Source organism: Mauremys reevesii, linkage group 2, assembly GCF_016161935.1.
Source record: "Mauremys reevesii isolate NIE-2019 linkage group 2, ASM1616193v1, whole genome shotgun sequence".
NCBI classification, from domain to species: domain Eukaryota; kingdom Metazoa; phylum Chordata; order Testudines; family Geoemydidae; genus Mauremys; species Mauremys reevesii.
The window spans coordinates 250,169,225-250,313,403 of record NC_052624.1 but is presented as its reverse complement, the minus strand read 5'-3'; the positions used below and the strand labels follow the sequence as shown (position 1 = coordinate 250,313,403).

The 144,179-nt window shown below is 42.4% G+C and overlaps 1 protein-coding gene and 1 pseudogene across 12 annotated transcripts; both read left to right on the top strand.

Moving 5' to 3' along the window:
- The first annotated feature begins 31,314 nt into the window (after positions 1-31,314).
- RNF19A (ring finger protein 19A, RBR E3 ubiquitin protein ligase) lies at positions 31,315-133,500 on the top strand. 12 transcript variants are annotated; one of them, XM_039524390.1, is made up of 13 exons: positions 31,617-31,758; positions 35,751-35,910; positions 90,428-91,193; positions 98,863-99,071; positions 101,081-101,225; positions 102,010-102,172; positions 112,137-112,251; positions 115,185-115,346; positions 116,839-117,052; positions 119,962-120,105; positions 120,566-120,765; positions 131,659-131,742; positions 133,214-133,500. In XM_039524390.1, exons 3-13 carry the CDS (start codon positions 90,598-90,600, stop codon positions 133,342-133,344), a joined length of 2,163 nt encoding a protein of 720 aa, XP_039380324.1. In that variant the 5' UTR covers positions 31,617-31,758; positions 35,751-35,910; positions 90,428-90,597; the 3' UTR covers positions 133,345-133,500. The 12 variants fall into 12 exon arrangements, 11 of the variants coding, with proteins under 11 accessions (XP_039380318.1, XP_039380317.1, XP_039380324.1 ...); XR_005594033.1 differs by lacking the exon at positions 131,659-131,742 and adding an exon at positions 130,468-130,580 and having other exon boundaries at positions 31,618-31,758; positions 133,214-133,316; XM_039524392.1 differs by having other exon boundaries at positions 31,618-31,758; positions 131,659-131,746; positions 133,214-133,235.
- On the top strand, positions 57,465-62,800 carry LOC120397328 (annotated as a pseudogene).
- Positions 133,501-144,179: the final 10,679 nt, after the last annotated feature.

The following is a 144,179-nucleotide window of genomic DNA, read 5'->3' as shown; positions in this document are numbered from 1 at the left end:
GCCACTGAGTTCAATGGGGCTGGGATTTCACCCACACAGGCTTATTATCAAATACAATTCTTCTTTCCCCCACACCCCTTATTTAAAGAAGGGAAAATTTGTGACATGACCTAACAAAAGCCAGGAAATGGATTGTGCCTAGATACTACAGATATGGACATATTAGAAATATTTAAAACTGGTAAACAGATTATGTAGTAATTCCTGGCAAATTAAGGCTGATACTGCTTTCTATGTACTGATCAATAAGAATATTGGGAACATATTATTTTATATATAGTAACTCTGTGCACATTTATTTACCAGCTCCATCAGAGACTATTCATATAAATTTGTATCCATTAAAATAGAGGCTCGGATTTTTAAGCAAGTGCTCAATTTAGCTGCCGGTATTGACAGCGCAGTTCTGTGATCACAGTTATGTGCTGTCACGGAATTGCAGGCATGGTTAGTTGAATTACATCCATTTAGACATCTTGCAGGGGTAAATAGGCATCTAAATGAGTGAAAATTGTTGGGCAATTTTGCACCAGGATGTAAATACATATTCAAAATTGCACTTGTAATTTTCAAGTCCATTTCTGAGCAATTAGGTTACAGGTGTGGAAAGAAGATTGCCCCAAATCTTATCCCAGAATTAAAAATTAATGATAGGTTAGGTACAAGCGATCATGACTTATTTGATCGTTTATAATGTGCAAGTAAAATAAAGTCCAGACCAGTAATATATATACTGGGTGCTTTAATAGGGCCAGATTCACAAAACTGAAAACAATTATGAGCCAAATCAGCTGGGAGGAAGAATTTAATCAGAAAAATGTGAATGCTAATTGGGAATCATTTTAGAAACTCCTTACTAGCTGCTCAAAAATCACAATTGTACAACGGAGGAAGAAGGCCGAGCCAGTTTTAAAAAAATATTCTGGGAAATGGTAGAATTATTAACTATAATGAAGAAAAGGCAGAAGTATTCAATAAACATGTTTGTTCTCTATTTTGGGGAAAATAGATGATCTACACTCATCATATGGTGATAATAACACTCTTTCTATTCCACTAGTATCTCTAGTATCTCTAGTATCCCACTAGATCTCTAGTATTCCACTAGTATCACTAGTATCTCTGGAGAATGTTAAACAGAAGCTACTAAAGTTTGACATTTTTAATTCACAAAGTCCAGGTAACTTACATTCAAGAGTTTTTAAAGAGCTGGCTGAGGAGCTCACTGGACTATTAATATTATTTTTCAACAAGTTTTGGAGCACTGGGGAAAGTCCAGAAAACTGGAAGAAAGCAAATGGGATTAACAGGATGACACAAGACAGGGTGATCCAGCCCTGGAGTACTCACAGAGTTGGCGCCTATGGCATAGGTTTATGGAAAATAGACCCTGTCAAACTAACTATTTTTTAATGAGATTACAAGTTTGGTTCATAAAGGTAATTGTGCTGATGTAATATATTTAGACTTCTGTAAGTCATTTGACTTGGTACCACGTGACATTTTGATTAAAGTAGAATGATATAAAAGAATGATATAAAATTAACATTAACACATTAAGTAAGTGGATTAAAAACTGGCTAACTGATAGGTCTCCAAAATGTAATTATAAAGAAGGAATCATTATCAAGTGAGTGTGTTTCCAGAGGGGTCCTGCAGAGATTGTTTTTTGGGCCTATGCTGTTTAACATTTTTGTCGATTACCTGGAAGAAAACATAAAATCATCACTCATAAAGTCTGCAGATGACACAAAAATTGTGGAAGTGGTCACTAATTCAGAACAATATGGATCGCTTTGTAAACTGGGTAATATGGCTATATGTAAATGTATCTAGGAACATATCTAAGAATGTTGGCCATACTTTCAAGATGGTGGACTCTATCATGGGAAGCAGTGAGAGATGGGGAGGGGAGTGTGTGTGTCATGGTGCATAATTAGGGCCCTAACAAATTCACGGTCCATTTTGGTCAATTTCATGATCATAGGAATTTAAAAATCATAAATTTCTTGATTTCAGCTACTTAAATCTGAAATGTCATGGTGTTGTAATTGTAGGGGTCCTCACCCAAAAATGAGTTGTGGGGGTGGTTGCAAGGTTATTGTAGGGGGTGTTGCGGTACTGCTACCCTTACTTCTGCATTGCTGCTGGTGGTGGCGCTGCCTTCAGAGCTGGGCAGCTGAAGAGCTGCTGGCCAGGAGCCCAGCTCTGAAGGCAGAGCTGCTGCCAGCAGCAGTGCAAAATTAAAGATGGCATGGTATGGTACTGCCGTCCTTACTGCTGCGCTGCTGCCTGCAGATCTGGGCCCTCAGTCAGCAGCCGCCACTCTCCAGCCACCCAGCTCTGAAGGCAGCAGTGCAGAAGTAAGAGTGGCATGGGTATGGTAATGCCACCCTTACTTCTGCATTGCTGCTGGCGAGGCACTGCCTTCAGAGCTGGTTGCCCGGCCAACAGCCGCTGCTCTCCAGCTGCCCAGTTCTGAAGGCACTGCAGAAGTAAGGGTGGCAATACCGTGATCCCCCTAAAATAATCTTGCGATGCCCCTGAAACTCCCTTTTGGGTCAGGATTCAGAACCCCAATTTGAGAAATGCTGGACTCCCCAGTGAAATATGTGTAGTATGGGTAAAAAGTACACAAAAGACCAGATTTCATGGGGGGAGACCATGTTTCATGGTCCGTGATGCGGACCAGATTTCATGGCCATGAATCTGGTAGGGCCCTTTGAATAATCAGCTGAACATGCGCTCTGGCGCTGGAATACTATGTTCAGTTCTGGTGCCCACAATTCAAGAAAGATGTTGATAAATTGGACAGGGTTCAGGGAGGAACCATTAGAATGATTAAAGGATTAGAAAATGTGCCTTTAAGTGGTAGACTAAAAAAGGTCAATCTATTTAGTTTAATAAAGAGAAGTTTAAGGGGTAACTTGATTACAGTCTATAATTATCTATGTGGGAATCAAATATTTAATAATGGGCTCTTCAGTCTAGCAGAGAAAGGTATAACATGATCCAATGCTGGAAGTTGAAGCTAGACAAATTTAGACTGGAAATAAGGTTTAAATTTTTGACAGGGTAATTAAGCATTGGAATAACTTGCCAAAGGTTGTGGCAGATTCTCCGTTATTGGTGCTACTTTGCCACTCGTGATTAAAATAGCCAATGCATTAGACAGGGAAAGAACCTTCTCTTCCTCTTTCAAACACACAAGAATGGACTGGAGAATTGAGCTGAGCAAATAATTGAATTTTCTGTTCAGTGGCTGAACTGAAAAATCCAAAGAAATGTTTATTTTGGGTTGATCCAAAATTGGATTGTGGAGGAGGTATGCTGAAGCAAAAAAAATGAAAAGAATTCATTTTGGTTCTTACAAAACATTTTGTTCAACCTGAAATAATTTCCCCCCAGTTTTTCTGTTTGTTTAGAAATTGGGTGTTTTCTACCCTTTCTTTAGAATAAATCTAGCTAATTTTTAAAATCAAACATCATTTCTAAGCAAAAAGACAAAATATTTTGTTTTGGAATTGTCAAAACAACATGTTTTGACTTTATATAAAAAAATCATTTTATTTTAGCTGAAAATATTCACCTAATTCAACACTAGTCTTCAGTACAGAGGATGTGGGGGAGATCCCACACCTGACCCATTCTTTTTAGGTGACAGTTCTGAGGAGCTGTGCCAGACTGAGGCGTCCATAAAAGAGGTGTTGGACAAGATTGATAAACTAATCAGTAATAGGTCACTAGGACCAGACGATATTCACCCAAAAGTTCTGAAGGAAGTCAAATATGAATGTGCAGAGCTACTAAGTGTGATCTGTGAACTGTCGCTTAAATCAGCTGCTTTACCAGATGACTGGAGAATAGCTAATATAATGCTGATTTTTCAGAAAGGCTTAAGAGGCAATCCTGGCAATTACAGGCCAGTAAGCCTAACTTCAGAATCAGGCAAATTGAAAGTGAATAGGGAAGTGTTATTTACCTCTTCACATAAAACAAGAACTAGGGGTCACTGAATGAAATTAATAGGCACCAACTTTAAAACAAACATAAAGTAGTACTTCTTCACACAACACATGGTCAACCTGTGGAACTCATTGCCAGGGGCTATTGTGAAGGCCAAAAATATAAGTGAGTTTAAAAAAGAATGAGATAAAATCATGACTATTAGCCAAGATGGTCAGTTAGGCAATCTCATGCTCTGGGTGTTCTTAAGCCTCTGTTTGCCAGAAACTGGGACTTTATGACAAGGCATGGATCACTTGAAATTGCCCAGTTCTGTTCATTCCCTCTGAATGAAGCCTCTGGGATTGGCCACTGCCAGAAGACTGAATACTGGGCTAGATGGACTATTGGTCTAACCCACTCTTATGTTCTTAACCTAAATTTCCAAATAGTTTTAGTCGACCCAAAACTGATTTTCCCCAGCATTGCTGAACAAACCCATGCTGGATATTTCAGTTCTAGTAAACTACCATCCAGTGTCAAAACTCCCATTCCTGAAGAAGTCCATAGAGCAATTAGCCAAAGGCCAACTCCAAGTTCATCTAACTGAAGCTAACATACTAGACCCAGCACAATCTGGATTCAGGCCAGAACATGGAGCTGAAACCACCTCAGTGGTACTGATGTCAGAGGGCAGACATCCATTCTCATCCTCCTGGACCTCTCTGCAGCATTTAACACTGTTGACCATAAGATACTGTTGTCTTGCCTGAGAGAAGTAGCAAGAGTCCTGGGAAATGTGGCAAAATGGTTTCAGCCCTTCCCAATGAGTAGTGATGGGAAACTCACCTCCAGCTCTAAACTCCTGCTTATGGTGTCCCACAAGGACCAAATATTTCTCTATCCCTTTCCAGTATGTACATGCAACCACTAGATGAACTGGTCAGATGACATGGACTCAAGTGCTAGCAATATGCAGATGACACGCCGCTCTACCTATCCTTCACCACATACACCCACACTACTACTACCAAGATGGCCCACTGCTTGGACAAGTTCTGCTCATGGATGAAGAGCAGCTGGTTGAAGCTGAACCTAAGCAAGAGAGAGGTAATGCTGCTGGGCAGAGAAAAGCATTTTGAAATGCTTGCAGCCATGGTGCAGTCTCCTTTGATTGAAAGTACATATTCACAGTTGGTCAATTCAACCTGTAATTTAAGGATACTCTTGGATTTCTCACTGATGCTAAACTCTCACATAGCTGCATCTGTGAGTAATATTTTCTACCATCTCCAGTTGTCTAGCAGACTCAGTCCCATCCTGGTGTACAGTGACTTGGCCTTGGTTATTCATGACTTTGTCACCTCTTGGCAGAACTACAGCAGCAAGATATACCTGGGCATGAAGCCTTTAGGACTTGGGAAAGTCCAATTGATATAGAATCTGGCAGTGCATCTCCTCTGCAACACAGGCTACTATGACCACAGCCTCTGCTCTGTGAGTTTCAGAGCCCCTTTATGCCTATGGTTGAACTATGGTCTTAAAATATGTTGTAGAGGCAGATGATAAAGAAGTCTGACCTAGATGAAGGAATATGGATTTATCTGTCTGCATGACTTGATGACAAGCAAGGACAATGAAAATACAATTACATTTAAGGTAAACAAAGTGATTAAGCCAATCGAAAAAGCAAATTGACCAGCGGATGAGGCAGATAGAATGGCATCTGCACACCAGCAGGGGAGAAGTACCCCGTTGGGGGTATACATTTCAAAGGAATACATTTCAAAGGTTTCTTGGACTATAAAAAAGAAGGGGAGAGAAGGGACAAAGGGAACAGCACGGTCTGGTTTGGTGAATGGTGGAGCCTCCTGCCTCAGGGACTGGAGATGGTGATAGTTTGATGTGAGAAAGCTACTTAGGCATAGATTGTAACCGGCTAAAGTTAAGTTTTAGAAACTAGAAAGTGTGTTTTGTTTTGTTTGTAACTATACTTGTCTCTTTTTCTCTTGCTTAGTATCACCTAAATCTCTGTTCTTTATTAAAAAACATATGCTTAGTTTTACTATAAACCATCTCAGTGCTGTGTATTAAGGTAAAAAGTGTGTCCTCAGCTGGACTAACAGGGAAGTGTGTGTGCACATTGTCTCTTTGGAGAAAGCGGATTTCATTTCCAAGGGATTGGATGCTACAGGGAAACGTCTCTGGGAAACTCGGGAACATTGCTTCTCTGGCACAATGGAATACTCTGCAATAAGGGTAAAGCTCATCTGAGTGGGAGATAGAACTTTCTTGGGGGCTGGCCCAAGACTGCTGAATAAACTCTCCCAGGAACTAAGGACCATCACAAACCTCACCACTTTCTGCTCCAAGTGCAAGATGAATTTCTTTGACCTGCCTTCTCTAACATAAACATATAGCAATATGTATATATACATATATATTTATATATTTTAAAAAATCCAGTGCAAAGCACTCCACTGCACACACTCTTCCCCCCAATGAGAGGATGAGAGAATAAACAACAGGTAACAGATGTTAGTCACATTGTTCAATGCACTACTGGTAGGCACTCAGCTACTACATTGATGAGCATGGTATAAGATCCTGTATAGCTCAGAATAGAATAGTGCCTTCAACGCCTATTGAACTCAATGGTAAATGAGAGCACTTAAGACTTTGCAGAACTGGACCCTCTGTTTCCACTTTTAAGAGTAGCTACAATGGAGCAATAAAGTTCAATGGAAAAAATAATGGAGAGATTAAAAAAATAAAGTATAACAAAGACTGAAACAAGGGCGGAAAGTAAAGAATATTGTGTCCAACTGAAACAACACTGAAAAGTGATTTTAATTAATGAGTGCCCTCCCTCTGAGGGCTGACCAGCACCGTTAAAGAAGACTTTTCCTGGTTTTCCTTCTTTTCATTTAGCACATTAATGTTTATGTGGTCCATCATATTTATTTTAAGAACAGCTGGAACATGGGAGATTTTTATAGAGGAAGTTCACTGTGGCAATTAACAGGGGGTAGATTTTTCCAAAACCATAACTCTCCTGTATGTTTGTTGAGACTTATAAGAGTAGTGAGATCACATGCAGCTGTTATTCTGAGCATTCCACTGGGAACCTATCATGGGGAGCACTTATTTAAACAAAGAATATTTATACAGCTCATGAACACATTATTTTATGGGGAGGGTAGAATCTCAGTAGTGCCACTATCTCACCTCAACATTTGCCAAGAGTCCCCCATCATCTTTTTCCCTCACTCTGTAGAGCACTAAAAACAACCACCAAAATAAAAATCATATGAGCATTTGTTTAAAAAGTGTCTGTTCTTTCCAATGTTTCTGTCTGCTCTGAAAACTGTGTTCGGTGAACATCTGCCATAATCATATCTGTGATCAGTGGAATTTATCTATTCAGCGTATCGGCATTTGCTTTTGTGTCTTTTGGACTGCTTGCTTCAGCTGCTCTCTGGCCTTGCATCACAGAGTTTTAACAAGAACACCCAACTTCTTGAGGTAATGTTTTTTTATTGGTGAGAATGTTTGTCTCCTTGTACAGATCAATTAACATTTTCTCCATTTCTCTGGAACCTAATCTCAATATGAATAAAATATAAAACCCTATCTAAACTCTGTGGTGGTCTTTTCTCTTTGTTCTTCTCACCACACTGAAATGAACTTTGTGACATGATACCAAACAGAAGAACTGTAATATAAAATGTACAGATTCCTTCTCCCTCCCACCCTCACATATTGAAATTTGGTTTTATATGTCCTCTGGACCCTCTGTTACTAATATTGACACAGAGACTCCATAATAAGATCCTTACTGTCAAGTTTAATAACCCAGAATCTTCTCAAAAGGGAGGTTTCTTAATTTTGATAGTTACACTGCAAATTCTTTATACACTTTTTACAGACTCTCTTTATTTAATATAACCCCATGTTTTTACTGACATATAGTGAGGAGTTTGTACTAAGCATACATATCATAGTACGATGTTGGAAATCTTGAGTATGTGAACATTTGCAAGGTTCTTGCACATTTCTGGCAAATCATGGTCATTTCCATATGTAATTATCCAAATTGCTCTTGCAATCAATGTTATTGTGCTAAGTTGTTTACAAGTCAGACATGCTTGCTTTTGCCTTGTAAAACATACTCTTTTTAAAACCTAATTTTTGGGCTTATATTATTGGGCAGCAGTCATTAACAGTAAATGGGGGGGGATTGTCTTCCTCATCTCTCTCTCTTCTTTTTTTTCCCTTTAGTAATAATTAAGGTTTAGTTCTAGTCAAGAACTTCTTAAGCTCCGGGTCTCCTGCATAATGCTATTATTTGACCCATAAATTGCTTCATAATTCTCTTTCATTTTTAACACAATTAAATCTTGAGCCCTTATGGTTGTGAAAAAAATGTAAATGTGAACTGCAAGTAACCTGATGCAATGATGTCTCCCTGTGCTGGCAGAAAGCCTGAAACAATTACTCTGAGAGATATGAATGGTCATGTAAAAAAGGGTGACATCTATTGACTTCAGTGGCTACTGTTATAATTTTGTTTCTGTAGTTGAAAAAAAAAAAGCCTCCCAAAATGTTATTCCTTTTGCTGCCTCCTCCAGCCCACAGTTTTTTATTGTGTTCTGCATCGTTTTTATCACAACTATCACTATGATATCTAAGTGTCTGTGTCTATCAGTCTGCTTTGTTGGCTTCATTTCTCCTTCCAAAAGGGTGCCACTATTTCTGCTCAGGCATTTGCAATGGGAACATACCTCCAAACTCCTTTCATTAGCTGTGATGCTGCTTCAAAGAGATTCCCAGAACAATGGATACAAAGTATTCTGGGTTGCATCTAAGATCCAAAGGCTCCTGTTTCCCATGATTAAAGAGAAATGGGGCACCTTTTTTGAAAATGAGGAACGTGTGCAGAAACACCACAGCTGGTGGAAACAGCTTGGGATTGGCTTGTGGGTGACCACAACGACCACAGTATTATTCAAGTGCCCCTTTAGAAATACAGTGCTGTAAGTAGCTGCCTGTTTAACCTTAAAGCCAGCCCTGACCTTGAAAGACCCATCTATCCTGCTTGAAAGCTGGATCGTAATGAATCAGCATAAAAGTGCTGGGCTACAACAGGTGTTAGTTGATTAAATGACAGTATTAAGTGCACTGTTGAGTGTGAACACATAGAGATGTCATCTGTTTGAATTATACTTTTCACAGATAGATTTGCTTTTGTATTAAAAAGCTATTTTCTGGTCCAACAACAGGTACTGCATTATCTACCTTGTCTGCTTCACCGGTTACATTCATTTATAACAAATCCTTTGTAGTCTTGAAGAAATGCCACCACAAAGCCAAGTGGGAAAAAAGGGGATCAACCAGAGAGAATTGCACAAAAGGAGAGCAAAACAATGTCATTGGATGTAACAGCAAATTTGGTGACAGGGCCCTAATTCAGTGGCAGTGATACAGTAAGTTCTGTGGAAAATTTTGGCAGAATACTGGGGCCTTGAGTATCTACAGTGCTGACTAGCCTCTCAAACAGCTATAGCTGTGAACAGTGTGAATTAGCAATCTAACTGGCTTCAGCACTAAGATGAGCTATAAAACTGGCACAAGACTGAACAAAAGACCTGACCATACTTTCCACTAAAAAGTTGGACAGCACATCTGTGGAAACTGGAATTAATCACTTTGCACTCAAGTTGTACTCTCATACCCATGCAACACTTTTGACTTGAGTGCAGTTTCATGGATGCGAGATCATAATTTGGCCCAAGTGCTGTATTAAAAATTAGTGTTCCTGGAATACACGGAACAGTTCTGCACTGGCAGACAAATGGACTAGAGAATCTAATAAATCTTTTCCATCTCTAACTTCCATTATTTTACAATTAGAGTAAAGGTAGTGTTTGTATGGTATGCAGTATTGTGTTTGGCAGTATATTATAACTCCCATAGGGAAGAAAAGGAGGAAGTGTTCCCAGGCTGCTAATCTAGCAAGGAGTGAAAGGGCCTAGTTCAGTTGTCCAACTTTTTCATATGGAGGAGCACTTTTTAATGGATTGATTCGCCAACACACTCCCTACCCTTTCAGGATTGTGCAGACCATCTCCCCTCCTAGTCACAGTCACATCATAATGCCCCTTCCCAAGCACATTAATTGTTTATAGGAAAAGTATTTCCCCTCTGCATTTAGTGTAGTTTAGCAACTGGAAATGAGGAGAAGCCAGGAACCAATGATCAGCTGGTTCTCCATGGACCACCAGCAAGTGCTCCACAGGCTAGATTGACAATTTCTGGCGTAGCTGAGTAGTGTTAGTGCACAATGGGCACCACTGACTTCAAGAACTGGGACTCACTATATGTGCACGTTCACTCCAAAAATGGGCAGTGATAAACAAACTGCATTTAGTTGTGGCAAAGAAAGTGTTTAGTCAGGTATCACAGGTGTTAAGTCGGGTCTTTTAACATCTTTATTAATTAGCTAGAAGAGGGAGCAAACAGGACACGAGTGAATGTGCACAGCACGCAATTATTTCCAAATACATACACAGGTCTTGGCATTTTAAGTGAGATTATGGTGCATGTGGAGATTCATCTGAAAAACTAACGAGGACATGAAAAACTACAAAGGACATAGGCAGATTCACTCATTAAATTTGTGTGCTGTCTTTTTCACACTGTAAAATTCCAGCTAGGGACATAAGAGACATGGAAGGCAGCTGCTAGAGTGGATCTGTGGTGCATGGCAATGCTGGGGTCTGTACTAGCTCCATGGAGGGTGTCAAAGCTGAATCCCCACTCCATCACTCCGAGTGCAGAAGGTGGGGGCCCACAAGAATGCTAAAAAATAATACTGGCCACTCCAGGCTTGTATTAAACTCCCAAGGTTACAGCTTTTCTCTGACCTTGGCTTGGTGAACACTGCTACCACCCAAATGCAAAAAAAAACCCAAACCCTTGGAACCAGGAAGGAGCACTTAGGAATTTCTCCCTGTGGGGTACCCTCAAGCCCGTTCACCCCCCGCCTCCGGGGAAGAGGTGAGAAAGAAAACAAAGGAAATTAGCTGTTGCCACCAGCTAATCAAACAGCATATGCACAAACCTCTTAGGACACCAAAAATCCAATTCTGTTCTCAAAAGAGGTAAATTTTATTAAAAACAAAAAGGAAGAAAATACATCTGGAACTTAGGCTTTTGCTAGATTTTAAAAGAGAAATTCCAAAAATTAAGCACCCAAAATAGCTTTCTTGGGAGTTCAGCTTAAAGGTTACAAGCAAAAAAAGCATCCGGGGTTAGCACAGAGGAGATCCACTAACCTTAAAAAATAAACAGAAATAAACCTGGTCGCATCTAACTAAACATTCTCACCTACTTACACATTTGGAGTTTCAGATAAGTAGTTCTAGGTATGATCTGATGATTTATGATCATACCTGGTTCAAACCTTACACCGCATTTCTGCTTATAGCATTGCTGCTCCGTGTCCCTGCAGCCCAGAGAACAACAAACAAAGGGAAAGTTTCTTTCCCATATTTAAAAGTTCTAGCCTTCCCATTGGCTCTTTTGGGCAGGTGCCCACTCCTGTTCTTTTACCTGTGGGCTTGTTAACCCTTTACAGGTAAAGCAAGCCGAGAACAGAAACCAAGAGGGTTTTTACAGCTGGCTGGGTGTTCATAAACAGGGACTGCTCCCTACCCCCTTCATTTATCACAGAGGGAGCTTGGCATAACCTTACACCTTCCCCAAAGGTGGAGGGTGGATTCCGTTCCTTCAACTCTCGACTCAAAGCCCATGTTGTGTGTGATGCAGGAAACAGAGGAGGAGAAAAGTCTTTCTTACAGAGAATTAATTTCAATTTACCCTTTGGGTCTACAGATTGGCCATCAGTGCTGTGACACAGAAAGAGGCCACTGATTCAACCTAATATGATGAGCTCCTCAGGCAATGAAGGAAATTTTAGAATAGAAAATATCCAAATTGTCCATCTAGGTCCTCTTATTTGAGCAGCAGTAGTAGTAACCAAACACTTGTGTATACCTAAATATTTGACTAGCTCCTATTCAAAACATTGTATACTAGTTATACTTCTTGTTGCCCTTGCTACTTCTTTCCATGTATTAATAACTCTCTTAACCTAGAAATTTAGTATTTAATGACTTGGCTATATGGCATTGGTTCACACTAGAAAGATGTAAGTTGTAGTGTATATTAGTATGTTTTGCACTAACTGGCCCCTGGGGACCCTGCTGGTGCACACTAAATGTTCCCTAGTGGCATTAATGTAGTCCCATTTTAAACAGTATTATATTAACATGCCCTATGGAACTTTTCATGTGCACCAAAGGCCCTAGAGGCACCAGTTAATGCGTAAGATATTAGTGCACACTAGAACTTACACCCTCCAGTGCGGACTAATGCACCCTGTGGACAAGCCCTAAGTGTTTCCCATATTCTTTTAGTGCCCATCCCACTTTATAGAATAATAATATTTAGCTCATCTGGATCACTTTTCATGTTTGTGAACCCTTGCTTTTGTAGCTCAAATAGACTTCTGGCAGGTTACTTTTCTGTTCTCTTCAGAAGTCGGTATACGTCCATGAAGTTCCATTTCCCTTTAGGTTCCCCTTTTCCATAGATAAAAAACTATTTCCTCTAAGCTTTTTGAATAACTCAGTTTCTCAAATGAATGCAATATTTTAGTCATCTTCTGCAGTGTTCTCTCTGCTTCTTGCAGAGGTTATATTTTTATGACAAAAATTGAAAACTTTGGGTGTTTTTAAACACTAGACCTTACAACAACAATTTGTATTTAAATTACAGGGCTACAGGTATTAGTTCCTTTATACAGTGCTAAAATAATCTCCCACAATCTGTATTCAGTTCTTCTATTTATGCTTCCTATACTTTGCTTAACAGCAGTCAGAAAGAAAGCAGACTAACAGGTCTCAAGATATTGGAGTTTTATTCATCCCCATGCACTCTCTTGTTTGCTGTTCATAGTGCATCAATTATAACGGTATATTCTGGTTTTAGAATCATGTTTAGAATGATTTTGTTTTGTTTCATGTGAGGTGAGCCTGGGTCTGGATTTGAAAGTGTAACTCAGCCTTGGAACCTGGAAGGGGAAGGAGAGTTTGTTAGTATATGAAACTATATATGCTATTATAACTAATTAATTGCTGCAATTTGCCTTGAAGTACGAGTTTTTATAATACCAAATCTATCAGAATCATCATCTTGATTTTTAGCTACATTCTTGAGGGAGAAGGGAAGGAAGCTAGCATTTGAAAACTAATACAAGATTTGAATATTGTGTATGTATGTATGAAAGGTTTAATGCAACCTCTTTTTACATTACTGGGTGTTGGCAAAAGATCATGCTATGTCACTTCAGTGTCACAATTTAAGTCCTACACACTATGCCCATTCTTCAGAAGAATAGTTCTCAAATCGTGTTCCATGTGCCACATCCAGGTATTCCACAGAGCTGCTTCGGTCACAGTGATGAAAAATCTTAGTTTTCATGCATTGATATTATCTGATAGTAGTAGCTCAGTCCAGACATCATAGGGCTCCTGAAGGCTTCCTTTTTTTTGGTCAACTAAACTAAAAATAAACAAGCATCGCTCATCACCGTACACAGGTGCCTTATATCTTTCTGTGCTGGATATTTCTTTGGTGGAAGCTCAAACTTGATAAAAAACTACAGGTGACATCAAATTTGGAGGCATAACAATCAACACAGAGGAGGAAGGTAACAAACTGCAAAACGACCGGATAAGATTAGAGCAGTGTGGGGTATAGGCACTCAGGGGATTCAGTTCTAATAAATGTAAAGCCCTATAGACCAGGAGAAGACAAATAGCCCAAAGACTGAAGGGGAGGTCATAGCCAAGTGCCCATGGCATCAAAATAAGTTTATTTTCATCTTGTCTCCTTCTTATGTCTTAATATTACTTTTTCATATACACAAGGAATATAGTTGTCTCAGGGAAAGTGTGGAATCAGAACTGGGGAGTAAGTGGTCTGTGACAGGAACTCTGTCTTTAAGAAGTAATTCACAATATGAAAAGGTTTGAAATCAATGGCATCAATGTTTTCGCCATTGTGAGTCAGGTCACAGTCCACTGAGCCCTGTCCCTGGCAGACAACCATCCCCACGCCCCATCCAAATAAGAACAAATGGAGCCAATTGTGTAATGCTGCATTTGGGAGGGAAAAAGTCCTGTCTGACCCGTGATGACCAGCTTATGTTGTGAAGCATGCAATTTGATTATCCTTATCTTAACATGTGTAGTTATACAATTGTAAACTCATCCAGGCTTTTGTAAATTCCAGCAAAGTATTTGACTGTATGTCCCATGGCAGTGAATTCCTTGTTCATAAAATAACGTTTAAAATATACGCTTGTGGTTCCCCTGTCACAACGAACAGCTTTGATGGAGCAATATGTATGTACAATTAGGACAAATTGGACCTCAAGACACAAGGTTTTGGCAGTACACCCTTACAAGACAGACTTCTTCTTCCGCACATACAGAAAGGAACACATTGGCACGTGTTACTAGTTATTATAGTAACTAATAATTCTGGGCCAAATTCTGAGGTCCTTGCTTAGTTTTTACTTAGTCAACACGCCTATTGAAGGGAAGGAGTAAGTCAAAATTGAGCAAGGATCTCAGAACTTGGTCCTAACTGTAAGAAAGAAAAATCTAGACATAACAAGTAAGGTGAAAGAGTTATGACATGATTCTATCTGTAATATTTTATGAGAATTAGCACTGAGTTAATTGAAAACTCAGTTTTTGAGAGCTTTATCTGTATTTTACCATTAGTCTGAAAATTAAGTATGATCAAACCCTGAGGTCCTTACTCAGGCACAGATTCTGCCCTGATTTACACCCTTTGAATCCATTGAAGCTAAAGGTATGGCAAAGAGAGGAAAGCAGGGCAGAATTTGGCCCTCCATTTTTACTGATCCTTACTCATGCTTACTCACAGTGAAATCAGTGGGAGTTTGCCTGTTGAACAGGGTACTAGCCCTTGTGTTTATTAAAACATAAACTAGGGCTGCCCTATTGTTAAACTTTTATTCAAACAAACAAACAAAAAAAGTACCATGGAGGATCCATCTTTAAGCCTAAATTCAGACTCTTGGGCAAAACACGTGTTACAGAGACGGTATGGGTTGGTCTTCACTACCTGGGAGATTGATGCTGCTGCAATTGATGCAGCAGGGATTGATTTATCGGGTCTAGTGAAGACCCGCTACATTGACAGCAGAGCGCTCTCCGGTTGACCCTGGTACTCCAGTTCTCCGAGAAGAGTAAGGGAAGTTGACTGGAGAGCATCTCCCATCAACGCAGTGCAGTGAAGACACTGGGGTAAGTCGACCTAATCTATGTTGACTCCAGCTACGTTGTTCACACAGCGAGAGTAGCATAATTTAGGTCGACTTATCCCCGTAGTGAAGACAAGCAAGTAGGGTTGACAGGCATCCAGTTTTTGACTGGAACGCCTGGTCAAAAAGGGACCCTGGCGGCTCTGGTCAGCACCGCTGACCAGGCCGCTTAAAGTCCGGTCGGTGGCACAGCGGGGCTAAGGCAGGCTCCTTGGCTGCCCTACTTCCATGCAGCTCCCAGAAGTGACCAGCATGGCCCCTAGATGCAGGGGTGATCAGGGAAGCTCCACACGCTGCTCCCGCCCCGAGTGCTGCCTCTGCAGCTCCCATTGGCTGGGAACCATGACCAATGGGAGCTGCAGAGGTGGCGCCTGCAGGCTGCACAAAGCTACCTGGCCGTGCCTCCGTCTGGGAGCCGGACATGGTGGCCGCTTTCAGGAGCAGCACGGAGCCAGGGCAGGCAGGGAACCTGCTTTAGACCCGCTGTGGCACCGACCAGGAGCTGCCTGAGGTAAGCGCTGTCATGGTCGGAGCCTGCATCCTGAACCCTCTGCCCCAGGTTGGAACCCCATCCTGCACCCCAACTCCCTCCCGGAGCCTGCACCCCCTCCCATACCCCAGCCCCCTGCCCAAGCCCTGAGCCCCATCCTGCACCCCAAACCCCTCATGCCTGGCCCCACCTCAGAGTCCACACCTCCAGCTGGATCCCTCACCCTCTCCCACACTCCAACCTCCTGCCCCAATCCAGAGCCCCCTCCTGCACCCTGAGCCCCTCATTTCTGGCCCCACCCTGGAGTCCACACCCCCAGCCGGAGCTCTCACTCCCTCTTGCACCCCAACCTCTTACCCTAGCCCAGTGAAAGTGAGTGAGGATGGGGGAGAGCGAGCGACGGAATGGGGGATAGATGAGTGGGGGGCGAGGCTTCAGGGAATGGGTAGGGCAGGGGGCAGGCCAAGGCTGTTTGGTTTTGTGCAATTAGAAAGTTGGCAACCCTACAAGCAAGTGATGAGTAAAAGCAGTATGAATGGGATTTGAGGAAGAACATGATAGCCTAAGAGATAGCTGAAACCCGATTGCCTTCCTCATGTCATGCCAGATTTGGTGAGTCATTATCTTACAGTGAAAAGAATTTTCTGTCCCTGTGTCTTGGCCAGAATTAAGGAAAGAGACATGAATTTCTATGTATACAGCATGAGGCTGATGCAGTGCAAAAATAGAAAGTAATTAGGGGGAAAAAACGCTACACACACACACACACACGCCAAGAAAAGAAAAGGAAGAACCTCTGGCAAATAGCACCTCCTTCAGAACTGTTCAAAGAGAGGCATAAACAATTCTTAATGATGCCAAATCCACTGGCTCCTATACTGATTAATTTGGGATAGAATGAAAATTCCAATATAAAAGAAAATAAGAGGCTAACCCCTAAAGATCATGTGCCAGTTCTAGAATTTAACAACTGTGGCTTAGAGAAAATGCCAAATATATATTAAAAATTACTTTGATTTTTTTTATGATAGTGACAGGCAAAGTATGGCTCAGTGTTGAAAACTAATGGGCCACATCATCAACCTTCCTCCTGCATGTAGAAGACAAGCATGGAAGTTTCACTCCTGTGACCCTGAAACTGTTGAATAGAGTAGTGGGGGGAAAAACAACCAACCAACCAACCTTCCCCTGCAACTTAGCAGCATTTTTCTCCCCCATCATCTGTCAGAATCCACAAAAACCTCTCCACACATATACTATGATAGGCACTCAGTGTGACATTCCCCTCTGGTGTTATCTGGACCAGTGAGCTGCTAGGTCACTCCAATCCTTGACTCTGGGAGCCAGCCTTACCCTACTCTGCTGTGAGAACCCCCACTCCTGGGCTGTTCATGCACAGCATCTGGCATGTAAGCTGCTTCTTGGATTGTGCAACCAAATGACACTGGCCAGTGTCTCCGGTCCCAGACACAACCCTAGGAACCTCCATTTTGCAGTGTCCAGTTATGCCCACTGGACGCTGCAAGCTTATATGAGTTTGTCAATTTAACAAAGAAATTGATATGTACCAGGCTTATTATCCCAAGGGGAGTCTCTGACATGCTTCAAAGCAAATGCACTGTTCAGGTAGAATAAACAAACAGATTTATTAACTATAAAGATGGATTTTAAGTGATTATACATCAAAACATCATATTTGGTCAAATGAAATAAAAGCAAAATGCATTTTAAGCTGATCTTAACACTTTCAATGCCTTTACAAACTTAGATGCTTCTCACCACAGGCTGGCTGGTTGCTCTTCAGCCAGGCTCTCCCCTTTGATCAGCACTTCAGTCGCTTGGTGTGGTGTCAGTTAGATAAGACCTAACAGGCAATGATCAAATGATCTCTCTCCTGCCATCCATCTCCATCCTCATATATTCTCAGTCTTATTCTCTATCCTTTTTAACATCCTGTTTGCCAATGTGCATTACTTTACATTTATCCATTTTAATTCATTTTGCCATTTTTGTTGCATCATTACTTAGTTTTGTGAGATCTTGTTTGTTCTCTTTCAATCTCTGTTTTAACTTACTTATCTTGAGTGTAGTAGTATCATCTGCAAACTTCTCCAGATCATTTATGAATGAATAGGTTCTCAATCCATGAAAGGACCAAAGAACTCTAATAGATTAGTCCTCTACTGACACTTCAATCTGTGACAGTTCAGTGTTGGGCAGTTGGGATGTTCTTCCCACCACAGGGATGTTGAATGCTATTGTATTATGGTCACTATTTCCCAAGTCCCTCCTATAGTTACCTCTTCTCCCAGCTCCTGCACTCCTCCAGGATTAAATCTAGAGTCGCCTCCCCTCCCTTGTGGGTTTCCTAGCAGCTGCTCCATGAAGTTAAATTTTAATAAATCGAGAATTTTATCTCTGCATTTTGAAGTGAAGAGAAATGTGTTCATTCAATATATATATAATTGATTAAATCCCCCCTATTTTTTTTTTCTTTTTTTTTAGCCTCTCTAATTTCCATTTCATCATTCATCATATCACATTACTGTCCTGGTCAGTCAGTAATATAATATTATATTTTATATATTTTTTTTTTAGAGCATTTTCTCTATCTATAGAGACTCTGAACCGTTTCTGTGATGCCTATTATATCAATATCCTCCCTGCTCTACATGTAGGTGGAAGAGAGAGGAAGAGCATGGCAAACATCTCTCCCTTTTATCATGTTCTTTCTTCCCTCTTGGCTTTGCCCCCCCACCCCTTCAGAGTCAGGTGAGCATTAGTTCATCGCAGTCCCAAACTGACCAAAGGAAGGGGGTGACTCACCCCTCCCTTGTGCCCTTGCCCCAGCACCCCACAGAATAACTCATAGGCCAGAGGCTCCTCTGACCCTGATGCAATCCCCAGCATGCATGTGCAAGAGACTGTGTGAGCGGAGAGGAACTACCTCCCAAGGAAGCACACCACATCAGCTTCTTGATATGTGAGGGAGCTGGAATTCCTCTCCTGTGCAGGGAGAGGCCGGACCCCCTCGCTCCTGGTCCCTTCCTCCTCCTTGCTGTTCCAGCCCGGTAGCAGCAGCAGAAGCCATAATGAGTGAAAGGAGTCAGCTCCTTGTGCCCCATATAACCTCATTGTACTCTACCTGTGGGGGGGCACACTCTACAGTTTGAAAACCAACTGTCCTGTGGCGAATCTCCGGGGATTTTGCCATGACTTTTGTGTCAACTGGATGGTTAAAAGGCCAATGTAGACCAACAAACCTTGCCCTCCAGATATGATGTTGTGTGGAATTTACTTATCTTTTTCCTTCTTATAGGTTCTGCATGAAAGGGTATGATCAGACTTCAGGTATGTTAGCAACAAGAAGAAAGTCAAGGAAAGTGTGAGCCCCTTACTGAATGAGGGAGGCAACCTAGTGACAGAGGATGTGGAAAAAGCTCATGTACTCAATGCTTTTTTTGCCTCTGTCTTCATGAACAAGGTCAGCTCCCAGACTTCTGCACTGGGCAGCACAGCCTGGGAAGGAGGTGACCAGCCCTCTGTGGAGAAAGAAGTGGTTCAGGACTATTTAGAAAAGCTGGACGAGCATAAGTCCATGGGGCCGGATGCGCTGCATCTGAGGGTGCTAAAGGAGTTGGCGGATGTGATTGCAGAGCCATTGGCCATTATCTTTGAAAACTAATGGTGATCGGGGGAGGTCCCGGATGATTGGAAAAAGGTTAATGTAGTGCCCATCTTTAAAAAACGGAAGAAGGAGGATCTTGGGAACTACAGGCCAGTCAGCCTCACCACAGTCCCTGGAAAAATCATGAAGCAGGTTCTCAAGGAATCAATTCTGAAGCACTTAGAGGAGAGGAAAGTGATCAGGAACAGTCAGCATGGATTCACCAAGGGCAAGTCATGCCTGACTAACCTAATTGCCTTCTATGATGAGATAACTGGCTCTGTGGATGAGGGAAAAGCAGTAGATGTGTTATTTCTTGACTTTAGCAAAGCTTTTGATACGGTCTCCCAGAGTATTCTTGCCAGCAAGTTAAAGAAGTATGGGCTGGATGAATGGACTATAAGGTAGATAGAAAGCTGGCTAGATTGTCAGGCTCAACAAGTACTGATCAATGGCTCCATGTCTAGTTGGCAGCCGATATCAATCAGAGTGCCCCAAGGGTCGGTCCTGGGGCCAGTTTTGTTCAATATCTTAATTAATGATCTGGAAGATGGCGTGGACTGCACCCTCAGCAAGTTTGCAGATGACACTAAACTTGGAGGAGTGGTAGATACACTGGAGGATAGGGATAGGATACAGAGGGACCTAGACAAATTAGAGGATTGGGCCAAAAGAAATCTGATGAGGTTCAACAAGGACAAGTGCAGAGTCCTGCACTTAGGACAGAAGTATCAGAGGGGTAGCCGTGTTAGTCTGGTTCTGTAGAAGCAGCAAAGAATCCTGTGGCACCTTATAGACTAACAGACGTTTTGCAGCATGAGCTTTCTTCAGAAGAATCCCATGCACTGCTACAGACTAGGGACCGAATGGCTAGGCAGCAGTTCTGCAGAAAAGGACCTAGGGGTTACAGTGGACGAGAAGCTGGATATGAGTCAACAGTGTGCCCTTGTTGCCAAGAAGGCTAACGGCATTTTGGGCTGTATAAGTAGGGGCATTGCCAGCAGATCGAGGGACATGATCATTCACCTCTATTCAACATTGGTGAGGCCTCATCTGGAGTACCGTATCCAGTTTTGGGCCCCATACTACAAGAAGGATATGGAAATATTGGAAAGAGTCCAGTGGAGGGCAATAAAAATTATTAAGGGGCTGGAGCACATGACTTATGGGGGGAGGCTGAGGGAACTGGGATTGTTTAGTCTGCAGAAGAGAAGAATGAGGGGGGGATTTGGTAGCTACTTTCAACTACCTGAAAGGGGGTTCTAAAGAGGATGGATCTAGACTGTTCTCAGTGGTACCAGATGACAGAACAAGGAGTAATGGTCTCAAGTTGCAGTGGGGGAGGTTTAGGTTGGATATTAGGAAAAACTTTTTCACTAGGAGGATGATGAAGCACTGGAATGTGTTACCTAGGGAGGTGGTGGAATCTTCTTCCTTAGAGCTTTTAAGATCAGGCTTGACAAAGCCCTGGCTGGGATGATTTAGTTGGGGATTGGTCCTGCTTTGAGCAGGGGGTTGGACTAGATGACCTCCTGAGGTCCCTTCCAACCCTGATATTCTATAATTCTATGATTCAGACTCTAAATAATCTATCACATACGGTATTGGGGGTTGATTCATCCCAGTGAAAGCATGGTTGTCCAAGGTACTTTGGAGGTAACTGCCTGAGCAGAAATTCATCCCCTGAGGAGGGCAAATCTGATTCTGCCTAGGCCTGCATAAGATATGATTTTCAAGGGCTCATAACTTGGTTAAAAGCAGTTTTCTTGTGAACAAGCCAAGGTGCTTTCCTTGGCCAGGGCTATTTCCCTCACAATATTTCCCTCACAAAATTGCCACCAGCTATTTTGATAGAAAAGCTGTTTTTTAAAACATTTTTTATTATGCAATTTTTTTCTTTCTCATTCTTCTCATACTTGAACCACTTTTGCTCAAGCTTTCCAAAAACATTTTCACCTTTGGGTAGAGACTAAGCATAGACTCTTTCAACCCAAAAAAATTGAAATTTCAGAAAGTTGTAAGCAAGTGGAGAAAAATAAAGAGGGGGCTAGGATGGAAACAGTATTAAGCAACACAAACAACAAGATTTATCGCTACTCTTGCTATAACAGCTACTTGGTTCTCTTTTCTTCCAGAACGTTCTTTCTACCTCAGAAAGCATCCATAATTAAGTATGATGTTGTGAGTATCTGGCTTTATATGAGAGCAGGGAGTAGTAGCAAGTGGCCTTTACACTAAAATACTAGGATGCCTAATTTGTTTTAAAATGACATCATTAAAAGTGAAAGGAATCGGTCCCCTTTCAAATGGAAAAAACTTTGAACTACATTAAAAAGGGCTAATGATGGAATAGCTCTTCTGCAGGAAACTCACTTTAGCAAAAAAAGAGACTAGTGAAAGAATAGTGATTTTTAACCCCTCCTCCAGCAGGGCTACGAGAAGAGTCATTTTCTTCCTACAAAGAACCAAGAGTGCAAATAACTGATTAGGCTGAGGATCTGAAAGGGCACCTGTTATAATTATTGGTCCAAGTAAATATAAATGGCTGAACAGAGGTAATAAGGACTGTTCTCTTCATTCCTGGGCTGGAAAGACAAATGAAGGATGGACTCATATAAGGGTTGTAGACACTTGGGAGAAGATCCTCAGCAGCTGTAAATTGTCATAGCTCCACTGACTTCAATAGAGGAAGAGTAGGAAATAAAAACATAATATTAACTCTGGCATATAGAGAGAGAGAGAGAGAGAGAGAGAGAGAGAGAGACTCCGCACTTGTCCTTGTTGAACCTCATCAGATTTCTTTTGGCCCAATCCTCTAATTTGTCTAGGTCCCTCTGTATCCTATCCCTATCCTCCCTATATAGTTGTGCTGTTTTATCCATAAGCCATACGAATCTGGCTGGAAAATGCTGTGATCTTACAATCTGGCATAACTTTTTTGTTCATTTCAAATATTTCATTTCAAGCAAACACTGAGTGTTCATAATTTTCCAAACAAAATAGGATTTGAATGTTAGAAACAGTGAATACACCAAATGTAACATTTCTGAACAAATCACTAGAAAATGTACTGTAGGTGTAACTCTTCTGTCAGGTGAAGTCAGTAGCAACAAGGGCTGGGTTCAATATCTAGGGGTTTCTCTCAACAACAGAAAATAGAACTGGCTGGAGCTCCCACCCCATAATCAGCTAAACTTAACACTATCCTGGGGCGCATATAAGAGGCAATACTTCCCTACTCACAAGTACTGAGTCTGTGTATAACACAAGACAACTTTTATTAAAAGGGAAAGGAAACCAAGCATTAATTTTGGAAAACACCGCAACCACATTCTAAAGCATGTGACCATAAGCAAACCCAACCCCATAGCATGTTGGAGAGTGTCCTGTGCCTCAGTTTCCCACCTTGCAGTGGGCAAGTTGGACAAATGAATGTCCCTTTAACACATCACTCCCCTCCGCTGAACCCCACTCACTGTTGGCTGTCCTTGGTTAGTGGATACACAGGGTTCAGAGGTGCATACACCTCCTACCCCCAGGGGGTGGGAGGGACAAGCAAGCAGTGCGACTGTTTCTCTTTTGCTGCTGCTTCTCTGCCACCACTGCTTGCTGAATGTCATGTTCTGAGGTTCCGCCACTTAACCCAGCTCTTAGTGATTTCAGCAGGTAGTGGAGAACCTGTCGGCCAGCACGCTCTCTGGGCTGTCTTTCATAGTCCCCATACAGGATCTCAGTTCTGCTGCCTTTTACTCATACAATAAGGAAAACAACATTTCATTACCCCTGCATGCAAATACTAGAGTGATTTGTAACCAAAACCAGTCAAAAATGGATCATTTTGGCAAATCAGTTCCATCATACTGTGCACCTAGGCAGAGTAGGTGTGTCTATGCAAACACAGTCTGCTCCTGAAGTTTTTTCCCCCCAGTGCATCATTAGATATCAGGGGAGAGCTCATTCAGACAATGCTTACATAGGCATTTGCAGAGAGATTAGCTGGATGATTTACTCTAGTCTTTTCCATCTCTAACTTTATGATTAACTGTTGGAAAGAATTGGCACAAAACACAACTTTCAACCTAAATTCAAAAGCCACATAGCCTGGCATAAATATTAAATGAAAATATTTAGCTCAGCAATTTAGGTCAGTTAAGAGGGATATATTGTGTCTTGAAAAATGTTCATAAAAAGAGTCATCACTCTCGTTGGGAGTCAGATATACACCAGTAGTCAAACAGTTTTGCCAATAAATAAATTTGCTGCAGGTAAGCCCTAAAAATTTAGGTTTTCCGGAGGAATTTAATTCTCAAGATAGCAGGCCCAAACATAAACTCATTACTCAGACAATGAAGTCAATAGAAGTTTTGCCACAGTAAACAATGTGGGATGAGGCCCTTAGATAAAAGTTCCTTCCTTTTAACTTCAGTAAGAAAACTCACATCTGGAAATAAATATTTGATTATTTTCAAGTGACTTTTCCTCTTCAGGGAAAGGGATATTCTGAAGAATGCAGTTCCAGAACCCTTAAATTGCCATTTCTTGCTTTTTCCTTATCTCACTACTAGAGGAACCTGGTGCAACTTGTGTATATTGAGTAGGTCAGGTATACAGTATAGCACTAAGATATCAAAGATTTAAAAAATATTTTTTGAAAATGTGATGCAAATATTCATCCTTAGTGTTTTCTGGTACACTGAGAATCCTGAAAGTTTTTCTCCTTCAGCTGTTATTTCGAGATGGTTTAGTATCCTTTCATCCTTGAGGACTGATAAGGAGGGGCTCTATCTAGCTAATCTACTTCCGTTTTCCCTAATCTATCTCTCTAGGTATTTGTAGTGTGCTCACCACTGTGATATCTGAACATTCAGACATGTTTTGATTTTAGCTTCAAGCTGATGACGTCTTTTGAGAAAACCCATCTGGATTTTTTTTCTCATACTGTATGCATATTTTTGAGTCCATTATGTTCTGTACAGTTGACACCAACTAGGTACTGCAGACTGTAGGTGCTCAGGATTGATGAAGTGGTTTTACCGCACTGGATATCTCAGTGGGACAGATTTGGCAGCTTCAAAAAGAGGCTGATAGGAAGGTTCTCTTGGCCTGTAATATAGCCTTGGCATAGACTTTGAGGAATTTGTTGTGTTTGATCCTCTCTGTATCACCCTTTTTTTGCAAACACAATGGGGCTTCCACTTAGCTGCTGTGGAATCCCAAAAAATCTGCTATGATTATTAATGATATGATGTATACTGCATTGAAAATGTGCAGAATGTTTTATAGACAAGTAGCATGCATAGTCCCTGTCCTAGAGAGTTTACAACCAAAGGGTCCTGATCCTGAAAAGACACACATGCTTAACTTTATGCATGTGCATAGTCTCATTACAGTTGTTACAGCGTTTGTATCATGTAAGTCTTTGAAAGATCAGAGACTTGTTAGAAATTACAGAACAAATTATTAGAACAAAGAATGAGAGGGAGGGGAGATGCAAAATAGGAGTAACAGCAATAAGATTATGTTGGTATACTCGTATGTTGTGTACAAATCATAGCAGTTCCTTGTTTCTTTCTAGATGCTGGTAGCTAAGTGAGTTATTTAGGCCCTAATATTGCAAATGCTTAGGCACATAAGTAATTTTATGCACACAACTAGTCCCATTGAGTTCTATTGTATAACACATGCAGAAAAGAAATCATGAACATAAGTGTTTGCAGGATGGACGCTTACACTTTTTTTTTTTTCTAACCTATGGAGTTTGGTAAAGAGGAAAACAGAGTAAGGGAAGTAGAAGATCCATAACAAGGTGAGGGGAGAGGTATGGCTTGAAGGGAAAAAGGTGGAAATGGGTGGGAGAGAGAAGTGAGCAGGGAGTATGAGACTGTAGGTTGCATGGTAAAATAGGGCAACACCATTTGATTGGATCGCTAGTAGCAAATAATTTAAGAAACTCAGATATTGGAAATGGCAATTACTGGCTACAGGAACAAAAAAACAACCAAAACCAAAACCCAACCATTAATTTATAGGCTAAAAAAAAATCCATATCATGTCTAGGTGGCAAGGGTGGATGATATCAGGAAATCGGAGATATCAGGAACAATAAAAAGTTGGAAGGCTCAGAACCCTCTTTGGAGCCCTGGGGTGCCACTGCTGCGAGGCTAGTGGGATGTCAGTGAAGCCAGTGCACTTTAAGAAAAATACTCAAATGATAAATTAGTTTAATGCAGAAAGGGTGTTATTTTTGTACAAAGTATACACAGAAGCTAGTAACATTTGTTTAGATTTATACATAGGATTTAATTAATTAATTATTATTATTATGTTTGTTACAGAATGAGATGGAAGAGAAGTATTAAGATAAAGTGTCAGCTTTCAAAACCCTTTAATGAAGTGGAAAGGAAATACCTCACACTTGTAATATTCAATGACAAGACATGATTTCTGAAAACAGATTAGCATCTGTTTTCACAACACTTTCTAGACAGCATCTAGAACTGAAATACTCAGCCTGCGTAACTGGATAGTTGAATTCAGCTGCTAGCAGAAAATACAGAGTGATTGTTCAGAATCCAAAAATATTACCCTCAAAATGAAACACTTGGTGTAGTCCGAAAATTCATTAACATGCAGCACCACTATCATAGAGTAGAAAGGAAAACATAATAGAAACATGAGAAAGGGAGAGAAAAAGAGAGGCCTGGGAAGGAAAAATGCTTCTTATCCAAGCTGGGAGAAAAGAGGAGGGAGATGACATTGATAACCTTCTGCTCTTAATTTAGAATATCTTTCAAATAATCTACATTTGCATAGGGTGCTGACTTAGTGTGGCTTTAATAGTCTACTTATGAAACAGTACAATAAAATTCACAGATTACAGTATAAAGCTAGAAGGGACCATTGTGATCATCTAGTCTGGCTTCCTGTATAACACTGGTCATAAGACTTCCCTGAATTAATTCCTGTTTAAACTAGAGCAAACATCTAATCTTGATTGAAAAATTGCCAATGATGGAGAATCCACGGCAACCATTAGTAAATTGTTCCAATAATTAATTATCCTCACTGTTAAAAATGTACACATTATTTCCAGTCTGAATTTGTCTAGCTTCAACTCCCAGCCATTGGACTGTGTTATACCCCTGATGGCTAGATTTAAGGGCTTATCATCAATTTTTTGTTCCCCATATGGGTACTTATAAATTGTGCTCAAGTCATCCCTTAACCTTCATTCTATTAACTAAACAGATTGAGCTCCTTCAGCATGAGTGGCACGTGAATCGCCCGTTCGGGGAGGCTAGGCCCCAGCCCCACCCCTTCTGCCTGAGCCCCCAGCCTTTCCCCACCCCTTCATCCCTCCTCCCCCACTGGAGCCCTGAGCCCCCCACCCTGGGCCGCCCTGGCCAGCCCACCTGAGTGCGCCCAGCCCTGGTCTGCTGGTCAGGCAGCCCCAGCATCCCCAGTCCTGGAGCACCAGGCAGCACAGCCCTAGCCCCCAGAGCCCCAGCCCCTCAAGTCCCAGAGCATTGGGCAGGCGGCCCCAGTGCCCTCAGCCCTGGAGTACCAGGCAGGTGGCCCCAGCACCCCCAGCCATGGAGTGCCAGGTGGCAGAGCTCCAGCACCCCCAGCCCTGGGCAGCACAGCCCCAGTGCCCCCAGCTCAGAGCACCAGGCGGGCGGCCCCCATGCCCCTGGCTCCAGAACGCCAGGTGGGTGGCCCCAGCGACCCCAGTCATAGAGCACTGGGCGAGTGGCCCCAGCCCCTCCAGTCCCAGAGCACTGGGTGTCCCCTTCGCCAGACAGCCCGAGCACCAGCCCGAGCTGCTCCGAGTCCCTAACCCCAGCTCGCTTAAGGGAAGAGGAGCAGCCTGGTCTGGGGCCACAGGGGAAGAGCGGGAAGCAGGAGGGGGCCTCAGGGCAGAGGATGGGCAGGGCCATGTCTGGCTGTTTGTGGAGGCTTAGCCTCCCCAGGCCTGCGATACTCGCTGCCCATGTCCTGGAGTCTATCACTATGAGGCATATTTTGCAATCTTTTAATAATTCTTGCTGCTCTTTTCTGGACCCTCTGCAGTTTATAAACATCCTTCTTTAATTGTGGGCAGCAGAAGTGAGCACAATATTCCAGTAGTGGTTGCACCAGTCCCAAATGCAGAGGTAATATAACCACCCTACTTCTATTCAATATGACTTCCTAGTCTTCTCCAGAGATAGTGCTTCCCAGGATAGAGTAGCTCATCCTGCAAGTATAGCCTTCATTCTTTGTTTCTAGATGTATATCTTTACACTTGGCTATATTAAAATGCATATTGTCTGCTTCTGCCCATTTTACCAGGTGATACAGAACACTCTATATCAATGACCTGTTCTCTTCATTGTTTACCACCACCTCCAACCCCCCACCATTTTTGTGTCATCTGCAAACTTTGTCAGTGATGATTTTGTTTTCTTCCAAGTCATTTAAAAAACAACATTAAATAGCATAGGGCCAAGAACTAGTCCTATGGGATCCCATTAAAAACAAACTCACGCGGTGATGATTCCCTCTTTACAATGACATTTTGAGACTTATCAGTTAGCCACTTTTAAATCTATTAAATGTGTTCTATGTGGATTTTGTACTGTTACAGCTTTTCGAACAAAATGTTTTGTGGTATCAAGTCAAATGCCTTATAGAAGTCTAACTATATTACATCAACACCTTTAACAACCATGCTTGTAATCTCATAAAAAATGTCGTTAGTTTGACAGAATCTATTTTCCATAAACTCATGTTTGCTGGACATGATTTGTCCTTGCTGCTAAGACAGCCAGAACTCTTGTCAAAAAGCTCATCATCTCTTGTCTTGACCATCATAACCTCCTTCTCTCTGGTCTCCCTAACACTCACACAGAGACCTAAGAGGAAGGAGGACCCTCCAAACTATTTACATAGTCATGATTAGGAGTGGTCTTGTCCCCATAGCAAAAAACCCCCGCAAACAGAATCAACAACAACAGCAAAAAACCCAAACCCAAAACACCACAAACAAACAAACCATGCTGAACCATTTATATGTACACAATTTATATTCACCACAGTTGACCTTACCATTACTACTGAGATGGCCCAGTGACTGGCAGGGCCGGCTCCAGGCACCAGCACAGCAAGCAGGTGCTTGGGGAGGCCAGCGGAAAGAGGCAGCACGTATGGCTCTTTGTTGGCAATTTGGCGTATGGCTCTTAGTTGGCAATTTGGCGGTCCCTCAGTCCCTCTCGGAGGGAAGGACCTGCCACCGAATTGCTGCTGAAGAATGAAGCGGTGGCGGTAGAGCTGCCAATCGCGGCTTTTTGGGGGGGGGCACTTAGGACGGCAAAAACGCTGGAGCCAGCCTTGGTGACTGGATGAGATCAGCTCATGGATGAAGAACAGCTGATTGCCCTCCTCCATTCTCTACAGTAGAGTCTACACTGACTTCCCAGATAATTTCTAATCAAGTTCAAGGTCTTGGTCCTTATCTTCAAGGCCCCCAATGGCATGGGCCAATATATCTAAAAGACCTCCTAAAACTCAGCAGTGAAGTCTTTAGTTGACAGCTAAGCTCCTCAGATACAATGGAACTCTCAACAGTAAGTGTAAAGCTCATTTGTGCAGGAGATAGAGTTTTCTCAGGAGCCAGTCCAAGACTAAAGAACTCCCCCAGGAACTAAGGGCCATCATAAACCTCACCACTTTCTGTTCCAAGTGCAAGGTGCATTACTTTGACCTTGCCTTCTGTAACATAAACACATAGCAACATGTATTTTTAAAACAAACAAACCCCAAAACTATCCCATTCCCCCAACCCAAAACAAACAAACACTAAACCCAATACCCTACAAAAACAAGACAGTCCACTGCACACGCTTCTCTCTCTGGGGAGAAGAGGAGAGAACAAACAACATGTGACAGACGTGTAGTCACGTTGCTTAATGCACTACTGGAAGGCAGTCAGTGAGTATGGTATAAAAACCTATGCAGAACAGAATATTTCTAACTGCAATATTTAAGGACAGTCATGGAGGAAAGGTCCAAGTAAAGAACAATTCTGGAAAAGATGAATATACAGAATAAAGAAGGGCTAGAGAAAGGCAGAATGAGGGTTAAAGCAAAGATAATGTGAATTGTCTTGAAAGTGAATTATATCTCTGAATAAGGTAAGAGAAGAGTAGAGGGATATGATAGTATAGGAGTGGAGATCAGTGGTGGCAAACAAAGGAAAATAAGTGGGTTGTGAGGCCAGGTTTGCAGGAAAGTGAGCACATTTGATGGAGGTTATAATTCCAGACATAGGGAATAGCATGAAAGAAGGCATGAAGATCAGGATGAGAAGAGATGAATGAGACAAGGGGAATGGGCAACATGCAGAATGTAATGGGTGGGCAGGAGATGAGATGTAGGCAGATGAAGTGCTAACCAGAGCCTTGAGAGTGAGGTAAAAGCATTTGAACTTTGTCTGAAAAAAGTCTGGGTATTGGTTAAGGAACTTGTGTGGTGTGATGTGGTAGAAGAGGCAGATGATTACTTGTGTTGCCAAATGTTGGAATCTGGGAGGCCGGAGATTACGGTAAACCAAATGAGCGAGAGCAGTGGTTTGAATCAGGGGTTTGGCAATAAGTACAGAGAAGTGACAGATTTTAAATTCTGCAACGATTGAAAGGAACATGAAACAAGTGCTGACAGAACGTTCCACTGATTGTGGAATTGTGCAAGAAGAAACAAGACTTTTTTAGAATTATTTTGAAAGTTTATTTTTGAAGCAACAATATGAGGGATGGAAATGAAGGAAAAGTCTATATTTTGCAGCATGTAGTTGGTGTCAATAAAATATATGGAGCTATACCTATCTCATAGAACTGGAAGGGACCCTGAAAGGTCAGCGAGTCCAGCCCCCTGCCTTCACTAGCAGGACCAAGTACTGATTTTGCCGCAGATCCCTAAGTGGCCCCCTCAAGGATCAACACTCAACAATGTTTCCCTACAGAAACGCTCCAATAGTTCATTCTTCTCACTGCACTTTTACATTTTAATGGATATGAAGTCCACAGAATAGTAAATAATTACTTTGTGTTGGTGCTGCTGCCGGCAGAACTGTGAAGTCCCTGCACACTAGTTCAGTCAGTTTCATGCTTGGATAAATTAACAATAACATTGCCCTAAATCCTCTTGCAAATAAATTAAACTGCTCCCTTTCCTCCTTTGTTTTCAGTTACTGCCGGGGTGGCCAAAATGCAGCCTATGGAGTTCTACAAAGCAGCTCTAGGCTACTTGGCTGGAGACGGAGCATCAAATGCTGGGATGGGAGCTGTAATCTCCTAAATGGGTTAGCATGTTCTTGTTTGGAGTTTATTTAGTGGGACCAGTCACCACGGTATGTGTTATGGTATTGAGAAGTAATGCTGTGTCACCAGGCCGCCTCAAAACAGCAACAAGCTACTACCTGGTGACAAGTCAGGACAAGACAGTGTTCTGGTTCCAAAAGCTGGGAGGAGTGCTAAGTGGGGGCGGCCTGGGAGTGGTGCTAGATGGATGCATGCACAGGCTTTTTGCTTCTTTAAGACAGGGAGCGCTGCCAACTCTTGTGATTTTTATCATGAATCTCAGGATATTTGGTATTTTCCTTTAAAGCTCCAGCTCTTGGAGTCGTGAGCGTGTTTTTAACAAATCAGGGTGCTTTTAGCCCTATTCCTTGCGGGGGGGGGGACGGACTTGAGAAGACAAAGTAGGGTCCCAAGACCCAGCCGGCAAATACAAGGACCTCCCCCCCAAACTGCTTATTTTCTAGCAGCAGTGGTAAGTGTGATGGAGGGAAGAGGGGCTCCTGGCTTTTGAATGCCTGGGGGTAGCAAGCGGCCTGTGCTGTGCGGGGTGGCAGGCAACAAGTCCCCCAGCTGGGAAGTCAGTGAAGCTGTTAATGTGTGTGTGGCGGGGGTGGGGGGCTGGCTCGCCATGAAAACAGCCAGCCCCAGCAGCTCACGTTACCCCGCCCGCAGCCGGGCGGCAGGACGAGCGGCCTCAGGGCACAGGGCCCCGCCGCGTGTGAGGTGAGCTCCGCGCGTGGGGGTGGGGGCTCGGAAACCAACCAGCCCGGCCCGGTGCAGCCCAGCTCGGCCCGCCCCAGTCCCGCAGCGCCGCCTCCCGCCCCTCCCGCTTCACACACAGACGCTTCCTGCGCGGGGCCGGGCGCAGCGGGGTCGCGCTGCCGCTGCCGAGTTAAAGGTACGGGGACCGGCCTGGCGTGGCCGCAGGGGCCCCTGCTGCGCGGGGAGCTGCCCTGACGCGGCCTCCGCGGCTTGCCCGGCAGGGAGCCGCCCAAAGCGCCGGGGAGGCGCGGGCGGAACCGCCTCTGGGCAGGGCCCCTCGGGCCGGGGTCGGTGAGTGAGAGGCTGGGCAGGTAGCGCGTCCCCAGGCCCCGGCCGGGATCCCCGCTGCCCCCGGGCGCTGGCAGCGGAGCAGCGTCCTGGCAGCCGGAGGCGGCGGCGGCGGCTCCTCGCATTACTGGCGGGTGAAGTCATCGTGTCCATTGTCTCCCGCCAGCTCCCGGCCGGGCCGCCAGCGGGGGGAGCCCGGGCTGCGGCGCCAAGGGGGGCGCGTCCCCTTCCCTCGCCGCACACAGCCGGGAGCTCCGCCAGGGCCGCGCTGGGGCGGGTCAGGGTCTGCAAGCGGGGGACGAGGCTCCCCGTAGGGCGAGGGGCCTGGGAATGGCCGGCGGGTGGGGAGACGTTACCAGCCCCTTGCCCCGATTTGCCGTTAATCCCCAGGTGGAGAGAGGGACCTCCCCCCCCCCCAAGAGTCCTTGTGGGGAGCCTGTAGCACCCCCACCTAGAAATGGGTCTGGAGCAGCGACTAACACGCCTCTCGAATTGAACCTTAGAAGTAACCCGCGGTGGAGAGCGGGAGAGAGACTAATGCCCCCACCACAAGAGACTGGATTACATCTACTTAAGACCCATCATCCACCCTGGCACAGTGGTGTAATGAGGGCAGTGCTAGTGTAGACAAGCGTCCAGGGGCTGCTGCTGCTGGCATGTTTAACATGTAGACCTGTTTGGAGTGTGGTTAAGTGGCTAATGCCCCTTGGTGCCTTGTCTACACTAGCATTTTTACCCATGGGTTTGCAATGGTGGTAATGTAGGAGTGGTAGATTTTTTCCCAAAAAAGTCTGATGTGGACATAGCCATAGAGCCTTAAAATTAGTGGGTGAGGGTGTGGTTGGGGTAGGAAAATAGAGCTGGAAACACAAACAACCTTAAAATTAAATATCCAGGTAGGAATTCTGAGACCCAAACAAATGACTGTGGGACTTGAACCAGTGCAGGTCTGGAGGCGGGATCCCTAGGGGCTCCACCCATAAATAAGGACATAAGGGGCAGTTCTGCTTGAGGGAGCCTCCTATGCCTTTCACATATGTTTTAAGAAGCAAGATGTAGAACACTAGTATCTGCATGGAGCAAACAAGCAGGGGAGGAGATTGGCATTGGTATTCTTGAGGATTCTTAATACAATATGACAATTACCACATGGTGGGCACAACAGCTTTCATTTCTATTAATGTTTTAACGGGCATCGGTTTTGATTAGTGTTTTATATCAGCTATTACTCAAAATGTGATGCTAATCATCACCAAGGTTAAAATTGTGAAAAGGGCAAAGTGTATTTGAGGAGTGGGGAATTGCAGGGCTGAATGCTGCAGATGTGTCTAATCAGAACCTTAGATTTTCTTATTTTATTTCCCTGGATATTTTTCTTTTGTCCCACCCACCTCCAAATAAAGCTTCTAAAACTTTATTGCCAGTGGAAAGGCTGGATTTCAGCATATGTTGAGCTACTTTTCACTTCGTCCACTGCAAAGGAAGATTTTCAGTTTAGAAGTATGATTGAGAATTAAGTGTGTTAATTCACTTTTTTTCAAGAGATCTGTCTTGTCAACTGACCTGTAGATCAAATTGGAGGGATCCAAATGGGAGTAAAATATAAAATGGAAATTGCACAAACTGACAAAATCGATTTGCATCTACAGAAATGGTGACGGCCTTATGTGACTGAACTGTTTTGATAAATTTTACTCCTGTTGAGTTGTGAAACTGTATTTGAAAGTGTAAATACAGTTAAAAATCAGGAAAACATGTAGGCATTTTGTTTTCTGTATTCCCTGAAAATTAGTGCTGTTTTGCATTTTATTCAGATTGGAAAATGAAAATAAACTGGTCAGTTTCACTTTCTCTTGCACAGGCAGTAATGCTGCTGCTCTTTGGGACTACAGTTCTACAGAAAAAGGCTTATGTTTAAAAAAAAAATACATTAGTCTTGAAATTAGAAAAATCTGTCAAACATTTCTAATGTTTTATCAAACCCTTTTATTTTTGAACAAAATATAAATATTAAGGTAAAAAGTAGTTGTTGCTTTTAAATGATTTGAAGTCTAGTGCCTGGCTCAAGCTCTCTGCATTTCCAGCCATTTTTAGCTTTGCAGAAATGAGGATAGATTTGATCATTAATTCTAAAAGTGGGAACTGAAAAATAACTGTCTCTTGCATACAAGTTCTGCCATTCTGCATACAAGAGTCATTAGAATTCTTAAATTTCTATTTAGTGATGACAGCAGTGGATCAGGAAGAGGGAAGGCATTTGACAGATGTAAATGTGTACCTTTATGAAGTATGTCTGTCTTACCCCCTGAGTGAACATAAGAATGGCCGTACCGGGTCAGACCAAAGGTCCATCTAGCCCAGTATCCTGTCTACCGACAGTGGCCAATGCCAGGTGCCCTAGAAGGAGTGAACCTAACAGGCAATGATCAAGTGATCTCTCTCCTGACATCCATCTCCATCCTCTGACAAACAGAGGCTAGGGACACCATTCCTTACCCATCCTGGCTAATAGCCATTTATGGACTTAACCACCATGAATTCATCCAGTTCTCTTTTAAACACTGTTATAGTCCTTGCCTTCACAACCTCCTCAGGTAAGGAGTTCCACAAGTTGACTGTGCGCTGCGTGAAGAAGAACTTCCTTTATTTGTTTTAAACCTGCTGCCTATTTAATTTCATTCAGTGACCCGTAGTTATTTACTTATTCCCATAATACAAGAACTTTTCCTTATCCACTTTCTCCACATCACTCATGATTTTATATACCTCTATCATATCCCCCCTTAGTCTCCTCTTTTCCAAGCTGAAGAGTCCTAGCCTCTTTAATCTTTCCTCATAGGGGACCCTCTCCAAACCCCTAATCATTTTAGTTGCCCTTTTCTGAACCTTTTCTAGTGCCAATATATCTTTTTTTGAGATGAGGAGACCACATCTATACGCAGTATTCGAGATGTGGCCGTACCATTGATTTATATAAGGGCAATAATATATTCTCAGTCTCTATCCCCTTTTTAATGATTCCTAACATCCTGTTTGCTTTTTTGACTGTCTCTGCACACTGCGTGGACATCTTCAGAGAACTATCCACGATGACTCCAAGATCTTTTTCCTGACTCATTGTAGCTAAATTAGCCCCCATCATATTGTATGTATAGTTGGGGTTATTTTTTCCAATGTACTTTACATTTCTCCACATTAAATTTCATTTGCCATTTTGTTGCCCAATCACTTAGAGTTAACAAAATGTTATGAGTGCTTCCTATCTTATTTGTCCAGTAAGTAGGTTGCTCTACCATACATCTTATGATCCACTCCCCAACCCCCCTTTTACCCTGTTGTGGTGCCCACCACAATGCTTTTGTGGGCAGGACATCTGAATCCTTTCTTAATACTAAAAATCCTGCTTTGAGGCTAGTGACAAAGGGCTGTGAGCTACTATGTGCAGCAAAGTGCAGCAACTACTTTTTTTTGCACCCATATCCTCTTATGCCCAAGTGTATTGTCTCTGAGATGTTGTTAATTTACTCTGGCCCTTGGTCAAAGGTCCAGAAATCATTCTCTAACTTGCACCCTGAATTATAATGCAGTATGCTGTTGATAAGTCACCAGATTTTGGAGAAGAATTTTTAATAATTAAAACAGGAGCCTAGACACACAAGCACTTAAATTCCAAAGTGTTTGGTCTGACTCCTAATCTGTAATAGGAGCCAAGATTCAAACGGATTCTTGCTTACGGTTAATAAAAGTTCTTCAGAGGACCAGTTCTAATGTTCATGTTTATGGTTGTTTACTCATAAGGGAGCTAATTTCGATTTTCCTTTCCCTCTGCATTTATTCCAGCTGTAAGTTTCCAGTGTCACTTCTGCATTAGCTGATGGAAGATGTGTAACTGTGGATGAACCAATGCACGTGCACAACTTCAAGATAAGAATGGTGTTGTATGTTGTATTGCTAAGTACAACTGACTTGCACATGGAGATAAACTTTCACCAAGAATGTGGTAATACGCTTTAAATTTTGTTTTTCAGTGACTTGTGATACATGTTTTTATTTTCTGTACTAAGAGGCTACATACATACCTAGTATAATACAGATTTTTTCAGTACATCTAATTAGTGGCAGAAGGTGACTTTTTTTTTCTTTGATTATATTAGATTTATATGCAATTTGCCTTCTTGATGCTCAGTCTTCCATGGTGTATGTGTGTGTTTTTTAATTATTAATCTTGAGTGAGGACATTTTCAAGAAAAACACAAGAGATATGGCTATCTCGTTTCATTTGTAGATTTCCATTAGTCTGTGCCATACAATAAACTAAAAATAAAAAAATCAATAGCCATGTAAGTACTAATCACTTATCAAATACAGATAAATGACCCAACCTAGGATCTTCCAAACTAAAGACCATTGCTAAAAAGAATACAGTTATGATCCCATATAGCCACTACCCTCAGTACTTTCCTTATCAGAAGGGGAAGATTGGCAACATTATTAAAATGTAACTAAATTCTGGTGATCTGTAAAGTTTTCAGTGAAAACTTTAACTTCTGAACATTATTTTGAGCAGACAGATATTTTCCTTAACTTTCTGTAATGATGTAGTACATATATAGATTCTCTGATAATGTTAGTCTGTTGATTTTTATGTTTTCATCTGATCACTTCTAAATTCTAATTTCTGTGACCACACACACACACACACACACACACACACACACACACACACACACACACACACACACACACACACACACACACACACACTTTTTTCCTTGTCAGAGAGGTAGCAGCCAATCTAAATGAAGAGTTTTTGTGTGTCTAGAGGGGTCAGTCTTTCAGTAACTTTCCCCTCTCTAACTGTTTCACTTGTATTTTTGGCAGTTCTTGTGCACTGTGTCATAGTCTTTACTTTCAAAATGGTGCTTCAATAGCACTCTGCATATCTTTTTTTTCTTTTAGTGAAGCACCACTTTTTTTCATTTTTTGGCTCAAGAAACGAAAAGAAAGAAGTAGAAGACTTCCAAAGAGAACCATAAATGCATTTGTATATAAGTAGTATGTTAGAGGCCTTGATTACAGGCTCTTTTGTGGCATTTACACTCAAGCTGCTGTTCAGAGGAACCTCATTAGTTTCCCATTGAGCCCAATGTCTGTACTATCACAGACTGCTCCTTAAGAGAAGCCACTGAGCCCACACATTCCTTAGCTGAGGTATTGGAAGGGCAAAAATCCCACCTCGATCCTTTGTAGCATCAGGTGGATGTGAGATAGGAAAGGCCTGGCGTGATTTCATAGCTGAATGAAGCTTTCCCAGCAACCAAGGTGGAACTTTGACTCTAATCCCTTTACTTGACGTTCCCAGAAGATGCAGTATACTTCTAAGGAAGTCACAAACCCCACCTTCAACTAAAAGGTTTGTTCTTGGACTCAGAAAAGGCTAAAATGCTTCCATTCCTTCAGCTCTTTTCAAAGAATGGGAAAGTTTACAGCAGGGGTCGGCAACCTTTCAGTAGTGCTGTGCTGAGTCTTCATTTATTCACTCTAATGTAAGTTTTCATGTGCCAGTAGTACATTTTAACGTTTTTAGAAGGTCTCGTTCTATAAGTCTATGATATATAACTAAACTATTGTTGTATGTAAAGTAAATAAGGTTTTTAAAATGTTTAAGAAGCTTCCTTTAAAATTAAATTAAAATGCAGAGACACCTGGACTGGTGGCCAGGAGCCGGGCAGTATGAGTGCCACTGAAAATCAGCTTGCGTGCCGCCTTTGGCACGCATGCCATAGGTTGCCGATCCCTGATTTACAGTGACCCTCCCTCTAATATATAAGCTAAGGATTCCTCTCAAAGGATTGCCTGCTGCAGGACTATTACTCTCTTGTTAGACAAGTAGCTAAAACACTGCCCTTTACAAATTAAAAATAGCTATAAAAGGATTTTTTTTGGAAGAATGAATATCCGTACAAATCCTTTTACAGGTTCACTCAACTCTTGGCTATTACCTTATGCTGGAAATCTCTTGATGTAAAAATTGTGTGGTTTTTTTTTTAAGCATGCTTTTTGGCTAAAACATGTTTAACGTGGCTAACAAGAATTCTAATAAGTGTACACAGGTGCTTCTTCATGTTCTACAACATCCCTTCTCCGGAGGCCGGTGTATCCCTAAAGTGTTACCTGTAAACTCTAGGGCACCCCACCTTTACCCTTCCATGGGCTCAAGGTGTAACCTAGTTAATTTAGGCACCCTTCCCCTCCCCCCCCCCTTTCTTAGGGCTCTGGGAAAAAGGCACCTACCATTACCCTGTTCCAAAGGCTCAGGGCCATCCTTACTCAGTTCCTAGGGCTCAAGGCATAGTATTCTGTGGACTTGTGGGGCCTTTTACCAGTGAAAGAACCTTACACAGTAATATCCTTAGCCTCTATTTATTAACATTTACCAAAACAGAATGCACACATTAAGCATATAATGCTCACCACTCCCAATAAGGCAGATGAACTTTTCCTAGTGGCCAGTCAGGATCAGGTCATCTGGGGACTCCAGCTTCTGCATGATATAGTTGGCAGGGTGTTGAGGTCTGGCAGCTGTGATCTTGGGTTGTGTCCTGGAGTTGGTTCCAAAGAACTTCCTTTTGGACCCCAGTTTATGTAGTTAAACTTCAGTCCTGCTTAGCTATACGTTAGCCGATAATTTTAAACTAAAGTACTACAAAACAGTATTTTTAACCAATCCTAGCCCATTACGAAACAATTCTTTATCCAATTATACCCTACCACCTTAGTTGATATAAATCTTGCTAAATTAGTTATGCAACAGACAGAAACAATCAAAGAACCAGACAGAAACCATACAGATAAACAGAGAAGTAGGGACCATAAAAATAAAACAATAAAGAATTATAGATTTCACATTCACAACTTTGATAAGTGGTTCCTTGCCTGACAGAATGCTATCAAACAAAGTCGTCTTTAAATACCTTAAGATTTGTTTCTTTATCTGGTGATGGTGGGAACTATTGGGACAGGAGTGCCTTCTTAACAGCCTGATATTTCATTGTTTTAATGTAATTTAGATGGAATGTGAGATGAGACTTTCTGCTTCTTGTCTCATGGCTGCTGCTGTCCTAATGCAGCTGCAGAAAAAGACTTCAAACCTCACAAAACATGTCTTCAAAAAGAAAATTGAAGGGTGAAGAAAAGTTTCAAAAGGAAAATTGAAAATCCGTCAGGGATGGAGGGATAGCTCAGTGGTTTGAGCATTGTCCTGCTAAACCCAGGGTTGTGAGTTCAACCTTTGAGGGGGCCTTAGAGATATGGGGCAAAAATTGGTTGGATGATTTAATTGGGGATTGGTCCTGGTTTGAGCAGGGGGTTGGACTAGGTTCCTTCCAACCCTGATATTCTATGATCAGGAATCATGAGTTTGCTGCAGCTCTGCTTATCGTAGCTGATGGTTCCTGTATATTTTCTAAGTGGTTCTTCCTGGACATACACTTCATTTTATCTAAATAATCTAGAAAATGCTCTATAAAACACCTACTGGCTTTTAATATGTTGTCATAGCTCTGGACTTTCTATAGCTGCCAAACAATGTTATGGCCATCTCATTTGTAGTCCACTGGATTTTCTGGCACATGGGGGATGGAGCTTTTCTTTTAAATTAAAGCTCATTGCCCTTCCCTTCAACAGTCCCACATATTTTGTGGAGGAACTAAACTATGCCCTCAAGGCTGTTTCTGTGGAATTCTCTTATTTTGTCCTTTTCACAAGTCATCAGTGACACCTCAAGTTTTGGGATTTTTTTTTAATAAGTATCAATTTTAGCAGTCGACCACTTAATCAGATGATTTCATGGAGAATAGATTGGCTGTTTTTGATGGAATCTGGCAAAAATTATTTCAAGTCAGTGATGCCTTCTAGTTTTGATGAAAAGGTACTTTACAGAATTTGACACTTTTTTTTCCAAAACAGGGAAAACTTTCTTAACTGCCAAAGTTCTCAAGACATCAGCGCAGCCATGTTCCTGTTTCCACACGAATAGTTCCTAGGAGCCACCTTTACCCTATTTAATTTTTGGAGAAACCGTTTTCAAGGTGAATTATAATGGTTGTGAACCTCAAATAGATCATTTTATTAAAGACTAGAGGTTTGGGCTGGAAACTGTACCACGTGAACATTGGTTACTGAACATGGGGATTTTATAGTGCCTATCAACTTAAGGGAAGTTTACTGTCCATGTTTCTGTTATTACAGCACCAGTGTTACCTAAAGTATGGTATACCAGTAGTTTTTTTTTATTATTATTATTCCTTCCCTCCCCTTTAAACACTCATCAGTCTGCAGCATCTTAACCGCAATCATGATGATGACAGTAGTAGCCCTTCAAAAAGGGGAGATGTCGATGTGGCCCTACCTAGACACTTGGCTCATCCAGTTCCCTTTCTGTGAAGGAACAGAAGAAGGATGCAGAACTTTCCGTATATTCTAGTTAATTAGCTTAGTGGTGAACAGGAATGGGAGTGAGGAAGAATGCTCACTGATCCTTTTTGCAATAAATCTTTTTCTGGATACTCTGATAAGACATCAAAGTAGAAAAATGTTTTTCCCTTGATGAAGAGGGTGGAATAAACTCATCCATTCAAACCAGATAGTTTTGGTTCTCAACTGCACCAGTCCCCCAGAGCTTCAAGTCGCCTTTTCAGACTTGAGGATTTGGTGCTGTACACTGTCCAGACTTCAAATGCTGAAACTCTTCCTATCAGTAAGATCTCTTCTTACAGTTCCTCTCATTCAGTGATAAATGTCTGGCTGCTCAGTGATATATGGTAGAAGTGTCTTCCTGGTTATAATTGGACCGATGGCATGTTATAACAGAAACCAGCAGGCTGTTTGGAAATCCACTTAAGCACCAGGATGACCTAGGCCCTTTGCTTCATCAGCATCCTCTAGGTAAGAATACTAATGCTGGTTGTCCTGTCTTCCAAACAGATACCATCCGTTCAAAGTCATATGTCCCTGTGGTGCTGTGTCTGTAGTGGCCTAGCCCTATTGGCAAGGGGATTGAAGAGTAAAGCCCAACAGGAAACTGGTTCTTTTGGTCAGTTGTGCAGCAGTATCCTCCCTTTCCCCATCTGCTCTTCATGTTTCCAGAGCCAACAATTTCACGGTAGATTTGCTGATTTGCAAACAAGTTCAGCTGCGAGATCTGAGTCTGGAAGCTAAATGCTTTAATCGTGACCAATTCATAACGTATCCTCAAAGAAGATTTCTTTTCCACAAAGGAATCCTCATGTCCTTCACCAAATACCCCACCCTAGGAGGTCTAAATCAGTACTCATTCTTTATCTTGTTGCTAGGAATACGCTGCTTATTTATTACTTTTCTCCAGGGAGTACTTTGCACTTGTATCAGCTTCCTACCAAAAGTGGTCTTTTCCCCCCACTTCCACATAAGGATATAGCTGTTTACTTTTGTTACCTTTATAAATTAAATAGCGAGATGTTTGTTTGTTTTTTAATATTAGGAGAAGCCTAAATCATGTCTCCGCAGGAAGTCAGAAGCCCTGTTCATTCAATTTGAAGGTCATAAATGGAGCTGCCACATTTTCAGATTATCTCTAACCAAATGTATCCTGAATGGTATCCACAGCCTACAAAGCCAAAGTGCTGGTGTGCCTGGGAATGTGTAGGATTCCCCATTCAACCATCCTATGCATCCTAGGCTAGGAGAATGTAGAGAGGAACAGTGCAAAGCTACCTCCTGGTGATTCTTCCCCCATTTTCCAAAACTCTGTGGGCTTAAATGTCCACTCCTGAACTGGTACTGCATTTGGTTACTGGATGCCAAGAATCTTTCTCAGAATTCCTACCTGACTGGTGGTTCTTCTCGCCACCTTTGCTTGTTCTCCCTCTTGCTGCCCAGGTTTACATTTTCTTGTGTGGTGGACTTCTAGTCACAACTCTTATCTGCACTGATGGCATAACAATTAAGTGACCATTCCAGGAAAAAGTAGATCATAGATTAACTAATTGGTTTTCAGCTATGGAAAACTCAAGAGAAATAAAGAGAAGGATGCACCCTGACTTGCAAGAATACAAAATATCTGCACTGGGACAGTCTGCACCTTGTCTGACTAAGGAAGGAAGGAAAAAAACTTTTTCAGCACTTGTTTAGCCAGATCATAGCGAACAGCTATACTGCTGCAGATAAGTTTCTTCTATATTGCTGATTCAAGGTATTAATATTATTTGATTAAAAAAACTAGGACAAGAACATATTCAAATCATGATCTCCACAATACTTGTGTTTTTTGTTTTCACTACCTGCAGTATGACTAGTGTACTTTTAAAGCCATATCTTTTGTTTTCTAAAGCCTTGTAAGGAAGGTCATGCAATAATACTGCAGTACATTTTCAAAGCCCTGATTAGGTTTTTTCGTTAGGTGACAAACATTGCTGGGGGCTTAGTAGGCCTGAAAGTAGTGCCATTATGATAGAGAAGATGTATAGATAACTAAGCAGTAAACTGCAGCAAGCTATATTCTATAGGCCATATTGTCTTTTGGCAAAGCTTCGTTGACTTCACTGCAGTTATGCTTTATTTAGCTCTATTTGGCTATTGATTCATGCCTTGGTTTTTGCTGCCAACCACCAGAGCAGTGCATCAGTAATAAAGAAATACATACCTTTGACATGTTTTAGTGAAGTATGTAAAAAATATAGTAGACAATTTTGATCATTTAATGGTAGTGTTTGATTTCCTTTCAATCCCCAATTTTGCTATGCTTTAGGATTCTAACTTCTCTCTGAAGTTTTTTTTTTTTTTTAAAGGGAGCAGGGCTGGGGGCCTCCAGTTTTCAATACAGTATACAATATGGCAGTGGAAGTTAAAGGATTCTTAAGTAGATTGTTAGAGATACTCAATCCTGAAAAGATTGAGGCACATGCTGAACTTCACTCATGCGAATAGTCTGTTTCAAGTCAATGGGATGACTCAGATATGTGAAGTTAAACTTGTTCCTAGGTGTACACTTTTCTTGATCAAAATTGTCTTAGACAAAGAAGCTCTGAGAGATGAGTGACTGGAAGATGAATCATGTTTGAATGACTTCCAGTTATGTGCATTTAATTAGTTTCAGTGATGAGCGGTACCAGTGTTGCATTCATCAGTAGTTAGTACATTACTCTCAAATCACCAGAAAGGCCAAACTAGCTAATCAGAGTATGGTTTTGAACAATAATTCTTCTTAGAGTAATTGCACACGTCTATGCCATAGTAGGTGTGTGCGCGTGCCTTTGGCACAATTGTCAGAACTTTTTCCCTCAGCAGTACCTGTCAGGGCTGCTCGAGTGCCCTCCACCACTGTACACTACTGCCTGCTGGTATAAGAGGGCAGAGCTGCCCCTGAGTCCACTTGGTTCCTACTGACTGCCAGTGATTGTTGTTGAAGTGCTTCCAGACTTGCTATCGCAAGTTCATTTCCTTCACTTTGTCTATGGTATGTTTCTCACTTAGTAGTTAGAGATAGGTTTTACCCATTTTTTTTTTTTTTTTTTTTTTAAATATTAGAGCCATGCCTCGCTCTCTGGGATCCAAGTCCTGCTGGTTATATGCCAGACTGATGCCAGTCAGTGACCCCACACCTCAGCTGCCTGAATTTTGTCTGGGGGTGTCTCACATTAGTGACAAATATCACATTTGCAGAGAGTTTAAGGCTCACTCAAAGAGCAGCAAAACTTGTCTCCTTATGGAGGTGGCACTTTGCCCTTCATCAGAGCTGTTAGGTTCAGAGCGTACTCAGAGTATGGCACTATTGGATCAGAGTGCGCCTCTTGAGGTGTCTTCAGCACTACGTTCTGTGTCTCCAGTACCGAAGAAGAGACACAGATCTGACAAGGACCTGGTACCTAGTCCAGCTAAAATCAAGATCTCTGGGAGGGACTCTGAGGGGAAGCTTTCCCCAGAGTGTTCCTCTGCTTCAAAGAGAGGTTCATCAACTCCAGAACCTGTGCCAGGTCCATCGAGGCCAACCCTTGAAGTTTCTATTTGTCAGACCTAAGACTCAGTCCTGGTATTATGCCAGCACAAGCATATGCTTTGATAACAGAATTACTTAACCTTTCGGTACCAGTGTCGCCATCTGTGTAGGAGGGGTTTCAGATGGTATCAGTGACTGTAATCCGTACTCTAGCTCCACAAGAACATTAATCAATTCTACTTCTGGTACCTAAGAGGCCAGTATATTCCAAGGGCAATCTGCAGTTAATATGCCCGGTATTGCTACCTCTGGGTTTGGTTTACCTGTCTCCTGTCCACCTAGGTTCTGCTCCACCATGATTGCAGGACTCAGTCATCTTTGTCAGATTCAGAAATGGGGCCCACCACCATATCTGTGACCGTTCTGGACACTATGGGGTGTCCCTCCCCTTGCTAGAACCTCTCCTCACCGGTCTGACTTGACTTCCTTGAGGGTACACCAAGTTCATCAGCACCTCAGACAGGGTTCTCAGATACCCAGTACCATGCAACTGGCAGTTGCTTAGACAGCTGCTCCACTGAAAGAGGCAGATCAATCATTGCCCCAGTGTCCTGGTGTGTGTCCTTCCTCGTCTCCAGATGAGTTTGTAGAAATGGTGAGCAATTTTTTTTTCCACCACCAGAGGATTACAGGGCTCACAAAGAACTGCTTAAAAATGACTCAGTTAGATATTCAAGTAGAAGAGGTCCACCAGAAATCCCCCAAGCCAGTCGACATTGTAGCTTCTGCGGGACCCTCCTGAGTGGCGCTTCTGATTAACTAAGCAATTCTGGACCCAGTTAAAATGCTTTGGCAGACCCCTTCTACTGTCTACATTGAAATAGAGAGGCGATACTATGCCCTTCTAAGGGTTTCAAAGACCTCTGCTTTCACCTGCCCCTTGTCTCTTGGGTGGTGGCAGCAGCTAAGCAGCAGGAGAGGCAGGGTCTCCCCGCATCAACTGTGAAGAGTAAAGAATCAGAGGCTAGACCTGTTTGGGCAGAAACTTTATTTGACAGAAGGGCTGCAGCTAAGAATTGCTAATCAGCAAGCTCTCCTAAGTTGTAACCACTTCACCCTATAGGAACACATCATGAAGTTTAGAGAGAGGCTACAAGAGAATTCCAGGCAACAGTTCACTCTTCTGGTAGAGAAGAGTAAGTTGGTGTAAAGGACAGCTCATCAAAACAGTTTGGATGCAGCAGACTCTGCCGCTTGTTCCATGACATCTGCTATTTCTATGAGGTGGTGTTCATAGCTGTAATCTTCTGGTCTCCATCCTGTAGTACAGTAGACCATCCAGGATTTGCCATTTGAGGGTCCATTCTCTCTTTTTGGAAAAGATGGACAATAAGCTGCATAGCCTAAAAGATTCAAGGGTAGCACTGAAATCCCTTGGAATTTACACATCAGCAACGAAGATGAACTATTCCACTCTTAATAGGCTCATAGATATGAGTTTCATACCTTGGCCCCAAGATCTGCTGAGAAGAAGGTGCAGGAATTACTGGAGGTGACCACTGCCCCCATCATACAACAGCAGGTTCCTCTCGACCAACAGCACAGTATAAACATGCATTTTGACAGGCTTGTCAAGGGCAGCATACCAGTACTTGCAGACCGATCTGTTCCTACCCATGCCTTTGCCAGTTATCTATCCCACTTCCTCCATATTTGGACTCACGTCATACTGGATTGGTTCAATGTAAGCATAGTGGATCTGGGGTAATCCCTTGGATTTGTTTTTGTTCCCAGTCCCTCTTCAGGGATTGGTCTCATGAGACCATTCTTCTGTAGAGGGTCTAGTCTCTCCTTCTAGCAGGAGTAATAGAGGAAGTTCCTCTACTTCCTTATTCCCAAAGCAAAAGGCAGTCTGACCTATTTTAGGTCTAAGTAAGTTAAATAAGTACTTAAATAAGTGTAGTTCTGCGTGGTTACACCTAGCTCCCATCATTCCTTCCCTGGAACAGGGCAACCGGTATGCTGCCCTTGAGTTAAAGGACACTTACTTCCATACAGTGATCCGTCCAGATTGCTCCAAGTTCCTCAGGTTCATAGGCCAAATGGAAGCGCTGTGAATTGGTAATGTGTTCCATTAGCTGTCACAAAGTGCATGGAGTCAGTAGCTGAATATCTGAGAAGACTGGGAATCTGTGTATTCCCCTACTTGGGTCACTGGTTGGTGAGGGGCCAATCTCACTTTCAAGTGCTGTCCAGCCTGGCCATCATTCTGTCCACCCTCAGTGCACCGGGTCTTACTTAGTTAAGACATATATCAATTCTAAAACCGATGTGAAGAATAGAGTTTATTGGAACACTCCCAGGTGCTATACAAACCGGAGTGTTTCTGCCCCATTGAAGATTCCAAGTGCTCCAAACTCTTTTATTGAATCTAAAAGCATATCCTATTACTACAGTACACATTTGCCTCAGACTTCTGGGGTAGATGGCAGCATATACCTCTCTGGCACAACACACCAGACTGAGCCTCAGGAGGCTTCAGGATTGGCTAGCTTCATTCTATGCCCCCCGTTGTCAATGTCTAGACAGATTATTTCACATTCTAGAGGTAATTTTGTCCTCTCTGAACTGGTGGACAAGTCCTCAGAATGTTTGTACAGGAGTTCTCTTCATTTCTGTGCAGCCATTACTCACATTGGTCACATGTCTTGGGTTGGGGTTGGGGGGAACACATCAGAACCCTACAAGTGCAAGGGATGTTGCCCTCACAGGATCTGAGGACTAGTACAAACATCTAGGAACTACAGTAGAATCTCAGAGTGACAAATATCAGAGGGGTAGCCGTGTTGGTCTGTATCCACAAAAACAACAAGGAGTCTGGTGGCATCTTAAAGATTTATTTGGTCATAAGATTTGTTAATCTTAGTCTCAGAGTTACAAACACTTCAGGAATGGAGGTTGTTGGTAACTCCGAAGAAAGCGTTATGGTTGTTCTTTCAAAAGTTTACAATTGAATATTGACTTAATACAGATTTGAAACTTTACTATGCAGAAGAAAAACGCTGCTTTAAACCATCTTAATTTAAATAAAACAAGCACAGAAACAGTTTTCTTACCTTTCAAATACATCTTTAAACTTTCCTTTTATTTTTTAGCCATTTAACATGGTGCTGTACTGTATTTGCTTTTTTTGGTCTCTTCTGCTGCCTGATTGCATATTTCCAGTTCCAAATGAGGTCTGTAGTTGACCAGTCAGTTTGTAACTCTGAGGTTCTACGATATATGCTACCCATCTAGCCTGCTCAGCCTTCTGCCCACATGTTTGGGGGAGGGAGATAGTTTCTGTACTCTCTGTTCACAAACAGGGAGGGGTGCATTCTTCCCAACTGTGCCAGAAGGCAATTCTGCCTTGGGAGTTCTGTGTAATAAGCAGAATAAGTTGACAGATTGCTTAAGAAAGCCTTCAATGGTCATTTCATCTGGATGTGGCCATATGCATCTTCCAGCTGTGGAGAACTGCTCAAGTGGACCTGTTTGTAACAAAGGTCAACGGAAAATGCCACTAGTTCTGCTCCCAAGGGGGGTCACAGCACTGGGTCTTCATCCATGATAGCAGGAAAACATCCATCAAATTCCCTTTCCTCTGATACCATTACTATCCAGAGTCCTGTTCAAGGGCAAGCAGGATCATGCTTGCTGCATACATATAGCAGCAGCAGCAGCAGCATGGCCTCAACCTTGGTTCTCAACTCTGTTAGCATTATTAGTGAGGCTTCCTCTACCCCCCCATTAGATTCAGATGAGATTTCTCAGGACTGTCTGCTCCATCCCAGCCTACAGGCCCTCCACTTGACAGCGTGACTGATTCCTGGATAGCACCATTGGGAATGGCTGGTTTGAAGAACATTTCAGGAGGTGCTTCTGAATAGCAGACAGCCTTCAATTAGGCATACGTATCTGGCCAAATGGAAACATTTTTCTAACTGGTTTCAGCGGAGAAGTGTGTCTCTCCAGTACATGCTTCCATTAACCACTTTTTGGATTATCTATTGCACCTAAAACAGCAAGGTCTAACAGTTCCATTAAAGTATATTTGGGAGCGATTTTGGCATTCCACCCTCCAGTGAGTAGGTAGTAAATAACGTTTTTCCAACCCCATAACTATTAGAGTTCTAAAAGGGGTTGTACAAACTATACCCTCCAATACAAGAACCTGTTTCCTCATGGGATCTCAACCTTGTGCTAACAAAGTAGTGGGGCCTCTCTTTGAACCTCTTGTGGCTTGCTCCCTACTTCACTCCTCTAAGAAAGTGGTAGTTTTGGTAGCGATAACCTCAGCAAGGAGAGTGGGTGAACTGGGAGCCTTGGTTTCAGACCCTCCTTATCCAATTTTCCATAAGGATAAAATTTACATTTGCCCTCACCCAGAATTCTTGACAAAGGTGGCTTCCAATTTCCACATTAATTAGGCAATGCCTTTACTAATGTCTTTCCTGATGAACAGAAGCTTCATTCATTGGATGTGAGGAGAGCAGGGGTTTTCTGCTTGGGCCACACCAGACCCTTTGGGTGTTCAGTGTGGTTATTTGCTGCAATTGCAGACAGGATGAAAGGCAAACTGGTTTCAACTTGGGATTTCCTCCTGGATTTCCTTTTGTTGGTGCTTCCAATTAGCTACTGACATACCACCCCTTAGAGCATTGGCTCATTCGACTAGAGCGCAAGCAGCTTCAACAGTGTTCCTAGCGCAAACACCTGTTTGAGTCATTTGAAGAGCAGCAACCTGGTTAGTCATCAGTACAATCTTGCTACTCATTATGCTGTTTTCTGTCAGTCCAGAACAATGCTAGTTTTAGACAAGTTGTTCTACCGTTGCTGTTGAGGTAGAGTCTGAGGCTGCCTCCACATTAATCTGCTTATGAGTCACCTACAGTGGAATGGATGTGGAATCACTCAAATTAAAACGGTTACCTGCCTTTCCATACTGTTGCTCTTAGAGATGACACACTTGTCCGTTCCACAACCTCACTGTCCTTCTCCACTTCGTTAGTCTATCTGGTAAGAAGTAGCTGAGGAGGATCAGGGTGGCACTTCCCTCGTATACGGGCATGCAGTGGTGCACATTGGTGGAGGGCATTCGACCACCCGGACCTGTACTGCTAAGGGAAAAAATTATCTTTGCAACTGTGCGTGAGGTGCACATGTATGCCTGCAGTGGGTTGGACATGTGCAACACATCTCAAATAACAAGAGTTACATTAAAGTAGGTAACCACTTTTTGTCTAAAGCCGGATTTAGTATATATTTTGCAAGAACTTTGATTTCTGTAAAATATATTAACTTTGTTTTTCTTTGGTGTACGACTGTTTTTGTTCTCTCTAAAGAAGACTCTATTTTCCGTTGAACTATGGCTTAGCTGTTTGTAATGCACTGCAATGTGAGAATGCACTCTTGCTGTGTGTTAGGGCAAGGGCTCTCAGGCCAGTGGTTGGCTTTATCTAATTGTGGTGTTTGAAAGGATGTTGTTAAGGTTGTAAATTGTAGAAGTCAAAAGTTAATAAATGCCAGAATTAAGGAAGATTGTGCATCCTTAATTCATCCACCTGTATGTAGCCAGTCTTTAATTACATTTAGTGTTTGGTCCCTCCCCCCTCTACTCCTGGTCCCTTGAATCATTCAGTGCACATTTAATGAGCAGCTAGTCAATATTTTGTTTACTACTTGTTCAATGTGTGGCTCCATGCCTTACTCACGGTATACTGTTCAAACACTGCTCTACACAGAATTTTTAATTTCCTCGGTCTCATCGCTATAGTATCTAAGTGCTTTACAAACGTTCATTTGTCTTCTTAAAACTTTTTTGGAGTGTTAACTTCACTTTACAGATGAGGAACTGAGGACAGAGATAAAGGTAAAAAGTATCCAATAATTTTAGGTTCCCAGTTTGGGACACCTAGGACCTGATTTTATTTTATTTTTTTCCCCCAGAGTACTTACATTATGTAGTCCTTCATATTCAAGCTCAGCTCCCACTGATATCAGCTGCAGCAGTGAGTGCTCAGCGTTTCTGCAAATCAGACCCCACAATATCAAGTTGGGCACCTAAAAAATGAGAAATGCACAATTAGTGACCATCTGTGACCTGATTTTCCCCCCTTCCCAAGCTTGATCTATTCTGACCGGTTCCCTGTCAGAGTCCTGCCTCTTTCAAATCCATGGCACATCATCCCATTTCCATTCCCTTTCTCAGATCAATCCAGTTCTGCTCCACAGGTTTCTCATTCCAGGCCCACTCTCCTTTCTTCCCCTATTCAGGCTCCCAGTCCCAATCGCCTTGCTCAGTAGTACCACTTTCGGCAGCCCTGTTCCTTGTCTAATCTACCTCTCTCCTTTCCCTCTTGCACACAGTTGTGCCCTGCCCATGTTCCCCAGTCTCACTGGTTCCCAGTCTTTCTCCCCAGAGTCCTGTCCTCCCCTGCCCCCCCAGCTCTTTGTCCCAGGGTATGTCTACACTACGGGATTATTCCGATTTTACAGAAACCGATTTTTGGAAACAGTATAAAGTCGAGTGCACACGGCCACACTAAGCACATTAATTTGGTGGTGTGCGTCCATGTACCGAGGCTAGCGTCGACTTCCAGAGCGTTGCCCTGTGGGTAGCTATCCCATAGTTCCCGCAGTCTCCCCCGCCCATTGGAATTCTGGGTTGAGATCCCAATGCCTGATGGGGCCAAAAATTTGTTGCGGGTGGTTATGGGTAAATGTCGTCAGTCAATCCTCCCTCCGTGAAAGCAATGGCAGGCAATCATTTTGTGCCCTTTTCCCTGGATTGCCCGGGCAGACGCCATAGCATGGCAACCATGGAGCCCGTTCAGCCTTTTTTCACTGTCACCGTACATCTACTGGATGTTGCTAACAGACGTGGTACTGCAGCACTACACAGCAGCATCCTCTTGCCTTTGCAAGTTAGGAAAGATGGTTACCAGTCATACTGTACCGTCTGCTGCTGTCATGGGTGCTCCTGGCCGGCCTCGGTGAGGTCGGTCGGGGGCGCATGGACAAAAATGGGAATGACTCCCCAGGTCACTCTCTTCTTTAAGTTTTGTCTAATGGAGAGTCAGTCCTGCCTAGAATATCAGGCAAGCCTACTAAAGAACCAGAGAGGCAAATGGCCGCTCTGGGTCAGAGCCCCAGACATCCCACAGAAATGATGAGCTGCATGCCATTCTAGGGGGTGCCCCTGCAACAATGCCACCTGTTGCTTCCCTCCTCCCCCACCCCTCCTGGGCTACCGTGGCAGTTATTCCCCCATTTGTGTGATGAAGTCATAAAGAATGCATGAATAAGAAACAACACTGACTTTATTGCCTCTGCAAGCAGAGATCAAAGCGGGGAGGGGAGGGCAGCCTCCAGCTGCTATGATATTCCAGGCAGGAGTGAATCTCCATTAGACAAAGCTTAAAGAAGAGAATGACCTGGAGTCGTTCCCATTTTTGCCCAGGCGCCCCCGGCCGACCTCACTGAGGCCAGCCAGGAGCACTCATGGGATGACGACAATGGATATCAGTCATACTGTACCGTCTGCTGTCCGCAAGGGAAGGGAAGAGGATGTTGCTGTGTAGTGCTGCAGCACCGCGTCTGCCAGCAGTATCCAGTAGACATATGGTGACATTGAAAAAAGGCGAGAGAGGATTTTTTTCCCTTTGCTTTCATGTGGTGGGCGACGACATATACCCTGAACCACCCGCGACAATGTTTTTGACCCTTCAGGCTTTGGGAGCTCAGCCAAGAATTCAAATGGTTTTCGGAGACTGCGGGAACTGTGGGATAGCTACAGTCGTCAGTCGCCCGTCCCTCCATGAGCGTCCATTTCATTCTTTGGCTTTCTGGTACGCTTGTCTCAGCTCCTTAAGTTTCGTGCAGCACTGTGTTGAGTCCCTGTTGTGGCCTCTGTCCATCATAGCCTTGGAGATTTTCTCAAATGTTTTGGTATTTCGTCTATTGCAATGGAGTTCTGATAGAACAGATTCATCTCCCATACAGAGATCAGATTCAGTATCTCCCGTATGGTCCATATTGGAGCTCTTTTTTGATTCTGGGACTACATGGTCAGCTGTGCTGATCAGCTCTCCTGCTGGGCAAACAGGAAATGAAATTCAAAAGTTCGCGGGGCTTTTCCTGTCTACCTGGCCAGTGCATCCGAATTCAGATTGCTGTCCAGAGTGGTCACAATGGTGCACTGTGGGATAGCTCCCGGAGGCCAATACCGTCGAATTGCGGCCACACTAACCCTAATTCGAAATGGCAATACCGATTTCAGCACTACTCCCCTCATTGGGGAGGAGTACAGATATCGATATTAAGAGCCTTTTATATTGAAATAAAGGGCTTTGTTGTGTGGACGGGTGCAGGGTTAATTCGGTTTAACGCTGCTAAATTCGAGATAAACTCGTAGTGTAGACCAGGCCCCCATCTGTGTGCCTAGATAGTCCCCCTCCCTTTGGGTCCTTGTAAGATTTGTCTCCCCTTCACCTCAGCCTCCCCACCCCACTTGTTCCCAGTCTCTCATTCTCTGTTCCTCATCTGATCTCAGCCTTCCTCCCCTTCCACTTGAATTTCCAGTCCCAGTTGTCCCCCTCCTCCCACTTTCCAGTCCTAGTCTGCCCCCACACCAAGATCCTTGTCCCAATCTACTCCCCTAAGCCCTGCAGACCCATCTTGCATCCCCTCTGCATTTGAATCCGTCAGCTTTATGATTCTTGGGCCCAGGAGGATGGTCATTGAGTGCACAGGAGAGAGAATCTCTCTGCTTTCACTTCCAGGGCGAAGACTGGCCCCTACATGGACCACAGCAGCCCAAAGCAACAATTGTAGGGAAAGTTCTGCTTATCCCCGGGCTGGAGAATGCTCAGTGTGGATAGAATCATTGGAAATTTCAGTTGTTTAAACTGTAAGTCTCTGCTAAGCATTTGTGAATTGTGGACCCCTCCCCCCTCCACCCCCCGATGCTTATAACGTGACCAAATTTGACTGGATTTTCACAGGGATAGCCAAAGGCACGTCCTTGAAACAAAGGCCCCTTCTACCAAATTTCAAGTGCCTGCTTCAGAGTATGGGGGTACTAGAACCTTTCAAAGAAAAGATTGCAAACATTTTTTAACATAGGCAAAATGTATTTTTCCCTAGCCTTGTTCTTGGGAATGGTTGACCGTAGTGGCAATTAAAAAAAAAAAAAAAAAAAAACCCAAAAAATTGCCCGAGGCAGATGCCCAAATGGTTAAAGTTTGGTGAAGTTGTAAGTAATTTAAAGTGGAGTCTTATACTGGGAAGTGTCAGGCAATCTTAATATGCAGCACTTCTAGACCAGCACAGAAATAAGAAATAGACTGTTGTTAAGCTGTAGAAGTTGGGTGAGTCATAACACATTTGACTGCTTGTTACTGCAACTTGAACAGTGTAAGGTTATTACTATTTTTTTTTCCAGCTTAGCATATGATTATTTGCTTAGCCTCCCCTCTGCCTTAGAGGGAGCTGCTGCTTAACTGCAGTACACTACATCCACCCTTCCTGCAATCCTGCTGTTGCCTTTTGGAGCCAGCCAGCTTCTTAAGTGCTGCTTCACTCCATCATGTGTTGCACGTTACAGCCAATTAAATGTACAAAGTAGTATGCTGTTTTCACACTGCAGCCCTGGATCATACACCATAAAAGGACAGAGTGAAGCATGCCATGTTGGGTGCTCAGAAGCTTATTTTTTTATGTGAGCTATGAACTGCAAAGTGAAACTTATCAAAGACTTTATGAAGTCCTAGAATGGAGAGGCTAACTGCAGACACAGCACAATAAATTGAAACAGAGCAGGACAGGGAATAATCTATTTAAAATAGTTCTAGAAATCAAGAAAAAATGCTTGACAAACACCCTTTCCTCTCCTCCACTCCCCATATTTTTGAAAGGTAATATTCTTTCTTGATCTTTAAATACATTCAAACCCCATTTATCCACCGTTCAATTATCCGGCTCTCCATATTGACCGAACAACCAGCGCACAGGTCCAGAAGCGGGTGATCTCTCGTGTGACCACGAGATGGCGTTGCAGCTTTGCACTTTCCTATTCTTGAGCTTATGCAAAGTTTTGAATATCCTATCTGGCCCCGATCCCAGTTAATTAGATAAATGGGGTTCTGCTGTACTTCCCCGCCCCCCCAACTATTTTAATCTACTTCCAGTAGGCTTTTCTGTTACCTTTCTATTTGCATTTGTTTGTTATTCAGTGCCTTACTAAAGAATAGGGTATTGAAATATCAGTACTAATACTAGTTTTCTGTAGACCACCTAATTGTAAAAATTCCTAAAATATTTTAAACATTCTATTTTTACTTGCAAAGATGCTATTATGAAAGTTAAAACATAAATATAGCCTAAGTCCCAAAGTGTAGTTGTGTATAGGGTGTTTATACATCACAAAAATGGCTATACTGGGTCAGACCAATGGTCGGTCTAGGCCTGTATCCTGCCTTTTAGCAGTAGCTGGTGCCCATGCTTCAGAGGGAGTGAACGGAACAGGTCAATTATCAAGTGATCTAAGTGCTGTCTTCCAGTCCTAGCTTCTGGCAGTCAAAGGTTTAGGTACACCCAGAGTATGGGGTTGCATCCCTGACTGTCTTGGCTAATAGTCATTGATGGACTTATCTTTCCTGAATTTATCTAATTCTCTTTTGAACCCAGTTATACCTTTGGCCTTCACAACATCCCTTGGCAACAGATTTCCCAGGTTGACTGTGCATTGTGTGAAGAGGTACTTCCTTGTGTTCGTTTTAAATCTGCTGCCTGTTCATTTCACTGAGTAACTCCAGGTTCTTTGTCTAGCACAATGGGGCTTCTAGTTGCTATTGTGGTTCAAATAATAAATTAAGTGATTTAACTTGAAGGTATTTCCTATTTATAAGACAAAAATATATCCAGACTAACACTCATTCCTTTGCACTCAGTTTATGGTTGTGGGTTAGTAACTGTGAAGCACTCCTGTATCTGGTTGACACATTTGACTGATTACGTTATTTGCATTGATATTAGGAACTTTGTTTGTATAACTAGAACTTCATATAGTGATCGGTTTAAAGTGCTAAAGAAAACTGATTGTAACACTTACACGTGTAGTGTTGGTTGTGTAGGAATGGAACAGCTTGTGCTATGTAGTTTTCATGTTTGCTTAACTGTAAAATGGCAAGATACATATTTAAAATACATATACCATAGCAAACAGTTTTAAAAAAACTTAATTGTGTTTGAAAGATCCCCTTTCATAGCATAAAATGTCCCTTTTAATAAAATGTTAATGCCTTTGAAGTGGGATTATATAAGTGCTTCCTCTAGTGTATTTGTGTAATTATTTTCCTTGGAACTGTAGGAGGAAATAAATGGCGTCAAGTAAACAGTGAGGATCCTGGCTTCCAGGAGAACTTCCTTCAAAAGTAAAGCAACTGTTTTGTTTTTTTGACAAGTAAAACAACTTTTTTTAAGTATCAGAGGGGTAGCCGTGTTGGTCTGGATCTGTAAAAGCAGCAAAGAATCCTGTGGCACCTTATAGACATCTTGCATCTGACGAAGTGGGTATTCACCCATGAAAGCTCATGCTCCAAAATGTCTGTTAGTCTATAAGGTGCCACAGGATTCTTTGCAACTTTTTTAAAATTATTTTTATTTTTTTAAGTCTTGCTGCGTGCTAAATCTTAGATTGAGACACTTTCCTTCTAGGTCCTTTAGGGAAGGAGTTACTACAGGAAGAGCCCCACTAGATTTATTCCCATCTATTGCATTATGAGGTTTAAAAGGCCAAGCTTGCTTTTGGAGATGAGTTCCCATGCAGGAAAGAGGCAATCCACCAAAGTTTTTCTGTAGTGATGTTGCATGTTGTACAGTGCGTATGTCTGCATTAGAGAGACTGTACCGGCATAGCTATGCCAGCATAGACCCATAGTGTAAATGCCACATAACCTGACAGAAGGGACTTTTCTGTTGATTTAGGATCACTACCTCTCTGAACAATGTTATATATGTCGACAGAAGCACTCTTCCGATGACCTAGCTGTGTCAACACTGGGTTTATGTTGGTATAGTTATATCAATGAGGGGTGTGGAAACTAAAAGTGCTGAGTACCTTTAGTTTCTAGCAACTTCAGGTAGAATTTTAGGTGTTCAGTACCTTTTGAAAATCAGGCCCTAGGATGTCTTTGGGATGCTCAGAGACTGTTGCTTTTGTCTCCGCTCAATCCCATTGTCAAAGCTGGGTTAGCAAAGCATACCGCTTTAACGCCATATTGTAATCTTTCAGGTATTCCTGATAGTTTGTTCTCTTCAGATTTAGAAATCTTGTGTTATTTCCAAACTTTTAATTCAGGTGCACTTCATCTCAGTGTGTGGGGAAAAATACCTCTTTATATGTTAGTAAGATGTTACATGGGTCTCTGTTGACCAAGCCGGTTTGATATGAATTAAATATGTTAATACGAAAATCATATTTAAATATAAAATGATCTCTTTGGTTCAGTAATTCTGCCAGATGGCCTTTGATAACTTTTCTATCAGGATTCCCTGATTAATAGATTCTATTGTAATTTCAAAATCACTGAGCTGTTAAAAAAAACTAACGTGAAGACTAGATCAGAATATGCTCTACTTTATTTATCTCAGCGACAAAGAGTCCTGTGGCACCTTATAGATTAAGAGACATATTGGAGCATAAGCTTTCGTGGGTGAATACCCACTTCATCAGATGTGTGTGCTGGAAATTTCCACCACCTGCATCTGACAAAGTGGGTATTCACCCACGAAAGCTTATGCTCCAATACGTCAGTTAGTCTGTAAGGTGCCACAGGACTCTTTTGTCGCTTTTTACAGATCTGGACTAACATGGCCCTCTGATACTTTAGTTATCTAAATTATTTAATTCTTTTAAAAAGTATTTCTCTAGGGCTTTTTGCTCACAAACCATTCAGCAAGTTTACATCTCCACAAAATACATTATTTTCCATTTTATAAAATTAACTGTCATGGAAAAGTGAATGCATCCCCTCCCTCCCCAAGTAGGCTATAGTTAATTACTAAAACAGGCATGTGTGGTTTGCTACTCTGCTAAAATTGGAAGCTGTTCATGGACAGGGCCTGTCATTTTGTGTTTTGTAGAATGTTAGCACAGTGGGACCCTGATCTATGATTGGGTCCTTGAGCACTACTACAGTATAAACAAATAATGATATTAGGATATAAAGTAAATATTAGCTGTTGTATCATCTTCAGGCATTCATGAACTAAACAAGTTACTCAAACATTGGAATTTCACAAAGCTTATAACTACACTAGGCTATATATATCTCTAGCTATTCTTAATGTACAGCACTTTTAAAGATTAAAGTATATTTAAAAATCAAATCCCTTATGTTTCATAAGTACCTTTCAATTCTTTTTAAAGAAATAAGCCAGTTGCTAGAGAAGAGCACTCTGCCCCTGTTGTAATGTTTTAATAGAACATACACTGTCAGCATTATAATAGTTCTTGCACAACTTAATTGCAAAAGGAGATGATTGTAGGAGTTAACGGCCTCATCCTGGAAGGTATTGAGTGAAGTCAATTTGAGTTTTGAAGGGTTGCTCTGTACTTCCTAGGATCAGACCTTAGGTGGCTATGGTATAAACTGATATATCAGTTGCTAATAAATACAATTTCTAAAAATAATCTTTAATTTTTTTCAAGTGAAATGGTGACATTTTCCCATGAATTTGCAAATGTAAGAAATGATGTTCAGTTACATCTCTTTCAGGGCAGAAATGTAGGTTCACATTTCTTTATGGTGGGATAAACTCACTTTAACACTTTTCCCTCCTCCATCACCAAGTTGAAGTACTCTGAATTTTAAGAAAGGCTGCCTTTCTTCTGCCTGTTGAGTATGGTACAATTGAATTTACACAGACTTCATATCTTTTGATTATAATATGTTTCTTCCTGACAGCAATAAAGGAAAGCATAATCTGAAAATAAAAGTTCATATGTCAGGATGACATTGTCCTGACCGCATAAAAGAAAATACAGACACACACGGTTATTGACACATTCTTAAATACTGAAGTAGAGCCTAGTCTAAAGAAAACACTTTTCTGCTCCTCCCCCAATTGCCCATAGAAATAGCCATAAAAGCCATATTTAAACTATATTGTTGCCTTTTCTTTTTTCCAAACTTTAATCCTCTTTGCTGCATATTTGCGAACATTTAACAGTAACAATTGACCTTTGTATTTGGCTTTTGTGAGATTGTGGAATGTCTGACTAGCATTGTTCAAACAAAAAGCTGAACAGATGAAGACAGTCTCTTAGTTACTCTTCTGGCTCTGTAGGCAAAGGGAAGACCTCATGAGAGAATATTTTTCCAAAATAGAACAGTCACATTAAGAAATGCACCATTTATGTAGGCATTCATCCTTCGTAATCTCCTCAACTCTGAAGATCTTTATTTACAAAAAAGTGGACTGTTTTTTTTCCCCCCCAGGTTTCACTCGCTCCGTTTTTTCTATAATACTGGAGCTTTTAAATAACTTGATAGCTTTTTTTAAAAAATAGCATTACATTTGTGTAAACAAAATGGTGCTTTCTAATATTTGCAGTGTGAGAGTCTGAAGTTTCTTTCAGTAAAAGATTAGTTTTTTAATTGTGGTTGAGAGAGAGATTAAAATATCAACTGCTTTATTCACTTCCTGAAATAAAACACATCAGTGTGAGTTTGAAAGACACAATAGATCTATGCTCTAATTTTTTAGTAACTAAGACCACATTAGCTTCCAAATATTTAAATGTGAACTTCAAGTTCTGTGTAAAAATGCATGAAAAGTTGTCTAGTTTAAATGTAGGTTCTTAAATTTTTTTTTACAGCAGTGTGCCATGAATCACATCAGATTCCGTAGAACCTTTGCTGAACTGCACACTTCTTAATCTGTGCGAAAAAATGGTTCTCTCCATTCCTTTCATGGGTTGAATAGCGGATGTTGTAATATAGTTCTATATTAATAAGGTTTCATTATTTTTTACAAAACATACTAAATACACTTAGTAATGTACTGTGAAGTATAATAAAGCTAAAGTATAGTTGATGATCAAAATACACTTTGTTATACACTACATCCAACTACCATTATTATTAAAAAATTGTGGTAGCATTCGGGATCCAAGTCAGGTCTTGGGCCTTAGGTAGCATACTGATTTGTATGAAAATACAATGCCTGAGTCAGAGAACCTGCAATTTAAGAAAAGAACATAAAATGAATCCTGGGAAGGGAAGGGGACAGGATAGGGGAGACAAATATATATATATAAAGTAAATTTATAGGTAGAATAGTTGACTATCCCCATCTGCCCTTTACTTGCCAGATTTTAATTGGCTGATTTCTTACAAGTATCATAATAAATGTTTGTTTGTTCTCTTGCTAATTCACCAAATTGGTATTGTCAGTGGAGCTCCCAGTCATTAGGGCAAATTAAAAGTGTTCTATTGTATTCCTGTGCCATCTGTAGGCACAAAGCAGCTCTGTTGTTTTTCCACTTTTATCAGTCCAGAGGAGACATTACCGTAGCTTACCTGTGCTTTGTCATATCTTCATTCCTCTCTACATGCTACTTCTTACCCTGGCAGTTGAGATGAAGGATAGAGCTACATTTCTGTTAGAATGCTAATGCTGATCCAAGCAGCTGTGTGGGAGTAGTAGAGCAAATTTATCCTCCTGTTTCTCTCTACCTAGAAAGAATCTTTGTTTCTGCTGGGAGAGGAGGAGTGGAGTTTGGTGGGAGAGACTAAAACATAGCCTTAATTGGGTATATGCCCTCTTGGAAAGCAAGCAGCCTTTTAAAAATGTATTCAAGTTAGAAATATGTTTAGAATAGTGTGAGCATATTTGTACTACTTGTGGTGTACCTGTTCAATCAGTCTGGCACCTCTTACAAGCATGAGAATTAACTTAAATGTTAAATACTTAGCACTTGTATAGTGGATTATAGCTTCAAAGTATTGTGCACGCATTAAATGAGACAAAAAGCAGATGTGAAATGGAATCTTATGCCAAAAGTAAAAAGCAGGTACTTTAATGTGATATTAGAGGTTTTTACATGTACAAAAGTAATCAAATTATAGGATTCCCACTACAGCTGGAATTTAACCCTCTTGTACATATGCGATATTTCATGAATTTAGGATGATTCACTGTATTTTCTAAGAGGGCCAAGTGATAGCTATGGATCCCCCAGAAACCATCAGTTTTTTTACTTTTCAGACACATAAAATTTGAGCCATAAAGTTACATATTCGGTTGTTGAACTTTCTCAGACAGTCTTTTTAAATCTCAGCGCATGCATTCCTCATTGAGGATTTTTTTTTATACACACATGTAGCGGGGTGATCACCTGCTCCTGCCTGGGAGGGGTTAAGAGTAGCCCTGGGGAGGGCTGTGGCTGGGAGAAAGTAGCTACTAGACTGATTTGGGAAAGCAGTGGCAGCGGGGCCACGCCCCAGTCAGGCCACAGCTGGCCTGTATAAAAAGGCTGTGAGCCAGAGGCCCAAGAGAAGTCTCTCTCCAGGCTGGGAGAGAGCAGGACCTGGCTGCCTGCAGTAAGGGTACTGGAAGTGAAGCAGGGCTGGGGAGAGCCAGAGGAGCAGGGGAACTCCAGGCTGGCAACTCCATAGTGGTACTGGGAGGCAGAGGAAGGGCAGCAGGTCCAAACCGCCTTACCTATGATGAGTGGCTTTTACATTGCACTCTGCCCCAGGGAGCAGGGGCTTGGTGATGACTGGCAGTAGCCCAGACTGAGGCAAGGTGGGGATTAGAGGGTTGGGGGTTCCCAGAGAAGGGAGACCCATAGAGACTGGTGGGGGTATTGCCAGGGGGCAGCCCCCAGGTAAAGGGGCACTGGGTCCAGGAGGGACATGGGCCAGCGGCAGCGGGACACCGGCCTGCAGAGGGCGCTCCGGATGCTGGAAAAGAACTAATTTCCTAGACGACCAGCAGGAGGCAACGCAGGGGTGAGTCCCACATCATTTACAACACACACAACTTCAAATGCAGGAATTAGAATTAATCTGAGCATATAAAGAGATCTAAAACTTCTTAAAGTATAAAATAGTCTTCCTTTTCACACTCCTGGTAACTCAAATGCCTGAACAGGCTTTTACCAAACTTCTTAAATTTCTTAGCGTATTTAGAACAAACATAAGACATTTTGGTGATTTTTTTTTCCCCCCAGAAAGTTTTAAATGCCCTAAAATGGGGTCTTAAAAATAATTCCTCTGAGCAGTAGCTCCAGAGTTGCTACTGAAATTACTTTTTTAAACTTTAATAGCTTTTGTCAATATGTAGATGTCACTACATACTTTGTATCCAATCAGAATGGATAGAAGATAAAGACTAAACAGAATTTCAACAGGGAAAATATCAGTCTTATAAGTTAGCGCAGTACACAGCTTTCACTCCCAAGGAAATTACTATGTACTGTCAGTAAAAAATTAAGTTGCAACATTAAAATTAGAGGGTGCATTTGCTTTTTTTAGTTTTATAGTGGGGGCCAGGGATAGGAAACAGATCACTTTGCTCATTGAGAAGCAACATATCTCTTCAGCCTCTCTGAATATTTACAGATTTTTAACCTGGTAGTGACGTTTTAGATGGCAGTCTTTTCTCACCTTTGCTATTGTTTTGCAAGTCAGCCCAGTTGCATGCAGGTCATGTGTAATTCTCAATTACAAAAGAAACAAAATCCATTTGCACAACTTGAAACTTCAGAGACGAGATGAAGAGGACCGGTTAGCATCTTGCTGTAAGGAGATGTAACTTGTCTTTCCCGTCTCTGTAAAAGCTAATATTTAGTCTGCTATTGGCCTCATCAGCTTTCTTATGTAAAATTTGTTGGAAGGCCAGAAAATTGCAACTGCTAACCATTTGGCTATTCCCAGCTAGGGGTTTTACTATATCAACCAGTACTATTCTTGACCACTCCCAAAGATCATTTTGATGTCCATCAAAATGTATGCTGTCTGAGATGGCAGTTTATCTATAGAAGCTGCTATCATAAAAACAAAAACATAATCACCCCTCCCTGCTGCCGCCGCCCCCACTCTTTCCCCCACTTTCATGGTATGTTTCAACTTTTTAAGGTTTATTATTGCAGGTTGATTCATTTCCTGTTTTTCTGCTAATGCACTGCCAAAAATAGAAATATGTTATCTTTCAAATGTTTTTGTTTTTACTTAAATCTAGCAAATTTGTAATTTACTAATTTACAAGGAGTTGTTTAGGACTTTTAATGAAGGAAAAAATACCCCCTCTCCAAATGCAGTCTCTTTGCCCAGCCAGTCCTGTCTCCCTTCTCAGTTTCTCTCTCCCACATCTGGCCTCTGGTCTTCCTCCACCCCCCTATTCTCTGTTCCCACTGGGTTCTGATTTTTCCTCTTTGTCCAATCTCGGTGTTACTCCCTCCCAGGTTCCCTGTCCCAATCTCCGTTCTCTCTCTCATATACACAATTAGATAGGTCTCTTCTTCTCTCCCTCACTGTACACTTTCTCTCATCCCTCACCTTTCCCCCCACCCATTGTTTTTCAATCTCAATCTCCTTGCCCAGTCCTCCATGTGAACTTGCCTCTGGTGAAAGACTTGCTGCATCCCTTCCCCAAGGAGGAGAAGCGGAAACACAAGGAAGCGTCTGGTCCAGAGTCCAAAATCCTATTTCATGGATGTGAAGTGTCCAGTTTGCTATAAAATAACCACTGTATTCAGCCATGCTCAGACTGTAGTTCTGTGTGTTGGCTGCTCAACTGTGCTGTGCCAGCCCACTGGAGGAAAGGCAAGGTTTACAGAAGGATGCTCCTTCAGATGAAAGCAGCACTAAACGAAAGTGTGTCTGAGATGGGTGGGACTACCTGCACAGTTGACTGCATGGACAAATACAGATGGTTCAAGAGTATGGGATTCAGCCACAGATCAACATTAAGTGTCAAGATGTGAACAGAAGGCTTTAAAGACGTCTCTAGAATGTGAGGGGAGAACATGACTTTCATACTGTCCCTGTAGCTTCACCCATCTGACTGTTCTAATCCCCCTGGCTTCCAGGTCTAATCTCCTTGCCAAACCAGTCTGTCCTTCCCCCCTCTATCAGCCTCCAGTCCCAGTTCATCACTGCCCTTGGCAGGTCTGGCTGTTGTCTCTTCTGCATTTGACTCTGGCAACAGCCTCCTCTCCTCTTTACAGGCACAATGGTGGCTCATTGAGAACACAACAGAGAGAGTATGCGTTCAGGTGCCTGGATCCAGCACAACCTGCAACAGCTCAAAGCTGCAATTTCAGGGAAAGTCCTGCTTGAGACCATACTGGAGTGCAGACAGACTCCTCAGGGAATTTAGTTGTCAACATTTAACTCTGTACAGAGCATGTGTAAACTGGGATTCTTTAAAAGGCATATAATTTGGCTAAATTAGATCATGTGTGCAAAGGAACAGTAACAGGGATATCACTGATGCATGGGGTACCCCTCAGCCCCAAATTTCAAGTTCCAACTCCAAAACATGGGGGCAGTAAAACTTTTGAAAGAAAAGGTCGTCAGCATTTTTTAACATGGGCAAACCAATTCTTTTTCCCTAGCCTTGTTCTCAAAAAATGGCTGAACCATTTTAGCTGAAGATTTTTCCCAAAAAATTCAGGCTGAGACAGACATTCAGCTTGAAAAATTAAAGCAATTAAAAATGGGGTCTGATAGCGGAGAGTGTCAGGCAACCTTACCAGGCAGTGCTATCAACCCTGCCTATAATGATGATAAATACTGTAGAGAGGGCAGGTTTGTGGTTTCTGTTTTCCTTGTCTTAAAAGACACAAACAAGGGCATTCAATGAAATTGAAAGGTGGCAAATCAAAAACCAGTGCAAGGAAGTATTTGTTCATACACTGCATAATTAGACTGTAGAATTTACTGCCACTGGAAGTCATTGAGGCTGAACATCTTTGCAAGTTTCAAAAATAAATTAGACAATGATATGGCTAATAATATCCAAAGTTGTTGTTGTTCTGTCAGATTTCTGTAGGGATATAAAAGCTCATGCTTCAGGGTTGAAGGAAATCTCTAGTGATTAGATCTAATATGGGTGGGGCAGATTATCTCATATTTGCCTAATGGGAAGTTTCTTGAGCTTTCCTCTGAAGCATCTCATGCTGGCCACTACTAGAGACAGGATACCGGACCATGATCAAATGCAGTATGGCATTTTCTGTGTTCCTATGAACTTTTGAAATTTATAGATACTCAAGGATATGGATGGGATCATTATTCCAATGACATCCTGTGTTTTCACTGATCAGTGATATCTTTAGGTGAAGTACACAACTTTTATCATTTTAAAAAAGATTTATAAAAAGTGCCCTTTAGGCTCAAGATGCTGGAATAAAATATAATAAACAGTTACAATGCTACATTTCTCAGAAGGTGAGAAGAAAGATTACTCCTTTTAAGAAACCCAAATCCCACTCCTTTCAAGCAGATGTGCAGGGGGGAGCATGTGTGTCAGGAATTTCTAATGATGTCACAGCTTCTCCTTTTAGTGCATAATATTGTGGACTATGAAGAAATGACAGAAAATCACATTACTTACAGAACATAATCAGGTAGAGGTACATTAGAAGTATAATTTTGTATTTAATATTTAATTATGTTTAGAATGTTAATTTTTGTAGACTTCAGTATTTCAAATTTAGGTGTGGTGACAGTGCAGCTGACTTGTTAGTCTTCCTAGTTTTTTGGTTTTTTTTTTAAAGTTGGAAAAACTTCTCTAAAGTGAAAATAGCAGAATAAAGCTGCAAATCCATTTTTAAATTTCAGATTATTTGTGTGGAGAAAGTGCAACTGCATTTAAAGAATGTTTCTTGTGACAAGTACTTACCTATAGTTAATTTTTCCTTTTTTCCTCCAAAAAGTACTAAAAAGTGTTCCATAAAAATTACTTTACTGTAGGCTAATGAAAAAAAACAATATGTACTTCACAAATCCTAAAGGATTGCATATTTTTTTATATATATTGAAATTTTCTTTCCTCCTAAACATACATCTCCTTTTGACAGTGGGGAAAGAGATCTTATGTAGAAGCACATTAAACTTCTAAGCTGCCATTGCAGCCCAAATTCTTTGCTCAGATAGAAATCCAGCAGGGTTCTTCCTTCAGTGATATCAGTAGTAGGGGCGACATTCATAAGATTGGTGATTTTTATAAAAAAGAATATGATATTTTTGTACTTACAAATCCTGGAGGTTTTTAAGAGGAAAATATACGTGTGTGTGTGTGAAAGAAAGAGTTAAGTTTCATAATCTAAACATATGATCTATGATTCATGTGTTAAAAGGGTGCTTTTGTCTTTTAGGAATAGCGTAGACTGTAAACTGTTTATACTGTAAATTATTTGGGAAAGGGAATGTCTTACACGTGTATCCACAGTGCCTAACATAGTTGGTCCTGATCTTGGTTGGGGCCACTAGGTGTTATAAATTAGTATGTGTAAGAGTGTGTGTGGTTTTATTTATATTATATATACAACCCTCTCCCCACATTTATTTATTTATTTTATTTATTTACAGGAGTCACTGGCAGTCCCCATCTATTTTATTTTATTTTATTTTATTTTATTTTATATATATATATATATATATATATGAATGAAATAGGTGGCAGTGACTCCTGTAAATAAATAGTTGCTCACTACTGTTTCCTATTACAAGACCTTGTTTTTAGTTGCTTAGAACTTAAACTAAACTTTAACTGGACTGAAATTTTCCATGGTGGGTCTCTGCCTCAGGCTGATTTTTTTAAAAAATGTTTTAGAACAGGTGGCTCAACTGTTTCTGAGAATATGGAAAGAAACTTTTATTGCCATTATTGGGGGAATGGGGGAACAACCAACAATCTTAGTTGTTTCATTGAGAAGTTCTGTTGCCTCCATGCTTTGGAGCAGGGATTTGAAATTTGACAGAGCTGTTGCCCTAGGGTCAGAAAGCAGCCTTATGTCATCACTCTGAAGAGCCATACGTTTAGCAGATTAAACTTTTGAAAAATCATTGTTGACACATGCTCAGAGGTTTGTTAGTTGGGCAGCTAAATTCTCCAAAGATTCTGTCTGCCTTAAGCATGCTCCAGCCAGGGCTGTTGAAGCTGAGCAGATCTTTCCCTGCAGTTGCTTCTCCCACATGCCAGAGGGCTGCTGTGATTCTGGGCATGGAATTCAGTGCTAGAAGACTTTCACAAGCTTTGTGTTCCTCTTGCTGGTGTCCATGCAGAAAGGAGGAAGAGGAAGCAACCTGAGTGAGAGGGAGGATATGGAAGGGTTGTGGGATTGAAGGTGATGGGGACATGCCAATGGGCAGGCCCAGAAGAGGACATGCTGGGGGACAGAACAACAGAAGGGTCTGTAACCAGTAGAATTCACTCCCTCCAGAACCTGGAATAGAATAGAATTCCCGAGTTCCAACTTTCATCTGTCTAGCAAATAGCTGTGAAACCCACTGGTAAGGTGTGTCTCATCATCTTTTAGTGGTTGGTGCACATAGAGGATAACGGCTTACTACTACCAAGTTACTCCATTACTTAGATTGCAGAGGTCTGTGTTAAAGTTTTTGAGTTCCCAACCCTGCTAATAACCCATGTGGGGGTAAGGATGGTTCCACACGATAGAATGTGTGTTTGGTCAGGAGGGTGTTTAAGCTTGAAAAATTACATTAATCCCCGTCCCCCCCCATGTTAAACAGATGTTAAGGTGATAAAGTCAAGCCCTCAAAAATTAGGGAATGCCACAATTAAGGGTCCATGAAACCACTGTTCTGGACTCCTTGTGCCATTTGCATTATGGTATATCTTTAACTAGATTTTCACATACTAATGTTCCCATAGGATACCTGCCACATTCAGTGCTCGGGATGGTTTTGTAGGGAATGAGGCTGTTGTGTGAAGGACCAGTGCCTCACTTAGTGCAGAAGTTAGAGGGTGTGTAGTGATTGAGGCAGGGGATTATAGGACAAGAAAGGAAGGTTTTGTGGTTATGGCAATGCAGTGCCACACTGCGAAATTAAATTCTATGCCTGCTTCCTCTATAGAGTTCATACGTAATGCAGAGCAAGTCACTTAAACCAAGCTTTACCTAGGTGACCACTGACTGCGTGTTACTCATTTATTGGCTGCCCAATTTAAGATAACCAGCGCCTGATTGCACAAGTGCTGAGCACTCTCAGATGCAGCTGAAGTCAGTGATAGCGGCTTTGAATCTATAGGGTAATATAAAAATGCTAAGTACTCTGAAAAATCTGGCTCAGGGCATCTCTAGTTGGGCATGCAACATTGGTGGACGCTTAACAATTTTTGCCTTAAGATCACAGTGCTTCTATTCCCTAGCTGCAAAATAGGGATAATATACTTCCTTTACAGGAGTACTGTGGAGATTAAGTCATTAATGTTTGTGAAGCACTTAAATAGTGTGGTGATGAATGCTATAGAAAATGAGTATCATGAGAAAAGTATTAATTCTCTTTTCACTGCAGGGTTTGGATGATGTGTGGTAAAGGCATAAAAGCACACACTGAATGACGAGGAAAAAAGTTACCCATTCAGTGAGCTCTATCCTGTGTACTAAATGAGGCCAGGGTCCTCTGAAAAACACAGTTTGTGATCCTGTAATTAAACATCATCATAATTCAGCTCCCTTGTGCGCTTGCATTAAGGTTTCACAGGAAACTTTAATTGTGGTATTTGCTAAGTTTACACTGCTTCACTGTGCAACCTTAATGTTCCTTTAGCAGTTTTTTTTCTGTATTTGAATATATCTACTGTACATATAAAATGTATGTAAATCTGAGATGCAATAGAGTAATTAATTGAGAGACATTCAATGGCATATATATATCAATAGCTCAAAACAATGAGATGTGTTATAATTGAACTTATTATGGAAAGTATCTGCTCCCAACATTAAAAATGCCTTTAAATTAAATAAAATAGTACCTGTGTGTGAACACCTAGGGAGTGTCTCTCTGCAGCACCTTGCCCATTTAGCAGCTGTGTTTTTTCAAGGAAAAGATACAGTAAGGCTCATTACCTCAGCCATATGTAAGGGGGATGGAAATCGCTTTCTTGGGAGAAAGGATCTAGCATAAGAAATCCTAAGGTAGGAACCTTAGCAGTGAACATGGCTGCAGAGAAGGCTTGAATTGAACTTTGTTATATTAATTTATTTGTTAAAGCCAAACCTAAGAAAGGGAAATGAGGGTCTGAGGTTGTATATTTTTAGAGTAGGCTGAGGTAGCTACTTACACAATGAACTTCATGGATTTTGGAACTGGTGTTGGAAGAGGTGCTCCTCTATCCTCTCACTGCCATTTGGCATCAGACCCCTCTGCCCCCCTCTTTTCCTCTGCCTGTTCAGATCATTTGCATGCTATGATATCATTGGTGGGGTGAAATGAGTGAACAAATGAGGTTGCATCAAGGGCTCACGTGCCAACAATACCATTTATATACAGACTGGTTGATACTGGTAGATCTGTGACTTCGGAGATAGCTTTACCTTTTACCTGCAGCCCCCGCCCCCACTTCATCTCTCTTCCCTCTTTCTCCTTGTCCCTTCCCCTTTTCTCCTCCACCTGTCCTAGTTGTTATGCGGCACTGTGACATCAGAGGTAAGCAGCTGGTGGTAGGCAGATGTACTCTATATCGACCATGTGGGGATTGTATGCACAGTCAAAGCTATTACATTTTGGGAGCAATCTCACTGGCTAATTCTGATTTAGCCTCCGCCTTATTTTCTGCTGCATTTACTTGAGGAATAGCCACAAATCTAGCTGAAGCTGCTCTTAACTTTAGTGGGGAAATGGGCTGATCTAAAATATTCTACTTGTATTCATTTAAATGTAAACTAAGTTATGAGCAGAACAGTGGTATTTTTTGTTTGTTAAATTTAACTGCTGATTTGAGTACTATGGTACAATGCCAGCCTGACCCATGGTTATTTAAACAGCTTCGCTCAGCATACATTATAGCTTGGGCTGAAGCTGTTAGTATTAGCAGACAAAGAAGGTTTTAGGATCCAAGACAGAACAGTTCATTATTGGGTAGCAGAATTGTGACATCAGAGTTAACTTGGCAGATCATTATCATGGCAGAGTTAACTTGGCAGATCATTATATGTATTAATACACATATTGTACTTGTATTGACTAAAATACTCTAGGTGTACCTTTTTTCTTAAACTTAAATCCCATTTCGTGACTAATGTCACGGTCATGGAACAAAGCTCCCTGATGGCCAGGGGGTGAATCTCTTTATTGGTCTGGCCAAGTAATAGTGGTATGGCTGCTCCGTCTATGAAGTATCTTTTGTAATGGTGTCTGTATGTTTGTAACAAACTACTGTTACATTTTGATCCAATTTGAAAGAATTATTCTGTAAATGACATTTTATATAATATGCAGCAATTGAACGCTCTTTGATCAGTAGAACAGTTCTGGGGTAAAAAACATTTTAGGCAATTCAACTGCAAATTATGAATTAACAAGGTGAGGGGGTGGGAGGTAAGATAATTTTCTATCTCTGTATCATCATCCAGCAATGAGCATTTTATAGGCAATAGCAGAACAAAGGGCAGAGAGAAGACTTGAGAAAATAGAGAGGCAGAGCAGCACTGATCAAGCCCATCCTGGGATAGGCTACTAGATACGATATATGCACTGGTAATTGACAAGGTTATAAAAACATTAAGCAGTTCTGATGGTATCACATGCATAGTACTCAATAAGAACATGTGGTAGCAAGAAACACTTCATAGTGTGTCTGGATGAATAATTACAATTTGGTGCATTTTTAGAATATTTTTGAATAAATCATATGACAGTTTTTCCACATTCACAGGTTTTATAGAGCAAAGTGAATAATTTTAGAACTTTTGTAAATTAAGACCCTTAAAGCTAAATAAAATCTCCAGTTGACCATTATGCAAAGTATACTGTTTTAATAAGAACAAACTTGAATTTTGCAGATCATTGTCAAATTCTAAAAACTTAGAATTTCAACAGGAAAGCCACATTACAACTGACCATTTTTAGAATCTTTTATTTTTTAAATTCTGTAACTTTTCCATGTCATTATCTTACACGCTTAATTTCACGTGAAATATTAGTTAATTTGAAAATAACTGAAATTAATAAAATAAATGTAATTACTGTGTTCACCATATTTTCCCTCTGTATGCAGATGGACCACTGAATTTGGCAAAAGGAAACTTTCTGCTAAATGTTGGAGTTATAGGCCTGGTATAATTCTATTCTGTTGCATGAAGGTTCTTGTATAACCCTAATCACTGTAATATTTGAGTGCCTTCTAGTAGTGTATTAAGCAGTGTGACTAACATCTGTCACATGTGGTTCATTTTTTCTCTCATCCCCTCCTCAGTAGGGAAATTGTATACAGTCTAGTTTATTTTTTAAATAGGCACATGTTTATATTGGGGAAGACAAGGTTAAATAAATATGTCTTGAATTTAGGAGCAGAATGTGAGGTTTGGCATAGTTCTTGGTTCCCGTGGATGTTTCTTCTGCAGTCTGGAACCAGCCACTGAGACATCTGTCTCCTGTGCAGATTATCATTACCTTTGCGGTAGAAAGTTCTGTAGTGCCTGAAGAACAGAGTTGTTGACCACAGTGTCTCTCTTACAGCTTTAGAAAATCTTTTAGATATCCTTGGACCAGGCCATTGAGAGCCTGGAAGATAGGGACTGTGACCTTGAACTTGACTCCCTGTTCTTTGGGAAGCCAGGGATAGAGAGCAGAGGATAATTTTGATGTACTTGCAATAGCCCATGTTGCTGAGATTCTGAATTAGGTGGAATTACCTAAGAAAGGGCTGATGCTTTGTGCCCTACTATATTGCATTGCTATAGTCCAGCTGGGATGTGACAAAGGTGTATGTATATATAACTACAGGCAGATCATCACCTACCAGGATGGGATAAGTAGCAGAGGGGTAGCCGTGTTAGTCTGGATCTGTAAAAAGCGACAAGTCCTGTGGCACCTTCTAGACTAACAGACGTATTGGAGCATAAGCTTTCGTGGGTGAATACCCACTTCGTCAGATGCATGCAGGATGGGATAGAGTCTCTTAGTCCAGTACAAAGCATTACTTGACTTTGTGTCAGAGTTTAGTGTCAGCAAGGAGCACACCTAACCTAAAGACAGATTTGACTCATTGTGGATGTGTACCATCAACCAAAGAAGACTGCACCATGGCTTCCAACTCCTCAAAGCTTTCTTCTGCTCACCAGTATCAGCTCTCTGGTGCTTGTATTGAGTATCAAATGCCTGTTCTTTATTCGTAAGCTGAACATGTCCAAGCAATGGGCCAACTTGGTGTTAGTGGGATGTGGTAAAGGTTAAATAGAGCTGTGTCTCATCTGCATATTGCTTGCACTTTGAGTCCATGTCATCTTAGCAGTTTTTCTGATGGCTGCATGTCAGTGATGAATTGGCCCAGAGAGAATTGAGCCATATGGGGATGTCACAAGTGAGGGGATCTGGTTGGAGAGATGCAATTTCTGATCATTTGTCCTTTGGGTGCATCCCTCCAGGAAGGACTTAAACCATTTTAACTTGTTTCCCTGGACCTCTGCCACCTTTCAGGTGGGGAAAGTAGTATCTTTTGGCTGCCAGTGTCAAATGCTGGAGAGAGGTGTAGTTGAGTGAGGCCGGATGTCTGCCCTCTATCTATCAATACCAGGAAGTTATCCGTCAGTGCCATTAAAGCTGTTTTCATCCTGTGTTGACTTGAAACCAGATTCTGCCAACTCTAGGACATTGGCTTCACTTAGATAAGCTTGTAGTTAGTATCTCTATGAAATAGCTCAGAAATGGAAGGCTCGATGCAGCACAGTAGTTGCCTAGCTCCTGTTTATCCAAGGTAGTTTTCTTCAGTGTTAGTCACTGTTGTAAGTTTGAATGACGAAGGGAAGATTCCTTCTCTCAAGGCAGCATTGGTTGACTTGAGTCATGAGTGACACCAGTTACTTGTGACTGTTTTACCAACCGGGGCCAGGGCAGTTCCTGGATGCGGTGTGCTGAGGCTCCGAGAGAGGGGAGAGGTGGGAGTAACCCAGGAGTGGCCCTGGACAGAGCTAAAGCAGCATAGCTCGGGCGGGGCATGAGCTCCTCCCTGCTCAGAGCCGCATGGTAAGGGGGCAGGGATGTGAGCTCTGGGCCGACCGGTGGGAGCTCAGGCCCCGCTGGAGCCACACGGCTGCAGCGCTGTCCAGGGCCACTCCTGGGCGCGGCGCGCTGAGGCTCCAGGAGAGGGGGGAGGCGGGGGTAAGCAGCATGGCAGGGGGCCGGGCCCAGGGGGGTTGGATAAGGGGCGGGGAGTCCCGGGGACAGTCGGAGGACAGGGAGGGTGCAGAGGGGGCGGTCAGGGGATGGGGAATGGGGGTTGGATTGTGGGCATTCCGGGATCTCTCAGGATTTGGCAGGGGGTGGGGTGGATAGGGGTCGGGGGACAGGGAACAGGAGGGTTGGAGTCCTGGGGTGGTGGTTGGGGAAGGAGTCTTGGGGGTGGTGAGGGGACAAGGAGCAGGATGGGTTGGGGATTCTGAGGGGGGCAGATTAAAGTCACTACTACTTGTCTTCATAGAATCATAGAATATTAGGGTTGGAAGGGACCTCAGGAGGTCATCTAGTCCAACTCCCTGCTCAAAGCAGGACCAATCCCCAGATAAAATTTTACCCCAGTTCCCTAAATGGCCTCCTCAAGGATTCAACTCACAACCCTGGGTTTAGCAGGCCAATGCTCAAACCACTGAGCTATCCTTCCCCCCCCTCCCTTCAGTAGACATGAAGAACAATTGATCACTGTCCTTTTTATTACAGTTCTGAATATATTTGAAAACTGTTAGCAGGTCTCCCCTCAGTCTTCTTTTTTTTAAGGCTAAACATGCCAGTTGTTTTAACTTTTCCTCATATGTCAGGTTTTCTAAACCTTTTATCTTTTTTTGTTGCTCACCTCTGGACTTTCCCCCAATATGTCCCATCTTTCCTAAAGTGTGGCACCCAGAATTGGATATAGTACACTAGTTGAGCCCTCTCCAGTGCCGAGCAGAGTGGGACAATTACCTCCCATGTCTTACATATGACGCTCCAATTAAAACACCCCATAATATTTGCTTTTTTGCACCTGCATCACATCATTTACTCGTATTAAATTTGTGATCCACTGTTACCCCCAGATCCTTTTCAGCAGTACTACTACCTAGCCAGTTATTTCCCATTCTGTAGTTGTGCATTTTTTTCCTATATAAGTGAAGTACTTTGCACTTAACTGAATTTCATCTTGTTGATTTCAGACCAATTCTCTCATTTGCCAAGGTTGTTTTGAATTCTAATTCTGACCTCCAAAGTGCTTGCCTCCTAACTTGGTGTCATCTGCAGATTTTACAAGCATACTCTCCACTCTATTATCCAAGTCCTTAATGAAAATATTGTCTAGTATTGGAAGTATCTATGGGGGCCCCAGTAGATTAGCCCTCCAATTTGAAGCAAACCATTGATAACTACTCTTTGAGTATGGTCTTTCAAGCTGCTGTGCACCTACATTATAGTAATCTCATCACCACATTTCCCTCATTTACTTATGAGAATGTTATGTGGGACTGTGTCAAAAGCCTTTCTGTAATCAAGGTACTTCACAGCTATTGCTTCTCCCGATCCACTAGGCCAGTAACTCTGAGAAAAGAAAATTAGGTTGGTTTGTAGGGCTGTCAGTTAACCACAGTTAACTAATGTGATTAACTCAAAAAATTAATTGCAATTAAAAATTAATTGCCGTTTTAAATTCACTGTTAAACAATAAAATACCAATTGAAATTTATTAAATATTTTGAATGTTTTTCTACATTTTCAGATATATTGATTTCAGTTGCAACACAGAATGCAAAGTGTACAGTGTTCACTTTATATTATTTTATATTACAAATATTTGCACTGCAAAAATGATAAAAGAAATAGTATTTTTCAATTCACCTCATACAAGTACTGTAGTGAAATCTTATAATGAAAATGCAACTTACAAATGTAGATTTTTGTTGTTGTTACATAACTGCACTCAAAACCAAAACAGTATAAAACTGTAGAGCCTACAAGTCCACTCAGTCCTACTTCTTGTTCAGCCAGTCACTAGGATAAACAAGTTTGTTTACATTTACGAGAGATAATGCTGCCCTCTTCTTATTTACAAGCTTACTTGAAAGTGAGAACAGGCTTTTGCATGGCACTTTTGTAGCCAACATTGCAAGGTATTTATATGCCAGATATGCTAAGCGTTTATATGCCCCTTTATGCATTTAGGATAACTGGTCTATAATTCCCTGGTTCCTCTTTAAATGGGAACAAAGATAGGTACTATGATTGCCCTTCTACAGCCCTCTGGGACCTCACCTGTTTTCCAGGAGCTCTCAAAGATGAGTGCTTCAGCTAGTTCCTTAAGTACCCCAGGATGAATATCATCAGGCCCCACTGACTTGACCATGTCTAACTTATCTAAATATTCTTTCAACTGTTCTCTCCCTGTTTTGGTGCATGTTCCTTCCCCCTTGTTGTTAACATTATTGTGTTGAGTATCTAGTCACATTAACCTTTTTAGTGAAGACAGAAGCAAAAGAGGCACTGAACACCTGAGCCTTTTTAATGTCATGTGGTGTTAGCTCTCCTCTGATAAGTAGAGGAGGACCTACTTTTTCTTTTTGTCTTTCTCTTGTTCCTAATGTATATAAATTTTCTTATTGCTTTTTATGTTCCTCAGTACATGTAATTCATTTTATACCTTTTGCCTTTCTGATTTTGTCCCTACATGCTTGTGCATTATTTTTGTACTCCTCAGCAATTGGTCTATGTTTCCTTTTTTGTAAGATTCCTTTTTGGTTTTCAGATAATTAAAGAGCTCCTGATTGAGCTGGATTCTTACTGTTCTCTCTCTCCCCTTTGCATCAGGATAGTTTGCAAAGTGAGACCAACCTAGCCCTCTGATGCTGGCAGATCAGGTGCCACCTCAAGGCAAAGACCCAGGCCTCACTGAACACTTAAGCCTTATCTACACTGCCACTTTACAGCACTGAAACTTTTTTTCACACCCCTGAACAATGCAAGTTTCAACTCTGTAAAGTGGAAGTGTAGACAGTGCACCAGTGCTGGTAGCTATTCCCCTCATGGAGGTGGTTTTTTTTTTTTTTTTAAGTGCTGGTGCCACAACTACACAGCCATGTTAAAGCGCTGCCGGCAGCGCTTTAACGTTGGCAGTGAAGACATACCCTTACAAATGCATAGCTGGAAACCAGTCTTGCTTACCTTTGTTAGCATTATCAAAATAAATATTATATGTTAAGTTGATAAGAATATGTTTAGTATTTTGTAAAATGCTTGTAGGATACTACCTGCATTGTTCTCACTCAACTAAACCCCATATTATAAAGTGATAGAAAGCAAACAGGAAAAAAAGCCTTGTGTAATGCAAATGATGGTCTCTAACAAGATGTTAAATCCTGCTTATTAAACTCAAATGAGTCACTGTGTGATATCAAGAATTACAGAGTTAAGTGCATTCCTCCTCTCCCCTTTCCGTGAAGAAGGGACCTGCCTGGGGACTCTTTGACCGCACTTCTGGCCCTGTTCTTTTATTAGTTGTCCCCCGCGATTAGTGGGTTTCTGAGGCCCTGTGGAACCTCCCCTTAGGCTGGGGGGGGGTTCCGTTAGCATGGGGCGGGCTTTGCCCGCCCCGTTTCCCAGAAACCCAATAGAAAAAAAAAACTGTTGCTGTTTCCTGGGTGTGGCCCTGCCTGTGTGTGTGTTAGAGAAGGTTTTAAGTGCCTGGCTCAGCAAGACAGGTTAAAGGGGGCCCATGTTGGCAGAATAGGTAGATTCAGTGGTATCTCAGCACATCAGGTGGCTTCCCAAGGGGTCCAACCTGTCACAATGGCATAGTTGAGCAGCATAGTGTGCACAGCTTATTGCCTGAAATGCTAGTGGCGATTTTAAGTGAGTTTTAAGTGTGGTGTCTAAAGAACAGACAAAGTGGTTACTGGTTTGTTGTTTTCTGTTTGCTTATTTCGGGCAAGAGAAGTAGGGACAGAAAAGTAGGAAAATGAGTGAAAGTGAAGCTACCAAAAAGTTGGATCTCCACAGTTTTCAAGTAGAAGAAAATGAGAGGATGCGTAAGGGACAGATGGAATTAAAACAGATGGAAATTGAAGCAGAAGCAGCCAGGCAGAAGTTAGTTCACGAAAGAACCGTGGAACTGAGACAGCTAGAGGCTGGGGAAGCCCGAGAATGGAGAAAGCTGGAGGCTGACAAAGAAATGGAGGCACAAGCAGCCAGACAAAAAGCAGACCACGAGAAGGCCACAGAGATCCAGAGGCTAGTCTTTGAGGAGGAGGAAAGAGAGAAAAATTAACTGGCTGTGTTGGAGTGGAGGAGACAGAACCCCCGACCAGGGAACCCCACCTCTCCAAAAATCCACAAGTGGGAGCAGTTGTGCCCACCATATAGCAAATCTGGTGACATTGCTGAATATTTCATAACCTTTGAGAGACTGTGTATGCTCCATGTGATTCCTGAGGATCAAAAGATGAACTGTTGCTGTCAGATTTGTTTCTAGGAGAAGAAAGTATAAATATGGGGGGACAGAAAATTTCTTCATCTCTTTGCCCTGTGAGAGTTCAAACTGAAGGGAGAGATCCCTCAGGATTATCCTTGGGGTTGCCTTGAAATACTTTTTGAATTGACAAATCGCTACAGCTCACACTCTTAGCATTTAGATTGCAACTCACTTGTGTTATATGATTGCTTGCTTTAACCTGTAACCAACTTATTTCTTTTTCCTAGTTAATGACCCTTTAGTTAGTTTATTACAGAATTGGCCATAGGAGTTGTCTTTGGTGTGAGACCCCAGATCAGTTGGTATCCTAGATAAGTGACTGATCTTTTGGGACTGGAAGCAACGTGTGTGTGTAAAAGTGACTATCACTATGGGGACTTTCTGTGACTCCATGGTAAGACTGTTAGTGATTCAGGAGTTTGCATTTGTTACTAGGTTGGTGAAATCTAATTATAGAACATACCACCAGTTTGGTGTCTACTCCGTTTTTGACACTCTGCCCTGAGGTAGGCACTCCTGGTAGTGAGCCACTCCAGACAGCGTGGCACCCTCCACTCCTCTTAAAGTCTATTCTTCCCTTATTCTAAGTGGATGGGAAAGGAGTTGCACCCCCTGTCTGGTACCAGAAGCCTCAACTATCTACTGGTTACTGCAGATCAGGGCTTTATTTTTTTGCATGTGTGTCGGAAAGTTTTAGCTATCCTCTAACTAACGACCAGTACCTTTATCTTCCCACCAACAGCTGGGGGTGGGGGGAGGAGGGTATTTCAGTACAAAATCTATACACATTGAACATTAGAAACAGTTTATAATATTATTACTATAATAAAATATGAGGATATTGTATTGGTTGTAAAGAGGGAGGGTTGGGGGACATCACATAATTCTGGGGCCCTGGTGCATAATTTAAGGACCCTTGGCACTGTAGGATACTTCAGCTGTAATATGGTGCCTAGGCATGACAAATGCTAATAATCTTTGTTGTAAAATACTAGAGAATTCAGTAACTGGTTGTCTCTCTTTGGTCAGACATTACTACAGATGTGAGGTCAGGAAGGAATTTACTACTTATAGTTTTGTAATGCCAGAAGCTCCATTTATTTCAATTCAAGATGTTAAGAAAAGTACTGATATTTCTATGGTGAAGTATTTCTATTTCTAGGGACATTCTAAATGTGATAGACATGTTTTTGTTTTCCACTTATTAGGTGAATGAAGTTGTGGGGGACTAAATTCTGATTTATTTGCTAAATTGCAGCCAACCTGTGTATAAATATAGTACTTCATGGTATTTTTTACTATTAAGTATAAAGTGCAGATGAACAAAGTTCAGAGGCAAACTCAAAAGCAGCTTAAAAAGCAAAAAGAATGGAGTGTCAGCTTTAATTTAATTAAAATTAAAAATAAGCTTCATACTGACTGAAAACCTCTGCCAAATCTATCATTTTGTTCTGCTTATTTGGGTCTTTGTCAAGAATGGATTAATGAAGTAGTTAAACTTTTGGTCCTTTTTATAGGTAACTCTAATTCCTTACATTCAGGATTTCCTAATGCCCTAAGAATCTTCTCAGAAAAGACAGGTTATATTTGAATTCCTTAGCACCATCTTCCACATGGTCTGCACTTAGAGTTAATTAGGGTTTTAAATGCTGAATTTGCTGTAAATCCTGCTTTGGTGGTCTAACTTGGCCTACAAGGAGGTCAAAGAAGAAAGAGATTCTTTGATGCAAGCTGGCTTCCTTTTCAACTGAGGGGAAGATCAGTTTGTGTTTCATTTTAATGAAAGTATTGCTACAGTTGGATTTGTATTCTAGTCATGCAGTTTCATGGGGTGGTTCTCTTTTATCATTCTTAACCCCTTAGGTTGGTAGCATTTTCCAGACAGCCAACTAATTAAACGAGTTAGGACACTCTCTGTAAGTAGTATACCTCCACAGAATCCGGAGGTGAGAACACTTGTCCATAGTCACAGAAGGATCAAATATAATATGTTTATGTAATCTATGCTCGTGATGTTTTAGAGTTTAATGAAGGAAAAATTCAAATTGTGCATAAGAGCTTAATTTGGAGCTGTGCAGTACTGCACAGATCTGTACATTTTGGGTTGTTTGGGTTTACATGTGCCTACACTAAATGATACCTGGCTGGTCCCTTTTTGACTTTGCTATGTGATGGTGTTTATCTGTTTACAGTAGTGCTCAAAGTGGGCTACATCCTCTTTCTAAACAGGGATCTGGACCACTGATCTTGCTAAAATCACTTTATTCAGTGGGACTGATGCAAAATGACCTTAGAGCTACCCTGAGGGTGCATATGAGGATTCCTTCGACACAGGGGATCCTTGCTTTCTGCCAGCTCCTCTGACACAAGGAATGAGTTGAAGCTGGATGGAGAAAGTGGAAGAGGTAAGAGATCATGTGCAGTTCCCTCTGCCAGTTCCCATTTGGTGGTGTGATCCTTGTTAGTTCATTGCACCAGTCACTCTGCGAGAGGCATAATGTAGCTAACCTTTGTCTCCGTCAGCTGCATTGAAGGTGAGTTTGGTGCATCTGACGTTTGTGACTAGAGAATATGTAATCTCTGACCTGAAGCCCTTACTGGTTGAATCCAACAGAAAGGCAGACTAACAGAGGAAGTGAATACACCATGCCTTTTTTTTGTAAAATGTGTAAATCTGCAAGTCTCTAGCCTATCTGTAATTATCTAGATTTTTTTTTAAGTCGTCATGTCATAAGTGGGTCTTCATGGGGGATTTGAAAGTAGAGCGCATAATCCCTTCACAAATCATCTGTGTGCAAGCATTCTGAAAATAGGGGGCAGGATAGAAGAAGTTGGAGAGATGGCTGTGAGAGGACTTGAAGAATGGGTTAATTAGGGTGATGGGAGGACAGGAGGTGATGCAAAGTGATAAGGATGGCTAAGTATGGAAGGGATATTTATGTAGAAAACTTGAAGACAAGGACAAGAAGCTTGAATTTGGTGCCTTAGAAAAAGGGAGCCGTGCAGGGTATGGTATGGTTATCAACAGGCTAGGAAGGTGATGTTGATTTGAATGGAGACCAAAAACTACCTTAAACTCAAATGTGTGTTTAGTAGACAGGTATTGTCTTTACTGTCTTTGCTGCAGCGTCAGCAAAGAAATTACATGCTAGTCCCAGAGTATTGCTGATACCATTGGTACTGGTTCATGCACACTCTTTTCAGCATGGCATACTGCTATGTAAGTTGAAGTTGTTAATGAGTATATCATTTGATAATGACCTCTTCAGTCTAGCAGACAAGGGTATAATAAGATCCAGTGACTGTAAACTGAAGCTAGACAAGTTCACACTGGAAATAAGGCATATGTTTAACAGTGAGGGTATTTAACTGTGTCAGTTTCACTCAGCAGTAGAGGAGGCTTCCAGGGTCCCAGGCAACTCCACCGTGTGTATTGCTTTGGGCTGAGGATGCAGAGCTTCCAGAGTCCCAGGCCAGCTGGCTCCACAGGCTTAAATTTTAGTTTTAATAGTTTGGTTTACAGACTGCCTGCTGCAAAGTCAGGTCTGCCACGCTTCGCCTCTGTGGCAGGGAGCTTGGAAGCCTGTAAAATCCTGGTTCAAGCTGAAGCCTGCAGCAGAGCCCTGTTTAAAGCCAGGGTTTCCAGGTTTTCAGCTCCACTGCCAAGAGACTGGAAGCCCTGGGGTCCCTGACCCTGGGATAGTCTGCATGGCAGGACTGCCCCAAAGTCACAGACCCTGGAAGCTCAGGATATCCAGCAAGCCAACCAGGTGTGATGTCCAGCAACCAGAGAGGTTTCTGATGGTTACCTGTGGTTTGGCAACAGTTCTTCTGTGAAACATTTTGGATTTTATGAATCTGCACTTTCTCCAACAAAACTGTTTTGTCAGAAAAATTCCTGACCAGCTCCAGTCATGACTTATGTACTCTCAGAATTTTAAAACTTTTTATAATTGCAAACTTTTAAACAAACTCTAGAAATCCTCCTTGGAGTGATTTCATATGTCCATTACACTGTGTGTGTATGCACATCCTATGCACCAGAACCTGAGAGTTTTCCTTAGAGGTGCCTGTAGGGGGTGACCATGCCTGTGCTCTGGCATCCCTCATGCTTCAAGCCAGGGTATAAAGGGTGAAGTAATCCCACCCATCCTTTGGGGGTTTTTTTTACCGTTTTTGGTCAGTGGCTGGAGTGTGCTCTCAGCTCGTTCCTTCTGTGAATGTGCTATTATGGTTAATTTGTTGGGTGTTAGTTATACACATTTTGGGCCCTTTGACTCCCTTTTCTTTTTTCTTTTATATCCATTGTTCACTGTCAGTAATCAGTGGACTCTGGGCCCTCACTGGTACTTAGAGAATCTGTGAAGGTCCCCTGGTTTCATCCACCACACCAATCAATTTATTGACTGGTGGTCTTTCCAAAGCCACATGCTCATAAAGATAAAGAGAAGCGCCACACTTTGAATGTTTGTCAACATTTTATCTGAACAGAACCAAAGCCTTTTCAGGTCTCCTCACAGCTGTTCATCTCTTACATAGAAGAAATGAGAGGGCATCCTGTAACAGTGCAATGATTGTCCAAATGGATCGCCAGGTGTATTACTATGTGCTACAAGATCAAATCTGTCACACCTCCTGAAAACTCTCTGCATGTTAAACAAGAGCACACTCAGCTCTACAGCATTTGTGGGGAACATCCCTGTTGTGGACATCTGTAGAATGCCAATATGGTCTTCAGTCCACAATCTTGCTAGACTGTGCAATTACAGCCACCTCAAGAGAAGACATGATTGTGGGGAAAGCACTCCTGCAGTCCTCCTTCTAATAAGACTTTTAGCCCCTCCTCTGCTGGAAACTGCTTGGAGTCACCTGGGTAATGGACATATGCAATCACTTGAAGAAAAACAGGTTACTCACCTTTTGTAACTTCTTCCTGATGCGTTGCATGTTTCCATTACAATCCACCATCCTTTCCCAACACACTGGAGTCTTTCATCTAAGAGACCGGTATGAAGAAAGGAAAGGCTGGGTGGCTCTGCCCTTTGTACTCAGGGCTTGGAGCATGAAGGCCGCCAGGGTGAAGGCACGGCTGCCCCTGCAGCTACTGCTAGGAAAAACTCTCTGGCATCAGTACCTGAGATATGCACATTCCCCTAGTGTAATGGACGTATGCAGTTCATTTTGAAGAACAGCTACAAGAGATGAGTAACTTTTTTTCAGATGTGCTCCCACTAACCAGGGCAATACGGTCTGTTAAATTTAGTGCTGTCTAAAGATGCTTGACCTCACATGCTTTCACCGATTCAGAATTTTTAGCTTTCTTGCTTGGCAAAGTGCACCAGCCTTCATTATGCTGAAGACATACTCATAAACGCTAGTGAAACATAGTGCTTTCCATAGGGTGATTTGTTACATGTCATTGTTTTGTAATACTGTTTCAAGAAAGCTCTAAAAGGGTCCTGTTTTAAATAGGAAATTTTGCAACATAAGGGGGTGTGTGCGCAAAATGTATCTCAAACATATTGATAGACTCTGTGGATCAGTGCCAAGCTTCAGATGCTCTATAGTGGTTGACATTGTTAGCATGCTGCAGTGTTTCTTGTTAAAGGAGCTAATGAATCCAAATGTCAAGACCCACAAAATGGGAAGAAGAGGACACTATATGCCTTTAATCATTTATGTTCCTTTCTATTTTTTTGTTATTAGGTTTTACAGAAAATATTTGTGCTATCACCTATTAGGTAGTGGCTAAATAGAAAAAATTAAAAAGATAAAACTACATGTGCCACTCCTAACACACAAACTAGAATCACAGCTATTCTTCCACCGGTGATCTATTAAGTAAAAACAAAACAGCCCTATTTAAAGGAAAAACCACACATCAGAACAAACAGTTAACTGAATTCCAAATAAAATAATTTAACCTTATGCAGACCTCTCACTCCATCAAAAGCATCCCATCTTTCTTACTCTAGAGAATTTTGTAGTTCTACTGGCTTTGCTAATCCAGGATACCCAGGTAGGAACAGTGGCAAAAAATGTCCCCTTCCACCTTCAGTTGGGCTGGAGATCACAGGTAACATTCTTAGCAGGAAAAACTGCTGAGAATATGTCACACCAGTGTTCTTCACTCTCTTGGTGGCTCCCAGTTTGCTTCCTTAACCTTGTTCTTCCAAAACCTTGTTCTTGACCTTTAAGGTGCTCAGTATGTTGGGACAAGCTATCTCACAAATGGTCTCTCTATCCATGACCTAGCAAAACTGTTATGCTTTTTGGGAACAGTGAGTGCCCAGGATGATGCTCTCAAGAACTGTAGTCAGATATTCTCTGAATGTTCATCTTTGAAATGACCTACTGGAAGAGATGAGACACAACCCAATCCTGGTTGCACTATGCATTGAAAATAAACCAGGCTATTGCATAGACATTTTAGAAAATAATTGCAATAAGAAACAATCCACCTACACAAAGCAAAGTTAGGAGAGGTAAGATCTCAGCTTGTTGATTCTACTATGGACATCTGTGTGCAATTGTTAATTATTTCATATAATACTCCAGGTCCTGGGGTGATGGGCACCCTGTCAGGCTTTGGGTTCTAGGCAGTAAGGCTTGGTGGTTGGAGTGGTGGTTGAAGCTGGATATAGAGTTGGGACTGGGCCAAGGGCAGCCCATGGGTCAGAACCAGGGTCAGAGTCCATAGGCAAGCCAAACCAGGATCAGAGTCAGGAAGCGGGCTGAAGGTCAAAGTCAGATTGGAGTGAGTCTCAGGTTCTGGGCATCAAGAGATGAGTACAGGGCTCAAGTGAGTCAGGAGCAGGGCTGGAGCAGGATCAGAATGGGGCAAGGACAGAGCTGAAGCTGGCTGAAACAAGGCTTGGGCAGGGACAGGATTGAGAGCAGGCTGGAAGCCCAGGGAGTCTGAAACACTGTGAGGCATCAACTTGCACCTCTGGCAATGAGGGTGAAATATCTGTCTTGGGGTCATCTTCCTTCCTTTTTCTCTCTTCCCCCCCCCCCCTTGCCTGCAGGACTGGCAACTGTGTTTAAAGCACACAGTAACTTGGAAAATATTAGCAGGAATGTTATTAATTTAGACCTGGTCCACACTAGGAAACTAGGTCAGAATAACTACATTGCTCAGGGGTGGGGAAAAATCCCCATCCCCATGGGACAAGACCTACCACTGCGAGCTGAGCTTTTAGTTTTTTGTTTTTCATTTTATTTCATTGTATTTCACATTTGCAAAAAACACAGGGCTCTACTAAGTCTTGTATTATTTTGTGCAGATCTGACCATGATTAGTTATCAGAATGAAGCTAGTCTTTATACCCTCTCTTCTGCATGGCTACTCATGTGTTATCTTTTCTTTTTAAAACTTTGTAACTAATAATAAAAGCCACATCTACTTCAAAAGAGAGAATGGCTAACTGTCTTTCAGATTTTGAATCTGATGTAGGATAATTGTAGGTTGCCTTTAAATAAGTGGGAACTTCTGTATTCCAAAAATGAGGCGAAGTCTCTTAGGAATTGGTCTTGCTTGAGAGTGAGTGTTTGATATATCCCATGCAAAGAGAACACAAGATTGAAAGAGAACATTTATTAGAACATGGGAAAAACTTTGCTTATAAAAAGTGCAGTTGATGAATCACCATAGATGCTATTTCTTGATTCACACATCTGTTGAAATTGGCAAAAAAAATCTTGTAATGCACATTTTTTCCTCTCTAGAGAACGGGAGGGAGGGAGGTTTATATTCTTGGTTACTTTTAAGAGTTTATTGCCAACAAGTTTATCACCTTAAATTAATGTTTTTTGACTATAACTGATCTGTTTCATATTTAGTGCCTGAAGATAACACTTTTGTATATATTACTGTTGCTTACACCAAAAGTTACTATGAGGGAAACAGAGAAAGAGTTTGGTTTTGTCAGGTTGTTTATTTTGTGCATTTGATAGTATTTGGTCAATTGCACTATCATTCGTTTCCCCTGTCTTCTGTGTAGGTCTTAAATTCATTAACAGGAGAGAGAGAAACTTTAACGGAAAGTATGGTTGTAAAACCATAAAAATGAGCTGGGGAACTCAGGCAAGTGTAGTATGTGAAAATTCTTTTCACCAGATGTCATGTTGACAGTGTTCCCATAACAGAAACAAGAATAAATGTTGCTTCTACGAGAGATGGTCCCTATTATATTCCACTGAGAGATGTGTGCATGCGCCAGGTGCCCACAGCCAGAGCTTTTCAAAGTAATAGTGTCTGAACATGCACCCTGGCATTGCCTTGTGGTTTCACCCGAGACAAAGGGCGAAGCAGATCGACCATGTCTTCAGTTCCTTCACACCGCCCAAGATCCACATCAGAGCTTCTTCCTTTTTCTCTCGTCCTTCGTGATGCACTTTCCAGAAAAACTGCTTTTTTATTCTTGTACATAGTTCAGATTTTACTGATTTTAGTAGTAGTTTCAGTGTTCATAGTAATTTTTCTAGGATCAGGGATTTTGGGACATTGCTTCGGTATTTTCCCACCGATCCTGTCTCCCCCGCCCCTGTGTCTGGGCCCTGGATTATCCTGAAGACACCAGGATTAAAGGTCGGCACATCCTGCCTTTGCTTGTTTTTGCTCAATGACAAGCACCAACGTTTTCTGTACTGCTTGGGGGAAGCCCACATTGCATCCAGGTGCAGTATCTGCCTCTCCTTCCCTGCCTGTGCCCAGGAAGGCCAGGCCCTACGTCTTAAGACACACCTCATAGAGGTCAATATGGGGCCATAGCCAGATCCTGAGCAGTACATCATGTTCACCAACCTGAGCAGTCCAGGTGTCCCAGTCCAGATCTGTCAGTACCAGCGCTATGGATAAGGCTGCAGTTTAGTCACGGAGGTAATGGAAGTCATGGAATCCAAAGACCTCCGTGACTTCAGCCAGCACTGGCTGGGAGCTGCAGGGTCCCATGCCATCTGTGGAGGCAAGGAGAGCCTTGCAGCACCTTGACGCCACTCCGGGCCACCACAGGCAGCCTGGGGTAATCCCCGTTTCTCCTGGTAGCAATGGGCGGCAGAGGGTGATCCCCGCTGTGGGCGGTGGGGGTAATCCCCGCTGCTCCTGACTGCCATGGGCAGCAGAGGGTATCCTTGCCACTCCCCACCCCCGGGAGCAGCAGGGAGCACTCAGCGGCAGGGGGAATCTGCCATGCTGGGCCACCGCAGACAGCAGGGGGGCCGCGGCAGGGGGGATCCACACTGCTCTCATCCACCGAGAGTGGTAGGGTATATCCCCGGAGCTCCTGGCTGCCGCGGGTGGCAAGAGGGACCCCTGCCATTGCCAGCAAAGCAGGAGGCAGGGGGGACCCTTGAACCTTGGACCCCCTCCCCCTCCAGCCGCCCAGGCTACCCATTTTGTTATGGATATTTTTAGTAAAAGTCAAGGACAGGTCACAGGCTTCCGTGAATTTTTCATTATTGTCTGTGACCTGTCCATGAGTTTTACTAAAAATATCCATGACAAAAACAACCTTAGCTATGGATACCACGCTGGGGCCTAGCCATGAAACCCAGAAGCATGTGCATAAGCATTGTAGTAAGTGTTCCTCCAGATTAAGAAAGAGGCTGCATTGTCCATGAATTCTGGGCAAGAAGCAGAGGTGCATTCCAAGGGTCACAAGAGTGGGAAGAAGTCTCATCATTCACTGGATCTGCTGGTCCAGGTTCCCGAACTGCACAACTTCCTGCATCGGCTCTGCCGGCACAGCGTTAATCATTGGTACGGAACCATTATACATCCTTGCATGCTTGTATTTTAGCAAATCCATTTCCTCACTTAATAGTTGGAATTGTTTTTTAACCAAGAAAACTAAAGTAAATAAAATTTTCTGAAAGTGTTGTTTTGGCTTCATACTTTATTGACTTGCAAAATCCAGATGAGTAACCCCAGAATTTTGCTCTTTAGGTCAAAGAGCTGCCTTTTAAAATTTAGGTCTCTAGGTAAAATATACATTGTGTTAATAAATTTATTCCATGCGACTCTGCCAGAATTTGTCCAATTTAGAAATATACATGTATTATTTAATGCTGGATTACTTCCTACAGACTTGTGTGTTTGTAGTCAGGTTTAGACTTCCACCTAGAACTAGTGTCATTTTGTTTTTATACTGTTTTAAAAAATGGCATAGCTGTTAATTTGTCAATTTATCACCAGTTTTAAAGACATTCTATCAGATTACTTTGCATTGACTTTTTTGGCACTGGTGATGGAATTCTATTTCTGAGGAATTTAAGTGAACTGAAATTAGTACTCTAATTTTCAATTTTATTTTATTTTTTGGAATGCAGAATTTGATAAAAATGAGTAGCAAAGAATTGGTTGGTGTATAATGCAATAATTATATTCCATGTACCATAAAACAGGAATGATACAGCATGTTGATATAAAGCCTCATTTTCCTTTATAAAGTGGAAACATATTAGTTATTGAAGCTCTGTAAATTTGTTTTATAAGAAGTAGGAGAATTCTACAAGCATTTTGTTTTCACTTAGTTTATGGATTTACTACACAATTACTTAACAGCAATGTCTCTGACAAACGAACCTTCATTTGCTTCAAGAGAGAGGCTCCAAAATACCGTAACAGATTTTTTTTTTGTAGCTTCAATCAAGTCAAATAATAAATGTCAATATATGTAATATGCAGTGTTGTAGCCATGTTGTTCCCAGGATATTAGCGAAACTAGGTTAGTAAGGTAAAAACTTATTATAGATGTAATAGTAATTTTAACCACTGTGAAGTGAGGCACAATACAAGAGAACAGTCATAATTCAACAGTATAGCTTTTTTGAATTTCAGCTTTGAATTTAGTACTAATATGCATGATGCTCTGAAATAGAAGCTTGTTTTTAATTTACTTATTATAGCATTTTAACTATTTTACTTCAGATACAGTCTACAGCATAAGTCATCCCTGGGGTTACCACCTTTCTAATTGCTGGTAACTGGGCCCCTGAGGCCCCACCCCTGTCCCTCACTCCTCTCTCCCCTCCCCTGTCGCTCACTGGATCATCTCCATTACCTCCCTCTCCTCCCCCCAGCTGAGCTCCCTCTCCTCAGGGACTGGGACAGGAGCTGCTGCTATCTGACAAGGAGCCTTCCAGCAGGTAGGAAGTGGCCCTGGCTGAGCAGGAGCTGGCGCAGGTTAATGACCCGTCGTGTCCATCCACCTCATGGTAACCAGACTTTTGGTGTCCAGTCAGTACATCTGACTGGACACTGCCAGGTCCCTTTTTCAACCAGACTTCCCAGTTGAAAACCGGGCACCTAGCAACCCTAAGCATCCCATCAGTGAAAATGGGGGGTGGGGGGAGAAATAGTGTTTTAACAGTACTGAATGGATGTTGCTTGCAAAATTCCTCATTCCCAAGGCCTTGCAGCTTTCTTCAATTTGTGAGAGAGGAAAAGGTCACTTAGTTCACGTTATTTACATCGGTTTGAGTGTGACTGGACTGTTAACTGGAAATGCAAATAATAGTATGAAGCTGCAGGTTTTTAAAAGTAGGCCTTCCCGTACACATTCTGGCAGCAAAGTTGCTATGGAAATGACGCCTAGATTTTTTCGACTTGCATCCGACATGTAAATGCTAATGCTGTTGCAGCAGAGGGATGATGAATTTACTGTAAGATCTCAGTTTGTCAGAGCATAATACAGTAACTTAAATACTTTGTTCCATTTAGTATATATTGTTTATGTATATTGAGTCAATGCAGAATTCATTTGCATGAATTATGCATGATGCATGTGAACATTATATTTCAATCCCATAAAATGCAGGACTTGAAATATACCAACTTTGAAAGAAATACACTTAAAAGCGCATAACCATGGTTCTCGGTGTTAGTGAAACCAGCTATAATTTCATGACTCTGAAGTATTTTCACAGCATAGCAGTCACATGATGAAATCATCAGGTATTGGTTTACAAAACTGAAATGTTAATAAAATGGAAATTGAAAATATGTATAAATACTAAAAATGTAAAATGTGGTGGGAAGTGAGACATTTGAATCTCCTCACAGTAATCACTACGTGCTGTGTTAGTGGCTATATTTTAATTATCCTCTTGGCTGCAGATTTACAGCTATTTAAGGAGAGGTTGTTTTTAGGGTGTGGATTTTTGGTTCTAACAAAGATGAGAATGACCTCCTCAAATATGTGCACTAGCCTAGCAATGATATGACCATATTTATATCTTGATTTACTGTTTCTTGTTGCACATACATGGGATCAAATCTTCCTCTCAGAGAGATCAGTGGGTTGATGTTTCCACAGCTAGTAGAATCTTCTTTTGAAACCTCCTCTGCTTGACCTTGTGTTCTAGGTGTTGCTGATCTGGCTGTTGTGGGAAGGGTCTGTAGACATGCACTTAGTCACTGTTCAACCAGTGGCTGGTCCTATATCTAGGATACAAATTATGTTATATGCTGTTGGCTCAAGGTCTCCTGCTCAATATGCCAACACTTAACAGATTCCTAAGTCTTCCATCTTCCAAAATGTATTTTAAAAATAGAATTTGTAATATATCACATTATGTACACCCTACAAATCTCTCCTCCTCCTTCCTATTTGTTTCTAGCAGTTAACTTCAGTATGACACATTAAAAACCAATTGCACTCCTCCTTTTCCATATTGAGGTAAAATTTGAAACATTGAGAAACAAAATATGAAAGCCAGCAAAGTGGTAGTCCACAATACACCGGAGCAAGCCAGTACATTCAATTATACAACGTTGACATCTTCCAGGAAACACCTCCCATTTTCCCCTCATTACCAAAAGTTGTATTATCACGTGTCATGTTGTCTGAGAGCCAGATTGCCCCCGTATGGAAAAACTTGTGGGAAGGATGAGTAATGGAGATGCCCTTACTGCATTTTTCTATAACTGGCTCCTTTGCTAGAAGACAGTGGAAAATGGAGGTTGTGGATTTTGGATGCCATGCTCCCTCATGGATCCATGAGACGAGGAGGAAGGGAGACCCATGCTGTCTTGTAGGGGTGGCTGCTACTCTGCTGGTTCCCCTTTTGCCTGGAAGCAAGATCCAGTAAAAGAACCATGCTGCCATTGGCTGGGTCTCCTGGCAGCTGCTTAGTAGCAACTACAGGAGGAAACCTGAAGGAAGGTACAGCTCCAATCTCTATTACCTCCTGCCTGGATTTCAGCATGGAAATGCCATGTTTGTTCCCCTCATGCCCTGTTTCTAGAAGCTCATAGACCCTGAGTGGAAGGATATTCATATAGAACAAGTTTTGTTTTTGTTTTAATTTATTTTTTATGTTTAGCTAGCTATAATGATTCTATTATGTCTCTCCCCACCTCCCGAGATCCCCAAACTACAAAGTATTGTAGACTTAATAAGTTAAACACTATAAATGCACTAATTACACTATACTTCTGTTTGGAAGAGCTGCTTATATTTTATTTTCCATCATTCTTTTATCATTACTTGTATTACAGTGGTACCTACAGGAGCTGTTGCCCAATTGTTTTATTCACAGCACAGTGTAATAAAAAGACAAGAATTTTCAATCTTGGTAAATGACAAAGGTGCAGCAGGTTAATGAAACAAACAGATAGGTAAGGCTCTTGGAGAGAAGGAAGAGTTAGCTGTAATATGTATAATAGGAGTAATAAGGTGCTCAGGTACTATGATCTTTTAGAACTAGCAAAGGGACTGAATGAATATGAGTCTAACCTGTCTTTTTTTTTCTCTCTCTCTCCCCCCCCCCCTTTCCCTGCTCCTTCCCCCTCCCCCTCCCAATTCAGGTAATTTCTATAAAGAGTTGGCAGGAAATAAATGTGTGTGAAGAAGTTTCTGCATGAAGACTGTCTGTCCAGTAGCGATTACCTGACAACATGACTTAGCATATGTCCTCTCATATTGAATTGAGCCTTAAAAATGATTAGGGTTACATGTTAACTTTAATACACTTCTGATGAATGTTCTAGAAATGAGTTTGCATCGGCAAATGGGTTCTGATCGGGACCTGCAGTCTTCTGCCTCCTCGGTGAGTTTGCCTTCAGTTAAAAAGGCACCAAAGAAAAGAAGAATTTCATTGGCCTCTATCTTTCGGAGGAAAAAGGACACAAAACGCAAATCTAGGGATTTAAATGGAGGGGTGGATGGAATTGCAAGTATTGAAAGTATACATTCGGAAATGTGTACAGACAAGAACTCCATTTTCTCCACGTATACCTCTTCAGACAGTGGAGGCACCTCTATCAGCAAACCGAGTGGAGACTTCATGGAGTGTCCCTTGTGCCTTTTGCGGCACTCTAAGGACAGGTTCCCAGAAATAATGACTTGTCACCATAGGTCTTGTGTGGATTGCTTACGTCAGTATCTCCGGATAGAAATCTCTGAGAGCAGAGTTAATATCAGCTGCCCAGAATGCTCTGAACGATTTAATCCCCATGATATTCGTTTGATATTAAATGATGACATCTTGATGGAAAAATATGAAGAATTTATGCTTAGACGGTGGCTAGTTGCAGACCCGGATTGTAGATGGTGCCCAGCTCCAGACTGTGGGTAAGAGTGCATTTTTGTTTTGTTTTTTTCCTTTTCCCATCTGATCTGGTGGGGCATATTGAACTTCTCTATGTAGTAAAACCACTATCACCAAATCTCCCCCATCATCTCTCTACATTGTTTGAATTTGTAACAAGTAAATTAGAGTAATTCTAATGTTGTAATCATTTCCACATTATTGTTGACAAACTCTTATCCTCTAACTAAGAAAATTTTGGTAACAAATTGTTCTAGTTTGTGAATAAGGTGTATATAAAGCAAATCAGGTGACAAAATAGCTAAGGTAGATGTATGGAGCTCTAAGTACTAAGTGTAAGGCTATTTAAAAGGAAGGATGAACTGTTACACCTTAAAGCGCTGGCACTTCAAGTGCCAGTAGCTAGGAGGAAGCAGAATTCCCTTAAAAAGTAAACCAAAAACCCTGCCAAAGACACTCAGATATTGTGGAGAAGGGTGAAGATATTGTGGTGAAGGGTAACAGTGTAAAACTGTGATAATTCATTTGTTGTGGTAATGAGATCAAATGGTTTTAGTATTTTTTTTTTACAAGTTACACTAAGTACTTCCAACAAAGTAATGTACTGAGTTAAAAATAAGCTAAAAAGCATTATCGATATCTAATACCAACCCCTCCCCCCCGGCAAATATGCAAAGTCTATTTAATTCTCTTCACCTGCAGACAACAGTCATCTTGCTGTTGGTTGAGACACACGCCAGCTGTTAGCGCTTCCAGGCACCCGGTTTTCAAGCGGAACACCTGCGCAAAAAGGGACCCTCACAGCTCTGGTCAGCACCGCTGACTAGACTGTTAAAAGTCTGGGCAGCGGGGCTAAGGGAAGCTCCCTGCACCTGTGCAGCTCCCTGAAGTGGCCAGCATGTCCCTACGGCCCCTAGGCGCAGCGCAGGCCAGGAAGGCTCTGTGCGCTGCCCTCACACCGAGCGCCAGCTCCGCAGTGCCCAATGGCTGGGAACCTGCGGGCGAGGGTAGCGTGTGTAGCCCCCTGGACGCCCCTGCGCCTAGGGGCCGCAGGGACATACCGGCTACTTCTGGGAGCTGCCTGAGAAAAGCACCACCTGGACCCTGCATTCCTCCCCCGCCCCCCATGTCCCAGCTTGGAACCCCCTACCAGAGCCCACACCCCGTCCCGCAGTCCAGAGCCCTTGGCCCCAGCCAGGAGCCGCCTTCTGTACCCCAAACCCCTCATCCCCAGCCCCACTCCAGATCCTGCACCCCTACCCCCATCTCCAGCCCTGAGCCCGAGCCTGCATCCCTAGTCAGAGCCCTCACCCTGCAACCCCCTGCCCCAACCCTGAGCCCCCTCCCACACCCTAAACCCCTCATCCCTGGCATTACCCCAGAGCCTGCATCCCTAGTCAGAGCCCCCAGCCCTGAGCCCCCTCGCACACCCCAAACCCTTCGTCCCCGGCCCCACCACAGAGCTCGCACTGCAGCTAGAGCACTCACTTCCTCCAGCACCCGAACCCTCTGCCCCTAAAAAGGGAGGAAGGCTGGCAGAGGGTAATGAAAATAGGATCATGCAGTTATATGTTTTCACATGGTTCCAAATAGTGTTTTTTAAAAAACAAAACAAGAAAGCTATCCTCAACTGATGCTCAGCCAGGCCACCATCGGTTATTTGATTTCCTGTAGGCCTCCTGATAAAATTGAGCCTCGAAAAGGGATTTGAAGGAGAAGAGGGTAATGGCCTTACAGGTCATTCTAGAGAGAACAAATTCCGTGCATGGAAGAAGCTGACAAATGGGTGGACAAAACATGGGATAGTTGATAGAATGGAGGCAGTGTGGGTGACATGATAAGTTAAATAGAAGAAGGGAGGGGCAGATTTGTACAGAGCCTTGAGACCAAAGACAAGAAGTCTGCTTTTGGATACAGTGGTATAAGGACAGAAAGTATTTAATAGTTTATGTATGAAGAAGTACTTCTCTCTATGAATTTTCAGATTGCTGTTTCCTCACTAGAATGAAGTATTGTAGAACTTTGCTAATTTGCATTTGCACTAATTCCATACCAATAATTTGTACACAGTTTTATCAGGCTTTTAAGCAAAGATTTAAGAGCAGAAACAGAACTGTAGCGAGAGTGTTGAACTAGCAGCACTGCAGCATATGTGCTCGTGGACTGTGGAGCATTATTATAAATAATTAAAGTTCAGCAGGGCGTTTCTTATCAAATGATCTTAGTACATTCTGTGATGATGTATCCTTGATTGATTTGCTAATTCACAAAATTTATTTATTGAGCACTTGTAACATGCTGTAGGTTCCTCACAGAGCAAAGACCTTTTTGTTGACCCAAAGTGTCATAATTTAAAGTCTAAATGGCACAACATTCTGGGTGTATAAACAAGAGGGGGACAGAGGAAGAAGGATGCAGGAAGGAGCAAGGAAGGATAAGGGTAACAAACCGTAATATGACAAAATAAGTAAAATAGTACATACAGTGGGTGAATTTACACTAAAAATGTTGCCAAAAATACCTCTTGTAGGAATTCTAGGCCCTGATCCTGCAAATATTTATGTGCGTGCTTAAATGTGAGCGTGTGAGTAGTACCATTGACTTGAATGGGAAATCTCATGTGCTTAAAGCTAAGCACATGTATAAGTGTTTGTAAAATCAGAATCCTAGTGTAGGCAAGTCTTCATCAGCTCTTATCCATCATTGGTTTAAATCTGTTGAAAAGCAGGTTTTATGGACACAGTGGTAAAAATGTATCTAGCTATAGGAGCCTTATTTATATTGGAGCTCCCATTAGTTGTAAGCTTTACAAAAAATTCTTAGGGTAGGCAAGTTTCTTTTAAAAGTATCTTGCTTTTTTGTTTCATCCCCTTCATTCCCTCCCATTTGGATTGTCCAGTTTTGTGATAGTTTCTCAGTCACTACTGCAAGCTAGGGCTGTGCTTGTATCTTAACTTTTTTTTTTTTAATTAAAGTACAATCATTGATTTTAAAATTTGCTTGCATCGTAAAAACTTAGCAACTTAAAACAAAAAATTGTTAAATCTGATACCTATAACTTTATATTCTGTACTTCTCTCAGTATGAACAAGGACTAGAGTAGCTTCACATTTTTGTTCTCCTGCACTACCATGGTGTTACAGTTGTAGGGGAACATGTACATCCAAACAAATTATTTTCATTTTTTTAGTGTTATGAAAACTTTTTTACATTCTGTATAAACCCTCTTTTAACAAACAACTGAATTTTGGAATTTAAGTATATTTTAGAAGAACTTACTTGCTTTGCAAATTTAATCGGGGTATTTTCCATTTGGAGTCCCTAATTAATTCTGTCACTTTAAATTTGTATCAACAGTGGGTTTTATAAAATTTATACTTTTTTTTTTTTTAAACTGAGAAGTGCCATTTAAAAACACACACATTTAGGGTGTTCACACAGTCTCATCCTAATTTTGTTTATACTGATGTATAAACAAGAAACATAACTTCATAACTAGTCATAAAAATTTACCGTACTTTGGCATGTACACTTTTGTAGTGCTAAGTGTTTTCATATGTTTTTCTAATAGTTTTTTTTATAAGAATACAGTATCTTTTGAGCCTACCTAAGTTTGTGTGTTTTATAGGTGGTGCTACTAACCCTACCTGTTAGGTTTGTCTGACAATTTTCATTATAAGACCCTATTTTCAGTGGTTTATAACTTTATCAAACTTCCATCGTTTGGGATAGAATTTTCCATGCTGGGTGTCTGCCTCTGGTAGAATATTTTTAGAAAATATCAACCAAAACAGTTCAGCTATTTCTGAGAAAAAGTCTGGTGACCTTTTCTTTCAAAATCTTTTAGTACCCCCCATGCTTTGGAGCAGGAATTTGATATTTGACAGAAGGGGGGCAGGGTGACCTTTTGTGTTAGAGATGTGCCTTTTGCTATCCAAGTGAAACTCTCCCAAATTTTGGCCAAATCATCCTTTTTAAAAATTGCATTTTACACATGCTCTGTAGAGACAGTCTAGAGTTTAACTGCTAAAATCTCCAAAGATTGCATCCTTACATGGTCCAGCATCTCTCAGCTTGTGCTAACCAGATGGCACTTGTGCCATCCTCAAACAGCAACTAAACATGCCCGAGCCCGGGGCAACAGACTTCCTTGAAATGGTTGCTCTGGGCAGGGATGGGGTCCAGGCACTGGACCTGTCTTTCCTGTTGTCTCAGTGCAGGACCTCCTTCACTTTGCTGGCCCCCAGGCAGCAGGAGGCGTAAGCAATCTCATTGAAACGCAGAGGAAAAACAAGGTGGACCAGTGTAGCAGTAAAGAGTAAATTTGGAAAAGGAGTGTGGTTAGACTGGGACGGGGGGTAGGGAGAGAAATTGGGACTGACTGGGTGGAGAGGCTGGGACTGTGAGCTGGCAGGTGAGAGGACGGTGGAACTGATTGGACAAGGAGACTGGGAATCAGGAAAACTGGGATTGGAAAACCAATGAGGAAAATTGGGTGGAGACTTGGGGACTAGTTGGCTGGAGTGCAGCACAGATTGGATGAGGAGCTGGGAGAAGGGGCAAGACTGGGACTGGCTGGAGAAGGAGACTGATAGTATTAATGAGTGTGTGAGAGGGAACAGAAGGCAGTTCTGACAATGAGATGGGATACAGGGAGAGAATGGGATTGTCTGAGCAGAGACTGGGACAAGAAGACAGGAAGTGGGGGATTGGGACAAGGAACTGATCAAAAAAGTCTTATGGCCTGTGTTATCCAGGAGGTCAAACTAGATGGTCAGAGGTCCCTTCTGGCTTTGGAATCTATGAACCAAGGAGAGGGCGTGGGCAGAAGACTGAAACTGGATGAGGGAAGTAAAAGAGAGAATAGGCCTGGGGGCCAATGCAGGGGAGCGAGGACAAGAGAGACAGATCCAACAAAGACTTGAGAAGGGGTTGAAGGGTGGGTGAAGCTGGAGCCAGATGTAGGGAAGGGGAGAGACTGGGCATGAGGGGGACACAGATTTATACAGCAAATCCAGAATGGAAGAGTGGGACTGGTTGGACGAAGGGTTTGGGATGAAAAGCCTGAGGAGTGGAGATTGAGATTGACTAGAGAAGGAAAACAGGACTGAGATAAGGAGCCATGGTGGGTGGGAGGTGTAAGAGAGGGTTGGGGCAAGGGAGAAGGGCTCAAGCTGGAGGGTAAGGGCAGAGGAGTCGTCTGCCCACTAGACGAGTATACTCCCATTCAGAGCCTGAAATGGGACTAAAGATTTCTGAATCTCACCATTTTTCTGATGTCAGCAAATATCTGTGAAACCAACTGACTCTCCTCCCCCTCTAGTGCTGGTCCACATGCAGAATGACAGCCTATTATTGCTATCAGTTACTCAGCTCAAGTAACAGAGATCTAGGCAGTGGATCCAATCTTGCTGATGGATCATGTGGGTGGCAATATAATGCTAGATGATGGAATTTGTTTTTTCAGTTTGCTTTTTTTAAAAAAAAAACTTGGGACATTTTGCACAATAAACTGTTAAAATAACATTATTAAGGTTACACTGTAAAGCACTCAAAAGTTTTTGGAAATGCCAGAATTAATGGGTTGTGATAGTAAGTGATCATATAGAATATCAGGGTTGGAAGGGACCTCAGGAGGTTATCTAGTCCAACTCCCTGCTCAAAGCAGGACCCAGTCCCCAGACAGATTTTTGTCCAGATCCCTAAATGGCTCCCTCAAGGATTGAACTCTCAACCCTGGGTTTGGGAGGCCAATGCTCAAACCACTAAGCTATCCCTTGCTCATTAAAGACTATTTTTTCCATGTTCATTGTGCCGCATTGAGTGCAGGATGGACCTGCTCTGGGGATGAATCAGGGTTGTGTAATAGTGTGGTGTCTGTTGGACTCCTGCCTCATTTGTTGCAAAAGTTGGAAGATGTGTAGTGAATGAAGTGAGAGGTTTTAGCTGAATCCCTGCCACTGCCAGACTTCCTATGGGATGCTGGGCAAATGACTTAAACCATCCTTTTTTACAGGTGGTCACTAATGGTATGTTCCCCATTTTTTGGTGCTCAACTTGATACCCAGGGGTCTGATTTGCAGAAGTGCTGAGCACTCAAAGCTAAAGCTAAAATCAGTGGGAGCCATGCTTTGAGCATATTAAATACTATTTAATGCTAAATACTCTGAAAATTCAGACCCTGGGAATCTCAAATTTGGCATCCAAATTTAATGGATTCCTTGACCTTAATCACTTTGCCTCTTTTCTCCATCTGTAAAATGGGGATAATACCATCCCCTCACCTATTGTGCGTTGTGAAGATAAATTGATTGGTGTTTGTGAAGAACTCATACTATAGTAATAGGCACCACAGAAAAACTCAGGAGGAACTTAATTCTGTCTTTCATAGCAGGATTTGAACAGTGTGCAATAAATTAAGGCCAGGGTCCACACATTGAACTATGAGGGTAACACAAAATATTGAATAGCTGCTCATTAAGTGAGCACCATCCATTCTGTGCACTGAGTAAGATGAGTCTTGTGGGAAAAATAGTATGTGACTGTGTAATTAAAGACTGTATCATAATACCTATGCACTAAGGCAGGGGTAGGCAACCTATGGCACGCGAGCTGATTTTCAGTGGCACTCACGCTGCCCGGGTCCTGGCCACCGGTCCAGGGGGCGCTGCATTTTAATTTAATTTTAAATGAAGCTTCTTAAACATTTTAAAAACCTTATTTACTTTACATACAACAATAGTTTAGTTATATATTATAGGCTTATAGAAAGAGACCTTCTAAAAAGGTTAAAATGTATTACTGGCATGCAAAACCTTAAATTAGAGTGAATAAATGAAGACTCGGCACACCAGTTCTGAAAGGTTGCTGACCCCTGGCCTATATATCTTTTCAAATCTGGGCTTTGCCCTATAATTCCTAACCCTGGCACACATTTGCCCCTAAAAGAAAAGTTAAATTTCTAAAAACACATTAACTTAATAGATATCTGAAAAGGCAATTTATCATTTCATGTTTGTAGGTGTTGCATCAGTGTGTCAGACATGCTGGAGTATTGACTTTACTTTTCCCCCAAGAAGTGATTGCTGCAGGGGACTATGCCATACTGAATCCCTGTATTATTATAAATCATGTTTGTTTATTTTAGTGCTTAGGGACCAACTGAGATTGGGGACCAGTTCTGATAGGCACTGTGCAAATAGAGTAGTAGACTGTTCCTGCCCCAAAGAGCTTACACTGTCAATAGATAATACAAAGGGTAGGGGAAGGAGCTCTAACCTACAAGCAAAGTGCTTAGTGTGATGATGGCAAACATAATGTTAGCACTATGATTGGTTTTTTTGGGGGCAGAGCTGAGAGAGTTCAGGCAAAGCTGTAGAAAAATATTTTCAGTGCTTATCTGTCCCTGCTTAAACTGTTCCTACAAGAGTTCTGCCAGCTTTAGTTTCTGCCTAGCTCCTCCCTGCAGTTTTCCCCCAAACTCTGCATCTGTACTCATGCCCCTGGAGGTGTCTGCTCTGCACAGTTTTGGATCTGAGGAGGTGGGTGGGGTGACCTTAGCTAGGGGCCCCATTCTTCCCCAGTACAACAGTACATGCTTAAGCTGCTTCTGCTGTTGCCCTACTAGCTTGTCTATAGATATTATTTTTGTATTAACAAAAATCTTTCTCCCACCCCTTTTGATCATTTAAGATATGCTGTGATTGCTTTTGGCTGTGCCAGCTGTCCCAAACTTACCTGTGGGCGTGAAGGCTGTGGTACTGAGTTCTGCTACCACTGTAAACAGATTTGGCATCCAAACCAGACCTGTGATGCTGCTCGCCAGGAAAGAGCCCATAGTCTGCGCCTGAGAACAATTCGTTCTTCATCTATTAGTTATAGCCAGGAGTCTGGAGCAGCAGGTATTTATGATCGTGTGTCTCTGTAGAATGTCTTACTAGTACAATTACATGATTAATATTACCAAAGAAATATGTGATGACTTAATAAGCACCAACCCTGTTGCTTTCTTTTTTTGTACCAGTTTCAGAACCATAAAACATTAATACAACTTTAGATTAAATTAAAAAAAAAAGTGCTGAGTTTTTCTAATATAGGAAATTTTTGGTTTTCAGTAGTGGTAAAATCATGAGGGTGTAGCGCTGATGGCTTCAATTGTTACAAGCCTTTTTAGGATTTTTAAATCTTGAGTTGTTTTATAGTTTTAAAAATGCAGTGAACTTGAAGTCAAGCATTCTTGAAGTACTGCTGGTTGACTGGAACCACTCTCTTCCCAATTGTATAGCTTCCACAGCTGAAACACATTTTCCCCCCCCGCCGTGGGTGGAATTTTGACAAGGTTTATAATACTGGTATAAATAGATCTGAAAAAGCAAAATGATTATTGATTTACCGATACCCACACCTGTATAAGAATGCATAAACTGTTCCTCCACGTGAGGGATATATCAAGGTAATTTCTGCTCGTCAGTAAAGGGCTTCTACATTGGCCAGCCAGAAATTAAATAACTCAGATATGTGAAAATTAAGTCTGTTGCAACTATTACTGAGTAAAAGGAAGGTTTGACTAATCAGTGAAGCAATATTTTGATATCACTAAGAGTTGCCTGTTTTGTCCGACACAAGCTTTGTCAAACGAAACTCTCTTGCTCGTTTCTCTCTCCCCAGCTGACTCTTCTCTCTGACTGGAGTAATTAGACATATGAGGGGAAAGATTGTGTTCTGTGTCCCGTTATGTCTCCCCGATTCTCTGACCTAATCCTAGCCTAGGGGCAGCTCTAACTTGTACAGTTTGCATCTGGTCCCCTAGAGATTTCATGCCAGTTGGGAATTGATAGCATGCACCATACTCTCATCACTCCCTCTTCCTGTGCACCAGGGTATGTGGGTGTAGGAGCTGGTTCTGCTGACTCAACACCTGCTCCAGACTCTCCCACACTAGGCATGTCTCCAGCAGAGGGAATCTGCAGGAGTTTTCCACTGCCCCATTTTCTCCATCAAAAGCCTACTGTACTACACCTTTCTTCTGCATCAGCAGTTATTTTGGACCAGCTAACCAATGGGACGTGCTTTAAAAAACTAATATTGCTACACAGGGGTGATTTATGTTGTTATGGTGAGTGAATTGTTTGTCCTGTAATTCTGAATCAGAGTAACAGTCTGGGAAATAGTCCAGAAATCGCACCAGAAAGAGTTTTGTCAATATGCCATATCTTGTCTTTCCTATCATTAAAGTTACCCTTTGGGGAACTTTCATTTTTACACTTGTCAGTGACCGAAATAAACCCTTAGTGATATTTTCAGTATTAAGCTCAATTAGGAGCATTAGACAGATTCTGATTTGTCTGTTTGTGTAACAAATATAAATGTATCTGCTCTGGGGAGCAAAAGCATTAAGGGGAGGCCATGGAGTGGAGTCAAGAGCAGAGGAGTGAAAAAGAGAACAAAAGATATGGAATATTTAAGGTGAAATGCATATTAAGTATGAAGAAGACATAAGGGTTGGGACTCATGAGTGAAGATTACAGAAGTATGAAATGTGGATTATATGCAAAGACTGCCTGTCATCATTCATGTTTATTAATGTGCCTGTTTAATATCTAACTTACGTTTTATTGACTTTGAAAATCTTTGTGTGTGTGTGAAGCTATTGATCTATCTAAATGTGATATATTTGTCTATATTTTAATTTGTTGTGATTAACTCTACTTTATTGATGGTTTGTAATGGTCATGACCAAAAACCACCTGCAATTAAGGATTTAGTAAAGCATATTTATAACAAAGATTGAGAGATGTCTGCGTCAGAACTATTGTGATCAGTCAAATATCATAAGTATTTCTTGTCTGCGTTTAGATAAATTTCACTTTTTCAAAGAAATAGTATGATCTTCATGTTTCATTTTAAACAGCTGATGATATAAAGCCATGCCCACGTTGTGCTGCTTACATAATAAAAATGAATGATGGAAGCTGCAACCACATGACCTGTGCTGTGTGTGGTTGTGAATTCTGTTGGCTATGCATGAAAGAGATCTCGGATTTGCATTATTTAAGGTATGTTTAGGAAAAATAGTTATAGTTATAGATTATCTGAGACAAATATTTTCTCATTTTATACATTCAGCATTTTACCTACATCCTGTTTCCTGATTTTTACATTACTTTGCTTTTCCCTGTTTTGACTTCTTGTTTAACTTCATGAGTGACTGGAGTGTTATACTAGTGCAGACTGATTTAAAGTTCTGCTTGGATGTATAAATGTTCTGTGCTAAAATATCTAGGGCCAGATTGTCCGGTCAACCAAAGGCCATCTTGTGTCTCAACAGAATAGAGAATTAAGCCTCTAGTGTAAGGTATGAGAAATAGAATAATTTTTTTTGTCATGTAGGTACTTAAAATAGTCACTTTGTTCATCTTATTTCAGAAAATAAAAATCAAATGTTCTCTCACTTAGTTTCAAGCTCAGAAAGATGGATGCAGCACGTATTTAGTGTGACAAAATGAAATGGTGTAGATGTTCATAATAGCTACTTTTACTGCAGTTCTAGTGCTGACCATTTATTTTGAGTGTTAAGTTGATATAACTGGAAGTTATAGTTTCCATGTGAAAGTGATAACTTGTGTTAGCACTCAGCAGTACAAAATGTTATGTGATATGATTCATAGTGCCTTTCAAAGGACATTGGAGCATCTGAAAGGTCTTAAAAATAGTTTTTAGACACTCAGTCGCCATCTGTGTAACATTAATTTTATTAGATATTGTCATGTCTTAAAGTAACTTCTCATTGGCTCATTTCTAAGCAGTTGTATGTGTGTGTTTACAGTTTGTTTCTATTAGCCCATCAGGTTGTACGTTTTGGGGAAAGAAACCATGGAGCCGTAAGAAGAAAATACTGTGGCAACTGGGAACGCTTGTTGGAGCTCCAGTAGGAATTGCTTTAATAGCTGGCATTGCTATTCCTGCTATGATTATTGGAATCCCTGTGTATGTGGGGCGTAAGGTAAAGTGCACTGTGCTGCTTACCTTGCTTCTTGTTTTAAAATACAACACTCTTGAACATGTACACTGGTGTACTTTCAGTTCGCTCTGTTCACCATTCCTTCCCAGATAGGTTCAGACATAACTTGAAAAATGGTTAGCATCCTCGTTTTATTTGTGTGGGGCCATGTTTTTCAAAATGTCTCTCTTCCATTTCAACATACACAGCCCAAAATATTTTAAAATTGATTCCTATAATTAGGCCCATAAATCCTTACTTAGGCACCTAAGTAAGTGGCCTGATTATTAAAAGTCCTGAGTTTCCAATCTCCCTAATCCTACTTGGAGCTGGACAATATGGAGGAAAAGGTGCAAAAAAAAAAAAAATTCCTAGCTTTTCCCTCTGGATCCTGAGCAAAAAAGAAGCCATTGATATATTAGTTGAAAATTCTGCTATATACATATGCATAGGCCTGCACGTTTCTGTGTTTGTATTTAATGGCTTATAAATTCATTAAGTTACTAGGGTATATACATTTACTGATCACCAAGTGCAACTATCCACAGCTAAACTCAATGTTTTTGTTGATGTGGGAATAGACAAGGAATTAACACATTAACCAATAAGTAGTTGGTATCTTTCCTCCAGCAATAAGGACTACTACTAGGACTACTAGTGCAAATAACAAATAGCAGATAAAATTATTCTTGTGTATTTATTCTATCTTTTCCTAGTTTTGTAATTCAGGGTCAAAAAGTAAGTTATCCAAAGACCTTTGAAATGCATTTTATGGAAGTGTTAAGATACCAGATCTTTCACTTGAGTTACGCTATCCTGAACTTCTTAAATCCTAAGGTTATTTTATGTTGTTTTTATCAACTTGAACTCATGGTACCATTGACTAGGCCACGCTTGCATCTGCCAGTCTGCCTCTTGGTGCTCCAAGAAATTGTCATTCCTTTCCTTTGCCTCTGCCCAGGTTCCTATGCTGGTTGGAGTTGTGGAGATTCATCTCTGCCAAGCCCCTCCTTTTTCAGTCCTTTCTCTACAGTAAATTGTCACTTTCCACTGCAGTTGCTTTCAAAAATAATCCACACTATTCCCTCATGTTTTAGCCCACTTGCTGGGCCCTGGCATAAGAGAAGAACAATGGCTATTGTTGAATTTCCATACAAATTACTAATAGCTCTTCCCTCTATCTCTGTGTTCTTGTAAGACCCATATCACCTAAGCACCACACACATATAAATGAATTGACCTTCACAACAGCCCTGTGAGGTGGAGAAGTATTGTCCCTTTACATCACCTAACCTGAAGAGTAATGTCAAAAAAGGGACGGCTCATTTCCAAGAGAGATAGGGAAGTGTTAGTATCATTATACAAGGGACTAGTGAGCCCTCATCTGGAAAACTGTCTCCCCCATGTTTAAGAAAGATGAATTCAAATTGGAACCGGTGCAGAGAAGGGCTACTAGGAAGATCTGAGGAATGGAAAGCCTACCTTATGAGAAGAAACTCCAAGAGCTTGGCTTGTTTAGCCTAACCAAAAGAAGGCTTTAGAAGATATGATTGCTCTCTAAAAATACATCAGAAGGATAAATACCCAGGAGGGAAGAGGAGTTGTTTAAGTTAAGCATCAATATGGGCACAAGAACAAATGGATATAAAATGGCGATCAACATGTTTAAGCTTCAAATTAGATGCAGGTTTCTAACTATCAGAGGAGTGAAGTTCTGGAACAGCCTTCTGAGGGGAGCAGTGGAGGCGAAATACCTAACTGGCTTCAAGACTGAGCTTGATAAGTTTATTGAGGGCATGGTATGATGGGACTCCCTAGAATGGCATGTAGCTGATCTGTGACTTCTAGCAGCAAATATTTCCAACAGCCAGTGATGGGACACAGGACAGGGAGGGCTACAGAGAATTCTTTTCCAAGTATCTGGCTGCTGGGTCTTGCCCACATGTACAGGGGCTAACTGATCGCCATATTTGGGGTTGGGAAGAAATGTTCTCCTGAGTCAGATTGGCAGAGACTCTGGGAGGTTTTCACCTTCCTCTGCAGCATGGAGTAGGGTCACTTGCAGGTTTAAACAAGTTACAGACAATCCACTATTTACACTGGAAGTCCTCAAATCATTATTTGAGGGCTTTAGTAATTGGCCAAAGGTTATGGGTCTATCACAGGAGTGGGTATGTGGGGTTCTGTGGCCTGCAATGTGCAGGAGGTCAGACTGGATGATCATGATGGTCCCTTCTGACCTTAAAGTCTATGACCTTGTCTACACTACAGGTTACTTCAGTATAACTTACTTTGCTCAGGGATGTGAATAATCTACACTTCAGAGCAATGTAAGTTATACCAATCTAAGCACTGGTGTGGACAGCACTATGTCAGTGAAGGAGCTTCTCCCACTGACATAACTACTGTCTCTAGTGGAGGCAGGAGTTAAGCCAAAGGGAGAACTCTCTCCTGTCATCTTAGAGCATCTCCACCACAAGTGCTACAGCAGAGCAGCTGCACCAAAGTGCTGTAATGTAGACATAGCCTGAGTCCAAGTCTAATTCCTGACCATAAAAGCTATGGAGATGGTTTGCTAGCCAAGTTTTGTGGAACAGTGGTCACCAAGACTTTGCAAATTCATGTAAGATTTGCTGCAAACAAGCAGTTTGGCCTGGCAAATTTCTGAAGTCATAGAGCAGGCTGTAGCTAAGGGGTTTGGCCCTGCAAACCCATCATAGGTAAGAGCAGTAAGACACATGGGGGCTGAAATACCCCTGCCCTCAAGTTCATCTCAAGTGGGGACAAGGGCACTGGAAACATTTCTGTCCTCCTCCTCCTCCTCAGTCGAACCTTGGTAAAGGCTATGCTACTGAAGCCCCTTCTCATGTCCCATTTTATTAGAACTATATGGAAAAATAAGTTATTAACTTAAGATATTGTCATTGCTTAATATTTAATAAAGTTGATTGAAAGGAAGAAACAATGATTTATCCCTCCCTTTTAAAGTTGATTGCAGCTACAAAAATAATATATGTTAAAGGCAAAGCATATATGGTGTAGCAGTCTGTTCACCCCTCTTACAAGACTATGATAATTTTATAGAAAGAATGCCTTGTGAGATACCATTTGAAAACTCATCATTTGCTGACCACTACTGTCATGGTAAAATGTGTAGCAGCATTGTATGTAAAGTTATAAAATTCTACTGTATGACATTACTGAGGCATATTCCCAGTTTGTGCCTGCTTCTGTAAACATGTTCCTCAAAGACAAATGGCAAACTGATGCCTCAGCCACGTATCAACAAAATCAAATGGAATATCACCTGATCAAGGGGCCATTCTTTGGCAGGAAAAAGGGTGTAAGCAAGGATTTTACATGTTGGCTGGAAAAAAAAAAAGCTGGAAGTTTCTGTCCCGTGGACTTTCTGTCTCAGAAACCTCAGCTGGGGATGATTTTCTTTGAAAAGTATGAAGAATGGGGAACAGAAGCCCAAAATCATCTCTCCTTTCATCTCTACTTGTGGTATCAACACTTGAAGGACAAAGGAAACATCATTGGACTGGGGAGGGATCCTGGCTGAAAGATTCAGCCAGTAAGACTCCTGTAACATGTGGTAAGAAGAGACCTTTTGCTTTGAATTCACTTAGCTTGTTAAGTTAGGTATCAGTTGTGTTTTACTTTTTATTTCATTATAACCAATTCTGTCTTTTATGCCTCATTACTTTTAATCACTTAAAATCTACCTTTCTGTAGTTAATAAATTTGTTTTATTGTTTTATCTAAACTAGTGTGTGTTTGGATTGAAGTGTTTGGGAAACTTCATTTGGGATAACAAGATTTGTGCATGTAAATTTTAGGGCTGTTGATTAATCGCAGTTAACTCACATGATTAACTCAAAAAATTAATGACAATTAAAAAAAAAATTAATCACAGTTTTAGTCGCACTATTAAACAATAGAATACCAGCAGAAATGTATTAAATATTTGTGGATGTTTTTCTACATTTTCAAATATATTGATTTTAATTACAACACAGAATACAAAGTGTACAGTGCTCACTTTATATAATCATTTTTTGTTACAAATATATTTGTATGTAAAAATGATAAATAAAAGAAATAGTATTTTTTCAGTTCAGCTCATACCAGTACTGTAGTGGAATCTCTACCGTGAAAGTGCAACTTACAAATGAAGATTGTTTATTTTGTTACATAACTGCACTCAAAAACAAAATAATATAAAACTTTAGCACCTACAAGTCCACTCAGTCCTAATTCTTGTTCAGCCAATCACTAAGACAAACAAGTTGTTTACATTTGCAGGCGGTAATGCTGCCCACTTCTTATTTACCTTGTCACCTGACAGTGAGAACAGACGTTTGCATGGCACTTTTGTAGCCGGCATTGCAAGGTCTTTACATACAGAATATGCTAAACATTCATATGCCCCTTCATGCTTCGGCCACCATTCCAGAAGACATGCTTCTATGCTGATGATGCTCGTTAAAATAATGCATTAATTAAATTTGTAACTGAATTCCTCAGGGGGAGAATTGTTTGTCTCCTGATCTGTTTTACCCTCATTCTGCCATTTGCTTCATGTTTTAGCCGTCTCAGATGATGACCAAGCGCATGTTAGTTTTAAGGACACTTTCACTGCAGATTTGACAAAACACAAAGAAAGTACCAATGTGAGATTTCTAAAGATAGCTACAACACTAGACCCAGGGTTTAAGAATCTGAAGTGCCTTCCAAAATCTGAGAGGGAGGATGTGTGGAGCATGCTTTCAGAAGCCTTAAAAAAACAACACTCCAATACAGAAACTACAGAACCTGAATCACCAAAAAAGAAAATCGACCTTCTGTTTGTGGCATCTGACTCAGATGAGGAAAATGAACATCTGTGGATCTGCAGTGCTTTGGATCCTTAGCAGAACCCTTTATCAGCATGGACACATCCTCTGGAATGGTGGTTGAAGCATGAAAGTACATATGAATCTTTACCGTATCTGGCATGTAAATATCTTGAGACACCAGCTACAACAGTGCCATGCGAACGCATGTTCTCACTTTCAAGTGACATTGTAAACAAGAAGCAGGCAATATTATCTCCTGCAAATGTAAACAAACTTGTTTGTCTGAGCGATTGGCTGAACAAGAAATAGGACTGAGTGGACTTGTAGGCTCTAAAGTTTTACAATGTTTTATTTTTGAATGAAAGTATTTTTGTACATAATTCTACATTTGTAAGTTCAACTTTCATGATAAACAGATTGCACTACAGTACTTAGGTGAATTGAAATACTATTTCTTTTGTTTTTTACAGTGTAAATATTTGTATAAAAATAAATATAAAGTGAATGCTGTACACTTTGTATTCTGTGTTGTAATTAAAATCAATATATTTGAAAATGTAGAAAACATCAAAAAATATTTAAATGGTATTCTCTTATTGTTTAATAACGTGATTAATTGCAATTAATTATTTTAATTGCTTGACAGCCCTAATAATTTTCTGTTAATGAAATGATGTACTTTATGTGAGCTTGTGTTGTCCAGAAGGGTGCTGGGCTGTAGAAGACACACATTTCGGGGGGGGAGTCTGGGACAGGAGTATGTGCAGTATAATTGATGAGTGACTGATTATAGCACTCATACAGTATAGCTGGGAGTGATTTACATGCTAGTGGCTGTGTGTGGGCAAACCAGGAGTAGTTGCTCTCACAGCGAAGCAGTGTAAAAGGCACTCCAGGTTGGAGAATTGAGGGGACACAGCTGTCTATCAGTCCAGATTGTACCCTGGGGATGCCTCAGTGGCGCAGCAAGGAGCAGAATATATGCACAGCTTGTTGTTTTGAGTGAAGTTTACATTTTAAGCACTGGTACAGCAATTTTAAGTTAGTTTAAGTGTGGTGGCTGGAAACAGTTCAAGGAGGGATAGTTTGTTGTTTTCTGTTTCCTTATTTCAGGTAAGGGAAATGGAAATAGTGAAGTATAAAAATGAGCAAAAGTGAAACAATTACAAAGTTGGAGCTGGCCATAGTGGAGGCAGCAGAAGAAGAGAGAGAACGCAGTACCAAATGTGGAAAGCAGAGATGAGACTGAAAGAAGCAGCTGCTGCATGGGAAGCTGAAGAAGCCACCCATAGAAGAGCCATGGAGCTGAAGGAACAGGAAGCTGAACCCCATAAGCAAGCCAGGGAGCTGAGACAAGAAGCTGAGGAGAAGGAGAGGAAATATAATCTGGAACTGATAGAAAAGCATGAGAAGATCCCAGAGTCACCAACATCTCCCATCACTCGAGGAATCGACAGCTGGGACCGGCTGTGTCCTACATACAGAAAGACAGACTGCACTGAGGAATGCTTCATTACTTTTGAAAATCTATGTGAAATTCATAAGATTCTTGAGGACAAGAAAATCCCCACACTGGTTGCATAACTGTCTGGTAAATTTTTGAATGTATTTAATGAATTGCCAGTTCAGGAAGCTGTGATGTATTCTTAATTTAAAGAATCTGTTTTACAAAGGTTTCAAATCACCCCTGAAGTGTATAGGGTGAAATTTAGAAATTTAAAAGGAGTATTGGCATGAGTCATAGTGAATATCCCTTTGGATGAGGATGCACAGAAAAAACTTGCTTTCATCACTGATATAGATTCTGAATTCTCAATGTTACTGTTTGGTTTAATTAATGCTGGGGCCATGTTCTGGAGGCTGGTCAACGAAGTGTTAAATGATTTACAGAACTTTGCAAGAGCATAGGTGGATGACATTGCAGTGTTTAGTGACACTTGGGGTGATCAAAAAGAACACTTGGGAATTGAGCTATCAAAACTTGAGGAAGCAGGCCTAACCATAAAAGCCTTTAATGTAAAATTCAAGCAGCCAGTGTCCTTTTTTTAGGACACTGGGTTGTGGGGAAGTGAGGGGGAATGTCAAATATCCCCATATCCTTTGAAAGTTGAAGCCATTTTAAATTGTTTTTGGTTCGGGGTACAGGCCAATCTTTCATCGGTCTGGTAAACTATCACAGAAGGTGTATGCATGGGTTCATTGACATTGTAACTCCAATCACAGATTTATGTAAAAAGACCCAGCCAAATAGAGTTGTTTGGGATAAAATCATGCCTGAAAAAATAAAGAAAATCTTGTCTGCAAAGCCTGTCCCAGCTAGCCCTCATTTTGACAAAATGTTTTAACTGTGTACAGATGCATCAGACATTGGTCTGGGTGCAATGCTAATGCAAACAGGAGAATAACAAGAAGCCCCCAATTGCCGCCTTAAGTAAAAAGTTGACCCCAACTATTCTGTCACAGAAAAGGAATGCTATGCTATGGTGTGGGCAGTTAAGCAACTGAAGCCCTACCTTTTGAGCAGAAAGTTCAAGTCTTAAGAGATCATTCACCATTGGTCTGGCTAAACAGAACTAAAACCTCAAATTCCAAGCTTCTACGCTGGAGCCTCATACTTTGAGTTTGATATGGAAATTGTGCAGATAAACCGAAAAGAAAATATGGTGATAGATGTCCTGTCCGGGAAAGAGGACCCTGACCTACTGGCCCTGGGTCATCCAGTGGCTAACCCTCCTGCAGCTTTGTAAGGAAGGGGATATGACCGTCTGTACCCATATGTTCACCCCTTTTATAAAACTATGATAAATTTTGTACAAAGTATGCCTTGAGATATCATTTGAAAACTCATAATTTGCTGATCATTAGTGTCCTTGTAAAATGTGTGGCAAAATTGTATGTAAAGTTAGAAGATTCTACTATATGAAGTTACTGAGACATATTCCAAGTTTAGAGAAGCCAGCACAAACCAGTTCCTCAAAAACAAAAGGCAAACTGATGCCTCAGCTAGGTATCAACAAAATCAAATAGACTATCACCTATAATATAAATAATAATATATGGAGATATACCTATTTCATAGAACTGGAAGGGACCCTGAAAGGTCATCGAGTCCAGCCCCCTGCCTTCACAAGCAGGACCAAGTACTGATTTTGCCCCAGATCCTTAAGTGGCCTCCTGAAGGATTGAACTCATAACCCTGGGTTTAGCAGGCCAATGCTCAAACGACTGAGTTATCCATCCCCCCTAAAGGATAAGAGGCCATTCTTTGGCAGGAAAAAGCATGTGGCCAAGGAATTTACATCTTAGCCAAAAAAAACCCCAAACATCTGGAAGTTCCCATCCCACGGAATTTCTGTCTCCTGAACCTAAACTGGAGATGGTGATTTTCTAAGCAGTGTATCAAGAATGGGGAACAGAAGCCCCAAATCATTTCTCCCTTCATCTCTACTCATGACATCGACAGCACTTGAAGGATAAAGGAAGCGTCATTGGACTGGGGGGGCATGGAATTTTGGCTGAAAGATTCAGCCTGTAAGACTGCTGCAGTGTGGTGAGAGACCTTTGCTTTGAATTCACTTACCTTGTTAAGTAAGGTATTAGTTGCATTTTACCTTTTTTATTTCAGTGTAACCAATTCTGACTTTTATGCCTCATTACTTGTAATCACTTAAAATCTTTCTGTAGTAAATAAACTTTTTTCATTGTTTTATCTAAACCAGTGTTTGTTTGAACTGAAGAGTTTGGGAAACTTCAGAACGGATAACAAGATTGGTGCATATTTTCTATTAATGAAATGATGGGTTTTATATGAACTTGTATTATCCAGGAGGGTGTTTGGCAGTACCAGACGCACATTTTGCGGGGAAAGTGTGGGACTGGGAGTTTGCTGGTGTTGCTGCCGCGTAATTCATTGGTGGCTAATTATAACACTCATAGAGTATAGCTGGGAGTGATTTTCAGGCTAGAAGCTGTGTGTGGGCAGACCAGAAGTGGTTGCTCTCACAGGGAAGCAGTGTAAAAGACACCCCAGGTTGGAGACTTGAGGGGACACAACTGTTCATCCATCCGGATTGTACTCTGTGGATGAAGAAGTAAAGTGCAGAATTGCTAAAGCCAGCTCTGCATTTGGCCGATTGCGCTCCAACGTCTGGGAACGTCGAGGGATCAGCCTACCAACGAGGCTGAAGGTCTACCGAGCAGTGGTGCTTCCAACTCTGCTGTACGCCTGCGAGACGTGGACTGTCTATCGGAGTCATGCACGAAGGCTCAATCATTTCCACACTTCCTGTCTGCGAAAGCTTCTAAAAATCAGATGGCAGGACAAAGTGCCCAATACTGAAGTCCTTATCAGAGCCAGTCTGCCGTCAGTTCACACACTGCTGATGAGAGCCCAGACCAGATGGGCTGGACATGTCGTGAGAATGTCAGACGAGCGCATTCCTAAACAGCTCTTCTACGGAGAACTCGCCCAGGGAAAGCGCTCCCATGGAGGACAAAAGAAGCGGTTCAAGGACACGCTGAAGACCTCTCTGAAGTCCTTTGAGATTAACACCGCCACATGGGAAACCCTCGCACTGAACTGTCCAGCATGGCGCAGCCTCATTCACACAGGCAGTAATACCTCTGAGGCGAGGCGTACTGCTGAGGCTGAAAGAAAGTGTGAGCTGCGCAAGTCCAGAGCTGCCCGCACATCATCGACAGTGCCATCACATGGCTGCCCAACGTGTGACAGGACGTTCCATACCCGAATCGGACTGATCAGTCATCTTCGGATGCACAGAGTCCGATCATCGAAAGAATGAGTTGTTGAGGTCTTCATCGACAACGATGGACGAACATCAACTCTGTGGAATGTCACACATGGGGATTATAGGAACTTCTAATACTTATGCTTTCTTTTTTTAAATTGTATAAATTAATATAAAATCACTAAGAAAGATGTATTATTTAATGTCCCTCTTTGAGAGGCTAACTTTTAAGGAGTATATAAGGATTTAAATTAATAGTGTATAGTCTTTAGCTGAGAGCACACAACAGACTGCTCTGTAGCAGAACAGAGCCAAGACTATTTACATTATGTTATGTGCAGTGTATCCTGAAACCCTCTTCTTTCTTCTTCCCTCAAGATTCACAATCGATATGAAGGCAAAGACATTTCGAAACACAAACGAAACTTGGCTATTGCAGGTGGTGTAACCTTGTCTGTAATAGTTTCTCCAGTTGTAGCTGCAGTAACTGTAGGTAAGCAAATACCGCCACTGCATGAGAGTAGTACCTTGCAACCAAGCATTTGAGAAGACTTTACAGACACTCATTAATGAATCACACTCAGTGAATTAGGAGATATTAGCTCCATTTTTACAGATGGGAAAATGGAGGGATAAAAACGTGACTTGCCCCAGATTACACTGTGGTCTCTGCTCCAGTGCAATTTAGTGTCTAGACTTTAGAGATGCTGCATCTAAATGAAAAATTGTAAAACACATCTTTAGTCTCATTATTTTCATATTGAAGCTGTTTTCAGTTTTTCACCATCACATTTTTTTCTTTAAAAAGAAAATATACCGTATATACTCGTTCATAAGCCAAATATTTTTCGTAAAAATATGACGCATCAAAGAGCAGGGGTTGGCTTATAAACAGGTCTACACCAAAATTTGATGATTTTAAACTCTATGGAATCATTGAATTGGATATCTAATACATTGTCATTTTGTATACCTGGAGTGTCTGCAGGCATGGAGCCCCTCAGCTCCCTGTGGCTGTGGTTTGCCATTCCCAGCCAATGGGAGCTGCGAACCACGGCCACAGGGAGCTGAGGGGCTCCATGCCTGCAGACACTCCGGTAAGCAAAACATCCAGGCCCTCTAGTGGCTTACCCTAATGGGCCAGGAGCCAAAGTTTACCAACCCCTGAAATATTGGGTCGGCTTATGAAAGGGTCATACTATTGCTATTTTTACCTGTCCATCTTGGAGGGGTCGGGTTATAAACGAACGGGCTAATGAACGAGTATATAAAGTAATTTAAAACTGCTTTAAAGAGGTACTCTAAAAATGGCACCCTGGGGTTCTTATGTGTCAGTGATTCCAAAGCAAGTTTACTCAATTTGGAAAATGTTTAAATTTTTAAAATAATTCTTTAATATCTGACACCGCAAGCTCAAATTTGGTCTTTGGGAGACAAACTGGGTTCTTTCCTTCTCTCGCATCCTTTCTGTAGGTGTCACTGAGGTTTGCATTGAAGAAAAGTAGGGTTGCAGCTGGTGCCACCCTCAATACATTCCTGACCCAGAGCTGTGTAGGACAGACACCCCTTACGTTCTGTGGGTGCTGGGACCTGGCTGCTGCCTTATTACTCTCCCACCCCACAGCTTGAGGGAGGGGAAACTGCAGAGAGGAGGCAGCTGGAAACACCAGCCAGTAGGAGCAGAAGCAGCCAAAGCAGGAACATCTGGACAGAACCATCTCTTGTCAGTTCTGTATGGACTTCCTCTGCCTTTTGCGGATCGGCTTTCTGCTCCAACCCTCCCTCTACGTCTGCCACAGTCTCTTCATCCCAGCCTCACTCCATACCTGTCCTCTTACCGTCTTCTCCCTCGCTCTGTCCATTTCACTTCCCTTCCCTTCTCTTTCCATCTAGCCTACTCCCCTAAGTAAACCCATCCAACAAACAAAACAAAACAAAAACTGTCATGGAATGCTGTTTCTGACATCATGTTCACTCTGCTTGTATGTTCTACCTCTTCCCCCTATCCTGTACCTGTCTTGTCTGTTTAGATTGTAACCTCTTCAGGGCAGGGACTATCTACTCTGTGTTTGTGCAGTGCCTAGCGCAATGGAGCCCCAGTCTTGATTGGCCCTTAGGCACTACTGTAAATAAACATTAATAATCATAATTAATACAATCAATGGTACCTTTGGCTGTAAAGGGGAAAAAAGAACCCAGTGTGTGTCTCAGATCCCAATACAGGTTTGCAGGGCTAGCAGTTAGGAAGGGGGGGGGAAATCTTTTTTTCTACATGGGCATCCATTGGCTTGGGCTTCACTCATGCGTTACAGCTCTTTATTACTCCTTCACAGAGGTAAGTGCAGGTTTTTTCCCCACTCCTTTTACTTTTGGTTGCCTCTTAGGGCCTGCTGCACCAGGTAATTGGAACCTATTGACCTTGCTTTTAGGGCAGACTGAAGAACGTCTGAACTGAACCTGTATTGCAGCTGGTTTGCTCCATTTGGGTCAGTTTGGCCTGGCACAGCCTGACATTTTATTACAACTTCACAGGCTTCCATCAGCAAAGCAGAAGAACTGTCTAGTGCATAGTGTTAGAGAGCCTGGGCCAAATGATTAGCTCCCACAATGCGTGGGAAATGATGCTCTGTGTGTGTGTGTGCAGCCTAGCCCAGACTGCCTTTTTACTACACTTTTCACTGGCTTTGCTCATCGGTTTTCTCTTTTCGTTTGTAAACAGAGATACATGAACCCCACAATGACACTTTCTTAATGGCTGATCTTACCTCCATTGAAGTCAGTAGCAAAGCTTTCTCTGACTTCAGTAGGACCAGGATCGAGCCCTTAATTACATTGGCAGTAGTGGGCATTTCTGGTTTTAAAGATATTTGAAATAGTTCCATGCTTTCATGTCAGAAAAGTTGTTAATACTTTTTGACAAAGCTTATTAAATCCAATAAGTGTTATATATATTTGTAGTGGGCATAGTGTATATGTCTGCTTGTCCAGTACTATACTCGTCTTGGTCTCCCATTGTTGGTAGGAGAACCTTTTTGTGTGATGATCCCAAATGGGCAGTGCGCATGCGTGCCATGCGCTGGAGTCGGAAGGTTTTCATAGCAGTGCCTGTTGATCCACATGCGTGCCCTGCATCCCCCTTGTGCTTGCAGCCAAGGCTATAATAGGGCATGTGGGCCGACACCGTTCCAGTTCCCTCCTCTTTTGCTATCTGGAACAGTTTTCCAGTTTCACTCCACCTTAGTGATTTGCTATCTGTTCTCAAATCTCACCTGAAAACCAAATCTTTTCTTAATTACTTTCTCCTCTTCTATAGATTTATTTTAACTGTGCATTATTAAATAATATAGTTACAGAACCTGGGATAGTTTTATAAAAGATGCTGAAGCAAATAATATTGAATGAAAAACTTTATATTTTCCTTTGTAGGTATTGGTGTTCCTATTATGTTGGCTTATGTGTATGGAGTTGTTCCTATCTCCCTCTGTCGCAGTGGAGGCTGTGGCGTGTCTGCAGGCAATGGAAAGGGTGTCAGGATAGAATTTGATGATGAAAATGATATAAATGTTGGTGGAACAAATGCAGCAGTAGGTAAGAAAATTCAGTATTTTATTTTATTTTTTCTGTAAATGTAGTGTTTTGTAATAGTTGCCACATTCGAAAGCCTAGGACACTGAAGATCTTTCTTTGCAGAAGAGCTACGGTGCAGGTAAAAACAATGCGAGTTGCCTAATGCTGCCTTACCTATGTGCCTAAACTGCATATTAAAGGACCCATCTCCAGTAATGAGGGTAGTTGTTTCCATGCCATGGTGTTTTTTGTAATACAGGTGCCTGCCTACTGGGACATGGACTGAGCCCACTACACTTATGTCTTATGTTCTATATAGGTTGTTAAACAATCCTCATCACTGTAATACCCGAGTGCCTTCCAATAGTGCATTAAGTGAAAAAGGTCACCAAAGAGCCATCAGAGGGTCACCGCTTTCTCACTCTTGATCTAAGCTGAATGCAAATGGGTGACTTAGAGGTGAAAAGCATTCTATTGCGTTACCATTCCCTTTGTACCATTCGCTCCCTCAGAAATAACAATTTAACAGTGAGAGTTCTCGTCAAAACAAGCACATTTTATTTTCTTAGGCCCTGATCGTTGATCTATGTGAGTGGACACTTGAATGGAGCCTCTTGGTAATCACTGGGGCACTTGGTAATCACTGGACACAAGTCCATAGCTTGTGTTAGACCCAGTTGAGAGAGAACAAAGGCTTGTATCCCTTCTCGAAGAGTTAGTTCCCATAGTGCAAATTCAAAGAAGTGATGCAAAAAGCTCTTCTCACTTGTTCTAATCAAGTGCTGACTTCTGGGTATGTCCTCCCCCAGGCTGAAAGGAGCGAGAGTTTTCATCTCTTCATCTCTAAGGCTTTGTCTATACTACCTCTTTTGTCAGTAAAACTTTTGTCGGTCAGGGGTGTGAAAAAACACACCCCAACCAACATAAATTTTGCTGACAAAAGTGCTGGTGTGCACAGCGCTATGTCAGCAGGAGAGGCTTTTCTGCCAACATAGTTAATGCTGCTCGTTGGGGGTAGTTTTAATTATGCCATCAAAGAGCAGCTACATGGGAAACCTTACAGAGGTACATCTGTGCTGCTGTAAGGTCTATAATGTAGACATAGCCTAATAAGGAAAAACAAATCCTGTCAGATGTTGTTCTGCTGCTTTCTGGAATTTTATAGATCTGTTTTTTAACAAACAGCAAGACTCCCTGCTGGAGAGTTCCTACATGTAAGGTGGCTTCAGGTTACCATTCCTATGTAGCATCAGGTATTTTAAAGCCTTTCAGCAACTTATCAAACAAATGTGTGGTTTCAGCCACAGCCACTCTGGCAGTCCCAACTGAGAGCCTGTTTTACTTCGTATTGTAATCTTCACATAGTGAATAGAGTGTGTTTTCACAAATTGTCTAGATTCTTTCTCTGGTTCCTTCTGATGTTATTCCAGAAGCAGTTTTCTTATCCACATTTAAGACAGGTTTGAAATTCAAAGGAAATAGAAAGTTTTAACTCTGTTACATTTTTATCTAGATACCACTTCAGTAGCAGAGGCACGTCATAACCCTAGTATAGGAGAAGGAAGTGTTGGAGGATTGACTGGAAGCCTGAGTGCAAGTGGTAGCCACATGGATAGAATAGGAGCCATTCGGGACAACCTGAGTGAAACTGCTAGCACCATGGCACTAGCTGGAGCTAGTATAACAGGGAGTCTGTCAGGAAGTGCAATGGTCAGCTGTTTTAACAGGTAAGACACGCTTTCTGCTGTTCTGGTATCTAGCTTTAAATCTGAGGAGAGTGTATGTGGGGGAGGGGGAGGAGTGTGACTCTTCTTGATATTCAGATCATTTCATGTTTAAAATAAGCTGGAGTAAAATTAATTAATTGTCGTTTCTCATAATCTACCTGTAACCATGATGTCACAATTTTAAATATCCTTAATATGTCTGTTCCTTGACAGGTGAGTCCACTGACTATAATTGTTTGCACTAACCCACATTTAAAATACCCAATGAAAAACTTATCAGCATCTGTCTCATTTTATGATGAGTATTTTAATTATCCATTCAAAATAAGAATAATGTGCACATTCCTAAACTGAGTAACTGCGCAGTTGTATTTGTCCTCACCTCATTGTAAGTGCTCTTGGGCCCAGGGCCTGCTTCTGTTTCCTGTGAAGTACATAGCACATCGAGGGGCACTATACACTAATGAATAACGAGCATTGTGATGCAATTTGTTTTACCAGTATTTTATATAGCAAGAATATTTTGCATTAACACTTTGCATACTAACATTTAAGTGATTAAGTGAACAAAGTCTCAGTAGAATCAGAGGGATTTGTATAATATCCATGCTGCAGACAATCTATAGTCAGAGCTATCACTGCTTAACAGAGCATTAATAAACACAAATACTGAAGATGCCTGCCAGCTACTCTTCAGAATTAACTCTCTTTTTTAAAAAGGCAGAAAAACTGAACAGTGGACTTCAGTAAGGAGTAAATGACACCAACACTTTGTTTTAAGTCAAACTAGTTTTAGTGTGTGAATAAAAGGGTGAGATTGAGCGGATTTTTCTGACAGGACTGAATGTGGAAATGGCAACTATAGTGAACTGCTGTGTTATATAGCTTACCCTCTTGGGTTCTGAAATCACAAGTGGATTGTGAAATCTTTGCCTCACACAGGAGGATAAATTCCATATGCTGAAGCAATCCAAGGTGCAGTATTATTTTCCGGCAATTAGTTGTTTGTAACCCAGGTTATAAAACAAATTCTTAACGTTTAATCTAATTATTGTTCATTATGGGCCATATTTACACATACCAAAGTCAATAGAAAGTTTCCCAGACTCCAAATATGTAGGGTCGGGGCTTTGCCATTTATAAGTACTATAATCACCCCAAATATGTAGCATTAACAATATTATAGCGCCCACTCTACCTTCACATAATCTCCATATGTCTGTATAAGAAAACAAAAACTTTTTTTCTTTTACTGATAAGTGTGATGCTATTATATAATCATTGGCTGTTTCACCTTCATACCATATCCCAGATGCCCTTACCATTATGTCCTCACATCACAGTTACCTTCCTTTTGCCAAGAAGGACTCTGGAGACTTCATCTGAGACCCAAAATGCCACTATTTAACTCCAGAGGAATCACTTCTGAGTAATCTGAAGCACTTAGCTGCTTTGTTGGCCATGCTCCATTCTCCACCCCAGAGACAGTAAAACATCTCTTGGGAGAATTGTCAAAATCTAGCAGTGAGGGTAGAGCTCACCTTGTTTCTTTAAAACCATTTTTTGGTTTAAACAATTCAGATATTCAGGATATGTTGAATTGGTAAGGACTGGATAGAAATCTATGTTTTGACACTGTATACATTCTAGAGAGAAAAGGTTTCAAGCAGAGGTACTTGGCCTTGTACGATGATCTTTTCCTTTACAGGGAAGAGAAGTGCTTTTTAAAAAGAAAAAATAACAAATCTCTCTGCTTCCAGTAGACAATAGTTAAAAAATCTCAACTGTATTTTAAACTGATTTTTTTCTTTACATACTTGCTCACACCTGAATTTGGGTGGTCTGGTTTCTATAATTCTCCTCTGATGGTTCATACATAACATCACTATCCCAGAAAGCATTCCTTGATTAGCAATATCTTCTATTGCAGGAGGAACATGGGGAAATGTAATGGCCTGAAGTTAGATTTTTGCAGGCAGAAACGTTCTTTGCACTTCTTAATTTGTGATAGTTATCTCTTGGTTACTAGATGTTGGAAGTGTCTGCAAAAGGATCATACCTTAGTCTGGAAGTCTCTCATAATGCTCAGTTTTCCTGGTTGGCCTGCAACATTTTCTTTTAGTAGGCGGTTCATTTTTAGTTTACGATGAGTCTCATTTTCCTGAATTGAAGAGACAGCATTTGTGACTGATGGAGCAAAAGAGAAGTGACCATTTCAGTAAATAGGTATCTTTCATTGTTGGGGAGACACTCGTCACATGGTGGATAACTTTACAAGATGAGACACTGACTCTTAACCTCGGTATTTCAATTATGGTAATAATGTTATGAATGGACACAAATCTGACATCAGGAATCATAACATTAAAAAACCAGTAGGAGAACACTTCAACCTCTCTGGCCATTCAGTAACAGATTTAAAGGTGCCAATTTTGCAACAGAAAAGCTTCTAAAACAGACTTCAACGAGAAACTGCCGAACTTGAATTGATAAGCAAACTAGATGCAATCAATTTAGGCTTAAATAGAGACTGGGAATGGCTGAGCCATTACACACCTTGAATCTATTTCCCCATGTTAAGTATCCTCACAGCTTCTTGTCAAACTGTCTTAAATGGGCTATCTTGATTATCACTACAAAAGGTTTTTTGCTGACAACAGTTCATCTTAATTAATTAGCCTCTTAGAGTTGGTTGGGCAACTCCCACCTTTTCATGTTCTCTGTGTGTATATATATCTCCTCACTATATGTTCCGTTCTATGCAGCCGATGAAGTGAGCTGTAGCCCAGGAAAGCTTATGCTCAGATCAATTTGTTAGTCTCTAAGGTGCCCAAGTATGCCTGTTCTTTTTGCGAATATTATGAAGGTAACTTTTGAAATTTTCTTGTATTTGTTTAAATCTCTCCAAGGCTGGAAGTTCAAGCAGATGTGCAGAAAGAACGATACAGTCTGAGTGGAGAATCTGGCACAGTTAGCTTGGGAACAGTTAGTGACAATGCCAGTACCAAAGCAATGGCAGGATCCATTCTGAATTCCTACATCCCATTAGACAGGTAAGAACAATATGATGAAAACAGAGAAGACTCATGAATCTAGTTGATAAAGGATATTGCCAGTGTACTAGGCCAAATGACTTATCTTGATAAGGGATTCCATCTACAAGATTTACCTTCAGGATTATGCATATTATATGCATCTTACACACCACAGTTTACAATATGCAAGTGTTGGTTGCTGCCAGGCTAATGATAAATAATTGGGTGACTAAGTTTCCAATGGGAATACTGTCATGGTAGCACAGTAAATAGTTTTATCCCAGATTTTGTTTCCTTTTAATTCATTTTGATTTAAAAAAAACCTTTAAAATGTATACAATGATTCGTTTAACCTTGAATATTGCAATTTCTTGTCATGCATGTAGAAAACAGGCAAGGGCATGTTTTGCTTTGAGGATGAAATTGTTTGTAAGTTGTCTTAAAGATGGATGCTTTGACCATTTATTTCATGTTCTAGGGAAGGCAACAGTATGGAGGTGCAAGTTGATATTGAATCAAAGCCAGCTAAATTCAGACACAATAGTGGAAGCAGTAGTGTTGATGATGGCAGTGCTCCAGGTCGCAGTAATGCTGGTTGTTCATCGGCTTGCTTGCCAGAAAGTAAATCTAGTGCCACCAAGTGGTCCAAAGAAACGACAGCAGGAAAAAAATGTAAAGGTAAACTGAGAAAAAAGAGTAGCATGAAGATAAATGAGACCAGAGAGGACATGGATGCTCAGTTGTTGGAGCAACAAAGCACAAACTCCAGTGAATTTGACTCTCCCTCTCTAAGTGACAGTATCCCATCTGTAGCAGATTCCCACTCAAGTCATTTTTCTGAGTTTAGTTGCTCAGATATGGAAAGTATGAAAACCTCATGTAGCCATGGTTCCAATGATTATCATTCTCGCTTTACTACAGTTAGTGTTCTCCCTGAGGTAGAAAATGACCGTTTGGAAAACTCTCCACACCATAGTGCAATTCCTGTGCTTGCTCCACCTGCCCCAAGCACTGAAGTTCCACAGCTGAGTTATATTGCTGAAGAATGTGTTAATAATGGAACTTCAACTAATGTAGGTGTAGGTCTTGGTGAAACACTGAAAGAAACAAATAACAACCATTCACAGCATGCTGTGGAATTAAACACTGCAATTCAGACTGAAATTTAGACCTACAAGTGCTGCAAAAATAGATTTACCACTAAAGAACCCTGTCTGAAAGCTGGTTGAACTACATGTGACTTCTGTAAGTTTCAAGTGGCCAGCAGAAGCAAGGTTTTGATGCAATTACATTTTATATATGCCTGCCTAGTAAGGCAGAATGCTTCATGTGGATCTTGTTACAGACCTGTATGAAGTATATGAAGGCTTTAACAAGTGCATTACAACAGGATAATATGATCTTGTTTTGTATTGTTGCCACAACTTTGCTTGAAAGTATATACTTGTGTAGTCAGATAAACAATTGGCTCATTCATAATATGTTAAATGCTAAATTGAATAATCTGTCCTATACTGTTCACTTGAAAAATGTGGGGCTTGGGATAAGTGGGTGATAGATCAGCAGTAGTAACTAATGAAACCATTCTAGGGTGAACACTAGTTAGGGGAAATGAGTGTCGCAGAGACCTGAGTGGTAATAAATCTTTGTCAGTAATAAATGTTTGTACTGACCATTTTGCCTCATAACTGGACACAAATTTCAAATGTTTGCATTTAGAATGAATCACATATTCAGAGCTGGATGCAGCCTGTTTCAGAAGTGCTTGTATACTTGCACACCTTGAGCAAGGTTATGGCATTTTGCATAATTCTGAAATAAAGAAAATTGGAACTTAATATGTGGTAGAAAGGTGACATTTCCTTATGAAGGAACAGTCCAGGTAATTCAATTATATATGCATCAGATATGGCTACATATACTGTATAAAAACTGTAAAGTAAGAATCCATTGATTTATAAACATTGCAGAGAAGCAGATACAGTCACCTTTCATTAATGGAAGAACAGTGCCCCTTTGATTCTTGGTGCCTTTGGAATAGACTGGGTTTTAAGTGCCTGGTCGTTTGAGGATTTTACTGTAATGTTTTCCAGAATGTCCTCTTTGGCCACCTTGGACTATAAAGGAAAACTTTATAGAAAATAAAATGACTGTGGTAGATAATGTGTATAATAATAATGAAGTATTAGCCTACCAAAGACTCACTCAGGCTTTAGTGGATAACTTTTACATGACATCTGTTTGCAAAACACATGAACATCTTCAGTCACAGAATTAAAGCACAGTGCAGAGCTTGCACAAGTACAAAAGATGGGTTCCAAATCTGACTGGCTTTTCTTTTTTCATTTGCTTATGGAAGATACACAACTAAACACAAGCTGAAGTTGGCAAAAGCGCCTGCACTATTACAATTTTTGCTGCATAATTCATTAAACTGAAAAAAAAATCGTGGCTATCAGAATAACAGTTAACAATGTTCTGTCTTGTGTTCTTTGTAAGTATTGCCATTATGGTGCTACCAAAAGTTTGGTATGGTAAAAAGAAAAATGCCATGGGCTGCAGTCCTCTTCCATGACTTCTCCCCACCAACTTCATTAATATGCTTATAACACTAGTGCCAGTTATGTTATTTGATAATGCTTGTTATGGTATTTGTATATTTGCAATTCAATTTTGCTCAATAATATGCGTGTAAACTGCATACCTGAAATAAATGTCTACATAATAACTTTTTAGTTGTCCTTTGTTTAGTGCACAAGTGGCCTTATAAGAATGTGACTGTTCATAGAGGCTCTTTTCTACAAGGAGTGGTGCACTCTCCTTTCCCATTGCCTTTGTTCATACTCATTTTTTTAGATACAGCTTTGGTGGGAGTTGAAGGTTTCTGGCACCCAAAGTATTTTTTCATACTATTGCAAGGTGGCCTTGCTTTTTTCTTCTTCTTACCTGCCAAAGTAGTGACCTGCATTGCCACTTCAGTAGGCAGAAAAGTAAATTGATTCAGAGGACAGAAATATCATAATTGTTTTACAGGAACGTATGCTATTTTTCCAACATACACAAATGGGCCGACAGCTAGCCATTCAGATTGCTGGTCACTTACCATTTTTCCCTTAGAAAATTAAACAAAAACATGCTCCTTCCTCCTCCACCTGAAACAAAACCCTATGAGCCACTCAGAAAGCAGTTTGTTCAAGTTGGCTGTATTTATGATAATGTTTATGGATAACCAGGTTTCCGATTGACTGACGAGCACATTCATTAGATCTTTTCCCTTAGTCTGGTGGTCAATGATATAGTGAGAAACTGAAACTGTATTGTCATCCAAAAAAGGGAATAAATGTGTCCATCCCATTCCCAAACTGTACTTTAGCAGTAATTTTCTTCAGGGGATTCTGGTAATAACAACAAACCGCAAGTTAGAGTTATAACGATGATGTCTTCACCAAAGTAATTGGAAGTAAATTGTCTTTTATACTTGTAGATTATACTAAATAAAATGGTTAACTTTATTTTTCTATAACTGTTCTATGTTATTGGTCTTGTCCCTCTTCTGTTTCTTTCATTGCTGCTTTTATTTGCCTCATTTTGAGTTTGAGTTTTAAAACTAAGTACAGTGGTACAGAATAATAACTTATTTTGGTGAACATCAAGATTTACTGAACTATAATACATTGACTGAAGTGAAGCTGTCGATGTTCATCTAAATATGAAGTTAATATGCATATCTTGGAAGTTATTTTCAGAACTATTATGATAAAATCTCTACATCACGGTCATGAATTCAAATGCAAAAACCACATGGCTGTCTTTAGTCAATCTTTTTGAGGCAGGAGTTTTTTGTTGCATTTAACAAAGAATGTAAATCTGTTATTGGCTTTCATTTATTCTAAGATTAACTCCGCATCGATCATGTTCTCTGAGCTATATTACAATTGGAGTTTAGCTGTGTATTGGAAGGAAACTGAAGTAGTGTCCACTATATTAGAGAATTGATAATTGTATCGCAAGGACACATATAGGATGGATCAGCATTTTATTTGATGCTTATAAGTAAAAAATAATTCAGTATGGTACCTTTAGGAAACTTTAGGCATTACTTGAACTCTTGTTCCAGTGACTTTCACTGGAATTTTTCCATTTTTGGATATTGTTTCAGTGTTTCCTACAAGTAGATAAAGGTTAAGCTGTTAAAATACCCGTTCTAGGCATGTTTGAATATGTTTCTGAATTGGAACATTTGAAATGTTGCGCAAAAATTACTACCACCTCTAATTAGATCAGCTGCAAAATTTATGCTCACCTGACAAGACTAGTTTGTGGTGACAGATAAACATTTTTTTTATTACGATCATTGTATTTGTTCCCCTCTGCAGTAGCAAATTTTTCCTGCATTTATGCAAGGCTGAAGTAATTTATATGCTTAAACAGCTAACTTTCTTGTGAGTACTAAATAAATTAAACTAGAGTATGGATTCACTCAATGAGAGGGGGAAATATTTGGAAGCAGAAAGATGCTACTATGTACCAGCTAAGGCTTCAGAGTTCTTATTCTCTCACCCAATGCCCAACTTCTTGGTGGTCCAGGCAACATCATCACGGATCAACTCTTGTGGACAAGGAGGGTAAACACTTAGACCTGCTGGGGAAAATGGTTTTCTCATCCTCCAGTCTTTAGGAGAGCCAATTATCAAGTACTACTGGCTAAATATGATTTCCTGAACTATGCTAAGTTTGAGGAATTTACCAACAGACTCCCACAGCAGGTTCATTCTCATTTCCAAGCTCTGATAGAGGAAGGAAAACTAATAGCCAGGACCACCCTCCAGTCTGTAATTGAAGTGGCTGATACTTCCTCTTGAGCCATGGCTTCTCCAGTTGTTATGCAAACAGAGTCCTGGCTCCATGCCTCAGGGTTTTCCAAGGAAGTTCTATCAAGGACATCCCCTTCGATGAATTCCATCTCTTCAATCAGAAGACGGATGAGTCCCTACACACCCTGAAAGACTCTAGGGCTATCCTTTGATGCTTGGGTATATACACACCTGCCCCTAAGAGTAAGGTCCACAGACAGTCAACCAGTATAGGGCCCCAATACTTCTACCATCAGAGACCCTATGAACTGATGCATAAAAAGCAAAGGATTCAAAAATCCCGCTTCCCTATGACCTCCACATCAGCACTGACATCTCAGTCCCAGCCTCCAGCCTGATGGTATTTTTGATGTGAGCTTGAGAGCTGTGAATTACTGAGCCCAACACATCCCAATCTCAATACCCCATTCAGGGGTTGTCTAGCACTCTCTTTTTGACACCTGGGGTGCGATAATTGACAATTGGGTACTGAACATCATAAACTCTGGCTGTATGATTGAATTTGCAGCGCTACCTCCTCCACAAAACCCATCCCCCTTTGGGGATCACTGTCATGACCATATTCTCGCTCAGGAGGTGAACTACTTACTGCAATAAGAGAGAGGAGCAATAGAATGCATTCCTTGTTCTCCACAATATCAAGGAACAGGTTTTACTCATCCTACTTCCTCATACCCAAGAAGAAGGTGGGTGGAGATCAATCCTTGACCTCCACCAACTCAACTACTTTACTTGAAAACTCAAATTTCTCATGGTCACATTGGCAGTGATCAGTCCATCTATAAAAAGGGCATGTGGTTCATGACTGTTGATATGAAGGACACGTACTTTCACATCAATATTCATCCAACCCACAGATGATTTCTCAGATTTATGGTGGTCTCTGACCATTTCCAGTACAGAGTTCTACCCTTTGGGATAGCCACCACTCCCAGCGTCTTTACCAAGGTATTTTCCATGGTAGCAGCTCATGTCAGATGTCATGGTCTCCTTGTCTTCCCTTACCTCAGTGACTGGCTCTTTGCCACACAATCTCACCAGGAAGCTTTCACATCAATCTGTCTGATGCTCCATCTCCTTTCTTCAATTGGGGTCAATGTGAACATTGAAAAATCCATTCTTACTCTCCATGCAATCTTCGAACTTCATCGGGGCAACCTTGAACTCTGTCATCAAAAGGCGTATACCCACAGACAGGTTCCAGACCGTGAATGATATCATAGCTCACATAATGAGCAAATCTTGGGTAAAGGTCAAAATATATGTCTGTCCCTCCTTGGCCACACAGCCTTGTGCACCTACGTCCCTCCATTCGCAAGACTCCATCTTCATTGCCTTCAGGCATGGCTACAATCTGTATACTTCCCAAGCCACCATTCTATGATCCCTATGCTGACAGTTCCAGCCAAGATTCTGTCTTCCCTCCTATGGTAGACAAATCCTCACCACGTATGCATAGGAGTCCCCTTTCTCCCTTCTTCACTGGACTAGACCATCATTACAGACACATTCCTACTAGGTTGGGGAGCCCATATGGGCAACCACATGGCACAGGGAATGTAGACATCTCAAGAATCCAGAATGTGCATCAACGTCCTGGAACTATGGGCAGTACAAAAAGTGTGAGAGTCCTTTCTTCCATTCATCCGCTCTCACCATGTCCTCATAATGTCAGACATCACTATGACAGTCTTCTACATCAACAAAAAATGGGGAGTAAGATCTGACTCCCTGTGTGCAGAAGCAGTCAATATCTGGAACTGGTGCATCAGCAATCAAATCACCTATCCGCAGTCTACTTTCCAGGAATGCAGAACATGCTCATACTCCCTCAGCAGACACTTAGCGATCAACTAGGAGTGGGAACTTAACGACATGGTGCTTAATGACGTTTTCTCATGATGGGGAACCCCAGCCAGGGATCTGTTCACTTCCCAGGAAAATAAGTGTACCACATACTGCTCCAGTAGAGCCCTAGGTTATCACTCCCAGGGTAACACTGTCTCCTTCTTTCCTGGTGAGATCAGTTCAACTATGCCTTCTCTCCACTACCAGTTCTTCCATGAGTGCTACACAAGATCGACAGGACAGGGCAACAGTCATCCTGATCGCTTTTTTCTGACCCAGGCAGTTTTGGTTCCCCAACCTCCTGTGCCAGTTGTTTCATTCCCCAGTTACCCTCCCAGTATTCCCTGAGCTCCTGACCCAGTGCAAGGGCAAGAATAGACACCCCAATACACTACTGCTTCACCTCAGGGCCTGGTATTTGGATGGTCATCAGTCCTAAAACGGGCATGCTCCTTGGCTATGCGAGACATCCTCTCTAATAGCAGAAAGGACTCAGCTAGGAAATGTTATCAATCTAAATGGAAACACTTCTCATCCTGAACACAACAGAGAGGCATTCTATCAGAAGCAATGGGTTTCCCACTCATCCTAGATTATGTCCTATCTTTGAAGATATTGGGCCTATCCCTCAGTTCCCTGCAAGTCCACTTGGCAGCTATCAGTGCTTTCCATCCCCTCTTATGGATGACTACTCTATTTTCACACACGCTAACTACTCTATTCTGGAAAGGCCTGATAAGAACTTTCCACCGCCTCAAAAGATAACACCCCAATGGGACTTGAATCTCGTTCTTTTGGTTTTGACATGCGCCCCCCCCCCCTCCTTTGAACACTTAGTGACTTGCTGCATGTCCCTCATCTCCATAAAGGTTGCCTTTCTGACAGCCATCACATTGGCACAATGATGGCAGACCCTCCATACATTGTACTTCACAAAGATGACAGTTTCTTTAGGGGTAAATTTGGAGTGTAGGTGTAAAGAGGTTTAGGAATTTCACCTTCACCAATCCATTCATTTACTTGTATTCTTCCAGAAATTGCATGTCTACAGACGTGCATAGGCTCCACTCTTTAGATGTTTGATGAGCCTTGGCCTTTTACCTGCAGAAAACTATTGAGAAAGGCTCCAAGGCCGTTTGTTACTACAGCGGAATTGGTCAGAGGGCACGCCATCCCCAACCAGAGAAGTTCCAAATGGATATCGGGCTGTATTCTACTCTGTCAGATCTTGAACCTCCTTCCCTTTGGTGGTACGAGTACACTGCACAAGAGCCTAAGCCATGATGGTAGCATCCCTTCAGGACATACGCCTCCTAGACAACTGTAAAGCAGCCCCATGGAGCTCTGTCCACACATTTGCAAGACACTGCTCTCGTACAAGACCTGGCGGCGGCGGCGGCTGCTGCTGCTGCCTCATTTGGGATGGTAGTTCTCAGCTCAACCCTACTGTCCCCATCCTTGCACCCTCCTCCTACTTAGGTACTGCTTGTCAGTCACCCACAGAGGAATATACAATAGGGACCATCATTCAAAGAGGAGGAGGAGGTTACTTACCTGTAACTGGAGGTTCTTTCAGATGTGTGGTCCCTATCAGTATTCCACTACCTGCCCTTCTTCCCCTCTACTTTGGATCTTATCTGATTCATAATGGAGAAGGAACTGAAGAGGTGCTCAGTCCACACTGCCCTTTATCACCTCGGTCAGGAGCACAAGGCAAACCAGAGCACATGAGGAGTAACATGCTAATTTCAGGTTTCAGAGTAGCAGCCTTGTTAGTCTGTATCTGCAAAAAGAACAGGAGTACTTGTGGCACCTTAGAGACTAACAAATTTATTTGGGCATAAGCTTTTGTGGGCTACAGCCCACTTCATCGGATGCATGCAGTGGAAAATACACACACACACACACACACACACACCATGAAACAATGGGTGTTACCATACACACTATAAGGAGAGTGATCAGTTAAGGTGAGCTATTATCACCTTAAAAAGAACTGTTTGTAGTGGTAATGAAAATGGCCCATTTCCAGCATTTGATAAGAAGATGTGAGGAACTGTAGTGGGGGAAAATAAGCATGGGGAAATAGTTTTACTTTGTGTAATGGCCCATCCACTCCCAGTCTTTATTCGAGCCTAATGTAATAGTGTCCAATTTGCAAATTAATTCCAATTCAGCAGTCTCTCATTTGAGTCTGTTTTTGAAGTTTTGTTGTTGTAATATTGCGACTTTTAGGTTTGTAATCGAGTGGCCAGGGAGATTGAAGTGGTTTTCGAATGTTATAATTCTTGACGTCTGATTTGTGTCCATTTATTCTTTTATGTAGAGACTGTCCGGTTTGGCCAGTGTACATGGCAGAGGAGCATTGCTGGCACATGATGGCATATATCACATTGGTAGATGTGCTGGTGAACGAGCCTCTGATAGTGTGGCCACTCGATTTACAGACTTAAAAGTCACAAGATTACAACAAAAAAACCTCAAAAACAGACTCCAACGAGAGACTGCTGAATTGGAATTAATTTGCAAATTGGACACCATTACATTAGGCTTAAATAAAGACTGGGAGTGAATGGGCCATTACACAAAGTAAAACTATTTCCCCATGCTTATTTCACCCACCCCCCCCACCCCATTTCCTCACATCTTCTTGTCAATTGCTAGAAATGGGCCATTTTCATTACCACTACAAACAGTTCTTTTTCTGTCCTGCTGATAATAGCTCACCTTAACTGATCACTCTCCTTGTAGTATGTATGGTAACACCCATTGTTTCATGTTCTCTGTGTGTGTGTATATCTTCCTACTGTATTTTCCACTGCATGCATCCGATGAAGTGAGCTGTAGCCCACGAAATCTTATGCTCAAATAAATTTGTTAGTCTCTAAGGTGCCACAAGTACTCCTGTTCTTTATGCTAATTTCAAATTCTCCAACTCCGGGCGCATGGTACACATGCGTAACCCACAGTGGAATACATATAAGGACCATGCATCTCAAAGAACCTCAAGTTACAGGTAAGTAACCTCCTCTTCTGAGACTTCCTCCTAAAGCCTCTTCTGCCTCTTGTGCTAGTTTTGTTTTGTAACTGTCAGTGTAACAAATTATAAATAAACGTCTGAAAAATGTACCATGTTTAATTACCAAAGTTGTAATTAGCTTCTGCTGTCAGTAGAGGTCAGTTTGCCAAGTATTTGGAGATTTTCTATAGAAACGCAAAGAGCAGCAGAATCTATGAAACTTGAGATTCTAACTTGAAACATAACTGAGGAAGTGATGAACTGCAACATTCAAAGTGTTGGGATTCTATTCCTGGCTGTGCCAAGTGTCCTGTGTGACCTAGTTCATTTTCGCTTATGATACACAAGATTTATTTCAGCCTTCACGAAGCACTCAATTCCAGTAGTGGCTTGTGGCCAGTGAAGAAATTGTAGAAATGTAGGGCTGGAAAGGACCTTAAGAGGTTACCTAGTCCAGGCCCCTGCAGTGAGGCAGGACCAAGTAAACCTAGACCATCCCTGACAGTTTTGTCTAAGTTCTTAAAAACTTCCAATTATGGGAAGTCCTTAACTTCCCTTGAAAGCCTGTTCCAGTACTTAACTATCCTTATAATTAGAATTTTTTTTCCTAATATCTAACGTAAATCTTCCTTGCTGCAGATTAAGCCCATGACTTCTTGTCCCATCTTCCATGGTTATCAGAATGTTATGTGAACTGTGTCAAAAGCTTTGCTAAAATCAAGATACGTCTACTGCTTCCCTCCAGCCACTAGGTCAGTAACCCTGTCAAATAAGGAAATTAATTTGATTTGGCATGTTTTGTTCTTGAAAATCCATGCTGGCTATTACTTCCCTATTGGCTGCTAGATACTTACAAATTGATTGTTTAATAAGTTGTTTCAGTAGCATTTCAGGTATCGAAGTTAGGCTGACTGGTCTATACTTCCCTAGGTCCTGTTTAAAGATAAGTAATATGTTTGCACTTTTCCAGTCAGGACTTTATCCATGACTTCTAAAGTTCCAAGATTGCTTCAGCTGGTTCCTTAAGTACCTCGGTTGAATTTTTTCAGGCCTTACCGACTTGAACACATCTGATACATCTAAATATGCTTTAACCTGGTCTTCCTCTATTCTGGCTTCTGTTCCTTCCCCTTTGTTAATATTAATTGGGTTAAGCATCTGGTCACAATTAACTTTTTTAGTGAAGACCAGCAAAATAGGTATTAAATATTTCCACCTCCTTGCTCTCATCTGTTGTTAGCTCTGCTTTCCCGCTAAGCGGTGAACCTACACATTTCTTAGTCTTTCTCTTGCTCCTAATGTATTTCTGGAACCTCTTTTTATTGCTGTTTATATCCCTTGCCAGGTGTAACTCATTTTATGCCTTTCCCTTTCTGATTTTGTCCCCACATGCTTGTGCTATTCTTTTGTACTCAGAAATTTATGCATGATTCTACTTTTAGTAGGATTCCTTTTTGATTTTCAGGTCATTAAATGGTGAATCGACAAAGCACTCTTACATTGTTGATCATTGTGTCTATTTAGGTCAGCCATCACAAGTGTCTTAGCTATTTTGGCGTTTCCAAGATGCTACTCACTGTGGTATTTTGGTACCAGCACTGTAGATGTAGTGCTGATTTTCAATGTCAATGTAGTAGTTGACTCAGTACGTTGTGCTGCACTTCTGCTATTTCAAATATATGCCCTGTATTTAAAAAGGTTGGAAGCAGCATTACAGGTTTTAATCTGTTGCCCAAGTTATGTGAACAGAGGTTTATATTGTGTGTGGTAAGCTCTTGACCACTTCCAAAGAGGCTCCTAGATGCTGATTCTAGTCCATGTATTTTGCAGGATGGCAATGTTATACAGAAGATAGAGAACTGGACTGGGCGTTAGGAAATATGGTTCTGCCACTGACACACTATGACACTTTGGGCAAGTCAGTTTTTTTGTCTGCTTCATCTCCCCATCTGTACTTATCTTTCCCTGGGAAGTGCTTTCTGCTCTGTGGATGAAAATCACTTTATTAGAGCAAAGTGGTTTTTGCTTTTGCTGTTTTTTCCTGCAAAATGTAACAGTCTCTGTTCACCTTCTTTGTGACATTAGAAGTATCTGAGCCATATCTCAGCCCATGAGGTAGTTAACTCATTTATGAAGTTGTCCCAGAAGCACTATGGAAGGGCATAGTACTGTTGTCAGTTCAGCTCTAAAACTAGAGACCATCTTGGCCCATCATATAAATTGTAAAATTATTAGGTATTAAATGGTGTTCACTTTCCACAGAGATTTGCTCTGACTGCATTGAAAAGTCCTCTCTCTAGTTCTCATTGGCTTCTGCTTCCTGTACTACCTCTACACAAACTGCCCAACTCTAGTTCAATCCCTATTTCAATTTAAACACAATTCTTAGCTTAGCATACTACATCTGCCGTCAGGGTTTAGCTGAGTCTACTTAGCTTGAGTTCCTTTCCCCACCAGCACTAATGGTCTCGCAATTCCTCCTGGAGCCTCTGTTTCCCTTGATTTTTGCTCTTATTAAGCCTGCCTTATTACCTGATGTGATCCCACTGTTGCACTGTAACTTGAGGGAGAGATCAAGTCAGGAGTGCACACATACAGAGAAGAGGAATTCTCACCCCTGCTGAGGGGCCAAGTGTTACCTCATTCCAGCCTTGCCTGTGTCTTGTTTACTAGCCCTGTGAGAACTAATGGTGGGCTTCATGCCATGGTCGAGGGCAGTGGTTTTCAATCTCTGCCATAGTGTGACCACATGTTTAAAGCAGAAGCTAGTTTTGGTTCCTCATCCCATGTAGTCATAAAGAAGTGGTGGGTGATTGTGCCTTTCTTGGATCTGCTTCTGATCGAAGGTACTTGGAACCATTCATGTGTGACGTTGGGTGATCGCCTAGGCCCATCTGCTGTAAGTGAGGGTATTTTAACATGCATCATTGCCAGGAGGTAGCACTTCAGCCATGTCCACGTACCATGTTTGCACTTTCTATGAGACTATGACTAGACCCACTGTCTCTCCTTATTTTAAGTACAGAGAATGTCACTCAGATCAGTAGAATCCACTAAAGTAGCATAAACTGAGTGTATTCATCAGGTATTTCTGAAGCAAATGGGTTGAGTGCATTGAGGAGAGAAGGGGAGATTTGCAAACTCACCAGCCTTCTAAATAGAGCAGCATCACATCCAGCTGATGAGTCAGGGTCTTGGGCATTAATGACTGACTGAGTCCTGATATGGTTCCTGTGCCAAACTGGAATGAACCAGCTGTGCAAAAGCTGTGGCAGTGCTCCCAGCTGACTATACACTAAGTAGTGTTACTGAAAATGTCTCACTAGCTTGTAAAATGCAGTACCAATGATTAATAATGATGATTTGTATTTCTCTGTGACTGCAGGGAATAAAATCAAGCTAGGAAAGGGAAAGAAGCAGCAGTTAAAGCAGAAGCCTAAATGCAGCACAAGCAGTACTGCCACTTGCGACTCCTTATCCTTGCCTTTGGAATCAGACCCTGTGAGACATCGGTGAATGTGGAATTGCTTTGGGAGCTGCACAAGTACTGAATGGCACCACTCCTGGCTCGTGTTCTTTGTCCTAGTGTGTGACAGGGTAGGGTCCTGGCTGGCCTTATTTAATCCTGCCACAAGCCTGTGCTTGCAACATAAAATTGCTATTAATGCTGAAGTTTTCCTTCCTTGAAGTGCTGAGTTTAGGGGTAGCAGAGAGACCAACTATTTAGCCAGGAGACAGTGCTCTCTATGTACTCTTAAAACACAAGAAGAGAAGCCATGCCACACACTTTAAAGGCCTCTGGGGCCCTTGCTTTGTCTCCCCTGCTTCATAATTACTGTACTGGAGGAAGTCTCCAGTTACCTGGTCCTGTAACTAGATTTTTATTTGAGGGGTAGGGGAGGAGTTCACTTCCATCCTAAATGAAAGTACCTAGGTCTGAGGCTGCTGTTGTCTACAGCCTAAAGTGGGATGATGGCTGCTGTGTTCCACTTCACAGCAATGACATTGTCCAGTTGTGTTAAATTCACTCTGCTGCTTTATACCCCAGAGCAATAGTGATACTAGGGACATGCAGACCCAGCAGCAGAGCATAGCAGCATGTACACTTGGAAGGTTGTGTCTACAAGCAAAAGGTCTGCAAACTTTGATTATAAAAACATGGCTTGCAGTGTACAGCCTCTAATGCATTAGGCTTCCACACACACTGGAGAACACTTCCCATTCAGCCCTTATGAATCAATTTTTTTAAAGTGTGTTATAGTTTATTTTAAAAAAAAGGAAAGGCCACACAGCTGTTTGGCATTAGTCTAAATTAGAACTAAAGTTGTGTCTGTAGTCATGAAACACTGTGACCTTGTCTACACTAGCGAGCTTACAGTGTCACAGCAGTAAGATCACTGGTGTAGTCACTCCATGCGGACAGGTGAGAGTTCTCCTGTTGGCATAATGAAACCACCTCCACAAGCATTGGTAGCTTTGGTAGTGGGAGAAGCGCTGCTGCCAACGTAGTGGTGTCCACACTGGCGCTTCTGTGGGTGTAACTATGTCACTTGGCTGTGTTTTTTTCATATCCCTGAGCAACATTAGTTATACCAACAAAAGTGATATGTAGACAAGCCCCAAGTCTTAGCAGCCAGATGTTTATTTAAAGGGGTTTAAAATGTGTTTCTGTATGCTGTTTGATCTTCCAGAATCACTCCTCATTAGCAAAACACATCACATGTTGCTTAAACTACTCCTGGGGGAATTTTGCACTACTGTGCATATACATAATCAATGAGCCCAGCATTTTTAATTTTTTGTGCAGAAAAAAACTTTTGCTGAAATGTTGCTGCAGTTCTGCTTTTTGCCCACCAGAGGGTGCTGTGTCACAAGAACAGCAGCAGCTCCCAGCAGGAAAAAAAACTTTTGCAGTTCTGCCTTTTGCCCATAAGAGGGCGCTGTGGTGATAGAACAAAGCAGCAGCTCCCAGGCAGCGAGGGAAGAGAAAGAGCCTGCCTTCTTCACAGCACCTATCAGCCCAGGTCAGGGGACAGGGGCTATAGGGAGACAGACAGCATGGGGTGCTGAGAGGAGGGTTAGAGAAGGCCTCATAAGGGCTAGCGGGTGGGGGCGGGGGCTGAATGGGAATGGAGGCACAGGGACATAGAGGGGAGGGAGGTGCAGGGCCACATGGTGATAGGGGAGAGGGTACAGAGCTACACAGGGACGGAGTGGCAGGGTGGGGACACAGACACGGGGAGGTGGTACAGGGACACATAGGAACAAAGGAGTGGCTGGGTGGGGGCACAGAGACATGGGGATGGGTGAAATGGGTGTCTGAGTTGGGGTGGAGGGACACATGGGGACAGGCATTCACTCCCCCCTGCCCTCCACCATGGGGCAGGAGGAGTTCTGTGCCCTCAATGATTGAGGGGGGGCTATGCCCCTGCTTGTCCCCCCTTGTGCCCACCCCTGCTTTTCCTCCAGGCAGCCCTGGCAAGAGCTCTCTGTTCTGTCCCTACAGGACCACCGCCTTCCATCCCCCTTGCGCCTGCAAGGGTCCAGTGTCCCTGGCCCTGCAGCTGTGTAGGGAGCCATCTGCAGCTCCCCTGTCATGGCCCCACTTGCTCTCTACCTACTGCCCAATCCCTGCAGGCACAAACTGGGGGAGGAGAGGAGAGAGGTTATATTCACAACCACGTTTAGCAATTGATTTTTCTCATCCAATTCAGTTTGTCAGCTGAAAGCTATGTTTACTGCCATCATTTTAAATCAAATCCTGACAACCCTAAGAATGATATATATTGCTGCTATAGTACTGCCGTAAAACGGAGGTGGGTTACCATGCATGATACCATTCTCATTTGCCTATCATTGCTTGTGGTACTCAGCATTATGTTGCACCGAGCACCTTGTACCTCTTCCCCTCCGCCTCCCCCCCCCCCCCGGCTGTGGAAGAGACGGTTACTCACCGTAGTAACTGTTGTTCTTCGAGATGTGTTGCTCCTGTCCATTCCAGTTAGGTGTGCGCGCCGTGCGTGCACAGCTCTTCGGAACATTTTTACCCTAGCAACTCCGGCGGGCTGGCTGGGCGCCCCCTGGAGTGGCGCCGCCATGGCGCTGGATATATACCCCAGCCGGCCCGTCCGCTCCTCAGTTCCTTCTTGCCGGCTACTCCGACAGTGGGGAAGGAGGGCGGGTCTGGAATGGATAGGAGCAACACATCTCGAAGAACACCAGTTACTACGGTGAGTAACCGTCTCTTCTTCTTCGAGTGATTGCTCCTATGCATTCCAGTTAGGTGATTCCCAAGCCTTACCTAGGCGGTGGGGTCGGAGTGAGACGTGGCAGAGTGTAAGACTGCTGAGCCGAAGGCTGCATCGTCTCTGGATTGCTGCACCAACGCGTAGTGGGAAGCGAAGGTGTGGACAGAAGACCAGGTGGCCGCTCTACAGATGTCCTGGATGGGGACATGGGCCAGGAAGGCGGCCGACGAGGCGTGTGCTCTCGTCGAGTGAGCGGTGAGGCGGCATGGTGGCACGCGAGCAAGCTCATAGCATGTCCGGATACATGCCGTCACCCAGGAGGAAATCCGCTGCGAGGAGACCGGCTCGCCTTTCATGCAATCGGCAACCACTACAAACAGCTGGGTCGAACGCCAGAAGGGCTTCGTCCGCTCGATGTAAAAAGCGAGGGCCCTGCGGATGTCCAGGGTGTGAAGCTGTTGCTCACGAGGTGAAGTGTGCGGCTTCGGGAAGAAGACCGGGAGGAAGATCTCCTGATTAAGGTGAAAGGTCGACACCACCTTAGGGAGGAAGGCCGGGTGTGGTCGAAGCTGCACCTTGTCTCCGTGGAAGACGGTGTATGGTGGACTAACCGTTAGGGCACGGAGCTCAGAGACTCGTCTCGCTGATGTAATTGCGACGAGGAAGGCCGTCTTCCAGGAGAGAGAGAGCAGAGAGCACGTGGCCAGGGGCTCAAAGGGCGGTCCCAGCAGCTTGGCCAGAACGAGGTTTAAATCCCAGGTTGGAGTAGGACGCCGCACCGGCGGGTACAAGCGGTCCAAGCCTTTAAGGAAGCGGGAAACCATCTGGTTAGCGAAGATGGAACGACCTATGGATGGCCGAAAGGCGGACACGGCTGCCAGGTGCACCTTCAAGGAGGAGACCGCAAGACCTTGCTCCTTAAGGTACCAGAGGTAGTCCAGGATGGTAGGGATAGGGACTACAAAGGGATTGAGGCCTCGTTGATCACACCAGAGCGCGAAACGCTTCCATTTCGCAAGGTAGGTGGAGCGAGTGGATGGCTTTCTGCTCTCTAGCAGGACTTGCTGCACTGCCGCCGAGCAGTCCCTCTCTGCGTGGGTCAGCCACGCAGGTACCAAGCTGTAAGATGGAGGGACTGTAGGTTCGGATGACAAAGCCTGCCGAAGTCCTGGGTGATAAGGTCCGGCCATAACGGGAGGGGCATGGGATCCCGAACGGAGAGCTCGAGCAGCAGGGTGTACCAGTGCTGCCTCGACCAGGCCGGAGCGACGAGTATGACGTGGGCCCTGTCCATCCGAAGCTTCAGTAGCACTCGGTGTATGAGCGGGAACGGAGGGAAGGCATAGAGGAGGTGATCCGTCCAGGAGCAGAGGAATGCGTCCGACAGGGAGCCTGGCGAGCGGCCCTGGTATGAGCAAAACAGATGGCACTTCCTGTTCTCCTTGGAGGCAAACAGGTCTATCTGGGGAAACCCCCACCTCCGGAAAATTGTGTGCACCACATCCGGGCGAAGAGACCACTCGTGGGAGAGGAACGACCTGCTGAGATGGTCGGCCAGCGTGTTCTACACTCCTGGAAGAAATGAAGCTTCCAGGTGAATGGAGTGGGTCACGCAGAAGTCCCACAGGAGCATCGCTTCCGTGCAGAGGAGGGAGGAGCGGGCTCCGCCCTGCTTGTTCACGTAGAACATTGCCGTCGTGTTGTCCATGAAGACTGCCACGCAGCGGCCTTGCAGACGGGCGCGGAAGGTGTGACACGCCAGGCGGATCGCTCGCAGCTCCCGGACATTGATGTGGAGAGCGAGCTCTTGGGGGGACCAGAGACCCTGGGTGTGAAGGTCGCCCAGGTGAGCCCCCCATCCCAACGCCGAGGCATCTGTGGTCAAGGTGACGGATGGGCGAGGAGGACGGAACGGGACTCCTGCACACACGACGTCTGGGTCCAGCCACCAGCTGAGCGAATCGAGTGTCGGCTTTGTGACAGTGACTACCATGTCTATTGAGTCGCGGTGCCTCGCGTACGCCGTGACGAACGTACAGGACGCCATGTGGCCCAGGAGGCGCAGGCAGGACCGAACCGTTGTCGTGGGAAAGGTGAGAAGGTCCTGGATGATGGATACCATTGTCTGGTGCCGAGAGCGTGGGAGACAGGCCCTGGCCAAGGTGGAGTCGAGGACCGCTCCAATGAACTCCACCCGCTGCGATGGAGCTAGAGTGGACTTCTCGGCATTGATGAGAAGGCCGAGGGACCGAAACAGGGATATTATCTCTGACATCTGGTCCTTTACCAGCTGTCGGGATGTCCCGCGAACCAGCCAGTCGTCAAGATATGGGTATACATGAATGCGACGACAGCGGAGGGCTGCAGCAACTACTGCCATGCATTTGGTAAAGACCCTCGGCGCGGTGGACAGGCCGAAGGGTAGCACCGCAAACTGGTAGTGCGCACCGTTGACCATGAAACGTAGGTAGCATCGATGGGGAGGGTAAATCGCGATATGGAAGTACGCGTCCTTCATGTCAAGGGCGGCAAACCAGTCTCCCGGATCCAGGGAGGGAATGATGGTCCCCAGGGTGACCATGCGAAACTTGAGCTTGAGCACATACGCGTTGAGCTCCCGGAGATCCAATATGGGTCGAAGACCTCCTTTCGCCTTGGGGATGAGAAAATATCGGGAATAGAATCCCCTGCCCCGCATGTCGTGAGGCACCTCTTCTATGGCACCCAGGCTCAACAGAGTCTCGACCTCTTGTAGGAGGAATTGCTCGTGAGAGGGGTCCTGAGAGGGGTCCCTGAAGAGGGACGGGGAAGGCGGGTGGGAAGGGGGGGGTGAAACAAATTGAAGGCGGTAACCCGACTGGATTGTACGAAGCACCCAGCTGTCCAATGTTATTTGGGACCACGCCGGGAGAAAGCGGGAAAGGCGGTTGCAAAATAAACGGGAAGGATCCGGTACGGAGACTGATGGGCCGTCCTCGGGCGTCCCATCAAAAGGCCTGTTTGGGCCCTTGAGGGGCCTTGGAAGGTGCCTGGTTCTGGTTGCGCCTGTTGCCCGACGGTCTACGGCGACTCAGACCGGGACGTCTGCTATTGTAGGGTTGTGACCGAGGCTGGTTAAATGACCGGTAGGGTTGCTGCCGAAAGGACCTTCGCTGGGTAGCCGGTGTATGCATACCCAGAGTGCGAATGGCTATGCGACCGTCCTTCAGGGTCTGAATTCTGGAATCCGTCTTTTCAGAAAACAGACCCTGGGTGTCGAAGGGTAGGTCCTGCAAGGTGTACTGCACCTCCGGTGGCAATGTGGAGGACTGCAACCAGGAGATGCGCCTCATGGTTACTCCTGAGGCCAGGGTTCTAGCGCCTGAGACCGCGGAGTCCAGAGGGGCCTGGATGGATGACCTGGAGGACTTCTTGCCCTCTTCCAGGAGGGCCATGAACTCTTGGCGCAAGGCTGTCGGGATAAGCTCTGCGAATTTCGCCAGGGACACCATGATGTCAAAGGTGTATCTGGTGAGGAGGGCCATCTGGTTGGCGATCCGGAGCTGGAGACCTCCGGCCGAATAGACCTTTCGGCCCAACAGATCCATGTGCCTCGCCTCTCTGGATTTCGGCGCTGGAGCTGGTTGACCATTCCTCTCCCTGTCGTTGACCGACTGGACCACGAGCGAGTCTGGTGCAGGATGGGTGTATAAGTACTCGTACCCCGTGGGGGGGATGGAGTACTTCCTTTCGACACCGCGGGCGGTGGGAGGAACGGACACCGGTGACTGCCAGATGGTAGTGGCGTTTTTCTGGATAGTGTGGATGAATGGCAATGCCACCCGCACTGGGGCCTCAGCCCCAATTACATTTGTCACCGGGTCCTCGTCCTCAGTGACCTCCGCTACCGGGAGGTCGATAGCCTTCGCCACCCTGCGAAGAAGGTCCTGGTGGGCCCGCAAGTCAATAGGCGGAGGGTCTGCTGTAGAAGCCCCCACCACCGCCTCGTCTGGTGAAGATGACGAGGACAGACCTTGGACCACCGCCTCCGCGGGTGGGTCCTCTATGGGGTGGGCAGCTGACTCTGACCGTGGATGGTCCGCGGGATCAGGCGGTAACTGGGCCTCACTCAGTGATGGGGGCGGCCTGCTGACAGTGGCCTCCGGCACTCTGCGTTCGGAGGCTGGGGTCTGCTGGGGGCAAGGTAGCCCTTGAGCTTCGTATTGGGCCCAGGGGACCCAAAAACCCCACTGTTGTGCCCCATGGACTTGTCCGTGCGGGGCCGCCTGGAGATGGCCATAGCTGTCTGCCCGCGAAGCGACCGACGAATGACGGGATGGACACGGCGGTGCGGAGGCGCTGACGGACTGCGCCGTCGAAACTGGCAGCCTGTGCCCGGACGGTGCCGAGGGTCTCCGGGAGTGTGACTGGTACCGCGATGTTGAGCGGTACCGGGACTGCGACCGGCGTCGAGACGGTGAACGGTACCACGATGGAGGGCGGTGCCGGGACTTGGAGCGGCGCGACGGTGACTGTCTTCGGGACCGGGAGCGGGACCGAGTCCTGGAGCGCCGTCTATCCCGTCCGTCAGGGGAAGGGGGCCGCATCATGGCCGGCTTGCCCGCTGACTTAACAGCCTGCACCGGCGGTGCCGGGGGCCAGAGGCTCCGTGCCTCTGTGAGCTCGATGAGCTCTCTCGCCGTCGAGAATGTCTCGGGCGTGGACGGGAGGTGCAGCTCGACCGCGGTTGGCACCGGGGAGCAGGGAGGCTCTGGACTCGACGGCTCTTGAGGTGCCGGAGTCAACGGAACCGTGCACAGCTTGTGCACTACCACAGCCGGTGCCGGAGGGTAAGCTGTCCCGAAGCAGGAGGCTTAGAAGCCAAGTGCGCCGTCTTCCGCTTCCTCGGTGGAGAGAGGGAACGGTGTCGGGACGTCGGTGCCGTCTGCGAAGAACTAGCAGCGTCGGTACCGGGGCGGCTCAGTGCCGCTGGTGCGCTGCGCGCCGAGGACGATCTCGGCGCCGCCAGGGACGGCGCGGGAGGCTGAAGTACCGCCTCCGTAAGGAGCTGCTTAAGGCGAGAGTCTCGCTCCTTTCTGGTGCGCGGCTTAAACGCCGTGCAGATCGGGCACTTATCTGTCCTGTGAGATTCCCCGAGGCAGCGCAGGCAGGAGTCGTGCGGGTCACCCATGGGCATGTGCCGCTGGCAAGCCGCACAGGGCTTAAAGCCCGGTGCCTTGGGCATGAGCCCGCACCGGTTGTGGAAGAAGAGGGGCTAACCCCTCTAATTCCCCTACTATACTATAACTAAACATATTCAACTAATCTAACTGCTAAACTAATTTAAACAACTATGTACACAGAAGAATGGAGAAACGCTAGGGCTGTGGAGGTAAAGAGCACTCCACTGTTCCAACTGGCCGTCACGGGCGGTAAGAAGGAACTGAGGAGCGGACGGGCCGGCTGGGGTATATATCCAGCGCTATGGCGGCGCCACTCCAGGGGGCGTCCAGCCGGCCCGCCGGAGTTGCTAGGGTAAAAATGTTCCGAAGAGCCGTGCACGCGCGGCGCGCACACCTAACTGGAATGCATAGGAGCAATCACTCGAAGAAGAACTGTTCCCCACCGAGCCACTTTAGCAGCCTCTGAAAACAACAGCCATGTATGATGATAGCAGAGGAGGAGAATGGAAAAAGAACATTCTGGGTGAAGGTGGAAAATAAATTGATAACGTGGCCCTGGGGGGAAAGAGACCACAAAGGGTTAAGAGAAACACAACAAGAATTCAGAATAAGAATAAAGTTTACAAGGACATTGCTTATATTAGGAAAGTTAGGACTCAGTTCTCCACTGGCAATAGCAATGTTGGAAGCTGCAGTGTAGACAGGGCTCAGGCGTTTTTAACTTTGTCATGGTGCTAAAAACTGAACTTTATCTACACAACAATTTCCATTGTTACTACAGCCAATGGAGCTGCACCAGTAGTGAATTATAGGTCTGACTGTTGATGAATACAGAGCCAAGAGAAACTGTTTCTGGGGGATAGCTTACAGCTAGTAACAGAAAAGAATGCTGAATCAGGCTGGGGCTGACTTGGGTAACTTTAGTTCATCTGCAAATTTAACACCATCAGTTTAGGACTAAACAAAGACAGTGAATGGCTTGCCAATTACAGAACCAGTTTCTCCTCCCTTGGTTTTCACACCTCAGCTGCTGGAACAGGGCCTCATCCTCCCTGATTGATCTAACCTCGTTATCTCTGGCTTGCTTCTTGCTTGCTTATATATACACACCTGCCCCTGGAAATTTCCACTGCTTGCATCCGAAGAAGTGGGTATTCACCCACGAAAGCTCATGCTGCAAAATGTCTGTTAGTCTATAAGGTGCCACAGGATTCTTTGCTGCTTCTACAGAACCAGACTAACACAGCTACCCCTCTGATACTTGGGTAACATCATCTGGTTATCACATTTTGCTACATCAAAAGCTACAGTGATGTCTTACAACCTTTTTCTTTTAAACAAATCACATGGGCATTGTGAGATGATGAAAACAACTCCTGTCATACAAAACAAGAAGGAAAAAAAAAAGACAGTTGCCTCTAAAATGGGGTTTAATAAAGGCTACAATTTCTGCTCTATTAAGATTTTTCTCTTCTCCTGAAGTGATTGAGTTTATTTTCAAGGATAAATTTGAAAACAAACTCAATCAACAGTAACATATAAAATGATTGGCTTTCAGTAACAGCCTAATAAAGAGAAAATTACTATTCTTTGTACAGGTTGGCATTTAAAAACTGCTTACAGCATAAAAACCTTGCTCACTGCCTTTGGCATATTTCTTTTATCTTTTTAATGGCTATAATATTTGAAGAAGCTTAATATGCTATGGCAGACAGTGTTACTTTCATTTACACCAGGTAACATCAACACTTCAGTGCCAATGTCAGCTTTGACTGGAACAGAATAGGGGCCAAACACCAACATACCATTTTTTGCTTAAAAAAAGTTTTGCTCACCATGAAATGGGTTTATTTTCTGCTGCCTTAGACTCACAAAAGCCTATTTTAAGCCACAAAACAGAGAACGTTGGGCCAATATGAAAACAGCAAGTAATTGTCAATTGCAAAATTGTTGCCTTATATGAGAATGTGAAAAAAAAAAAGTGCTGGTGGAAGGTTACAGCCCCAGGGATATAGTTCTTTGTAAAAAGAAGGGACTATTCTTGTTGAAGAGGAGCACTACATAATATATAGCCCTTTAACCATTCACAAGACACTTCTAGCGGGGGAGTGGGGGAAAATCAGGCTTTCCCTAGCTGAGACATATTTCTATTTACATGGATATCAGCATCATGATTTCTCATACACATTTTCATAGACCAGGATTAGTCATGTCTCGAGGGGCTCTAGGGACATTAAAAAAGAGCTTACCAAAAACTATTCTGAAAGTAAAAATTAGACAAACTGGATTAATACAATTTGTTTTTTATAGTGAGTCAAATCAAGACCTAGATTTAGCCCTTCCAGCAAAAATTCTGGCACACTAGAAATCAATATCTTTATAAAATCTAGATTTTAAGCTATATTAAGACTCTTAAAAAGCCCAGGCAGCTGATAATTAGTCTGAGTAGCTTTGCTATGATGAAAAGGTTTAAGGCTGAGGTAAGAACAGTGGCGGCTCCATGCACAAGTGCATGCCTGGGGCGGCAAGCCACGGGGGTGGGGGGCAGCCTGCCGGTCCATGCTAGGGTGCCATTCAGGCAGCCTTTGGCAGCTTGCCTGCGGGAGGTACGCTGGTCCCGTGAATTCGGCAGCAATTCGGTGGCAGGTACGCCGAAGCTGCGGGACTGGGGACCTCCCGCAAGCACGCCGCTGAATCCGTGGGACGGGGGACATCCCACAGGCGTGACGCCGAAGGCAGCCTGCCTGCCGTGCTTGGGGTGGCAAAAAAGCTAGAGCCACCCCGGGTGAGAAAATGATCTAGAATAGAATGACTACTTAACTTACAGTAACTGTGGTTCTTCACGTAATTGGCCACTTGGATCCCATGTGTGGGTGTGCATATATGCCCTGCGTGGGAGAAATGTCCAGATGCCTCAACCCAGTGCTAGTGATGTGTGAAC

Excerpts from the sequence above, each read along its gene's own strand:
- RNF19A (XM_039524384.1), top strand. The coding sequence starts at position 90,598 with ATGAATGTTCTAGAAATGAGTTTGCATCGGCAAATGGGTTCTGATCGG. Across the intron at positions 91,194-98,862 it reads TGCCCAGCTCCAGACTGTGG|ATATGCTGTGATTGCTTTTG; the intron begins GTAAGAGTGCAT and ends TGATCATTTAAG. Across the intron at positions 102,173-112,136 it reads CTGTGTATGTGGGGCGTAAG|ATTCACAATCGATATGAAGG; the intron begins GTAAAGTGCACT and ends TCTTCCCTCAAG.